Here is a 138890-nt window from a genome sequence, read left to right on the forward strand (position 1 = left end):
TGGGTCGCAGCCAATCCCCAAGTAGTTGATCGAGAAACCTCTGAGTTTGAAGGGCATCTTCCTAGAACGAGTTCCTGTTCCTCGGTAGTAGCCATTCTGAAGCCCCCGTAACATTCAGGTTAGGTCATCAGGATTCGGGAGCTCCTGGAAGTAAAACTTGCCACCTTGTTCATTACGAAAGAAGAAGAAGAAAAAAAAGACCAAACAAAAAACAAAGTCAGTTTTAAATTACATATCACTAATGCTTTAATGTCTGAATATCTTAAGGTAAAAAAAATACTGAAAAAAATACAGAAAAAAAGGAAGATAAGCTAAACATCAAAGCATCCCATTATGATTGTCATATTTGTACTGAATCTGTACATCATAATGCAAGATTTGACATCTTTTAAAAAAAATTTTAATGTTTATTTTTGAGAGAGCGAGAGCACAAGCAAGGGAAGGGCAGAGAGAGAGGGAGACACAGAATCCGAAGCAGGCTCCAGGCTCTGAGCTGTCGGCACAGAGCCTGACGCGGGGCTCAAACTCAAGAGCCAAGAGATCAATGACCTGAGCTGAAGTCAGAGGCTCAACCGACTGAGCCACCCAGGCGCCCCCGCAACGTGTGACATCTTTACAACACAGCCAGGAGCATGGCAATTCTGTGTCTTTCACGTCTGTCATTAGGGTTTTAAAGATTTCTTATGCTTCCTATGTTTCGCTTGCATGGTGAATAAATACAAGCTTTTCTGTCTTGTTTGCAAACTTAGTATTGCTCGTGTAGAGGAAAGATGTTGATATGTAGGTCAAGGGCGATATAACGTAAAAGTTAAGAGCATGAACTCTAGCATTAGACTTCTTGGACTCAATCCCAGCTCTGCCCTTACAACACAACCCAGGGTGAGTTACTTAGCATTTCTGGGCCTCAATTTCATCTTCTGTGAAATGGAAATAACAGTCCAACCTGGTAAGAATTGCCATGAGGACTAAGTGAGAAACATTTATAAGGACCTTATGGCAGTGCCTGGCACAGAATGGTGCGTAAATGTTTATTCTTTCATATTTGATGCCTTTCTAGCCTCTGCCTGTGGTTAATTTCTTTTCGTTAATTCTCATGGGTCTTGTGGTTTGTAATGATACCTGCTAATAATGGTAACTTTGCATTCTCTGTACCCAATGGTTGTGACCCATTTAGCTAGTCTCTCTACTTTTGTGTCTGAAATGTATGCAATAAGAAGTTAAAGTGGGGCGCATCCAACTTCGGCTCAGGTCATGATCTCACAGTTTGTGAGTTCGAGCCCCACATCGGGCTCTGTGCTGACAGCTCAGAGCCTGGAGCCTGCTTCGGAGTCTGTGTCTCCCCCATTCTCTGCCCCTCCCATGCTCATGCTCTTTCTCTGTCTCTCAATAATAAATAAACGCTGAAAAGAATATTTTAAATACTTTTAAGGAAGTAAGGAAGAGATGAACTAATTATCTATAGCTGATTGTCTCACCAGAAAAGCCAAGAGGATCAAATGAAATACTGTAAGAATTCCTGATGTTTCAGTGGGCTAACCAGATCCAAAATAAGTATTTATTTTTAATTTTTTAAAAGTTTTTATTTTTATTTTAAATGTTTGAGAGAGAGCGAGCGAGCGAGCACAGGGGAGGGGCAGAGAGAATCCCAAGCAGGCTCCACATGAGCTCACATGGGTCTCTGTCTCATGAACCATGAAATCAGGACCTGAGTTGAAATCAAGAGTCAGACCCTTAACAGAGCCTCTCAGGCGCCCCCAAAGTTTGTTTATTTAAGTAATATGCTGGTGCCCCCAACACAAGTCTTAAAAAAAATCAACCACAATAACCAATTATAAGGAATTTAAGCGGGGGGCGGGGTAGAGATTACATTTCAAATAGCAATAATTTGTTAAAGGTTAGAAGTTATGTGAAGAAAACTACAGGAGTACTTTGACAACAATACTAATAATTAAAAAAAACATTTTATTTTTTTTTAATTTTTTTTTAACGTTTATTTATTTTTGAGACAGAGAGAGACAAAGCATGAATGGGGGAGGGGCAGAGAGAGAGGGAGACACAGAATCTGAAACAGGCTCCAGGCTCCGAGCAGTCAGCACAGAGCCCGACACGGGGCTCGAATTCACATACCGCAAGATCGTGACCTGAGCCGAAGTCGGACGCTTAACCGACTGCGCCACCCAGGCGCCCCTAAAAAAAACATTTTAAATGCCATATTTTCACGCAGCAGGGCTCCAACTATCAGCTTCCTTCCTGGTGGGGTGGGAATAAACATCACTGTTTTCCACAGGCAGTTAATGAGATGTTAAGGCATTTAACAAAGGGCCAGGAGCCTTTATTTATTCAAAATAAATATTTATTGAGCATCTATTATATTGCAGGTACCTTAGGATGCTGGGGCTACAGCACTAATCAAAGTAGATACAAATCCTTTCCCTTATGGAGTTGACAGGCTAGTAGTGAAAGCAGATAACCGACCAAATAAATACGTACCATATATATATATATATATATACATATATATATATATATATGTATATATATATATATGAAAAATATATTCATATATATGAAAAATATATTCATATATATGAAATATACATTCATATATATGAAAAGTATATATTCATATACATATATGAAAAAATATATATGAAAAAATATATAAATATATATATTTATATATAAATAAATATATAAATATATATAAACATATAATAAATATATATAAATATATATTTATATAAATATAAATATAAATATAAATATAAATTATATATATATATATATATATATATATATATATATATATGTAAAATTCTCTTGCTGGAAGCCGAGCTATCCCAGCCTGAGTGGCAAGGCCTGGGCTGTGGACGGATTGGTGACTGCAGGGCGGCCTGCTGACAGTGAAGCTTCTTGTCCTCCCGCTTTTGGGTAATTTGGCCTTATTAAAGTACCTGGGGTATTGTCTGTTGGGGAATTGCCCTCAGCAGGCCCCCTGGGAAAAGAACCATTGGGGAAAAAATAAGGTTCCGCAAGAAATTGTGCGGCCTTACGTTTAGCCCTTGCCACCCCCTACGGAGACTTCTCTACTTACAGGAAGGATAGCCTCATGCATTTGCCAGCAAAGAGGGCCTGTAAAGGAGAGACATACGGATCTGAAAGCCCCACTCCGGTAACTAAGGAGTGTATCTTTGGACTCAGGTCACTCTCACCCCTGGGCCCACCTGGCCCCCAGGAGGCATTCCAGATGATGATTGAACCTAGTCGGTTAAGGGACAGAATGGCTCATTGGTTCCTAGGTGCATTGCCTCTCCGAGAATGTATAAGGCGTGGGTTTCTAAGGCCCTCTTGGCCCCCTCCTGGCACCTCGGACCGAGGCGAACACTTTTGTTCTTCAAAACCACAAATGGTTCAGGGAAACAACCAAGAGGTCATGTCCCTGTAACTGTTCCACTTGAGGGGTTGAGAGGTAAATGACCTTTCATGAAAACAGCAAAGCAACTACTTTATAGATAAGCATAGATACATAATAAAAACAATGAAAGAAATTAATCAATAAGCAAAGGGCAGGAGGGGACGTTATGAGAAAACAATCATGGTATTCCTTATTGGGTGATGATACAAAGGAACAATTTGAGAATTGGGTAATGCCAGAAAACGTAGATGACGTATGCTACAGGGAGATCACTAGCAAATATAATGCCACGTTTGCTACAATCAATCGGCCAGTTCAACACACTGTTGTTGTCTGTGTCCATTTTTATTTTTTTGTTTTTATGTTAGTTTTTTATTTTAGTCTTGTTTTATTTTCACTTTTTCGCCGACGCCGTTCATCCTTCGGGAACCCCTGGGCCTGCTGGAGCTGGACTCCAGCATTTTCTAGAGAAAAATGATGAGAAGGGAGGCAGGGAGTACGTGGGGGAGTGAAAGGTTTGTAAGTTTACAATGGTTGGTGGGGGGATGCTTCTTGAGGAGGTGACATCTGCCTAAAGACCAGATGGCAAGAATCCAGTGGAATCGGCAAAGGAAGCGCCTGCCAGCCAGCATGAACAGCAGATGCAAAAGTCCTGGGGTGGGAGCCTGCTAGAGCTGCTGGTGAAGATGGAAAGGCTAGCGTGGCTGGAGCTGAGAGAGAAAAACGGCCAGAAGATGAAGGCCAAAACAGATCAGGAGGGGGAGGGTACGATCCTTAAAGTCTCACAGGCAGGGAAAGACCTCCATTTAAAAAACAAAAGGACTCTTGCTGTTTTACTAGAATGAACTACAAGAACATATCAACATACCGGATTCTTGAAGGACTCGCCAGGAGCTCCCTGGACTGTAACGAACGGGTTTGTAGCCACCATCTTCGGGCTTGAGGACCAAGAAGAGACGGTGCGCACCAAGCATCTGACTAAGCAGCCGTCCCAGGAGGGGACGTCCCAGGAGGGGTTTCATGGGGATTCCGTTTTCACGGCCGCTCCTGGGCGTCCAGCCGGTCCCAGGCCAGCTTTTCCCAAGTCGGCCACTGCCCACGCATCGCAGCCGTGACCTGGCCGTGCGGGTCCCGCTCCCCGTCTCGGCGCCGCGCAGAAACGGGGACACAGACAGTCGCGGCCCCCGCGGGTACCCCAACCTGACACGGCTCGCGGTAATCCCCACGCTCGCCTCCGGGTGGAGCTGGAGCCCCGCCTAATCGCCGCCCGTGCCGCTGGGGCTTCTGGGAATTGTAGTCCCGGCTCGCCGAGCCCAAACGCACTTCCGGGTTTGGCCAGAAACGCAGCCATTGTCCCGCGCGCGGATGCCTGCTGTCGCCACGCACCTGGGCTCGGAGGTCAGCCGAGTGGCCCTGCGGATGCCGAGTAGGGGAGGGGGCCGAACTAACTGAACCCGAGTCTGTCGTGTTGCAGAATCGGCGCAGGGGGTTGCTTAACCCGACTCCGTCCCGCTGCAGAGCCGTGCCGGGCCCTGAAGCTGGGACAGGCCGGTCCTGGGCCGCGAGCCCGTGGACGCCCAGGTCGGTGAGGGGCGGGGCAGCGCTGGAGGTCCCGTGCGCGCATGCGCAGGGTGTAGGCGGGAAGGTGGGTTTGGGGGTGTGGGTGGGCGACCTAGGACCTGAGCGTGCGGCGCTTCTGCGGGGTCCCGAAGTAGGTGGGGATCCTGGTGCAGCTGCAGATTCGGGAGTGCGCGCGTGCTTGGTAGGGTGGTGCTCTTGTCCCAAGGCTGAGAACGCCCAGGTTGGTGAAGACGGGCCATATGCGGGGTTGTGGGGTGATCTTGAGAACCCCGCTTCCCCTCCTCCAGTGCTAGGCTGGTTTAGTGCAGGATCTGAGGACTGAAGACTGGGTTGAGAGAGTACTCAATTGCAGATTTGCAGGAGAGGGGCTCTGCCCCTATTCCTGTATTTTCAGCAGGCGTTTGAATAGGAAGCAGGACGTGGGAGGTGAGGTTCTGGGCAGTTGGCTTGGGGACCTGGGGCGCCCCCGGTAGTGGAGAGACCAGGTTTGAGTTGCAGATTCTTGCCCCAGAAGAACCGGTGCTACCTGAGCGAACTCTCTGAGAATCCCTGATGGACTACAGATTCCTAGGTTGCAAGAGGAACCAGGGCCTGGAGGCAGTTTCTAGGCAGAGCGCTCCCTGCTCAGGCTGGGCGTGTTGATTGGGAAGCAGGAATTTGGACTGGTGATCCTGGGACCCCCGTAGGGTAGTGCAGGGCCTTAGGACATTCAAGTTGGGTGCAGACTTTGGGTTGGAGGTACAGAAGTGGAGTCCGGGAGGGTCAGAGCTGCAACAGCTGCGGTGAAGTTGACAGCTATTGGGGAAGGACTCCGGATGCTGCCGGCACGTTTGGGAAGTAGACAGCCCCAGGGCCTTTGCTTGGGGGCAACTCCACTTGCGGGCACGAGAATGCCCAGGTTGGTAGAGGGACAGAGTCTGGGCTGTAGATTTGGACCTGGAAGGGGCTGTACTCTGTGGCATCTGGGGATCCACATTTGGGCTGCAGGAAGCCAAAAGGCTTGCTTCCCATGGGAGCTGCTCTGTCATGAGCTGGAGAACCTTCCAGACTGGTGAGCGCCCAGGTCCTGGGGCGGACTCTGGAATTCTTTGCTCAAGCTACTGTTTGGGTGTTCTGATGTTTTGGTGGCAAGCAGGCCGTGGCGCAGGTGCCCCTAAGATCCTCACAGAGGCTTGTGGGTGCTTGAGGTAGCCCGGGTATTCAGGTGCAGAGTGCGAGGTGCGGCTTCTCCTTTCAGGAGCAGGGATTGCACAAACCCACAGGCTGGGGGAGGGCCCAGGTCCGGGATGTGGATTCCGTGTGTATCCGCGGGGATGCCAGCAGGAGGAGGGAACCTAGGTGCGCGGCCCCGCCCAGTCGCTGCTGGAGCCGCAGCCTCTGGTCTTGGGCAGAACGGGGAGGCATGGGCAGTCCTAGGACCCTGGTATTGCCTGAGGATGCCCAGGAGGGTGGAGGGAGCAGCTGCAGATTCCGGGCTGCAGAGGATTAGGGCTGCGCCATGGCCCCCTGCGCATACACGTGAGTATTTGGACGGGAAACGGGAGCCTGGAGGTGGGTATTAGAGGGTGCTGGGGTCTTTGTGCAGATGGCGCCCCAGTCACCCGTGGTGGTGCCCAGGTTGGCGGGAGGACAGGATCTCCCTAGGCTGCAGGTGACCGGGAAGATATTCGGACAGGAATCTGGGCAGGTGTGGCTCAAGCAGGGGCCTGTGGATGTTAGTGGAGGAGACAGTGTGTGGGCAAGTTCAGGATATGGCTGCATGGTGAACCCACATTACACTGAGTGAGAATCCTGGGGGTCAAGGGTGTGGGTAAGAGGGAGAGATGGGGGGTAGGGTTGGCGAGATGGTGTGTGGGGCTGGGATTTGCCAGGGGGCTGTTCTAGTCTCACACCCAGAAACAATCGAGTTGGCAGGAAGATGGCTGAAGTCCACATTCTGGGCCTCGGAGGGGTTGGCACGAGCTGGTGTTTGTCAGGAAGCTCCCGGGCCTGGCTCTGTTGCTGATTCAGGCCGAGGGTACCCACGTTGATGGAGGGACCAAGTCTGAGCTACCCGTTCAGGGCTCAGGAGGGTTTGGGGCTGGGAATCGGGCAGGCGCTATTCTGGTAGCAGCCAGTGGACCCAGAAGTGTGGAGGCACCGAGTCCTAGGTGCAGCCCAGCTCTGAGCCTGTGCTTGGCTATTTGAGCAGAAAGTGGGAGGCAGGGCACGACAGGTTGCTGGAGGGTCAGGCGTAGTTAATGGAAGGGGAGGATTCTGGGAGGGGTGGGACATTTAGTTGGGGGTGTGGTTCCGGGTCATCAATCCCAGAATCCCTACTCCTTGCTCCAGGAAGAGATGCTGCTGGTTTAGGGCTGCAGATTCACGTCTCGGGGGGAGGGAGTGCTCACTAGCTGGTCCTCGACGTGCTGGGCATCTGTGAGGCTCCCAGAAACCCAGTGGGGCAGGGAGGGACCGATTTGTACTGCAGATGTTGGTGGTGGGCAGGAGGCCGTGTTGGGGCCTGACTTACAGGCAGGAGGTCTGGGGGCCTGTGATAGCGGAGGAATCAGGTGGGAGCTGCAGAGTCTTGGCCTGGGAGAGGCGTGCGCAGCTTTTCAGGCAGAAACCTCTAGAGGCGCGCTTGTCGTGGGGAGTGCGTCCTGGCAGCGGAGGCTAATCCTGGGGGGCGGGGCGGGGGGGGGGAGGGAGGGCAAGGATGCTCTGCTCAGGGCTCTTGCACCATTGCAGCTCAGGCCCTCAGGCCCCTGCCTGTGCCTGAAGGAGAGCATGGAAGAGCGGGATGAGAAGCCCCCAGGGCCCCTGAAGACCAGTGCGCAGGTGAGTGGGACTTCCCCTTCCTCCAGGAGACCCACAGCTTGCTCGCACCCAGGCCCCACAGCCCTACCCTCTAGGCTCCGGAGGCTGTCCTCGTTCCCTTTGCGGTGTCCTGGGAGCTCTTGGTCTCCCCTGACCTTATCCTCTATACGTTCTTGGAGGCTCCCTGCATTTCCTCCCTATTTAAAAAAAAAAAAAATTTTTTTTTAATTTTTAATTCATTTTTGAGAGAGAGAGAGAGAGACGGAGATGGAGCGCGAATGAGGGGGAGGAGGGGCAGAGAGAGAGGGAGACCCAGGATCCGAAGCGGGCTCCAGGCTCCGAGCTGCCAGCACAGAGCCCGACGCGGGGCTCGAACCCACAAACCCAGAGATCACACCCTGAGCTGAAATCGGATGCTTAAGCAACTGAGCCACCTGGGCGCCCCCACCTCCCCGCTATTTGAACCCAGAGAACTCTTTCTGGGAGGAATTTGGCATCTTGGTATCAAAGGCCTTTGCTTGGGAATGAAAAATTGGGAAGAATGTGTGAGAGGGGGCCATGCAAGGGGAGCATTAAAGTTACGGTAAAGCCGTGAAACGGAATATACTGTGGCCATTGATGGGATGGTACACACGTCCCAACATACAAAGATATGTGGGATCTGTGTTCAGTAAATGGCATTTAGAAATGATCGTCTTTTTTAAAAAAGATACAGTGTGTATTATAGGAAATGTGTTAGAAGGTTGTAAACACGTCAGTTAACAGAGAGTGTCAGTTACTCTCCGAGGGACCTTATGTATTCATTTACTTACCTATATTTTTCTACTTTGGTGCAGCGAATTTTAAAGTTAGGAAATCAACGATCGAAAACATTTTCCTACAGTAAATGTTCTTCGAAAACATTTAATTTCTTGAAAAGTGTTAGAATTTCGCCTCCTCCTTCCTAAGTGGTTCATTCCTGAAGCCATGAGATGGGGCCGAGCTGCGTAGACGGCTGTGGTGGAGGGAGGGAGGGCTCCCTCCTGTGAGGTGTCACAGCCTGATTGGGGTGAGGAGGGTGTCCACGTGTGGGGACATCGTGACCAAACAGGGTGAAAAAGGTGGCATGGAGAATCAGAGCCCAAGTGGGGTGAGGTACGTGTCCATCTGGGGGAGGAAGATATTTGCGGTGACAGGCCCAGGGCAGGTGAGAAGGGCCTCCGTAGAGGGGATGCCTCAGTGTGGACAGCCTGAGTGCAGTGAGGGCGTCCATGCCAAGGGTGGTCCAGCATGGATGGGGTGTCAGCCAAGGCAGGGTGAGAAGTGCATCCATGTTGGGGTTGGGGACACATCCCAGTGTGTCACAGCCTGAGAAGATTGAGGTTCTCTGTGCACGGGGGAGAGGGGGGAGCCCAGGGTGGGGTATCAGAGCGAAGGCAGGAAGTCAAGGGCATCTACATGGAGTCCAAGTCCAAGTGGGATGAGGCCACCTGCAGAGTCTGAGCCCAAGGAGGGTCGAGAGAGCCCCTGTGTCAGAGTCCAGGAGGGCCAAGGAGTGTCCGTGCGGGAGAAGGAGCGGCTGTGGAAATGGGAGATTAGTCACCCACGGGGGCGCTGATCAGATGAGTAAACCTAATAAGGCTCATGGGAGCCAGTGTTCTCACAATCAGATGTGGTAAGAGAGAGAACACTGGAGTAAACCTTAGTGATCGGTGGGAGTTGTAGGTAGCGACGATACTTGGGGTTTTCAGTATATGTAGGTGTAGAAGTACGTGGAGATGTATGGATGTCTCAATGGGGTGTGTGTGTGTGTGTGTGTGTGTGTGTGTGTGTGTGTGTGTGTGGAGAGAGACATATACATGTGTTTTCCTAGTTCTGTCCGCTGTGAGGGCCCGGGAGCAGTGACAGTCTGGTACCAGTTTGCACATCTGGTGCCCAGATTTCCACCCCATGCCCCAGAACTTACGGGTTTACTGTTCACAGATATTTAATGTTCCATGTTTTGCTGTTACGAATAGCACTGCTGTAAATGTCTTTGTATCTGGTTCCCTGTACAGTTGACTTCAAACAATGCAGGGTTTAGGGACACCAACCCCCTGCAGAGTGGAGAATCCATAGTTAAGTCTGACTTCCCCAAACTTAACTGCTGGGGCGCGGGGTTGGGGGCGGGGGGCTCAATCCGTTAAGCGTCTGACTCTTGATCTTGGCTCAGGTCATGATCTCATGGTTTGAGAGATCGAGCCCCGTGTTGGGTTCCACACTGACAGTGCGGAGCCTGCTTGGGTTTCTCTCTCTCTCTTTCTCTCTCTCTTTCTCTCTCTCTCTCTCTCAAAATAAAGAAATAAAACTTACAAAAAACAAAACAAACTTAACTGCTAACAGCCTGCTGTTGATCAGAAGCCTGACAACATCAACAGTCAATGCATGTTTTGTATATGTATTATGTGCACTGTATTCTTTAAAAAAATTTTTGTTTTTTACATTTATTTATTTTTGAGAGACAGAGAGAGACAGAGCACAAGTGGGGGAGGGGAAGAGAGAGAAAGAGACACAGAATCCGAAGCAGGCTCCAGGCTCTGGGCTGTCAGCACAGCGCCCCACGTGGGGCTCGAACCCACAAACTGTGAGATCATGACCTAAGCCGAAGTCGGACGCTCAACCGACTGAGCCACCCAGGCGCCCCTGCACTGTGTTCTTTTTTTTTTTTTTTAATTTTTTTAACGTTTATTCATTTTTTTTTCAATTTTTATTTCATTTATTAATTCCAGTATAGCTAATGTAGAGTGTTATATTAGTTTCAGGTGTACAATATAGTGATTCAATAATTTTATACATTACTCAGTGCTCATCTGAATAAATATACTCTTTAATTCCCATCACCTATTTTACCCATCCCCCCACTCACATCCCCTCTGGTAACTGTCCATTCTCTGTAGTTAAGAGTCTGTTTTTTTCTTTCTCTCTTTTTATCTTTGTGCATTTTGTTTCTTTGTTTTTTTTTTTTAATTTCATTTTTTGTTTTTTTAAATTTACATCCAAGTTAGTTAGCATCTAGTGCAACAATGATTTCGGGAGTAGGTTCCTTAGTGCCCCTTCCCCATTTAGCCCATCCCCCCTCCCACACCCCTTCCAGTAACCCTCTGTTCTCCATATTTAAGAGTCTCTTATGTTTTGTCCCCCTCCCTGTTTTAGATTCTTTTTGCTTCCCTTCCCTTATGTTCATCTGTTTTGTCTCTTAAAGTCCTCATATGAGTGAAGTCATGATATTTGTCTTTCTCTGACTGATTTCGCTTAGCACGATACCCTCTAGTTCCATCCACGTAGTTGTAAATGGCAAGATTTCATTCTTTTTGATTGCCGGGTAACACTCCATTGTATATATATACCACATCTTTATCCATTCATCCATCAATGGGCATTTGGGCTCTTTCCGTAGTTTGGCTATTGTCGATAGTGCTGCTATAAACATGGGGGTGCGTGTGTCCCTTCGAAATAGCACACCTGTATCCTGTGGATAAATGCCTAGTCGTGCAATTGCTGGGTCGTAGGGTAGTTCTATTTTTAGTTTTTTGAGGAACCTCCATACTGTTTTCCAGAGTGGCTGCACCAGCTTGCATTCCCAACGTTTATTCATTTTTGAGAGGCAGAGACAGAGCGTAAGCGGGGGAGGGGCGGAGAGAGAATGGGAGACAAAGAATCCAAAGCAGGCTCCAGGCTCTGGGCTGTCAGCACAGAGCCTGACGCGGGGCTTGAACTCATGAATGGCGAGATCATGACATGAGCCAAAGTCGGACGCTCAACCGACTGAGCCACCCAGGCGCCCTTGTGCACTGTATTCTTACAATAAAATAGAATAGATTAAAAAGAAAATGTTATTAAGAAAATCATAAGGAAGAAAAAAACGCATTTACGGTACTGTGCTGTATTTATTAAAAAGATCAACATGTTTATGGACCTGTGCAATTCAAACTGGTGTTGCTTAAGGGTCAGGTGTACCCATGGGCAAGAGTTTTAGAGGGAGTTATGCGTTTAAATTTATATACATACATTCACACGTTATCAAAACTACAGGTAAAGCGTGCTTTGATTGTGACCACTGGTGTTCTACTCGGAGCTAGCGACTTTGGGTGTTTTTCTGAGAATCTTAATGGCCCTTTCGCTCTTTTCTTCTATAACATACAACGGAAGTAGCAAGCTGCTCATTATAATTTTCACTTTCATCACATATTTATTGATTGCCCAACCAGCGGAAGGCCCCGCCTGAGGTGCTAGGGACAAAGATGACCTAGTTCTCGCAGACGGAAATACGCTTCTTGTATATTCCAAGGCTGCCTAGGAGAAGCAAAACCATCTTCCTTCTCGTATTAGCCATCCGTGGCGTCATACCCCAAAACTTCGCAGCTTAGAACAACAACCAGCGTTTATTACCGCACATAGTCTCTGGGGTCAGGGATCCGGGGGCAGCTGGTCTGGACGTTTCTGGTGCTCAGGGTCTCTGACAGGGTTGCAGTAAATTGTGGGCCCAGGCTGATGTGAAGGCTTGACTGGGTAGGAGGACCCCCTTGCCAGCTCGCTCGCTCCCGTGGCCGTCGACGAGAGGCCTCAGTTCCCCGCTACACACACCTCTCTCCAGGGCCGCACACAACACAGCAGCTGGTTTCTCGTGGAGCAAGGGATCTAAGAAAGGGAGGGCAGAGGGAGAGCACTTAATTGCACACAACCAAGGTGGAAGCCACGGTGTGTCTTATGTCATCTCAGAAGGGACACACCGTCACTTCTGTGACTCCTCGGTCAGGCAGACCCACCCTCGTACCGTGTGCAAGGGCTGCACAGGGCGTGAATTCCTGGAGGTCAGGGTCATCGAGGGCCATGTTGGACGCTGGCTAGCACACTTCTCAACTCTGAATGTCCTTTAGTAAATTAAAAAAAAAATTTCTTTTTAACGTTTACTTATTTCTGAGAGAGAGACAGAGCGTGAGCAGGGATGGAACAGAGAGAGAGAGGGAGACAGAATCCGAAGCAGGCTCCAGGCTCTGAGCTGTCAGCACAGAGCCCGACGCGGGGCTGGAACTCAGGGACCATGAGATCATGACCTGAGCCGAGGCCTCCCCCAGGCGCCCTTCCTTTAGTACATTTTAATCATGATCAGAAGACGCACAAGAGCTGTTGGGCCTGACGGATGTCCATGAGAGCCTTGGCAGAGAGAGCAATCAAGGGAACCCAAGTCTCGGTACGTGAGTCCCACGGGCCACCCTGTCGGCCATCACCTGGGAGATTTCAACGACTTACACGTTGGAAGCGGCTGGGCCAGGGAAGGTCCTGCCTGCCTTCAGCGGCTGAGACCAAAACCCTGCCAAGAGGGTGGCAGAGCCTTACCTATCCCGTCATCCTCAACATTCAGAGTGGATCTTAAGTGTTATCATCCAAAACAAAACAAAAAAAAACCCATAAATGTGAGGCGCTGGATGTGTTAATCAGCTTGATCGTGGTACTCATTTCACAGTGTACACATCTATTCAAAAACATCACAGGGGCGCCTGGGTGGCTCAGTCGGTTGAGCGTCCGACTGCGGCTCAGGTCATGATCTCACAGTTTGTGGGTTCGAGCCTCCCTGTGCGTGGCCGCCCATTAGGAAGGCGGTTTCTCTCTGCAGCCACGTTTCCATGCTGCACGAGTCAAAACTTGTGACTCCCGTGGGCCGTCTGTAGTTTTGAAGTTGTCATTTTGGCTTGGTGAGCGTGGCTTGTTTGTTTTTGTTTCTGGGCCCCTGGAGCTCTTCAGTAATGCCCACGCAGCCGTTGTAAGGCAGCCTAACCATCCTGGTGTTTGTCCTGGGCACTTGTGCAGGCGACTTAGCAGCCGAGCGTTCTCATGGGGCCTTCTTTACATGGATGTGGCTCCAGCACTTAGAGGAGGGAAGGAGAGAGGGGGAGGAGGGGAGGCAGGGAGAGAGAGCACGGGCATATGGGTGCAGTGCTGCAGGAATATTCTAGCAACTTAAACTCCCACTGATGGTATATGACACTCTTGACTAGTGGGCCACAGGGGTGGGAGTCCTTACAACAGGCAGAAGAAATGCTCTGTGTGGTCAGGATTTTGGTTCCATACAGCGGTCTGAGCAAACAAGTAGATATAGAGGGGATAATGGGAGCCAGAGAAGGTACAAAATTGGAAAGCAGGAAGGCTAGAATCACATGTGTTGCTGAATTGTAATGAGGGGCATCAGTGTGAATTTATAGCCTCTAATATACAGAGATAGGTAGTTATAGAAATAGAGACTTGATCCTCTCTGATTTAAAGAGGTGAGCATCTTTTTGTATATTCACTGGCCATTATATTTCTTCATAGTTGAGTTGCACGTGCATTTTCCTTTGTCCCTTGTAGTGTTGAAGGTCCCTTTTTCTTACTGATCTAGGATAGGGCTTAATAAAAAAAGTCAAAAAATTTTTTTAATGTTTATTTATTTTGGGGAGAGAGAGAGAGAGAGAGAGAACCAGAGCATGAGCAGGGGCAGGGCCGAGAGGGAGGGAGACACAGAATCCGAAGCAGGCTCCAGGCTCTGAGCTGTCAGCACAGGGCCCGACGTGGGGCTTGAACTCACAGACTGTGAGATCATGACCTGAGCCAAAGTCAGATGCTTAAGTGACTGAGCCACCCATGTGCCCCCCGCCCCCAAAATACTTTTTTTAAAGTAGGTTTCACGCCCAGCGTAGAGCCCAACATGGGGCTTGAACTCACAACCCTGAGATCAAGAGTCAGATGCTTAACCGACTGAGCCACCCAGGCACCCCTAGAACAAATCTTAATAGTATAGATTCTTACTGATGGTGCCTTTGTTGGTGGCACTTTTTGCCAAACATTTTCTGAAGTTAATTTTGGAATCTTTATGATTCTTTGGTCGCACTGTAGTCTGTTTTATTTGCTTAGAACTCCGCAATCCAGGAGTTCCGACCACCTGGTTGAACAGTTCTTTTCTCGCACACGGTGCCTGGAATCACTCAGCTCCGTTGCGCTGGTAGCTGGGCTGGCCTGGAAGACCGACAGAGATCTCACGCCCGTGTCTGGTGTCTCATTGCCCCTCCAGCTGTCCCCTGTCTCTCTCTCTCTCTCTCTCAAGCTTCCCAACGGGAGGGAGCAGACGTTTTGTAGGGGGGATGTGTGAACACAGGCGGTTTGTCGAATTCTAGCCTCCTCGCTGTGGCGGTTTCGAGCCATGACTGAGTTTCCTGGTTATTTTCCTTTTTCTCGTCTGTTTCCTGCTCAGGACTCTCTCCTTCCTCCAGAGAGTATCGTCAAGGTTGAGAAAGAAGATGCCGGGTCACTGGCCCTTCCATCCCCGGTGAGTTGGCCCTCTTTACCCTGGGAAATGTAGAAATGTGCATGTCTGCTGGGGGGCAGGGGCCAGGCTGAAGTGACCTGGGAGGTGAGCAGAAAGGGAGGAAACAGATATGCAAGTGGGCATCGTTTACGAAAAACTTGGTTACCATGTAAAAGACTGCAGAGAGTGATAGCTACAAGTTTGAGGTGGAGGGGCTCTTTTTTTATTATTTTTATTTAGGAAAAAATTTTTAAATGTTTATTTTTGAGAGAGAGAGAGACAGAGCAGGGGAAGGGCAGAGAGAGAGGGAGACACAGAATCCGAAGCGGGTTCCAGGCTCCGAGCTGTCAGCACAGAGCCCAATGCGGGACTCAGGCTCACAAACCGCGAGATCGTGACCTGAGCCGAAGTCGGATGCTTAATCGACTGAGCCCCCCAGGTGCCCCTCTCCCTTCATTTCTGGATCTACCAGAAAGAGTCCAGTTTGATGTCACCCTTTTTTCTTTAAAGGATTAAAAAGATTTGACTCTGTTTACGTGGTTTCAGGGAAGGATTAAGTGGAGAAAAATAAGTTAATCAAGAGAGGGAGGAGATACAAACTAAAAAGCAGAGTCCGCGATTAGCACCAGAGAAATTCATTCAGAGTGTGTGTGAACGTGTCGGCTCTACAGAGGAGGAAGGACCCATTCAGGAAGAATGGGGCTGAGGGAATTCTTCGAAGGCTTGGGTTTTTCTCTATGAGCAATCTGGTGGTTATCGGTGGGGCCTGAGGGTGGCACTTGGAATGGAGAGGCAGGTGCTTGACGTGAGTGGAGAAGGCTGAAAACAGTAGTGTTGTATTATGAGAGACGGGCAGCTCCAGGAGGTATAACAGGGTTGCTGGTCAGTCTGAAAGGATCATTATGAGGTAGAGACCATTAATAGTGTCCCATCCAGCTGCTTTTGTGAGTTCTCTTTCCCAGTGGCATTCCGGAACCTTCTTTCCGTTGGTCATACATCGACATTCAGATTCATTCTTGCAGCCAGGGTACATTCAGCCAAAGTCCCATAAGGCAAGATACTATTTGAAGGGGGATTTTTGAACATATCCAGTAGAAAGATTAAAAGGAATGCCCCATGGACTCTACACTGAATAATTACGATGGAAAAGATAACAGGGGCACCGAATGGAAAGGAAAAGAATATAGACCAGCCGACAGTAATAGGGGATACTCGAATCGAGGAAGGGCCCCAGACTGTCAAAGCACAAGAAGAGAGAGGGAGAGATTATGCGGAGTGTTGTAATCAGAGGTGGGCAGTTCCATGGGTGTGACTTGAGAGGTGGATTCCTGTGTGGGGATCTCAAGGTCTGGGGGCTCACGCTAAGAGTGGGGTGCCGAAGAGCAATTCTCAGGGCCGGGAGTTGGGCCAGCGCGAGGCATCGATGCCTGAGGGCACGTGTTAGGCAGAGTTGAGGCTGCATCCCAGCCACCGACTTCAAGCGTACGTGTTCGTTTCTCTACCCTTCTAGCTCTTCATCTGTAAAAATGGTGCCGCTGCTGGTATTTTCTCACGGGGGCCTTGTGAGAATAGTTCACAGCCTGATGCCGCCCAGGAAGTGCATCGTTGACGTCACTTAGTTTCATATGATTGTCAGGGACCTCTACAACCGGATGCTAGAGACAGGGCAGGCTGAGACCATACAGGTTCTTGAAGTAGAGGGTAAATCCCAGGTATTGTAAGTCTTTGGTGGGTGGGGCTTGGTGTTCAAGGGGTTGGTAGGACAAAGGTCCAAGAAGTAAGGTAAATGGTGTGAGTTTCAGTGTAGCTGAGAGGACACGCACCCTCCCCCTTTGATGCTGAGCGAACCGGAGCCTGTGAGGTTTGCAGAGGAGGGGTCTTTGCGGGGGAGGGGGTAAGTGTAGGTTTCCATTAACACAGGGATGTAGAGGGAATGTTTGGTAACGATGTTGAAGCTGTAGGATTTCGTTACTATAGAAGTAGAGTTCCCAGGGGCACCGTTGAAGGGCTTGTGAAGGAATTTTGAGGAGTGGGAGGGTTGGGGCAGGTGAGAGGAAGGACAGAATAAGTGGGGATAAAGCCAGTATCCACACATCGAAAAGCTTTTCAAATGGGTGTGTGATAAGGGATACCCATTTGACTTAGTTGGTTGAGCGTTTTACTCCGGCTCAGGTCACGATCTCACGGTTCGTGAGTTCGAGCCCCGCGTCGGGCTCTGTGCTGACAGCTCAGAGCCTGGAGCCTGCTTCGGATTCTGGGTCTCCCTCACTCTCAGCCCCTGCCCCACTCGTGCTCTGTGTGTCTCTCTCTCAGAAATAAATAAACGTTAAGAAAAAAAATTCAAATGGGTGTGCAATAGGCCTGATGAGATTCAGGTGTGAGAGAGAACTTAAACCAGAATTTGGCCCCAAAGTCAGATTATTTTGATCGATGATGAAGTCTGTTGAGACTACAGGTTCACTCATTGAAATCATTTGCCGAGTATGTATTTCTTATCTACGGTACACCAATATGCTGAGCCGCTGGAGTTACAGTTGCAAACTATCCATACCTTGCCCCTGCCCTCACGGATTGCAGCCTAGTGACAAAGATGGCCGTTGTGCAAATGAGCAGACTCAACAGTGTGGGGAGTCTTAGGATAGAAACCCGTGGGACCTTTGGAACATACAGCCGGGGCTGGAGTGGGGGTAGCGGTGCTAATCTAATCCGGCATTATTTATTTGACATGTGAACAAGCTTGATATTAAAGGGACCTACATTGAAGAGTGAAGGGGAGTGTTTATAAAAAGGAAGCGTGGATTGGAGCTTGGAAACCAGTACCTAGAGAGCCACGTTCAACACAGGTGGCAGTGTGCGAATGATGTTTCTGAACGCCGTTTTGGGTTAATTACGAACCCCTCTGAGATTTTGGTGAAACTTACAGGTCCTGACTTAGAAAAATGCAGGTGCGGCAGCATTTTGCGTGGAGTTTCACGGGCTTCCGGGGACCGTGTGTCCTATTCACGAACACAGCTTAAGGATACCAGGTCTATCTAGAAAGTCCTTTAGCGGCAAGTGGCGTTCCACTTTCCTGGGTTTTGCTGCCTTTGGCTAAATACAGATCACCCTCAGCACTTTATTGGATCAAAATTCCTGCCCAGTAGGCTTGGAAATGGGTCCTTTCTTGCTTAGAGGAGGCAGTCCAAGCCCCCCTCTCCATGACAGTAACGACAGCACGTCTGTCTCTTAAAGGCTCTACGTTCCAGCTCTGAGTGTGGACAAAATAGAACTGTCGTCGGAGGACTGAGAGCTCAGGGTAACAGTCACGTTGGCTGTCACTTAATTTTTTTAGAGTTCTCAAACCTGATGACCTTAATAATTTTCCAGCCGTTTTCTTTTTTGTTTGGTAAACTGCCAATAGCTTTTCATATATCATCACAGTTAATTTACTGAACAACCCTATGAGTTGGGAATGATTAAGCCTAATAAATAGAATTGGGATGGGGCACGTGGGTGGGTCAGTCAGTCAAGAGTCCGACTCTTGATTTTGGCTCAGGTCATGATCCCAGGGTCATGGGATCCAGCCCTGCTTCAGGCTCCGTGCTGACAGTGCACAGCTTGAGGTTCTCTCTGTCCTCTCTCTGCCCATCCCCCCCTCAAAATAAATAAATAAACTTAAAAAAAAATGGGATAAACTCAGCTTAGAAGGCAGATGGTCAGATTAGATATATATATATTTTTTTTAATTTTTTTTAACGTTTATTTATTTTTGAGACAGAGAGAGACAGAGCATGAACAGGGGAGGGTCAGAGAGAGAGGGAGACACAGAATCTGAAACAGGCTCCACGCTCTGAGCTGTCAGCACAGAGCCTGATGTGGGGCTCGAACTCACGGACCGCGAGATCATGACCGGAGCCGAAGTTGGCCGCTTAACCGACTGAGCCACCCAGGCGCCCCAGATATATGTTTTTAAAATGCAGACCTGTGCTCTTAATAGATGAGAAAACCCATTTCTTCCAAATCTGGCCCACCGCCTGCTTTTGTAAGTAAAACTTTATTATAATATAGTCACGCCCATTTGTTTATATATTTTTTGTGCCTGCTTTCTTGCTGGAGGAGGGCCGAGTGGTTGTGATAAAGACTGTATGGCTTACAAAGCCTAAAATGTTTACTCTCTCACCTTTGACAGAAAAAGTATGCTGACTCTGTTTTGTTCCATTTGGGGAATTTGGAGAGAATTCGTTACTGGCAATTCTATATTCACCAGTGCAAAAATCAGAATAAGCATTTTGTTCAAGGTGAACAAGAGAGAAAACAATTTATATATGTTTTTATCCATTGTTCCTCTTTGGGGTTGTATCAACAGATCCAGCATCCAAAACCCAAAGGGGTTTCCCTAAAAGGCACCTGTACACCTTGACTAGAATCCTTTGGACACTGACAGTCTCAGGACAATTTCCAGGCCATCAAGTTTTCCTTCTTCCCGTTGTCAATCTTTTCCTCCTTTATGAACATTGGAAGGAAATGATGCCCAGCTGAGCAGGAATGTGTGTCCTGTTTTAGGAAGGAGAGAACTTCAAAATTGTGACTGTGGACTTCACTCAGAAGGAAGAAGGCACTTTGAACCCTGTTCAGAGGACCCTGGACAGAGATGTGAACCTAGAGAACCACAGGGACCTGGTCTCTTGGGGTAAGAATACAGTCCCCTTTAATGAAGTTTGTGTATTGAAATGATTTCCATTGATTGAGAACTATGGAGTTCGGAGGCCAGAATGATTTTGACCACACATAGACTGTGTTTGTGCTTTTTATTCCCCAGGGAAGATTCAATTTTAATGCATAGGGTAGCAAAGGTACAGCTTCTCAGGTTTGAGCTTGTTCAGTCTTCATGGTTCCTAAAGGCCAAAGACTGGGACCAAATTCTGCAGTGATTTTCTTTTGTCCCCAGCCCCAGACACCCCAAATCCTGTTTAGTTCCCCATCCGCTTTTCAAACCAGATGCGGTCTCCTCATGGGAGCCAGGAGATGAATACAAACATTTCCTAACTTACATATCCAGGTGAGAAACCGACACTTAGGAGTCAGTACATCTATTGAAGATTTGTTTCAAAAATCCCCATCGGGCATGCCACATGTGTCTCCATTTCCCACTCCTATTAGACTGTATACATTGCCACTTTTTCCAGAGGTACTCTCTGTTGCTTGACCTAGTAACCACACGGGCTTCTGCTTCTGGGCTGATCTCCATTCTCTCTCACTTGGAACCCCAGGAATCCATCAGGCCGTAATAATTGCTTCTAAAGCATTTAGGGAACCTGGGATAACAGTGCTCTCACTTTTTCCTGATTCACAAAGTAGTTTGCCCATGTCCTACTGACACAGACTATTCTAGCACGTTTCATGCCTCCAGCAGCGTAGATACTATCCTGTACTTCAGTGAGCATGTGTCTAGCACTAAAGAGGGTAGAAAGGACTCTGTTTTTTTGCTAAGGTTTGCACAATTGTTTGTTATTTTGTAGGTTCTATATGGGTGATCTTACTTTGGAATATGGAGATATTTGGCATTTAAAATATTTTTTATTCAGCAACACTGGGATTAAATAGTTTTTTGGTTTTTTTTAATGTTTATTTATGTTTGACACATAGCACCGGCAGAAGAGTGGAGAGAAGAGGCATAGAATCTGAAGCAGGCTCCAGACTCCAAACTGTCTGCACAGAGCCCGATGCAGGGCTCAAACTCGTGAACTGTGTGATCATGACCTGAGCCAAAGTCAGACGCTTAACCAACTGGGCCACCCGGGCGCCCCAGTAGTTTTACTGGGCTACTGGTAGTTCTCAGTGGGCTGTGGTAGTTCTTTGCTTGCTGCTTCTTCCCACCCTTCTCTTTTCTTAATCCAGGTTATAGGTCCATAGCTGAAAACAAATCCACCTATATTTTGCATACTTTCTTGTCAGCTTTTTCCCAATATTCCAACTCTAACATTTTTTGGCTAGGATGTTTATTTTGCTCTCTTCTAGACTTGGCAACTGCACTTGGAAGAAGAGAATCAATATCAAAGCAGAACATTTTTGATGACGAACCATTCCACGGAGTGAAGTTAGAAAGGTTGACAAGAGATGATCCTTGGTTAGCTTCATGTGAAGAAGTTCGGGATTGTAAGGACCAGTTGGAGAAGCAACAGGAAAAACAAGAGAGACTTTTGAAAGAAATGGCCTTTACTCACAGGAAAGCTATTACTTATGAGAGAGTCTGTAAAAATGATGAACTTGAGGAGAAGAGTGGTCTGAATCCCAGTCTTCTCTCACCCCAGATGATATCCATAAGAAACCATTTTCATAAACATGCCTCACATGTAAAAAAATTGCATTATAATCCTATTGTTAACAGTCATCAGATGATTCATGACAGTGAGAAACTCTGTGACAGTAATGAATGTGGAAACCCCCACCAGAACATTCACCTTATTCAGTTTACAAGAACTCAAACAGAGGCTAAATCCTATGGATTTAGTGACAGTATTCAATCTTTTAGCAATGATGTACCCTTAAATATACATGAGAAAATACATGCCAGAGGAAGATCCTTTGACTTTGAGGAATGTGGGCAAGTTTTGAACCACAGTATATCCCATAATGAACAACAGAGAATCCCTGTTGAAGAGAGTCAATATAACTGTAGTAAAACCTCCCAGAGTTCATCCATTGCTCAAAACATGAGAAATTCTGAAGAGAAACCCTTTGAATGTAATCAGTGTGGGAAATCCTTCAGCTGGAGCTCTCATCTTGTTGCACATCAGAGAACTCACACAGGGGAGAAACCTTATGAATGTAACGAGTGTGGGAAATCCTTTAGCCGGAGCTCTCACCTTGTTTCTCACCAGAGAACTCATACTGGAGAGAAACCTTACAGATGTAATCAGTGTGGGAAGTCTTTTAGCCAGAGCTATGTTCTTGTTGTGCATCAGAGAACTCATACTGGAGAGAAGCCTTATGAATGCAATCAGTGTGGAAAGTCCTTCAGGCAGAGCTACAAACTTATTGCACATCAAAGAACTCACACTGGAGAGAAGCCCTATGAATGCAGTCAGTGTGGGAAGTCGTTCATCCAGAGCTATAAACTTATTGCACATCAAAGAATTCATACTGGCGAGAAACCCTATGAATGCAATCAATGTGGAAAGTCCTTTAGTCAGAGTTACAAACTTGTTGCCCATCAGAGAACTCACACAGGAGAAAAACCCTTTGAATGTAATCAGTGTGGGAAATCCTTCAGCTGGAGCTCTCAGCTTGTTGCACATCAAAGAACTCACACTGGGGAGAAACCCTATGAATGTAATGAGTGTGGAAAATCTTTCAACCGCAGCTCTCACCTTGTCATGCATCAGAGAACTCATACTGGAGAAAAACCCTACGAATGTAATCAGTGTGGGAAGTCTTTTAGTCAGAGTTACGTTCTTGTTGTACATCAGAGAACTCATACTGGAGAAAAGCCCTATGAATGCAATCAGTGTGGGAAGTCCTTCAGGCAGAGTTCATGCCTTACTCAACATCAAAGAACTCATACTGGGGAGAAACCCTATGAATGTAATCAGTGTGGAAAAACATTCAGCTTGAGTGCTCGGCTCATTGTACATCAAAGAACTCATACTGGAGAAAAGCCCTTTACGTGTAATCAGTGTGGGAAAGCTTTCATTAATAGTTCTAAACTTATTAGGCATCAGGCAACTCATACTGAGGAGAAACCCTATGAATGAATGTAACGAGTTTGGAAATCTTTTAGCCAGAGTATATTTCTTTTTCCTTTCCTTTTCCTTTTTCTTGCATTTCTTCCTCCCTCCCTCTTTCTCTTCCTCTCTTTCTCTTTCTTTTCCTCTTTCTCTTCAATTTCTTTCTTTCTTTCTTTCTTTCTTTCTTTCTTTCTTTCTTTCTTTCTTTCCTTCCTTCCTTCCTTCCTTCCTTCCTTCCTTCCTTCCTTCCTTCCTTCTTAGCTTGCAGTCAGCCTTCTGTCGTGTATCTGGAAATTCATTCTAGAGAAGAAAGAACAATGAATCATATATTTTACTTAGCAATTCCATATTAAAAATCAAACTTGGCATTTATAACACATTGTCACATAAGTAACAAATATCGGCACTTTTCCTTGCAGAAAGCACTCCAACTTGAATCTGAGAAAATTACCACTTGCTATGGAGTGACTGTGAGTGAAGTAGAGCTCTTTAACAATAAAGAGGAAATGAGAATGCACACACTGGTGGGCTTGTTGTTGAGTAGATTGGAAAACTGCTATAGTATTAGAAGCTAGGCTGGAAAACGATATTTCAGTATCATTTTATGACACGATTTCCCCGGTAGCTACTTTGTAATCTATTTTATGCAGTGCTTTCTATTATATGTGAAGATTTCTTTAAAAATAGGATATGGCTATGATATGAAGTGAAAAAAATGCAGGCCAAGAGAATCAAACATTAATTTCAAACAAAATAACCATTGTGATATTTGTGTGTGGATCAGAATTGAAAGGGATTCTGGGTGTATCTGATTTTTAGGTTTATGCCTGGTTTTCTTCTTTTTTGGAATGTGTGCTATTTTACTATACTAAGTAATATGAGGAGTAAAAATTAAAAACAAAGTAAACCAAAGATTTCCATCTTTGACCATTTAGGAAAGACTAGGTGGCTAAATAGAGATCCCACAGGGTTCTGAGATTTCCATTTGGATTAGCTTGAGCAGGTCACTCCTTAGAACTTAGATTCCCAGAGATTTTCCTCATTGAAAATTAAATGTTTCCCTGGCAATGGGATACTGGAAACTTAGGCCAGAGGGGTTCTGTATGAGGGATGGAGAATACACAGGCTGTGCAAAGGGCATTTTAAAAAATATTTCCAAAGCAGTATAAAGGAGCTCTATTTTAAGGGTCCTACCTCTCCCCTCTCCCCCCGCCATGCAGTCTTGTCTTCTTTCCTCTGGGATGTATTCCCTAATATGAAAATCTTATGAGTGGGAGGGCACTATCAGGCTAAGTGCTCATCACCTAAATTATGTTTGCAAGAGTGATTTTAGGCAAGATTTGTAGCTATTGGTTGGATTGTAAGATGTGGTTCACATGTCTTTCTGGCCTTTGCCACTAAGTCTTGAATTCTAGTCCTATGGATTATCATGGACCTGACGCCTCTGATCCTAGGGAGTTAATAAAAAGTAAGCAGAGAGGGGCACCTGAGTGCTCAGTTAAGCATCTTTTGACCTTGGCCGGGTCATGATCTCTTATTTGTGAGATCAAGCCCCACTTCAGGCTCTGTGCTGAGCGTTGTGCCTGCTTGAGATGCTGTTTCCCTCTCTGCCCTTCCCCTGCTTGTTCTGTCTCTCTCAATAAATAAACACTAAAAAAAAAAAAAAAAAAAAAAAAAAAAAAAAAGGAAGCTGAGAGTTGAAATGGGAGACCAGAGAATAGATGTGAATTCCCTGGAGGAAAAAAGGAGAAACCATAAGTGACATCTGATAGTGGTTGCCCTTAATAAAATTCTGTCCCCATGCGATGATGCTAAGTGGAGCCATCTCTGTGAAGATTAAGCCAGAGTACAGCACACAATGACAGAGTACAGCACAGCAATGACAAGTTCTGGGGAACGGTTGTTTATGGCTAGAAAGCTGGCTTCACGCACACCCTGAAAGATCTTCAGTCAATGAATGCACAGAGGAATAGCAGGTGTTTTCCGCCCATTGCCTTTTGGGGACAACATAAAATTGTGAAATACCCTAATTTAGCAACAGGACCTGAATAGGCTTCCTCCCAAATTATAGATGAAACTAATGCCTGTGCTAGGATAATTTTCTTTCTTTTTAAAAAATACACATACATTTATTTTTTTTTTAATTTTTTTTAACATTTATTTATTTTTGAGACAGAGAGAGACAGAGCATGAACGGGGGAGGGGCAGAGAAAGAGGGAGACACAGAATCAGAAGCAGGCTCCAGGCTCTGAGCCATCAGCCCAGAGCCCGACGCGGGGCTTGAACTCACGGACCGCGAGATCGTGACCTGAGCCGAAGTCGGACGCTCAACCGACTGAGCCACCCAGGCGCCCCCCCCCCAAAAATACACATACATTTAAAGTAATCTTTACACCCAACGTGGGACTCAAACTCATGACCCTGACATCAAGAGTTGTATGCTCTACCAATTGAGCCAGCCAGGCGCCCCAAGGATTGTTTTCATTGGGCATGTTGAATCTTCCTTTGAAGGCAAGAAGCCATGATTGTACAAATGAGTAAAGCCAGTGGGTCTCAGAATGAGGGCTCTGAATATTTCAAGTTTGGAAGGTGATTTACTGGAAAGTAATCTCTTCAGTAAACATTGAAAATATTTCATTGAAAGTGAAATTTTTAAAACTGCAAAAATTTTGGGGAGAGAGAGAGAGAGTGTGTGTGTGTATGTGTGTGTGTGTGTGTATTTTGGGCCAGTTTGAATATGTGAGTCGTCTTTGTGCACCAAGTCATAAGGTTATATCAGTTCCTGTGTGGTGATTTACATTTGCCAAGTATACTGAAGTAAGATAGTCAACTAATAAATAAAAATATTAATTTATATAATTTACTCAATAATTTCCTTTGTAGGAAAGGTATTCTTTTAATTTAAAGGTAGTCAACCAAAAATAAGTTAACTGCATGTGACAACAGGCCAAAAATATGTAATTAAACTTCTGAACCTAAAATTTCAGGTTAAAAGGGAATCAGTAGCTTGATTTTAATGGCATATGTGTGGCATTTATATATATAATGATGTGTGTCGTATATATATGCATATGTCACATGTATAATGATGTATGCATAAAGTTTTGTGGAAAATTCATAAAGATGAAGCTGTACTTTGCCGAAGAAGAATTTATAGAGACTTTACACGCCAAGTATCTTTCACCATACTCCAGTAAAATTAGAAATGTGACCAAATGAATCACATTTGGTAAATGAAAAGTGACCAAAATGTTTTTTTAACTACCTAGATGTTAGGAAATACTCTCCTAGGACCAGTTTTTCACTTTTCCCCAGCGTTATTGAGATATAATTGACATATAGCACTGTGTAGGTTTAAGGGATACAGCATAACTTGATTTCCATATATTGTGAAATGATTATCACACTTAACATTCATCATCTCATATAGATACAAAACCATGTTTTGTTTTGTTTTGTTCCTGCTGATGAGAACTCTTAAGATTGACTTCTCTAACAACTTTCAAATATACCCTATAGCAGTGTTAACTATAATCATGTGTCCTCCCACACTCCTCCTCCTCCGTATTTACTGCTTTTGCACGTTTTCCATCTTATTTTGTAGTTTGATGTTTCAGCTTACTCCTAGGCTCGAAAAGATAAATGTGTTTTATTGATGGTTTTTTGAGAGATTGCAGCCAGGAGAGGGGAAATCCAGATTTTTAAGTACTGTTTTCAGATATGCTTTTGTATTTTTAAATTTCTTCTGGATTTTGCACTCCATCAATATTGTCTATTCTGTATGTCTTACTTAACCTACTTGACCAGTTAACCTTACCTATGCCTTCAGAGCTTTCTCTTGAAAAATTAGTATTTTTCCAGTTTGTTGATGGAGGTTGCACATGGACTGTTTCACTGTTGGAGACTCAGTGGCTCATGTCAGTAATTAGTGCATTACTCTTTACAAATTATAGCAGCCTGTGTTCTTAGTTGGGAAGCACATGAGCTAACTCTAGCTATTTGATTGAGAAAAGGATATTAGGTGGGTCCAAGAATTGGCAAGAAGCAGTAAGATTGCGTTCAAGGCTTTATACACGGAAATGATTGGCAGAATGATGCTGTAGGGTCTATGAGATTTCCTTGCTGTTCCCGAAGTTCCTTAAGATATATTAATTTTTCTTTTTTTATTAAAAAATTTTTTTTCAATGTTTATTTTATTTTTGGGACAGAGAGAGACAGAGCATGAACGGGGGAGGGGCAGAGAGAGAGGGAGACACAGAATCGGAAACAGGCTCCAGGCTCTGAGCCATCAGCCCAGAGCCTGATGTGGGGCTCGAACTCCCGGACCGCGAGATCGTGACCTGGCTGAAGTCAGACGCTTAACCGACTGCGCCACCCAGGCGCCCCTATATTAATTTTTCTTAATATAACTGCATTGATTTGTTCTAATTCCAAATCTGAGGCAAGTGCCTCGGTCTGGTGGATCCCAAGCTGTGCCTGCATCTGAGCTATGTGGTAGGTTGAGAGGTCAAGGTCACTAGGTCTCGTGTTTCCTGGAGAGTCTGTAATGGTGGGTGGGCTCGACATTCCGCTTATAAGAACTAAGTAGCCAATTTGTCATTCATAGAATTTTATTCATTTGCTAAGCAGCAGCTGGAAAAGTTTCCTGTATAGACCTCTCTTCTACGTAGCCCATAAGGCAACATTTTCTTCACTTTCTGTACTTTGACTTAAATATGTATATATAGCCTCTTATGTAACATAATACAACTATCTCTCTTAAAATCAAAAACATGCTCACTCTCTTCCCCGTATAGGGATAGCCTAGAGCTTCACGTCATCACATCCAATTCCAAGTCTGGGATCTCTGGGTGATGATCATTTTCCAGTGAAAACTTTGTCACATAAAAAAAGAGGGTTCAGATGCTGGTCATGAAAAAAGGCGAGAGTTTATGAAACCAAGCTAATATTAAGTAACTTCGGTTGCTGCCAGTAGATATTCAAAAGCTCTCTAAAACTGTTTTTGCGAACAGAGAAACAAGTTGGTGTCATAAGCAGTTTTTCCTATGTAGGATAATTTAATCCTTTGGATTAAATCCTTTGAGGTGTAACTAAATCAGTGAATTGTATAGACTTTGCAGTAAATAGTATTGTTACGTTTTAAAATATCACTTTGGGCATTTGCCAAAATGGATCTTCGTGTTGGAACAGTAAAGTTGGATTTTCTGTCTTTTGGCCAATGTGGTAATTATTTGTGATCTATTGAGGATGGTATTTACGTGGAAATAGGTTAGCAATTGATAAACCTTTCCGTACTGATGTCACCTGTCTGGTCTCTTTAACATCTTTTTTATTTTCTACTGAGTGTTCATTCTGAGATCATGACAGCCTTCACGTTCACTTCCTCTCTTCTTCAGGGAGAATACCTAGAATTTAGATGTTGGGTCGGCTTCTTGAAACTTGGATATTTGCTTGGATGTTGTTCCTTTTTCTTGCTTGGTGTTCTACGAGTGTTTGCTCAGGTCTGGATTGTTGAGATCTATGCCTTTGGTTCGCTGCAGATTGGACAAGGTTGGTGAATCTTCTGACCATAAGCTCTTATTCTTGTGTTTATCCACCATTACTTGCTTTCTGAACAAAGACCACACTATTCCTATGGAACATTCCGTGTCAGGCTGGAACTTTCTATGGGTATAAGTACTTGATTTTTCTGTACTTTTTAAAAACCTTAAGGACATGCCAGTAGTGTAAATTGATAATTTTTAAAATTGAAGCATAGCGGGGCGCCTGGGTGGCGCAGTCGGTTAAGCGTCCGACTTCAGCCAGGTCACGATCTCGCGGTCCGTGAGTTCGAGCCCCGCGTCAGGCTCTGGGCTGATGGCTCAGAGCCTGGAGCCTGTTTCCGATTCTGTGTCTCCCTCTCTCTCTGCCCCTCCCCCGTTCATGCTCTGTCTCTCTCTGTCCCAAAAATAAATAAATGTTGAAAAAAAAATTTTAAATTGAAGCATAGCAATTAACATACAGTGTTACGGTATTTCACGTGTACAGCATACTGATTAGACAATTATATACATCACCCAGTACTCATCGTAAGTATAAGCATAGTTGCCACCTGTCACCATACAATGTAAGATAATAATATGTCAATGTGATCATAAGTGGAATATGCTGCAATTTTGGTGATGAGGATTCGGTTAAAAAAGAAACCTATAGAAAAACCAAAGGATATAGTTCTGATGAAATACCAAAGCTGTTTATCTGTACTCTCTGATAGTACTATTCTCTGCTAATTGCATAGGGATTTCACCATCAATACTAGGTGCACACTCTGCTTTTGTATTTATGTTGCACTGCAATAGAAGGAGTTGAAATCTCTTTTCATAATCTGGTGGATAGATGTTAGATGTTGCTGATAGCCTGTATCATCTAGACCTGTGTATAGTACAGCCAATTCTAAGATGTGTTCCCAAGAAATTGGACACCCAGTCACCACAGCTTCCCCATTTGGTGCAGCTTCTACCTGTGTATGAGTGTCCCAGTTATGGCTTCTCTGTCCACATGGGAAGATGGGAGGACTACTGTTTAGGGGATATTGTTTTCTGTTTTTCCTGGACCGATTCCAGGTGTATTTTTTTAATAAAAAGAAAACTAAAGTTTCTGGCCTTAAGTGAAACTAAAAATGTGGACTTGTGTTCATGAGACATTCAAATTAGTCAGAAGACGCTAAATTAAAATAAAAATGTTTAGGTGATGGAGACTAGGTTAAAACGAGTTAAACTGGAATCAGCAGCATTAGTTCTCTTGGGTTGCAGCATTACCCTGGGGAACCATCAGTTATGCAGCAGTGATGTAGAACCAGGACTCTTAGGTGAGTGACTTATCTTGAGGCAGGAAAATAGAAACGAACTTATAATATATTTTGGTTAAATTTTTTTTGGCATATTTAGGTTAAAAAAAAAAAACAAACGTTCAGAGACACTTTGGTGGTGTTACAGAGCCCAGAGGGGGCCACGAACCCAAGTGGAATTCCTACCAGCCAGGCAGGAACATCGTGAGCACTAAGAAACCATTAGTCGTGAAGAGCTGGACCAAGGTAGATCTATATGGATCCCTGGATTCATTGTGAGATGCAGTATCGAAAGTGCCTCAGAAAGGCACCATCTTTGTATGTTCAGGCTGCTATAACAAAAACACTGCAGGCTGGATGGCTTACACAATGAGCAAGAGTAACCTACCAGCAGATTCGGTGTCTGGTGAGGACTCACTTCCTGGTTCATAGGCGGCCATTTTCTTGCGTGTCCTCACATGGCAGAAGGACAAAAGATGTCTCTCGAGTCTCTTTTATAAGGGCACTAATCCCATTCATGGAGAATTCACCCTCATGAACTAATCACCTCCCAAAGGTCCCCATCTCCTAAAACCATCACATTGGAGATTAGGATTTCAACATGAATTTGAGTGGGGGGTGGGCATAAGCATTCAGTCCATGACAGGCTCAAAGTTGACTTATAACAGCCTTCACAAAAGCTGCCTTATGTTGATACAGTCTAAATTGTCTGCAGGCATATGTTGTTCAGCATCAAAATTTTTGACAAATGACAAAATTGGCTTAATGTAGGTCCATACAGGAAACAGAACCTTCGCTAGACTGATGACCTGGAAACGGTTTCATCTCACACTGAAAGGGGCATCTAAAATTCCAGCTCAGGCCTATCACTGACACTCAGATGTTGGCCTTTTTATAACTTGCCTCTCTGGTGGATAAGCCTAAGGACGGTGTGAGATTATAGAAAGATACCATTAATAAACTGACTCAACCTCAGTGTATTTGGCCTTATCACTGAAGGGACAAGATTTTTTTTTAATGCTTATTTATTTTGAAAGTGATAGAGAACGAACGGGGGAGGGGCAGAAAGAGAGGGAGACTGAGAATCCCAAGCAGGCTCCACACTGTCAGTGTGGACCTTGATGTGGGCCTCGAACTCACAAGCTGTGAGATCATGACCTGAGCTGAAATCAAGAGTTGGACGCTCAACCGACTGAGCCACCTAGGTGCCCCAGGACAAGAATTTTTTTATTGTTTATTTATTTTGAGAGAGAGAGAGCGCAAGTGGAGAAGGGGCAGAGAGAGAGGGAGACAAAGAATCCAAAGCAGGCTCCACGCTGTCAGCCCAGGGTCTGATGTGGGTCTTGATCTCAACCATGAGATTATGACCTGAGCCAAAATCAAGAGTCAGATGCTTAACCAACTGAGCCACCCAGGCGCCCTGAAGGGAAAAAAAAAAATTTTTTTTTAAGTGATTGGGATTATTGGCAATTCACCTTCAGTGAGAGCCCTTATTTGTTCTTTGTTAAAACTTAGGAAGAAAACAAGAAAAAAGGTTTTTGCTAATATGGCCCATCTCATCACATGGTGATGGGGAGTGGGGAAGGCTATGTGTAGATTAATTATCCTGGAGGCAAGCTATAAAGGGGAGAAATACAAATGTCAACTCTAAAGCAATATGAAACATATGGACTTAGGAAGCAAATATCTAAGTAGGATTCCAGTTGGTACTTCTTTTTCCAGAATGGTTTCCTTAATCACCCTGCTTCTAACAGTTGCTGCCATTGTTCAGCGTTGGAGGACCTCATATCACCCAGCCAGATGTGCAAGAACCTGACTGAAATATGGGTTTACTTCCTCTTGTGGAAAACAGTTCCCCATGTACCACACAGTTGGAACAAATTAGACTATAATTGGCTTCCTATACCCCATTCTGGGTTGGAGTATATGTGGTTAGCATCCCTTCCCAGTACAGCCAACCGGCCCTCAGTGGATGTAATTTTACTAGCTAAGTTTGCCCCCAACCCCCTTGAATCCAGGTCATCACAGCATTCAAAAAGACATTGAATTTACCCTAAAAGATCCCAGTTATCATTGCCAGAGAGGGGGTAAGACTGGGCATTGTTTAAAGGATTGTATGTGTTTAAGTAAATCAATAGTGCTATTTGCAATGTCTCCAGCAGCCACTGTAAAAACCATGACGCTGAATCTCTTACTAATGAAAGCAATTCAATAATGAAGGGACCTTGATGTAGTTAAGTATATTGAATTAAGACTGGGACTTATTCAAGCTACAAATACTTATTTTTAGGCCTACTGGACTGGGGTAAACTAAGATATTTATCAATTATTAGGTTAATTTGTGTTAAACTGGTTGAACCGTATTGTTCTGAACTAAATCAAAGTCTGGAATATGGTGAGAGCTGTGAGAATTGGAAATTAATCACCAAGAACAAATACATTCCCAAGTTAGTGATGACTTATGAGAGGGGGTCTTCACACGAATGTGATAATAATTACCGGGTCTTACCAATTTATTCTTAAAAGGTTGTCAAAGGAGGTGGGAGACCGTTCTTCCCCTTAACTTTAGCTTGAGGAAAGGCCAACTGCGAATACGTTCTCTGCCTCAAAGACTATCCTATTTTGATTTTATGGAAAAATTCAAGGAATGGGTGCTATGGAGGATCCTCAAGGAAAGTCTCATCTGATACTTGTTCACCAAGTGGGACATAATCAGCTACCATTAATAGAGTTTCTCGATTTTATAGGCGTTTTTCTTACAAGTATTGTGAAGGTAGGTGTTTCCAGGATTTTCTTAGGATGACAATGAGCAAATAGATTTACTTTTCTACTGTTCTCCTCACCTGTTCTTCATGGGCACAAGATTGCTGCCTCCGACATCACATCTTCGTACAATGAACATCCTAAGCAGGAAGGAAGGGAGAGGCTTTGTTTTTGTCAGGAAGAGATCTTCCCCATGATCACCCCAGAACATTTGACCTAAGTAGGTAATGTAGCCACCGCTTGCCACAAAGGGGATGAAGAAAATGAGCACCTGATATTTTCAGCCCTGATTATGGAAGGTAGGTGATTTGAGACAACACAAGATAGAAATACGACTGCTCTAATCACCTTACTTCTCAAAGCAACAGAAGCCACTGATAAGTACAGCCATTGTTCTTAATCAGAATGTACCAGAAAATGGCCCTGTGCCCTCCCCTGCCTGCCTCTTCTATTTGAGTTAACCTATTTGCTTTTTCTTTGTGTGTCTCTTCCTAATCTATTCATGGAGAAATACACCCTATTGTTTCCCAAATAAAAGAAAGTGAAATTGGATTTGTCATGGGAAAAGGTCTTTTGAGATTACTGTCTAGGCAAAGATTTTCAGTAACATTCTCCATGAGCTCTGGATCTCTTCTTACCGAAAGAATTCATGAAAAGGAGAGGAGTGGTTAGCGCACTCCTCCATTTACATGGAGTGTATAAAACTCTTCCATTTTCAAACCCACATGCACACCATCACTGAGCAAGCAACACCAATTCCAGAGTTTACAGTGATTGGGATCATTGACAATTTGCCTTCAGTGAGCGCTGGAGTCAGCAGGGCAGGTAATATTCACACATTGGACCTTGTACTTGACAGAGCCGAGGAGAGCAAAGCCCATCAACAGGGCTCTGTCTTAGTAGCCAAACGTTTCCAGTTTGGAGGGTAGTCCTGTCTAGAGAAGTGGTGGCATTGTAATTTGAGCAAATTCTAAAACAGGCTCGGTTGGGCTGGTAAAACACAGGTAGCAATTTTTATTCCCATCTTTTCAGAATCGGTGCCTGATGGAAAAACAGGGCCTAGATTTACCCTTCTAAAAACCATAAAACCAGACCAAAGGGAATAACAATTTTCAGACATTAGATAATAAACGGAGCAGGCCTTTGATCCTTAAGAGGAATGATAAGTGAGGCAAGCACTGTGACTTCCCTCGTTGTCAGTCTGGAAGCAGTTTCTAGACCACAGAGCAGGCAGTTCATGCCCCAAGAGAGCCCAACAGTCTCTCTCAGTTGCGATAAAAAGTGCAGAGAGACCAAGGAGGTTAGAATTTGTGCCTTCAGAGATATGCAGAAGTGTCTTTTGAGTTTTTGAGAACGGACCCAAATATTTGGGAATCAAATAACACGCCTGCAAATAACCCATGCATCAAAGAAGTCACAAGAAAAAGTAGAAAATGTTTTAGACTGAACAAAACTGAAAATTCAACACACCAATATTTGTGGGATGTAGTTAATGCAGTAATTACAGAAAGGTTTATAGCATTAAATTCTGGCATTAGAAAAGAAGAAATGTCTTGGGGCATATGGGTAGCTCCGTTGGTTACAACTCAGGTCATGATCTCACGGTTCTTGAGTTCAAGCCCTGCACTGGGCTCTGCACTGACAGTGTGGAGGCTGCTAGGATTCTCTCTCTCCTTCTTGTCTGCCCCTACCTCTCTCTCTCTCTCAAAATAAATAAATAAACTTAAAAAAATAGGAAAGAAGGTCTCAAATAAAACTTCCCCTGCAAGAAACTAGAAAAAGTATGCCCAATGAGCAGAAATCAGTGAAATACAAAAATAACAGAGACAGCCAGTGGAACAAAAAACTCTGTTCTTAAGATCAATAAAATTGATAAGCTTGTAGCCAGAATAAAAAGAGAGAAGATACAAATTCCCAATTTTAGAAATGAAAGAGGATATGTGTCTCTCTAGGAATTTGTCCTTTATATAATTAGTTGGCATACAGTTGTTCATAGCATTCTCTTATATCCCTTTTGTATCAGTAAGATCAGTAGTAATATCCCCTCGTTTCTACTTTAGTATTGAAGTCTTGTCTTTTTTTTTTTTTTTCTTATTTGGTCTAGCTAAAGATTTGTACATTTTGCTGATCTTTGCAAAGAACCTACTTTTGGTTTCATTCATTTTCCTCTGATGTTACTCTAGTCTATAGTTCAGTACTATTTGCTCTAATCTCTTATTTCCTCCTAATTGCTTTAATTTGTTCTTATTTCTGTGCCTTTAAGAAAAAGATTAGGTTATTAATTTGAGATTTTTTTTTGCTTTAATACAGGCATTGCAACCATAAATTTCCCTATAAGTACGCTTCAGCTGCACCCTGTAAGTTTGGCATGTTGTGTCTTCATTTTCTTTTCTTTTTTTGTTTCAAGTTTTTATTTAAATTATAGTTAGTTAACATATAGTGTAATGTTAGTTTCAGAAGTAGAATTTAGTGATTCATCACTTACATGCAACACCCAGTGCTCAACACAACAAGTGCCCTTCTTAATACCCATCACTCATTTAACGCATCCCCCCACCCACCACCCCTCCAGCACCCCTCAGTGTGTTCTCTCTAGTTAAGAGTCTGTTTTCTGGTTTGCTTCTCTCTCCCCCCCCCCCCTTGTTCATTTGTTTACTTTCTTAAATTCCACCTATGAGTGAAATCATATGGTATGGTATGTCTTTCTCTGACTGATTTATTTCACTTATCGTAACACACTCTAGCTCCATAAACATCGTTGTAAATGGCAAGATTTCATTCTTTTATATGGCTAAGTAATATTCTGTTGTATATATATATATATATATATATATATATATATATATATATTACATCTTCTTTATCCATCCATCAATTGATAGACACTTGGGCTGTTTCCATAATTTAGCTATTGTTACTAATGCTGTTATAAATATTGGAGTGCATGTGCCTATTTGAATCAGTTTTTGTATGCCTTGGATAAATACCCAGTAGTATAAGGTAGTTCTATTTTTAACTTTTTGGGGGAACTTACATACTGTTTTCCATAGTGGCTGCACCAGTTTGCATCCCTACCAACTGTGCAAGAATGTTCCCCTTTCTCCACATCCTTGCCAACATCTGTTGTTTCCCATGTTGTTAACTTTAGTCATTCTGACAGGTGTGAGGTGATATCTCATTGTAGTTTTTATTTCTTTTTCCATGATGATGAGTGATGTTGAACATCTTTTCATGTGTCTGTTATCCATCTGGATATTTTCTTTGGAAAAGTGTCCATTCATGGCTTCTGCCCATTTTTTAACTGGATTATTTATTTTTTGGGTATTGAGTTTGATAAGTTCTTTATAAATTTTGGATACTAACCCTTTATCATATATGTCATTTGCAAATATTTTCTAAAATATAGAAATGGAAGGAAAACTTCCAAAATCATTCCTCGAGGCCAGCATTACCTTGATGCCAAAACCAGACAAAGACCCCACTAAAAAAGAATTACAGCCCAATATCCATGATGAACACGGAGGTAAAAATTCTCAACAAAATACTAGCAAATCAAATCAAACAGTGCATTAAACGAATCATTCACCATGCTCAAATGGGATTTATTCCTGGGCTGCAAGAGTGGTTAAGTATTCACACATCAATCAACATGTTACACCACATTAATAGAAGAGAGGATAAGAGCCATATGATCCTCTCAAAATTTGCAGAAAAACCATTTGACAAAGTATGGCATCCATTCTTATATTATAAAAACCCTCAACAAAGTAGGAATGCAGAGGACATACTTCAACATCATAAAGGCCATATATGAAAGGCCCACAGCTAATATCATCCTCAGTGGGGGAAAACAGAGAGCTTTTCATCCACAATCAGGAATAAGACTCTCATCACTGTTATTTAATATAGTACTGGAAGTCCGGTCCTCAGTAATCCGACAACAAAAAGCAATAAAAGGCATCTATATCAGCAGGGAAGAAGTCAACTTCCACTATGATTGGAAGAACAGGTATTGTTACCGTGTCTATACTACCCAAAGCCATCTACACATTTAATACAATCCCTATCAAAATACCGCCAGCATTTTTCACAGAGCTAGAACAGACAACCCTAACATTGGTATGGAACCACAAAAGACCCTGAATAGTCAAAGTGATCTTCAAGAAGAAAAGCAGAGCTGGAGGCATCAGACTTCCTGACTTCAAGTTCTATTACAAAGCTGTGGTGACCAAACTGGCGCAATAACCGACACACAGATCAATGGAGTAGAATAGAAAACCCAGAGAGTGGCCTGGGTGGTTCAGTCAAGCATCTGACTCTTCATTTCTGCTCAGGTCATGATCTCATGTTATGAGATCGAGGCCTGCATTGGGCTCCACATTGGGCGCGGATCCTGCTTAATCCTATCTCTCCCTCTCCCTCTCCCTTTGCCCCATCCCCCATCTCTCTAAAAAACATTTTTTTTTTATAAAAAAGAATAGCAAACTCAAATGGACCCAGAACTGCATGGGCAATGAATCTTTGACAAAGCAGGAAAGAATATCCATTGGAAAAAAGACAGTCTCTTCAACAAATGTGTTGGGAAAAACTGGACAGCCACATGCAAAAGCATGAACCTGGACCACTGTCTTACACCGTACACAAAAATAAATTCAAAATGGGTGAAAAACCTAAATGTGAGACAGGAAAACATCAAGATCCTAGAGGAGTACACAGGCAGCAACCTCTTTGACCTCAACTAGAGCAGCTTCTTACTCGACATGTCAAAAATAAAACAAAAGCAAAAATAAACTATTTGGACTTCATCAAGATAAAAAGCTTCTGCACAGCAAAGGAAACAGTTAAGAAAACTAAAAGGCAGCTAACTGAATGGAAGAGATATTTGCAAATGATGTATCTGATAAAGGATTAGTATCCAAAATCCATAAAGCACTTATCAAACTCAACACCCAAAAAACAAATAATCCAATGTTGTGCTTTCATTTTCATCATTACCAATACTTTCTAATTTTTTTTGTGATTTTATCTTGATCCATTGATTATAATCTTTGATCTTTGTTCCTACCGTGTTCTAATATGTTTTTAATTTTTTTATGTTTACTTATTTTTGAGAGAGAGACAGAGAGACAAAGCGTGAGCAGGGGAGGGGCAGAGAAAGAGGGAGACACAGAATCGAAAGCAGGCTCCAGGCTATGAGCTGTCAGCACAGAGCCCGAGGCAGGAGCTCTAACTCACAGACTGTGAGATCATGACCTGAGCTGAAGTCTGATGCTTAACCGACTGAGCCACCCAGGTGCTCCTCTAATATGTTTTTTTTTTTTTTTCAACGTTTATTTATTTTTGGGACAGAGAGAGACAGAGCATGAACGGGGGAGGGGCAGAGAGAGAGGGAGACACAGAATCAGAAACAGGCTCCAGGCTCTGAGCCATCAGCCCAGAGCCCGACGCGGGGCTCGAACTCACGGACCGCGAGATCGTGACCTGGCTGAAGTCGGACGCTTAACCGACTGCGCCACCCAGGCGCCCCTCTGATATGTTTTTAAAACGCTATTCCTAACCTATGATTCTAAATTGATTTCCCCACCCAATGACTTGGGACCCTGGTGCGTGCATTAGGTACATCTTTAGGACCTGGATGGCTATGTGGACAAGACACAGTTTCCCTCAGTATGGGGAGGTGGGAAACGCACCCCGAGTTGTCTATCTGGGATGGGATGGAGAGTCCAGAATCCATTAAGGACTGCAGACTGAGGTCAGAGAGAAAAACAGCTAGACAGGCCTTTTCCATTCAGAGATGCAGGCAGAGAGGTTTTGTTAGACTCTGTGGGCCAAACCTGGGACATGGGAACAAATGGTGGTGGGTGAGGATGTGAAACTGGGGTTGATGGAAGCCCGGGTTAGAGATGTAAGTTCTTGGAGGGCTGGGGCTGTTTGTGTGCTCAGATGTGAATGCATTTGGGAGGGAATGGCATGGGGGGGGGCACCATTCTTGGCAGGGTGGGTCCAGGGGCGGACTGCGGTTGTCCAGGGGAAATGACCTCAGTGCAGATGCACGTTCTGCTGTGGGAGAGCCCACAGGATGTTCGGGTGGGTGGAAGTAAGGGGGTGGGAGGAGTGGTAGTTTGTGGGCACAAAATATGTTCCTGGCAGGCATCTGTGATGTCTTTTTCTAAGTAACTGGCCTACAGACCCAGATTGGTGGAGGCCCCAGCTCTTGGGTGTAGGTTTTGTATGTCTGAGATGGAATCCCGTACGTAGGTGGAATCTGGTGGTGAAGAGATGGGGTCGGGGAGGCAGGTAGGACCTGAGGTGTGGCTCTAGGTTAGAACAAGCTTGAAGCTAGAGTCAGAGTGTCCCGCTGAGTCTGCCTTAGTATACTTCTGGGTTTATTAGGCATGGTGGTTTGGGCTGCTGGATTCAGGGACCTGTTATGGGTGGAGGGCTGCTCCGTGAGTGTTTAGACCAGGAGTCCCTGAATCCAGTGCGAGGCTGCGTCATGCTTGAGCTGAAGACCCTGGGTTGGTGGAGGTGGCGGTTGGTTGCTGCAGATTTTGGTTTCCGACGGGAGTGTGCTCGGAGTTCAAGCCTGGATGTTTCCGCAGGAGGCGAGCTTAGGGACAGGTGTCCTGAGGCCCAAGGCCGTTTAAGAACCAGCTGAGGCGGCAGATCAGAGCCTGGGAGGCGCAGAGCCGCGGCACCACTCGTTGGGGCGCATGCGCATGCGTTGGGCAGAATCTGGGTGGGAATCTCTAGTAGCAAGCACGGCTCTCCCGGAAGCGGAAAGAGGGCGCCATCCGGGTGTGGGGGTGTGGCCTCGATTTGCCATCGCGCATGCGCGGCAATGGATGGGAGGCTCCTGGCGGACCTAGACATACCGGAAGCTGGGCAGGTATACCGGAAGTGGGGCAGGTGTACCGTAGTGGGGCAGGTGAACAGGCCTTCCTACCTGGAGCTTCATCACTCGGGACTTCCCCTAATGGCACCCCTGGTTCGATCCTTCAGGGCAGGGGGTTCCCCGCTCTCAGCCCGGAGCATCTGAGCTGCTGGCCTCGTGACCCCGTGTGACACGTTTCAGGGCCGTCCCCAGTTTCTTTTCCCAGCCCGGGTCCTCCTAGGGGGAAATTCCACCTGCGATGCCCTTCGTGTGTCTCGTCACTGGGATGAAATCAGGAGCGCGGAAAGGTGTTTCCATCGCGGCCTCATGAACGCGGATAATTGCAAACGTCCCTGGGAGACGCGACTGTAGCAGGAAGGTGCGGGGATGCAGGGAGATGGTGACGCTGGGAGCGCAGGTTTGCTGATGGGCAGGGGTGAGGCTGGCCCGTGTTAGGAGTAAAGCAGATTAAAGGTACCATTTAGTGTATGATCGCACCTTTTCCTTTGAACACATCTATATGTTGTATACATGGGGAAAAGTTGGGAAGAACACACAATATTTGTGTGTGTGTGTGTGTGTGTGTGTGTGTGTGTGTGTGTGTACCCACCAGTAGTCTTTACGTCATGGTATTACAGGGGATTTTATGTTTCCATTTTTAAAACATTGTAGTAAAATATACATAATACAAAATTTACCATCTTAACAATTTCTTTCAAATGTTTATTTTTGCGAGAGACAGCTAGTTGGGGAGGGGCAGAGAGAGAGAGAGAGAGAGAGAGAGAGAGAGAGAGTCAGAATCTGAACACAGCTCTGCATTGAGAGCAGAGAGCTTCATGTGGGGCTCGAACCCATGAGCCCTAAGCCGAAGTTGGATGCTTAACCAACTGAACTCCCCAGGTGCCCCTTAACATTTTTTTAAGTGTGCAGGTCCGTGGCATTAAGTACATTCACACTGTTGTGCAACCATCACTGTATTTCAGCTTTTTATCTATATTTCTTATTTTTTATAGTGCATTTCCTAAGGTAATGACTGAAAAAAAACTTAGTTTCCTAAATCAATTATGCTTTTTCTTTAATCCGTCAAATAAAATAGACTATGCTTTTCATAACCGTTTTAGTGAATAATTAGGGTGTTTAGTGAACATCTGCCATGTTATTATTCTTCGTGTATAAAGTTTTTCTCCAACTGATGTTTGGAAAGAGTTGGTTCAAAAGATTTCTTTTTAAGTCTTGGTTAATGATTTAAAAAAAATTTTAACGTTTATTTATTTTTGAGACAGAGAGAGAGCATGAATGGGGGAGGGTCAGAAAGAGAAGGAGACACAGAATCTGAAACAGGCTCCAGGCTCTGAGCTGTCAGCACAGAGCCCGGCGCGGGGCTCGAACTCACAGACCGTGAGATCATGACCTGAGCCAAAGTCGGACGCTCAACCAACTGAGCCACCCAGGCACCCCTTGGTTAATGAATTTTTAAGAAACAAAACAGGGGCCCCTGGGTGACTCAGTTAAGCATCTGACTTTGGTTCCTGTCATGATCTCATGTTTTGTGGGTTCAAGCCCTGCATCGGGCTCTGTGCTGACAGCTCAGAGCCTGGAGCCTGCTTTGGATTCTGTGTCTCCCTCTCTCTCTGCCCCTTCCCTGCTCATACTCTGTCTCTCTCTCAAAAATAAATAAACATTAAAAAAAGAAACAAACAAAACTTTATCTTGAGATACTTGGAGATTCACATGTAACTGTAAGAAATAATAGAGACATCTCCTGGACTCTTTACCCAGTTTTTCTCACTTAGCATCTTGCAGAACTACAATACAGAATCACAGTCAGTGTCTATAGACGTTGATAGAATCCTGTGATCATGTGCAGAATCCCCAATTTCACTTGTAATCATTTGTGCTTGGCTGTGTGTGTTTCGTTCTATGCAATTTTATCACCTTCTGGGCTCACATGTCCACCATCACCACACTCAAGATACAGAGTAGTTCCATCTCCACCAAAATACCCTTTTACGGCCACACCCTCTCCCCCAGTTAGCACCTTGGCAACCCCTAAACTGTCCTCCGCTTCTATAATTTTATCATTTCAAGAATTTTTATAAATGGAATACAAAAGGTATGTAGTCTTTTGGGATTGGCTTCTTTTCTCTCAGAATAATTCTCTGGAGATTCATCCAACTTGTTTCTTGTATCATCATTTATTTTTATTGCTAAGTGGTGTCCTATGATTTGGACATACCACAGTTTGTTTAACTCTTCACCCATTGAAGGACATCTGGGTTATTTTTAGTTTTTTGCTATTTAAAAAAAACGGGGTGCCTGGGTGGCTCAGTCAGTTGAGCGTCTGACTCTTGAGTTCAGCTCAGGTCATGATCTCACGGTTTGTGGGTTCAGACCCCACATTGGGCTCTGTGCTTACAGTGTGGAGCCTGCTTGTCCCCTCTTTCCCTTCCCTGCTTGCTCTCTCTCTTTCTCTCAAATAAAAATAATAGAAAAAAAAGCTACCATGAACACTTGTGTACAAGTGTTTGTATGAACAAAAGGTTCCATTGTTTGGGGATAAGTCCCAAGAGTGTAGTTGTGTAAGGTGGTTTCATACTTAGTTTTAGAGTAACTTCCAAACTGTTACAAAGTAGTCATAGCATCATGAGGGATGGGATCCCATTTCTCTCCATCCTTGCCAGCACTTGGTGGAGTCACTATTTTTTACTTTTTTTACTTTGTCAATTCTGATAGATGCAGAGGGATATCTCATTGTGCTTTTAATTTGCATTCCACTAATGATTAATGAAGTTGAACGTGTTTATATGTGCTTATTTGCCATTGTGTATACTTTGGAGAAATGCCTGTTCATCTCTTGCCCATTTTCTTTTTGAAAAAAATCTTTGTTTACTTATTTTGAGGGAGGGAGGGGCAGTGAGAGAGGGAAAGAGAATCCCAATCAGGCTCCGTGGTGTCAGCGCAGAGCCCGATGTAGGGCTTGATCCCATGAACCATGAGATCATGACTTGAGCCAAAATCAAGAGTTGGATGCTCAACTGACTGAACCACCCAGGCACCCCTCTTGCCCATTTTTCTAATTACTTATTATATTGTTTAGTTTTATACTCTTGAGTTTCTTTACATATTCTGTACACTTATCTTTTATCAGATACGTGGTATTGGGGAACATCATCAAAAAGACGTGATTGCTGATTGACCCGCGACCTGGACACAGACACTTGGAGGCTCCTCACCCCCTCCCCTGTCCTCAGAATGTAGGTTCTGCTTGCCTTTCCTCTTCCCAGAGGCTGCTCCAAGGATGTACTCTTGAAATGGTGATGTGGTGTTTGAAAACACCTGTATGGTATATGTGACTAAGCACAGTTAAGTCCTCTTTATAAACTGAAGATTTGGAGGGTGAGTCTGGGGATCCACTCATCTTTCAGTTGCCCATGACAAGCCTCATTTGTAAGTTCCCTTTGCTTCATAAAATTGCCACCTACTAACCAGGAGTGGCCTTTTTCTTTGGTCTCTCCCTGTCCTCCAAGTACTGTAGATGATTTTAGATCACACCAGGGAAGCTCCCGGGAGGGTTGTGAACCAATTGGCAAGAGAGCCAGAAGACAGAAGAGATGGGCCTTGGAAAAGAAGCATCCATGGGGGAAATCCAGTGTTGGCCATCGACCTCTTTGTGGGGAGGAGTGGCCTGTATGTTAGATACTTGTGGACCATCCTCTGAGTACAGGGATGCCCTGAAAATGCCGGCTGGTGTGCTTGTTGGAGTAATTGTGCATTGTGCTCTGCAGCAAGGAAGTGAGGCATGTGGTGGCCGCAGTGGGCTGGCCTATAATAATGGGCAGTTCGACTGGCCATCGATGCCCAACTGGAGGCTGAGGCTCATGTCAGGAAGTTAGAAGACAAGCTAAGATTAGAAAAGGACATGAGAATGTCCACTGGGCTGATGGCTCTGGGGCTGGCAGACATGATGGGAGTTGAAGGACAATAAGTTGGAGACCTTCTCATGCCCTTTTGCAAAGCTGGGAGGGTGCAAGGAGCTTTAGACAAAGGCAGTGCTTGTGACTAAGTCCAATTGACAAGCTAAGACATTCAATCCCTGGGAGAATGATGGGAATGAGGAGGAAGAGATTGTGGTGGTTGACAGGGAAGTGGATGGAATGCCCCATGCCGTTGCACCCCTAACACAACAAAAAACAAAAGCAGAGCAACAGCAACCCAGCAGTGGGACGGCCCCCAGTTCAGGAAACATTGATGATGAGAGAATACGCTCCAACTGTGCTTATTGATATAGATGCCAGTTTCAGCAAAAGGCCAGGGAAGATATCCTGGCGTGGTTAGTGTGGCTATAGGATACCAGGGGTGGTGGTGTTTCTCTGACCCAGCAGGAGGCAGAGAAAACGAGCAACATCACCACACACCTTGCCCTCTGGCAGCACCTGTATGGTGCCCAAGAGATGCCAAGTACTCACTTCCTTATAGATTGGATTATTTTATCCTGTAGGGGAGGCTTGGTCCCATGAGGGGTATCTCCCTGGGCATGTAGGAATCTGGAAATCGATAGAGGAGGTACGGCAAATTTTCAGGAATCTGGGAATGAGACAGGTGATCAATGCTTCTGTCTTTTCAGGCCCTTTTGAGACCGCGTTCACTGCATGGACCAAAGCCAAGATTCTCCAGTCTGTCCCCAACACTGATATCCATGCTGAGCCCACGTATGAGATAAGATGTTTACCATGTTGGGCAATCCATTGCTCAACTGGAGGAAACTGACAGATCCTGGGAACAGACATGGGCTAGAGATAGAGGGGAGCCAGGAAAGCTAAAAGGCTGTCCCAACCTGCTCTCAAGGATCCAGTCAGAATAACCTGGAAGCAAATATAGTGTGACCTCATTGCTGTGGGGACCCTGCCTAAACAGATAGACTGGGTTGGCCTATGGAAAGCCTTAGAACCTGAGTAACAGTTTAGATCTGTCTCATCCACTCCTGTCATCCCTGATGTACCAGAGGCCTCAGGGATACATGCCTGTTTGGGATGGGTGTGTCCCTCACCCTGGGTATAAGATGCAGGCCAAGATTGCCTCCAGGTGAGGGCCCCTGGAGGTGATCAGAGGCCCTATGTTCATTGGTCTTCCAGAAATCCATAAAAGGTGACAGCACGGGTGGATACTGAAGCTCAATGTACTCTAATATATGGTAACCCTCAGAGGTTTTCTGCCCCTTTCAGTGCCATCAGTAGTCATGGAGGACAGACAGTTATGGTCAGAAAGGTCCTCTTGGACATCTTCTCTGCCCTCCCTGCGACTATGGGGGTTTTTATCTCTCCAATACCAGAGAACATATTGGGCATCGATATTCATCCTACAAGCTCAGACTCTGCAAACCTCTGATACCTCCAGGTTAGAGGAATCAAACCCATGCTGAGGAGAAGCACCAACTGGGAACCAGTAAGCCTGCTGTCCTCACATAGGATGGTAAATGTCAAACAATATAAATTTCCTGGGATTATAGGGAAACCATCTAGAGCTACACTACTGCCCATAGTAGTTTCAACAGCCCTGTATGACCAGTAAAAAAGCCAGATGGCTCACGGCAGATGATGATGGATGACTGGAGACTAAATAAGATGGTGCCCAACATTGCCATCATCTTAAACACCTTAGCCACAGTCCTAGGAAGGTATTGTGCTGTGCTAGACTTAGCAAATACCTTTTTCAGTATACCCCTGGCCACTGAGTCACAAGATCAATTTACCGTCACATAAGAGGGGCAACAATAGACCTTCGAAGCGCTCCTCCAAGGTTACCTGCATAGCCCCACTGTGTGTCATGGGATGGTAGCCCGAGACCTGTCCCTGTTGTCCTTCCCCACATCAATGAGATGGGCCCATGATATTGATGTTGTAATATTAACATAGAAAGAGCTGCCTCTCCTGCCAGGACATCTTGCAGGCTTTGCTGGAGCATCTGTGAGGGAGAGGATAGGCAACGGACCGACAGAACATTCAAGGCCCAGACACCGCTGTGAAGTTTCTGGGAGTTGTCTTGTTGGGTAAGACCCATGTTGTCCCTGAAGCTGTGATTGATAAGATAGATGCAAGCTTACCCCACCCCCAAGAATATGAAAGAGGTGCAGGCCTTTGTAAGAATGTTAAGGTCTCCAGAGGACTTTTATTCCCCACATGGCACAGTGCCTCTGTCCCTTATATTACCTGATAATGAAAGGGCAGGTGTGGGACCGGGGATCAGAGCAGCAGGCTGCCTTCGGGAAGGCAAAAATGCTCACAAAGCAGACTAAAGCCCTTGGCATATATCAAGCAGGGCTCCCATTTGAGTTAAATGTGTCCATGACTCCAGACGGTGTCGATTGGGCACTGCGACAAAAACAAGAGAAGGAGACAATACCGCCAAGACTCTGGTCTAAGTGAAGGAGACAGAAAGCCGATACACCCCCATGGAGCACACAGTACTCTTCCAGGTGGAGCCTCTCACTAAGGAACAACACATTGCCATGAGAACTTCCCAGTCGAGGGGTGAGTTAAATATATGTTCCGTCAACCCACCTTTGCTATGACTCAAACCCACATTTTGACTAAGTGGCAGGTCTGTTTACAGTAGAGGAAGGCCCTATGTACAAGTTCACTGTCTCTAGGGCTGCTAGGCCCCATGGAGTATATATACATCCTCCAGATGCTCCCACCCCTATTCCTATGGTGTCCCTGTCAAGAGGGGGGCAGGGGAGATTCCCGCTGGTGCTGCGTATACAGATCGGTCCAGTCTAGGCGAACCCCGCCCACGTGGACTGTAGTTGCTATTCAGCCCAACACGGACACCATCTGGATGGAAACAGAAACAAACCTTCGTGGCCAGTGGGCTGAGCTCAGAGTAGGCTGGCTGGTGAGGGTCCTGAGTCCTGGCCATCAACCCTCTGCACTAACAGCTGGGCTGTTCTGAAGGGATAAACCCTATCGCTCCGACAATGGGAAGCTGAGGGGTGGATGAGTATGAATAAGCCCTAGAGGGGTCAAGATACATGGAAAGACGTTTGGGTCCACCTACAAGCGCCTAAGGCGGCCCTCACTGTTTTTCACGTCCTGTCTCACAAGGCACTGACATCCCCTTGCAAACGGAAAGCTGATGTCCTAGCTCAGGCACAAGCTTTATTTTTTTTAATGTTTATTTTTGAGAGAGAGAGAGAGAGAAAGACAGAATGTGAATGGGGGGGGGGGTGGCAGAGAGGGGGAGACACAGAATCCAAAGCAGGCTCCAGGCTCCAAGCTGTCAGCACAGAGCCCGACGCTGGGCTCGAACTGACAAACCACAAGATCGTGACCTGAGCTGAAGTCAGACACTTAACCAACTGAGCCACCCAGGTGCCCCTCAGGTACAAGCTTTAGCTACTGACCCTTCACTAGGTACACCACATCAGGTGCATAGAGTGACCATGGCAATGCCTGGGTGGGATGGCCTATTGCCAGGGGTGCTGGATTGCCCTTGAAATACGGTGACTTGGTTAATGAAGCAACAACCTGTCCTGTATGTTCTAAACAACACCCAAAGCAACTGCCAAAAGAATCTGGAACCATTCACTGGAGTTCCCAACAGGCGAGGGATTGGCAAATTGCTTGTATCCTCCTTGATATGGATACCCTCATTGAATAGATGGTAATTGGGCGTCCCATTTCAAAAGTCATGATATCCCAGACTGGGCGAAAAACATGCCACTAAAAAGAAGCTTCATCTCCCTTATAACCTATGAGTAGCAGGGTTAATAGAAAGGAAAAAAATGGAATATTAAAGCGACAGATTAACTTGTTAATAGGTTGAACCATCTTGGCTGGATGGACCAAAGTATTGTCCCAGGCTTTAATACCTTTGAATGATCAACCGGTAGAACCTATTGCCCCATATGCCAGACTGGGGACCCCTGCCAAGGCCCCCGGTACTGTAGGGGTGCGGAAGTGGCAGGAAACAGCCATTGCTTCCATCCTCACAGCAGACCAGCTCCGTGCTTTGCTGCTGAGAACAGCAGTCCCCCTCACATCTGGAAGAGGAATTATTTACCAGAATTTGCAATGGGATGTGCTGCTGGGATGAGTGAGTTACTTTGAACCTTTGGGTGAAGGGGAACTTCTCAGTCCCCACTGGGATCCCATTGTCCTGCTATGAGCTGCTGAACCTGTGGGGACACATCTACATGGAAGGGAACACGCAGTATTGAAAACAGGAGAAGGTGGGGGTCCTGGTCTGGCATATCCTGCCCCCAGCCCACCTCCTCATGCTGTCTGCCCTGGCCAACATGTTGGGTATGCACAGCAGGTCAAATTCCTAAGTCTGCATGACCATCTAAGGATTGGGCCACAGATGTAATTCTTGTGAAGGGGGAGACGTCGCCATACAATTTTTCACAAAATATCTGTCTTTTTGGCCTTTAGACATGCTCCTGTGGTGTCTAGTCACAGGAGGGGCACCTGATAAAAACACCTTTCTACTAGGGGCCCACTTGTCTGCCTGACAAAGAAATCAATCCAATTATTGAATATGTGGGTGGTTGCCCTTCTCTAGCTTGTCAGAATTGCCAAAATGCATATCACTCCTTCAGGGATGTGATCAGAAAGCCCTAATGCAGTAAAACAACAACACCAACAACAATCTAAGGCTAGTATTCTTAGTCCATCTGGTATTACCAATACTAACCCAGAAACATGGCGATGACACACACTATTCATGACCCTGGATGTGGGTATTCTTCTGGAAAGCAAACTGTAAGAGTAGCTCATCAAATTGCTTACCAAAAAGGTCTTGGAAATACCACCATCAGAGCAATGGATGGTCATGCTCACATTTGGGATGGGTTTGTATGTTTTACTCCAGATTATGGGCATTTGAACACCTGGGCACCCCTGTGTTGGGAGCAAAAAAAAAAAAATCACTCTAAACAAAGTCAACCCAATCATATTAGATACATTGGATGGATACCAGGAGAGCTGTGTAGTCATCCTGTCCTATAAAGGGATAGTGACGGGTTTGGCACTGATTGGTTGCAATGTCCAGTATTTGTTGGGTAGCACCAAATAAAACACAATGGTTATATGACACAGATCTTTGGCCATGGCTTCCACCTGGATGGTTGGGCCATTATGCCCTGGGCTTTCCCTAGGCAAAGGGGAAAATCCGCCCTTTGGTAACAATGGCTGCCAATCTCCTCAAGGCCAGGGAGACACCTTGTATTTTGCACTGGTAGGATCATCTGGCTCTTGTCTTTGTTCCTTCCATAGGCCTGGAAGATGTTATAACACACACAGAAGCCTTTACTAAGTTCATTCAGCAAGCCCTGAATGCTAGCCAGTGAAACCTACCATTACTGAACACTGAGTGACTCTAATAGAAAAGTTGTCCTCCCAGATAGGATGGCCTTGGACATTAGTTCTGCCTTGCAAAGAGACACCTGTGCCATTATCCAAACAGAATACATGTGTTCCTATCTGATAAGTCTGCTAATGTATCATCTTTACCAAATGACACAGGGACACAAGTAATCGCCCTGAGTGATACAACCCCCATTCTAGGGGATTTAATAAATCAATGGTTTGGATCCTGGGGCTCTTGATAGAAACGTCACTGGTTTTGGATATTATAGTCTTAATCTGCCTCCATTGTGGCCAGATAGCCACCAAAAGAGCCACCTCCACACTAATGAAACCCCTTGTTGACCACTCAGGGCTTATTATGGAAGAGGGGGAAGATGAGATTCTAAGCTGATCATGAGGGTTGAAGTGTTGGAGAACACAACAGTACATGATTTCCAGTTGACCCACGAGCTGGATAGGCGCACTCGGAAGCTCCTCACCCCTTCCCTGTCCTGGGAATGTGGGTTCTGCTTGCCTTTCCTGCTCCCCCAGCCTGCTCCAAGGACACAGTCCTGAAATAATGAGGTGGTGTTGAGAACGGTATACTTGACAGCCCGGTTAGGGCCTCTTTATAATCTTTTAACATTTGGAGAGCAGGTACGGGGATTCATTCACCTTGCTGGTGCCCAAGACACGCCTCATATGTAAGTTTCCTTTGCTCATTGAAACTGCCGCCTGCCAACCTGGAGTGGCCTGCCTCATTCTTCAGTCTCTCCCTGCCCTCTGAGTACTGGGGCTGACTTCATATTACGCCAGGGAGGCTACCAAGAGAGGTGCGAACCAACCTGTGGTTTGCAAATATTTATTCCCAGTCTTTAGCTTGTTTTCTACCCTCTTAACAGGGTTTTTCTCAGAGCAAAAGATTTGAATTTTGATGAAGTCCAATTTATCAATTTTTCCTTTTTTGTTCCTGTTACTGGTGTCGAGTCTAAAAACTCAGCTTTAAAGAATGAAATCTGGCCATTTGCAGCAACGTGGATGGAACTGGAGGGTATTATGCTAAATGAGATAAGCCAGGCAGAGAAAGACAGATACCATATGTTTTCACTCATATGATCTTGAGAAACGTAACAGAAGACCATGGGGGAGGGGAAGGGGGGGGAAGTTACAGAGAGGGAGGGAGGCATACCATAAGAGACTCTTAGGGACTGAGAACAAACTAAGAGTAGATGGGGGGGGTGGGGGAGAGGGAAAGTGGGTGATGGGCAGGGAGGAGGGCACTTGTTGGGATGAACACTGGGTGTTGTATGGAAACAATTTGATGATAAATTATATTAAAGAAAAATAAATAAATAAAAATAATAATAAAAACTCAGCTTTGCCCTAGATTCTCAAGAGTTTCTTTGCCTTTTCCCTGAAAGTTTTATAGTTCTTTGTTTTGTATTTAATCCAACTGTCCATTTTGAACTCATTTTTTTGCATAACGCTTGTAGTTTATGCCAATGCCCACTTTTTTGTGCCTATGGATTTCCGATGTTATGGTACCATTTGTCAAAAAGGCAATATCTCTATAGAATGTCTTTTGCACCTTCGTCAAAAATTAGTTGAACATATTTGTGTAGGTATATTTCTGGGTTCTTTAACTGTGTTCCATTGACCTACGTGTCCATCCTTCCACCCATACCACTGTCTTGATTACATAGGTGACTGAAAAATGACTCGTGATATGGTCTATCTTGGTGAGTGTTCCATGGACATTTGAAACAAATGCATATTCTGCTGTGGAGCATTCTATAAGCATCAATTAGATTCTCTTCATTGATGGTGTTCACTTAGTTTATATTTTTGCTAATTTTCTGTCTGGTAATTATATCAGCTGCAGGAAGTGGGGTGCTGAAGTCCCCAACTATAACTGGACGTCAATTTCTTCTTTCAGCGCTGTCAATTTTGGGTTTACATGTTTTGTTTGGTACACACATATTTATGGTCACTACGTGTTCTCGTAGACTGGCGATTTTTATCATTATTAATACTTTGTTTTATTTATAATTTACTTTATTCATGAATTTTTACATTTACATTAGATATTTTATTTACGATTGTTGTTTTTTTCACAGATATACTAAGTAAGACCATAGATATAATCTAAATTTTCCACAGAGAGAAATAAAATTAGAAGCAAGATTCATTTCCTCCTTCTTAACCCATGTCCTTCCTTAGGGAAGATCTCCCCACCAAACCATCATCCCCAGTCTCCATGTGACCTTCCCTAAGTTTCTGTGCGCTCGTGAGCATGTCTACATATATGTTATGGGAAGCACCACAGTGCAGAGGGAGTAGAGATCCTGCAACCAGGTGCCCATTGGATCTTGACACACAGTACCTGAGACCTTGGGTAAGTGATTATGTCTTCTGTGCCTCAGTTTCCTTATCAAAGGGAAATGATAACAAAAGGGCCATTAACAGTTCCAAGTGAGTTCATTTTTGTAAAACATTTAGAAAACATTCATTTTGTAAAACATTTAGGTAGCTGGAGATTAGTAAGCACTATGCACCTTTTGATAAATAAATACTTTTTTTTTGCTTTAACATAAACAAATGTTTTTCATCATCTTTCATTTTAACATATAATTAACATATAACTCCTAGAGCCTTGGGAGAGATTCATCTGCCCACATCTAGGAGTTCTTCCTCAGTTCTGCAGGTAAAAACACCCCAATTTATTGATTTCCCAGGGAAATGAGAATGTTCCAAAAATGAGATCACATTAACTATATTCACATGGAACTCTCCAGAACCAGAGGCTGCTCTGTTCATTTGTGATAGCACTCATACAGTTTCCATGGAGTGGTCTTCAATTTAAGTCTTAAAAATCGGGTAAGGTTGGGGTACCTGAGTGGCTCAGTTGTTTATGAGTCCCACTCTTGATCTCAGCTGAGTTCTTAGGCTCAGTTGTGAGTTCAAGCCCCACATTGGGCTTGGGCATGGAGCCTACTTTTAAAAAAATTGGGTAATGTTTCAAAAGTGAACAAGGAGATGGGCATTTTAAGAGGGATCAACAGTAGCAGACAGAGTGGTAAAAATGGCAGGACTTTGGCTGGGAACTGAAACTGTTTACACTCAAGCAAATGCCTAGAGGCTTGCAGTGCTGTGATTGGGTTATTTTTCTAATCAACAGAAACCCTTGACAAGTCTTGAGAATTTGTCAAAACAATTCAACAGTTCATCTGGAAAAGAGTGCTAGAATTTATAGGATGAAATAAAAAAAAACAGAATAGGGAGGGAGAGAGAAATACATATATTATACAACAGTGATAACTCTAATTGAGATCTTTTAGCACAGAAAAAAACATCTCTGTCATTGGAACAGTTGTATCCCAGAAAATATATAAGTATGTACAATAACCTAGTAAATGAGTAGGATGATATTTTAAGTCAGTAGATAAATGATGAATTTTTCAGGAAATTTTGTTGCGAATACTCAAGCATTTGGTGAAAAAGAAAAGTAGATCTCTCTTCACACCATATACTAAAATAAATGACACAGAATAAAACAGACCAATAAAACCATGAAAAGTTGAATTGACTATATCTTCTTTTTTTTTTCCTGTGTTTTATTTTTATTTATTTATTTTTATGATCTGGCATTTGAGGCCTTGATCCCAGAGAGACGCCCCTCCCAAGGCTACCTAAATTCCTAGATAGCAAACTACTTCCCTGTTAGCTGCCTTTGATATACAAATAAACCGATCCAGAGCCCAGACACCCAACCGTGTCCTTTATGGAACTCATACACCAAGGCAATATTCCCCTGCCCTGAATCAACCCAGGACTAGGCGCTGGACACCAAGGGACCACCCAGAGCCCACCAAAATATTATCCTAAACTTATTCATCTTTATTTACCTTGATTCACTCATCCCTTCCCATCAAAACCCAATAAAGGCTTTGGACCGTGTCCTCTCTACTGCCTCCTGACCAACCATGGTCCTTCCCTGTGAAACCCTGTGTGGCATGCCACACACTTTGTTTCTAGAAATCTGTGAGTATTAAACTTCTTTCCTCATGACTACCATTTCTGTATTTGTGTGTCTTACCATACCTGATTAAGACAAGTCTCAGGTATAATTTTAGAACAGAAGTGAATATAGATGTCCTTATTGGATATCAGAGGAAGGAAGTCTTTATAATTGTGTGGAAAAATACAGAATCCAAAATGAAAGGACTGATCAATTTGATCAAATAAAGGTCGGTGGTTTTTAAATACTGCCTTATAAAAGTCCAAACTGGGGGGAAAAATCATCATACAGGACAGCGTCAATACCATTTGTATACAAAGAGAATTTATAAATAAATAAGCAAAAGATAAAAATGGGCAAAGGATATAAGCAGGCAAGTTACCCACCGCTGACATATCGACATTTATTCCACATCTCCATGAATAAAGAAACGCAGTCAATAAGGAGGCAGCATACTTGGGCTATCAAATTGGAAGAAGTTAAAGAAAATGATTATTCCTACTCGACGAATGAGATTGGAAGTCTAACTTCTTTAGTGGATAAAGTGGTAATGGACCTAAAACTAAAGAATCCTAAACAACCACTTTAAATGAATTTATTATTTAGTGACATGCATGAGGTGAGAGAAAAAAATCGGCTCTAAGATATTATGATGCAAATTCTGTGGGGACAAAAAATTTTAAGTATATATTTACTCAAAGAGGAAATCCGGAAATACATAGGCCAAGATCTTAATGATACTTGTTTCTGGGTGCTAGGATTATGGGGGACTTTAGTTCTTTCTCTTACTTTTTCCCCTTACTTTTCTTTTTTTTTTTTTCAACGTTTATTTATTTCTGGGACAGAGAGAGACAGAGCATGAACGGGGGAGGGTCAGAGAGAGAGGGAGACACAGAATCAGAAACAGGCTCCAGGCTCTGAGCCATCAGCCCAGAGCCCGACGCGGGGCTCGAACTCCCGGACCGCGAGATCGTGACCTGGCTGAAGTCGGACGCTTAACCGACTGCGCCGCCCAGGCGCCCCTCCCTTACTTTTCTTAACATTCTTTTTACTTTTGTCCCTTAACATTGATCATGCACTGCTTTTGTAAAAAACAAACAAACAAACAAAAACAAAACATAAATAAATATATAGTGTAAATTATATACATATATGGTGTAAATTATAGATGTATGGTGTAAGTTATATGTGTGTGTGTGTGTAATCAAAAACATCAATGCTTTATATTCCCTGGTGATGGGATTATGGATTTTTTTGTTTGAGAGTATTGTCAGATTTTCCACAACGTGAACGTGTTAGTACCGAGTAATAACCTTTTTTTTTAAGGAAAGAAAAAAGCTGTCGCGGAGCTCCAAAGCTCAGAGCCGGAACAGCGTGTGTCGTCTCACCAACTAGAGCAGCCCCGCAAGGAACTCCGCCTTCCACCTGGCCTTGGGCGGGGCTCCAGGTGTACGCTTCTTTACGACACCGTCGGCTCCCTTAAGTAAGAACGCGCACCGCAGAGGGTCCTGGGAAGTGTAGTCCGGACCCTGCCGAGGCGCCCACTTCCGCTTCCGGCCACCGCAGCACTGCCATAATTTCTTCTGCGATGGTGAGTAGGTTACGGGACGTGGGGCTTTTTGGAGGTCTTCGTTCCCGCCGCAGGGAGAAGGGGCCTGGGCTCTAGGATCTGGGGGGAGGGGGCGTGTGGCGGGGGTCAGAGCCGGGAGATTTCGGCAGCTCCGCCTGGCGAAGGAGAGGTTTGAGGAGGTGGACGCACAGAGCACCCCGGGTTGGGATGGGGGGCGGGGCTCGGGCCGGCAGCGCTGGGCGCCCCCAGGCTTGGAAGGAGCAGATGGAAGTCGGCAGCTATGGCTTTGAGACGGGCATCTCTCGGTTCGGGAGACTCCAATCCAAGTAGTTTTGGATTGGTGATATCTGGAATTCTTTCACGGTAGCCGCACACCTACTTCTGTATGAATTTCAGACTTTTCTGTGAAGTCATTTCTATAAAGAGTTGCAGAAGTTGATTCTTCACGGTCTGTATGTATTCCTTTGAGAATTATTAAGCGCCGTACAAGCTTTAAGAAATCATTTTGCTGGTGTAGTGATGCTAGCTCTGTTTTTTTGCAGCGTCCGAGCCACATGGTTTGAATTCTATTCTGTCACACAGCATATGAGAGTCACAGCTCTTAATTCAAACCTTTTGCTTTTAATAGTCGACTTTTAATCCATATTGCATTAATTTTTGTGTATGATTTAAGGAGGGGTACTAAGACTCCAGTTGTTCCAACTCCATACTTTGAAAGGACTCTTCTCATCGATCTGTGTGTTCGTTGTTAAGTCAGTACCACTGTTTCTTGATTACTGTGGCTTTAGAATAAATCTTGAAGTCAGAAAGAATGAGTCCAAATTTTTCCTTCTTTGGTAGGATTCTTTTTTGGCTATTCTAGATTTTCTTCATTACAACGCATATTTTAGAATCAGGGTGTCAAATCTTGCAAGAAGTCTGTTGAGATTTTGATTGAAATTGCATTGGAGAGAACAGGCAACCTTAAGTCTTTAATTGCATGAACATGGTATATCTTTAGGCATTTAAAAATATTTTTATTTTATTTTTTTAATGTTTATTTATTTTTGAGAGAGAGAGACAGAGTGTGAGCGGGGGAGGGGCAGAGAGAGAGGGAGACACAGAATCCAAAGCAGGCTCCAGGCTCCGAGCTTCCATCACAGAGCCCGATGCAGGGCTTGAACTCACAAACCGTGAGATCATGAGCTGAGCCGAAGTCGGATGCTTAACCGACAGAGCCACCCAGGCGCCCCTAAAAATATTTTTTAACATACAGTGCTATGTTAGTTTCAGGTAGATAATGTAATGATTCAACAATACTGTACATTGCTCAGTGCTCATCAAAGTAAGAGTGGTCTTAGGGTGCCTTGGTGGCTAAGCGTCTGACTCTTGGTTTTGGCTCAGGTCGTGATCCCACCGTTCATGGGGTGGGGCCCTGCATTGAGCTCTGCGCTGACAGCGTGGAGCCTGCCTGGGATTCTCTCTCTGTCTGTCTGTCTCTCTGCCCCTCCTCTCATGCACTCTCTCTCAAAATAAATAAGCATTAAAAAAAATGATAAGAACTCTTATCCCACCCACCTTCTCTCTGGCAACCACCAGTTTGTTCTCTGTGTTTGAGTCTGGTTTTTGGTCTCTTTTTTTCTTTGTTCATTTTCCCCCCTTTCATTCCACATCTGAGGGAAATCGTATGGTATTTGTCTTTCTCTGATTCATTTCACACCCTCTAGGTCCATCCGTGTTGTTGCAAATGGCAAGATACCATCCTTTTTTATGGCTGAGTAATGCTCCATTGCATATATATGTATCACATCTTTATTCATTCATCTATTGATGGACACTTGGGTGGCTTCCATAATTTGGCTGTTGTAAATAGTGCTGCAGTAAACACAGGGATGCGTAGATCTTTTCAAATTAGTGTTTTTGTTTTATTGGAGTAAATACCCAGTAGTATTACTGGATATTTTACTGGATAATTACTGGATCATATGGCATTTCTAATTTTAATTTTTTGAGGAACCTCCGTGCTGTTTTCGCAGTGGCTGAACCAGTTTGCATTCCCACCAACAGTGTCCCAAGGTTCCTTTTTCTTCACATCTTCACCAACACTTGTTATTGCTTGTCTTTTTGATTCTAGCCCTTCTGACAAGGGTAAGGTGGTCTCTCCATTTTGATGTGCATTTTCCTGATGTTTTGTGATGTTGAGCATCGTTTCAGGTATCTGTCGGCCATCTGATGGTCTCCTAGGAGCTACAGTGAATGCAGGCTTGTAGACAAGGCCCACAGTAAGAATGGTGTGGACCCTTTGAGCCCTGTAGGGAGGGAGGTCTCTTTCCTGGGGGTAGGAGTAGATTCCAGGAAGGCTAGATTACATTCAGCTGGTGCTCAGAACTTTCTCCTTGTTGTGTAGCTGGGAATTCTGATAAAATCATGTTATCTCCTGGCTCGTTTTTATTTCATGGCCTTGCCTTCTTGGGACTGTGCCTTTCTCAGAGAGGTCTGCGTAGAAGAGAAAGGAGTAACCCCTGGTCTCTTGACATCAGAGCTCCAGGTGAATAAAAGTTTGGTTTCTTGTTGTTTTATGGCAATGCCAGCTCCCTTCCCAAAGGCCTGCTTTCCTGATCTTCCTTACTCGTCATACCACGGTGTTGACAAATGCCCATTCCGGCCCCTCAGCCGTGGCTGCTTTCCCCCAGAGATGTTTTTTTCCTAAGGGTGGGGGAATTTCCCAGCGACTCTATTTAGTGTATTCTCTCCCTGGCCTGTAGTATTGGTTCGTGTAGCCAGTAAATCACTTAGGCTTACACTGCTTCAGGGCTGTGCTAGCTACAGGGAAGAAATAATTACAGTGACTGTAACGGTTTGCATTTATTTTTTATTTTTTTTTTATTTTTATTTTTTTAAATTTTTTTTTTTCAACATTTATTTATTTTTGGGACAGAGAGAGACAGAGCATGAACGGGGGAGGGGCAGAGAGAGAGGGAGACACAGAATCAGAAACAGGCTCCAGGCTCTGAGCCATCAGCCCAGAGCCCGACGCGGGGCTCGAACTCACGGACCGCGAGATCGTCGGTTTGCATTTATTAAGTGCTTATTACATGCCAGTGATGCGGACAGCTTTTGTTGAGTATCCCTGATACCTGGGATAGTGTCTGGCGTGTACTAGCCTGTCAGTAAGAATTGATAGTTAATTTTCTCAGTAAGTTATCATTAGTCCCGTGTCAGAATGCTGAGGTGTTATAACCAGAAGTCAGGGCCTTTGCCCTTGCGTGCCCCTCTGTTCTCTTCCCATCCCAGATCTTTGCGTGGCTGATTTATTTTCGTGCGGGTCTTGGAGACTGTCCATGACAACCTGATTCACGTTGCGTCTCCCACACCTGCCCCCTGTGTTCTGACCCAGAACGAGAGTCTGTCCCGTTCAACTTATTTTCGTCCTTGCCCCTTTTGTAATCAGAGATCACCTTATCTGTAAGACCTGTTGACCCGCCAGAACGCAAGCACCGTAAGAACGAGCACCTTGCCCATCTTACTTGGTCCTGTGTCCCCAGGGTTTGTTACAGCGTCTGAGACAGAGTGGGACACTGAACGTGTCTTTGTTAAACGAATGGGTGCCTGTATTCCCGGGTTGGTGGTGGGGTGAGCGAATGACAGCAGTGACAGTCGTTGGCTGAGGATTTTCCGTGTACCACGTACTAGACTCTGAACTTCATTCAAATAGGTATGCCCGTGTACGTGTGTCACAGAGAGAGACTTAATTCTGTCAACTCTGTGAGTGAGAAGTACTGTCTTCACTTAACAGCAGAAAGAACAGGCCCATTCAGAGATTTCTCTCTCTTCTGGTGTTAACGCAGCTACAGAGTGGCTGAGCCAGAACTTAGACCCAGGCCGTGTGACAACCTCGGTGTTAAGAGTCAAGACCAGCAACTCCCCACCCCTGCCTCTCATCTTGCTAGCTGGATTTAAACGCCATAATTTACCTGTTTTCTTTAAACTTCAACTCCAGACTCGTATTTGACTTCTCCTTTTCACCCTCACGTGTCATTATTCGTCTAGTCCTGTCATTTCTACCTTTGCGGCATCCCTTAGTCCCATTACCCCTTTATCCCAGTGCCTTTGGCGCCAGTTGTATTGGTCGTCCTCTTTGTCCAGTGTGAGCTCCATGTGGTAAAGGAGTGTATCTTTCCTTAAACCTAAGCACCTGACATAAAAGTAGAACTTCAGTGAATGTGTGCTGTCTTCCCGGCTAGAATGTTAGCTGTTTGCGCGCAGAGTCCTTGCCTGCCCGGATCACCATCGTGTCCCAGCATGCCCTGCATGGTCCTTTGCATGTAATTGATTAAGCGAACAAACTGCAGAACAAAACCATTCTGCTCTGTAGCTGGTCTCAAAAGACCCAGGATCCAAGCGTCAGCAGATTGAGTTCGCATTAGTCCCATTCTCCCATTGATTTCATTTAAAAAAATTTTTTTTTAATGTTTGTTTATTTTTGAGAGAGAGAGACAGAGCGTGAGCAGGGGAGGGGCAGAGAGAGGGGGAGACACAGAATCCGAAGCAGGCTCCAGGCTCTGAGCTCTCAGCACAGAGCCCAACACGGGGCTCGAACTCAAACCGTGATATCATGACCTGAGCCGACATCTGACGCTTAACCGGCTGAGCCACCCAGGCTCCCCCCACCCCCCATTCTCCCATTTAAATATGTGTTGAGTGCTTACCCTGTTGCTTGGAGCTGACTAAAATCCCAGCCCTCACAGAGTTCATACTCTCATGGGTACAGGAAGATAGTAAACAAGAAAAATGGTAGGTTAGCTAAGCTTCACAGAGGACAATGAAGCAGGGAAGGTGCTTTGGGAGGACTGGCAGAGGGACTTGCAATTGTGTGGGATAACCAGGGATGATGTCACTAACAAGGTGGTGAGTAGGTGAGTAGGGATCCAAAGGAAGAGAGAGGCCTGTGGACGCTGGGGAAAGGGAACAGCATTGAAGGCAGGGTCCATTTGAAGAAGTGTGGAGGCCAGAGAGGGTGAGCAGAGTGAGAAAGAGAAAGGATCGGTAGGAAATTGGGTATTGGGAGGTCAGATAGCGTAGGGTCTTTAAGCCTTTTGAAAGGCCTTTGGCGGAGGTTTTGAGTGAGGTGAAGTTCTTGGCCGGAGGAGTGACCTAACTTTATTTGTATTTGTATTGGTATTTTATTGTTTTGGGGAGCGAGAGAGACAGAGTATGAGCGGAGGAGGGGCAGAGAGAGAGGGAGACACAGAATCTGAAGCAGGCCCCAGGCTTTGAGCTGTCAGCACAGAGCCCGACGTGGGGCTCGAACCCACGAACCGTGAGATCATGACCTGAGCTGAAGTCTGACGCTTAACTGACCGACCCACCCAGGCACCTCTCCACACTTGCTTTAGAGGACAATCCCTGGGGCAGGGCAGTGCACAAACGGTGGGAGACAGGGAGGCGCTTGCCAGAGGGGGCTGTGCAGAGGCCTGGGACTGATGGCCTGGGACCGATGGCTAGCTCAAGGTGGAGACATGAGCTCCTGACTCAGTACAGTACAGGGAGTATCTTAGAGCAGGCACCCTAAGGGTGTGTACGTTCCTGTGAACCTGCCCTGTGGCTCGAGTCTCAGGAGAAAGGAGATCAGGCAAAGAGGCAAAAGGAAGGAGCTTATGGTCAGTGTGTTTCTGCTGCCTACTGGCTAGCTCCGGGCCCGTGCCGAGAGTTCTGTTCATCTCTGTGCTCCACACCCCACTGATGAAATTTGCTAAGCGTGTCCAGTGTGCCAACCCCATGCAAAATGGAGACCACGAATGAAGGTAGAGGACCCCATTCTCTTGATGACTTAGAGATCTTAACAGGGCAGCTGTGTGAAAGGTGGCAAGCCAGCAGTTTCTACAAAATGGTTCTGGGGTTCCGGGGTGACTGATTCAATCTGGTGGTGGCAGAAGGACTCCCTTAAGGACGGGGTTCTTGAACGCAAGTCCGTGGGCATAATGCAGGGTGATCATGAACCCGAGTGGGAAAAAAAAAATGTGCACCAGTCATACTGGAAATTAGTATTTCCTTTGATTATGAATGCAGGTGACAGACCACAGTAGTATTATCAGAACCGGTGATTCTGTTATTCAGGTAAATCATAGATGTTTTTATATTGTAGTTGGCGTAGATGTTTCAGAATATTACTTATGCTCATTACTTTTTGGAAATTCCAGCAGTTGATTCATCCTTGACATTTAATGTGTAAAAAGAAGCACATCCTTGGTGTTTTATTATTTTTGAACATTGTATTCCGGTATAATTAGCCTTTAAAGTAACCCTGTGTGTTTTATTTTATGCTTTCACAACATCATTCCGAGTAAGAACCCATAAGTATCACCACACTGACAAAGGAGGCCATTGAACAGAAAAGGTTACAAACTCTGATTTAGAAGATCTTTGCTAACCTGTATCTTGATTGATAGAACCCTCGAGGACAGGGATTTTTTTCTTCTTTTTCTTTTTTTCTTTTCTTTCTTTCTTTCTTTTGTAATCTCTCCACCTAGTGTGGGGCTCAAACTCACAACCCTGAGATCAAGAGTCTCATGCTCTTCGACTGAGCCAGCCAGGCGCCCCGACGACAGGGATTTTTCATCATTTCTTCTGTGAGGCCTACAGTGTTGCATTAGTAAAGCTTTCACACTCCAGATTTTCTTTCACAGAACACAGGTGTCCTGTGTGGCGTCTGCACCCTTCTGTAGGGCCCTGTGTCTCCCTGTGACACTTCTGCTCAGCCCTCCCCACAGAAACCTCTCAGATTGTCCCCAGCCACCTGCAGCATCCTTGGCTCTGTGGACGGTGAGTCTCTCCAGAGCAGGGACTACGCATACAGTGACTCAGTCAGTGTCCGCTGAATGAATGATGGCTACAGGGTGTGAACCGTTCTGGAGACCCAGAGCTTTGGGGCCCAGAAGAAAGGACTCCATAAAGTCAAGTTCCCTCTTGAGCCCACAGGTCCCCGGAGTGCGGGAACCACCCAGGCTGGGGAGCATGCAGGGGAAGGCAGGTCCTTCTGAGCCCAGGTAGCCATCTGACATTCCTTGTCAGAGCTTGGAGAACCTCAAGAATGAAGAAGGCCCAGATCTTCTGCTTCTCTGGCTTAGGAAGGTCAGAGGATACATAAAATTGCTGCTGCTCTGGGAAAACCTGGGAGAGGTAACCATGGAGACTTTGACCTCAAGGCCTAGGGAGAGAGGTTGAGAGTTCATGAAGGGGGTGCAGTGGGGGAGAATCGAGCCGGGTGTGGAGAGAGAAGAAACCAGTTCGTGACGCAGCAGACGTTGCTGAGGTCCAGGTAGAGAGTCTGCAAACACAGGCAGGAGCCGCATCTTCTCATGGCCTTCCTTCTCCTCCCGCAGCTCTCCGTTCTCAAGCCTCAGCCCTTTCCCAGGATGGGGAGGACAGGACAGTTTCAGGTGGGTTGAGATCGCTTTTCTTTCCAGAAATCACACGTCAGGCATCGGAGTGTAAAAATATCTCCCTCCCTTGGTAAAAGGGAGTCGAGGAAACAGTGTATTGGGTGAATAATTACAAATGAATCCTTCTCTGCCCGAGTTTATCTCCTCCATGGGACATTTCTCTGATTCCTTTCCAGGTGTCCTTTTGTCCAGGTGAATACACCCTACAAAAAGTACCCCATGAACAAGGCTAAAAGAGCATATTAGGGGAAAAAACATTTCGTCTACGACAAAATTAGAAATTCTAATGTCTTTATTTTTGACAGAGGGGTTCAAAGACCCAAGCATTCTTGCTCAGGAAGGGAGAAAAGCAGAAGTACAAATGGCCAACAATTATATGAAAAGTCCGATCAGCTTCTATTAAAGTAATACAGGGGTGCCTGGGTGGCTTAGTCAGTTGAGTGTCTGACTTTGGCTCAGGTCATGATCTCACGGTTCATGAGTTCGAGCCCCACATCCGACTCTGTGCTGATGGCTCAAAACCTGGAGCCTGCTTCAAATTCTCTCTCTCTCTCTCTCTCTCTCTCTCTCTCTCTCTCTGCCCCTCCCCCACTCATGCTCTGTCTCTCAAAAATAAATCAAAACATTAACAAAAAAAATAAAGTGATACAGATTGAAATGAGATACTGATTTTTTTTTCTTTTCTAGCAGATCAAAGATTTGAAAGGTCAGCTCTCACTGTTAGCCAGATGGAGAGATGGTGCGTTCACACCATTGAAAGGGGCATTTTTAGTCTTCTTGGAAGTTCTGCACATGTCTGCTCCAATATTTCCTACTCTTAAGAATTCATTCCAAATCAGAGCGAGTATTCAAAGACTGATCATTGCAACGTTGTTCATAACAGCAAAAAAAAAAAAAAAAGAAAAAACCGTGGGGTGGACTCCATGTCCGTCCATTGGATTGATGTTGGATTGATGGACTGTTATCATTTTGTTTCTTCTCATGTCCAGGTCCTGTGCCGCTGTCAAATGTGGTCACAAGCGGATGAAAATATCAGGACATGAAAAGATGCGCTCGCTCTCTCTCTCACATACACACACACCGTAGATCTGTGCACATGTGTTAACTCATTTTTCCTTTGGGTTGCAAGAAAAAGAAATCAAAGCAGTTTGCAAAATTTTAAGTACGTGCTCTTTTCGGCGCGTGCAAAATTATTTTACAAAGCTTCCTTTTTTTTTACGAAAAGACGTTATGGAAAAATTCGGAAGGTTTGAGTTACTTCCTTACTGTACGCTTTAATTGTAAGTGTTCCCTCCACGAGGGCTGAAGAAATTAACACGGTTCTACTTCCCGCCAGCTCCTGGTATGATACTGTCGTTACCGTCATCACCTTCTGACGGTTGTCACCACCGATTCCCACAGTGAGCTTGTGTCAGTTCTCTCCGTAGCGGTCATTGTCCGCCACCTGTCTCTGGTTTCTGTAGTCCTGGCGTCACTGACTTGCCTGTTGGCTGGCTCAGCGTCATTCCACGATTTGCTTTTCCCAAAGAAGACTTGCGGATGCCGTCTCCGCTGACCGTTTCTGTGCGGAACAATGTCTGTGCCTTTAGGCGAACGGAATTTGCGGATGGCACGTTGCCGAAGCTGAAGAGTCTTCATTCATACTTTCGGAACTGGCATTAAGTCTCATGCTGGTCTTTCTCTCCCTTCTCCGTTCACCTTCTGGTGAGCAAAGCTTATGCTTATTTATTAGTTAGTTTAGCGCTTTTTCTCAGAAAGGTCTGTTGTGTTTATACATGGCATCTTGGCTGAGCGTCATTTTCAAGGATCACACGTTTATTGCCTTTGCTCTGCGATCTTCTGGTGTTAATTCTCTTTCTCCCTGGATGTCTGTCTGCCATTACTGTCATTTTATTCATGTGGTCCTGCTGGAACTGCCATTACTGAAGGTGTAACTTCCAGATCTATCTTCCCTGTTCTTAAACTTCTCTTCTTCGGAATTTTCTGTCACCTTCCAGGAGGCTGCTCTGTTTTCCAGTTCACCGGCTTGTGCTTCAGTGATGTTCATTCTGCTCGTTGGCTCGTCTCTTGAGGTTTTATTTTCCCCTAATCGTAGGAGTGGGTTTTTTTTGGTCACGCTTCTAAAAATTCTGATTAATTTTCTTTTTGGCAAGTTTTCCCCCCCAGGCTATATATCAGTATTAAACATTTTTGCTGATCTGATGGAGGAGGGTATGTGGCCAAGACCTATGTATTTTGTAGTTCCTCACACAGTAGGTGCATGATGAGCATCTTTCATATATATATTTGCTGCTGTATTTTCTCACCTATAAATTGCTTATGAAATGCTTTTGTCCATTTTTCATTAATGACAGGAGCTCTTTCAAGAGTAGGGTTGTTAACTCATGCCCATCAAAAGTGTTAAAGTTACTTTCTCTCAATTTTTACTTTCTGAATGGTGAGTTGACCATAAAGAAGTGTAAAATTTGTACACAGTTAAATGATTTGTTAGTTCCCTTTTGAAAATATGGCTCGATACCTAGCTGCAAAAGGCCTTACCCATTCTAAGCTTAATCAGAAAGGCACCTAAATGGGGGCGTCTGGGTGGCTCAGTCGGTTAAGCGTCTGACTTCAGCTAAGGTCATGATCTTGTGGCTTGTAGGTTCGAGCCCCATGTCAGGCTCTGTGCTGGCAGCTCGGAGCCTGGAGCCTGCTTTAGATTCTGTGTCTCCCTCTCTCTGCCGCCTCCCCAGCTCACACGCTGTCTCTGTCTCTCAAAATTAAACGTTAAAAAAACAATTTTTTTAATTAAAAAAAAAGCACCTAAATGGGTTTTTATTTAGATTAAAAACGTTTTAATCTCTAAAATGATTATAACTGGTTTTTGTAAGTGGCCTAAGGTTGACATTTAATGTCATTTTCTTCAAGATGGATAGCCAGTCAGGACAGTGCCATTTATTAATCATTCATCTGTAGGTCAACTGAAATGCTGACTTTATCATTTATATATTTTTGTATATGTTTATGTATACACATATGTATATATGTATATAAACATGTATATATTTAATAGGTGTATATGGGGATGCCTGGGTGGCTCAGTTGGTTAAGCGTCTGACTCTTGATTTCCGTTGAGGTCATTATCTCACAGTTTGTGAGTTTGAACCCCATGTCAGGCTCTGCCCTGCTTCAGATTCTTTCTCTCTCCCTTTCTCTCTGCCTGCTTGTGTGCTCTCTCTTTCTCCCCTGCTCGTGTGCTTTCTCTCTCTCTCGAAAATAAATGAACAGTAAAAAAGTTAAAAAAAAAAATAGGTGTGTGCGTTATATATGTGGAGAAAGAGAAAGAAAAATGACAGTTGACTTAGCTTTCATAGGACGTGACCATTCCTGTATACTGTACTCTGCTCTACTGAGTTGTATGTCTCTGTGTTGTTCTACTATTTATGTTGAGCATGTACCTCTGAGGTTCAAAAGTTAGTCTTTCTCTCTTCATTCAGCAAACGTTTGTTGCACACCTACTATGGGCCAAACATTATTCTAAGCCCTGGTGATACATCAGAGAGCAAAACAGATAACACCCCTGCCTTCATGGGGCTGGCCTTCTAGAAGGGGGAGACCGGTAGTAACGGGTTAAACACAAGATGAGGGCTCTGAAGTATCTTGAGGGACGTAGGCAGGATGAACTGGGAGGAGGTCTGTGCGATCATCCAAGCGAAGGACGATGACGACTCACATTAGAGAGGTAGAAGTAGTTACAGGGAGAAGCTTGAAGTATACTTTGGAATAATAAGTGGCAGAATTTTTTTTAAGTTTATTTTTATTTATTTTGAGAGAGAAAGAGAGGAGAGAGAGAGAGAATCCCAAGCAGGCTTCGTGTCGCCAGCACAGAGGCTGACGCGGGGCTCGAACTCACGAACCGTGCTATTGTGACCTGAGCTGAAATCAAGAGTCAGACACTTAACTGACTGAGCCACCCAGGCACCCCATGAATTTTTTTTTTTTTTAATGAATCAGATGTAAGAAATGAAGAAAAGGAAAGAATCCAGGCGATGCCTTTAAGGCAGATGGTACTTGCGTTTGCCCACGTCAGAGAGACGAGAAGGGAACTATTTGGGAGGAAAGACTCCCTTCCAGTTGGGCTGTTTTTGCTTCGCGATACCTTTTAGGCATCCAGGTGGCAGGCAGAGTAGGCAGGGCTCAGTGCAGAAGGCAGGACTGGTTGTAAAGATTCGGGAGTTAGCGGGAGGGCCACAACTGTGTAATTGTCACATCGGCTGCCTCTGGCCTGACGTTTCTCCCTTGTGACGCTGCCTCTGGTCTTGGGATCGATTTGGGATTCTGCTCGGAAAATGTGCTGTGTTGGTGGCGCTCTCCCTCCCGAGTGGGGAGGTGGGTTCCTCTGGTCTGGCGCCTCCAATCTCATTTGGGCGGCGGTAGGGCTGGGTGGTTTCAGCGTCGTTACTCGGGCTGCCCGAGTCCAGTCCCGACTCAGGCTTCCGAAGCGTATGTTGTTCGACACGTAGCATTCGCTTTCTGAGACCCGTTTTCTCGAGTCTGCCTTACAGTGATTTTTCTGCAAATATCAGATTTTTCTGCAAATACTTTCTGCAAATATCAGCTTGCCTTACAGTGATTTTTCTGCAAAAATATGGTATTCTGCAAATACCATAATATCCGGGTTAAATTAGATAAACCACGTAAAGATACGTAGGCTAGAGCCTGCCTTACAGTGATTTTTCTGCAAATTATCTGCTTTATACACGCATTTCTGGCCCCCTGGTAACACACAGGTTGGCCCGTATAGGACAGTTGTTAAAGTACAGTGGCTCTGGAACTAGACTCTGTGTGCTCATGTTGTAGTTTGAACTCGAACCCTGTCTCTTACTGGCTGTGTAACCATGGCCAAGTTCCCTCACCTCCTGGTTCAGGGCTCCCCGAGACCACACCCATGTTCAGAGATCTGCCAGGACCCATGGGGTCTGGTGTGTAGTTCTATGCGTGGCTGAGATTTGTCACAGAACACACCCGATTGCACCCTGCTTCCTCCAGACTTCACCCCACATGCCCTTTCCCTCATCTGATTTTTTTAAAGTGATTTATTTACTTATTTTTGAGAGAGCGAGAGAGAGAGAGAGAGAGAAAATGAACAAGTGGGGGAGGGGCAAAGAGAGAAGAAGACAAGAATCTGACGCCAGCTCCGGGCTCTGAGCCGTCAGCACAGAGCCCGGCATGGGGCTCGAACCCATAGACTGTGAGATCGTGACCTGAGCCGAGTCAGATGCTTAACCCACTGAGCCACCCACGTGCCCCATGATTTTGCTTTGTTTTTTAACCATACTAAGTGCAAGCTGTGAGTATGACTATGTACTGAGCCCTGTGAGTCCTTCTAGCGAATCATGGATCTTGGAAGGGATCTCGGGGACTGTGGGCACAAGCCCCACAGAGGCAGGGCTGTTATTTTCTTCGTTATCTCTGGAATTCCTGTGTCTAATACTGTTTTATAGGTACTGAACATTTATGGAATGAGTCATATATAGACATGCATGCATTAAACCTTACTATGGGGGCACCTGGATGGCTCACTTAAGTGTCTGACTTCAGCTCAGGTCATGATGTCATGGTTTCGTGGGTTCGAGCCCCCATCGGGCTCCATACTGATGGCATGGAACCTGCTTGGGATTCTCTCTCCCCCCGCCCCACCTCTCTCTGCCCTTCCCCTGTTCTCTCTCTTTCTCTTTTTCTCAAAATAAATAAATAAACTGAAAAAAAAAAAAGGAAAACTTACTACTAAAGCTGCTTTGCCTTCCTTCTTAAAAATGTACCCATGAAATTTTTTTTTTTTTTAAGTTAAATATGTATACGGGCACCTGGGTGCCTGGCTCAGTCAATTAAGCCTCTGACTTTGGCTCAGGTCATGATCTCACAGTTGGTGAGTTCAAGCCCCACATTGGGCTCTGTCCTGACAGCTCAGAAATCAGAGCCTGCCTCGGATTCTGTATCTCCCTCTCGTTCTGCTCTCCCCCACTTGCACTCTGTCTGTCTGTCTCTCTCTCTCTCAAAAATAGTAAAAAAAAATTTCTTTTTTAAATTATGTATAGAACCACAGCTCAAGTTGTACTTCGTAAGACCTTGTTACAGGTATTCCTGGGACAGGCTGCAGGCAAAGTGGAATTCTGAAGTCCCTCATACGCAATTGTCTCCCTCTCGAGAAGGACGGCGAGTATCACGATACAGTTGATCGCTGTGTTTCACTGTGTTTACAACTGCCGCTGTCTTCCTCAGTGGACTAGAGCAATTTGCTTGAAGGCCGTGGGCCACAGTTCACAACTGAGGATGACACAGCATGACGTGAAACTCCACCGCTGCTTCAGAGGCCTCCTCTGGCTGGGGACATGGTCGCATAAACACCCGTTGGTTGCTTCTGACAGGTGCTGACGTGGAAACCCGTAAAAGGCGTGTGTGTGTGGAGGGGGTGGGGGGTAGGGGCGGCAAAGAGCAGGATTTGCCCCACGGCTGATGGAGGGGCGAGGGGCTGGTTGGTGAAGAACCGAGGAGGTGATCTGGAGGTGTGTGCAGATGTGGGCACTCTTAACATCAGGCACTGTTGAAACAGTCATTTTGGAGGAAAAGTTGGTATTCTGTAAGTGAGAGTCAAGGCACCCCTGGGTGGCTCAGTCAGTTAAGCATCCAGCTCTTGGTTTCGGCTCCGGTCAGGGTCTCACGGTTTCATGAGTTCAAGCCCCTCATTAGGCTCTGCGCCAGCAGCATGGAACCCGCTTGGGATTCTCTCTCTCCCTTGCTCTCTGCCCCTCCCCCACTTGTGCTGTCTCCGTCTCTCTCAAAATGAATAAATACACTTAAAAAAAACAAACTTGAGGGGCACCTGGGTGGCTCAGTCGGTTGGGCGTCCCAACTTCGGCTCAGGTCATGATCTCGCAGTTTGCGGGTTCGAGCCCCACGTTGGGCTCTGTGCTGACAGCTCAGAGCCTCGAGTCTGCTTCAGAATCTGTGTCTCCCTGTCTTTCTGCCCTTCCTCTACTTGTGCTCTGTCTTTCTCTCTCTCTCTCTCTCTCAGAAATAAATGTTAAAAAATTTTTTTTAAAAACTTATGAAAAAATTGTAAAATGGACAGACCACATGATGGAAGCATTGTAGCTCCATGGAATTGCCCTCTGAAGTGCTCACACTGAGCGAAGAATGTTTGTTGCTTTGCTCTGTGGATAACCACGGAAGATCAGTTGGTAAGAACCGACATTGTTGGCATCAGACATTAACAAAACTTGATTTGACTCGTCAGACCGAGCAACTGCCTGCGTGCTTGTCTACCCTTCTTAGTGACGCCAAGTTTGCCTTTCATCTGGTACGTGTTTGTGTTAATGGTGTCTCACATTTTAGGAGCCATTGACCTTCAAGGACGTGGCTGTGGTCTTCACCGAGGAGGAGCTGAGGCTTCTAGACCCTACCCAGAGGAAGCTGTACCGAGATGTGATGCTGGAGAACTTCCAGAACCTGCTCTCTCTGGGTAAGGGGAATGTCTGGGTAATCCACACTTACCTTGATTGGAATGTTCTTGTTCCCGGGAACTTGAAAGATCAGGACTACATTTTTTGATCATTTTTTGCACCTCACAAATGAGCCTAAGCCTTGGATTTTCAGGGCAACAACCTTTCAAACCTGATAAGGCACCTCCATGGAACAAGGTAGAGAGGCTTGGGTAACAGAGAAACTCCCGAGAGATGCACACCCGGGCAAGAACCATGCAGCCTGGGGTCTGACGCAGGCAGGGGTGGGGTGAACTTGTCATGCAGAGGCCCCTTCTGACCTTGATCTTGCCTGTGGACACTTGTACTATGGTAGGTGATTGTTCTCCGACCTCATTTCCGCTCCTCGGTCCCCCCTTCACTTGGATTCTTCATGCTTTTCAGAGAGTAACATATCCAGAGTGACTGAGGGGTCCCTGGACTTTCCTCCCTTTGCTAGAAACAGCCGGTCAGCATTAAGATAAGCCAGTGGCAGAGAGACTCTTCCAGCATATTGAGAGTCCATTGATGGATTTCTCATTTGTCTCCAATATCCTACAGGTCCTCGGGTATGAACAGATTTGTGTTATTCTGGCCCATGATGATAAGAATCGCCAATTAGGAATATCAAAAAGCATGGGTAGATTTCTTTAACATTGAACTACGTGGTAAACGTGATGGTTTGATGGCTTGCAGTTGGTGACAGAGAGAAGCTGAACATGTTTATGCCTCTGTGCCCTGTCAGTATCATGTGGATTCCTATTCGATACGCTTCTGGAAGCCAGGACACAGCTGGTGCACTTTGGAGGATTTGGTGCTTTGTTTCTCCCCCGAGTTCAGCTCACACGTGCTCACAGATTCACTCTGGGAGGCAGTGCTCAGTATGGCTCTGAAACCGGACTTCCCTGTTGACTCCCTGCCCGCCCCTTTGGCACCGCACGGTGGAGTGACTTCACTGGGTTGCTCACCCTCTCTGTGCCCTGGATCCCTCATCCGTTAAACAAAAATGATAAGGGTTCCCACCTCAGTGTTATTCTGAGGGTTAAGTGAGTTAATCGGTGTATATCGTCAGCACCGTAGGAAGCATCATAATAATGTTGGATATTATTGTTATGAACAACAACATTAAGCGGAGAAGTGAATCTTCTCTGTAGGAATCTGTTTGGAATTTCTTTCTCGCTTGGGCAACTAGATGAGATGCAGTTCATTGCTAGTAGGGTCATTTAATGTCTGGCTACGAAGCTTATTAATAGGAACCTCTTCTTTTTTTTTTTTCCAGATACAAAAGAAGTGCCTTGGTAGTTATGATACACACAGGTGGATTTTGCTCCAGGCCGTTACTGGTCCGGGCCTGAAAGCCTGACTTGGCTTGAGATCCCTGAGCCATTCTTGTACTTGTTCTCATCTCTGAACTGTCTTTCACCCCACAGGAGACAAGAATGAAAAGGATCTGGAGTATATTCAAGAAAGGGAACTTAAGTGCCTTTCCTACAGAGAGCTGTCCTACTGGAAAATCGGGGAACAGGCGGCTGGTGAATTAACTGGGAGGCAAGACCGTAGAGTGAATCTTCAAGGGAAGGATTTCCAGTTCTCAGAGGACGCTTCTCCCTGCCAGGGGTGGGAAGGAGCATCTCCTCGGGGTTCGCAAATTGACAATTTAGCCGGCGGTCTTCAAGGACCCATCAGTTCGGAAAATCAAGTGTTTCCACCCTGGAAAGCTATAAGACCGGTATCCGTTCAAGAATCTTGGATGAAAGCCTTTGTGAACGAGTCGTGGAATGTTCTGGAAAGGTGTAAAAAACTTGACACGCAGGGTACAACGTATCAACCTGAGTGGGACGGTTTCGGCTTCCGCTGGGTATCACGTTGTCACGATGACCACAGGTTACCGGAAAGAGAGAGCCCCTGTGATCGCGAGCGCTGTGGAAGAGATGGCCTGAAAAAGTCAACCCTCCGTCACCCTGCCCCGGAAGAGGATGACCTGAGAAGCAGCGAACGCGGAGATGGCCTCAGGGGCGCCTCGCACCTTCCCGCCCAGCCCAGAGCTCCCTGGAAAGAGAAAGCCCCTAAATATCCCGAGGGTGGTACGGGCTTGAGGCAGACCGCCCACCTCGAGAGGCCCCAGAGGACCCCCACGGACGAGAAACCCTCCAAGGGTAACGAGCGCGCCCGGGGCCTCCGGCAGAACGCGCGCGGTCCCAGCCGGCCCCGGGCCCCCGCCGGGGAGATGCCCTACCGATGCGACGTGTGCGGGAAGGGCTTCCGGTATCAGTCGATTCTGCTCATCCACCAGGGCGTGCACACGGGAAAGAAGCCCTACGCGTGTGAGGAGTGCGGGAAGGCCTTCGGTCGAAGCTCAAACCTGCTCGTCCACCAGCGCGTCCACACCGGGGAGAAGCCCTACAAGTGCGGCGAGTGCGGGAAGGGCTTCAGCTACAGCTCGGTGCTGCAGGTGCACCGGCGGCTGCACACGGGCGAGAAGCCCTACGCGTGCGGCGAGTGCGGCAAGGGCTTCTACGCCAAGTCCGCGCTCCACAAGCACCGGCACGTGCACCCGGGGGAGAAGCCCTTCGGCTGCGGCGCCGAGTGCGGGAAGGGCTTCTCGTGCGGCTCCCACCCGAGCAGCCACCAGAAGGCGCACGCGGGGCAGAAGCCCTACCGGTGCGACCAGTGCGACAAGGGTTTCAGCTACAACTCGTACCTCCGGGCCCACCAGCGGGTTCACACGGGGCAGCGCCTCTTCGACTGCGACGTGTGCGGGAAGAGCTTCAGCTACAGCTCGGGGCTGCTCCGGCACCAGAGGCTGCACACGGGGGAGAAGCCCTACAAGTGCGAGTGCGGGAAGGGCTTCGGCCGAAGCTCGGACCTCCACGTCCACCAGAGGGTCCACACCGGGGAGAAGCCCTACAAGTGCGGCGAGTGCGGGAAGGGCTTCCGGCGCAATTCGGACCTTCACAGTCACCAGAGGGTCCACACGGGGGAGAGGCCGTTCGTGTGCGACGCGTGTGGGAAGGGCTTCATTTACAGCTCCGACCTCCTCATCCACCAGAGGACCCACACCGGCGAGAAGCCCTACAAGTGTGCCGAGTGCGGCAAAGGCTTCAGTTACAGCTCGGGGCTCCTCATCCACCAGAGGGTCCACACCGGCGAGAAGCCCTACAAGTGCGAAGCGTGCGGGAAGGGTTTCCGGTGCACGTCAAGCCTCTACAAACATCAGCGGATCCACACGGGGAAGAAGCCGTACACGTGTGATCAGTGTGGCAAGGGCTTCAGTTACGGCTCAAATCTTCGCACCCACCAGAGACTGCACACGGGGGAGAAGCCCTACACGTGTTACGAATGTGGCAAGGGCTTCAGGTACGGCTCTGGTCTCCTCAGTCACAAGAGGGTGCACACCGGAGAGAAGCCCTACAGATGCGACGTGTGTGGGAAGGGCTACAGTCAGAGCTCACATCTTCAAGGCCACCAGAGGGTCCACACTGGCGAGAAGCCCTACAGATGCGAGGAGTGCGGGAAGGGCTTTGGGCGAAGCTCCTGTCTTCACGTCCACCAGAGGGTCCACACTGGCGAGAAGCCCTACAAGTGCGGGGAGTGCGGGAAGGGCTTCAGTTACAGCTCAGGGCTGCGGAATCATCAGCGAGCGCACGCTGGCGAGACACCGGAGAAGCAGACACGCGCTGAGGCAGAACTCAGAACTTGACGCCCGTCTGAGCGCCGACGCAGGAGGAAGGCTTTGCGAACGGGATGCGCAGGGAGGGCTCCGGTGGAGGGTGACCCGTCACAGCAGTTGGCCTGCCCAGGAAGGGACGATCCGGAAGGTTGATCGATGAGAAAAGCACTTGAGTCGCAAACTTGGCTCTCCAAGGGTCTGTCCCCCAGAGGGCCGTCCTTGAAGTACGGCGGGGCCTCGGTAAAAATCGCCGCTCTCATCAGAGTCGGCCCAGGAGGGAGCTTTTTACGAATGACATAGGAGTGTGTCCGAGGAGCAGACTGTGAACATGGATTCCTTGCTGGGGGGCGGTGGGGGGGGGGGGAATACCTACACATGGGACAAATGTCAGAAAAAGTCATCACCTTACTAAAACCAACATCGTGCGTACCTTTTAGAAGATGGTTTCTACAAAAATGGAGAGATGATGTGCACATTGGTTAGAGCAAGTCACTTTCAGAAGGCTGGGAACAGTTAGAGAGTCTGCCTCTTGGCAGGTGTATCTCCAAGTGATGTATCGCCATCATGTTTTTATCATGCTGGGGTGAATGTTTTTTATCTCCTAGAGATACACCGCTCTCCTAGACAGGCCGTGCTGTATGGCAGGACCATTGCATTTTATCAAGTTTTAAAAACACAGTCCGACTGGCATTGCATTGAATTTATTGGTTAATTTGTTGCTATCACGAATATTTCTGCCCCGTTCGTTTCGTTTCCTCGTGTTTTTAAAGATACATATTAGAGCATTAAAAAAAACCCAGAAATACCCCTTTAACTTGTCAGAACAGAACATAGAGTCACCAAAGCCACCATCGGTGGGACCTGTGGAAATAGGCACTCGTGAATATACTGGTAGGAGTGAAAAGAAGTAATCTTTTTTTGGAAAGGATTTGTCAGTGTATCGAGTCCAATTTGTATAACCTTTGAAGTGGCAATGAGGGTGTAGTCATTGATAGTTGGGAGATAGTTGCACATGTGGAAAAAGATGTATGCCTCCAGCTGAGTTTCTTAGAGTTGTCTTACTATGGCAAAACAAAAACAAAAACTCCACGTGTAACAAATAAAGGCACATGTAAATGAGCGAAAACCACTAAAAATATTCAGTGCCTACAGTGGCGTTGAAGGTTGCCCACAAACTATTTTGCGAGTCAGGAGAGTTGTGGAACAATTTTAGTATGACTCCCTTTTGTTGGTATGTTTTTGTGTGTGTATGTTTAGAGAGAGAGAAAAGAAAAAAATGTGAAAGGTTAGTATGATAACTGCATATCTCTAGCAAGTGGGATGCGGGGTATGTAATACATTCATGTACTTTTATGCATTTTACTTTTTCACGAAGAGTATATATCAGTTTTATAACGATAGTAAAGCTATTTTTTAAAAAAATGAGTCTGGTGGAACAGTGCCTTATGGTCAAAGATCCCTGTTACAACCTCTATACTTTTTTTTCTTTTTTTTTTTTTTTTTGGCTTTTTCTACTGTTTACTTAGCACCTAGTACCAAATATAAGGTATACAAATGAACTGAGAAATTTGTGATTTAGATACTTTCAGAAGCTGCATAATTTTTTTTGGCTTGGGCAGAAACGAGGTGATCTGGAGAACCGGGAGGAGCTGTGGTGCTCCAGTCCGCATCCTGACCCTCTGGGACCAGTGAGCCCCCAAGCCTGGCTTCGCAGAGGGCATTCCCGGTAGTCTGACTTCTTCATCCGGGAGGCTGGAGACCTGGGGCACAGTCCAGGCTGAGCTCCTCTCTGCTGCCTGGGTTACTAGACAAAGAACGTCAGGGAGGTGGGCAAGGGGCACCTTCTATCTAAGCGAATAGTTAGCATGTCTGGGAGTCGAGCAGAGTGCAATGGTTAGCTTTCAGAAGGGGGCTTGAAGAAAATCTCCAGTATTTTATGGAACAGCAGCAGGGTGATTCCTTCCAATCGTGGGGTGGGTTTTAGAGCCAAAGAGCCAGTGTAGACGCCATTCCTACACCTCAGACCTTCAAGGTTTGTGGTCGAAAAGTTCAACTCGCTTACTGGCTTTCCAAAGGAGGACCTCAGATTCTTGAAACTGGGCAGCACATCCCCAGTGTTCTGGAACTGGCTGTCAGATGCTGCCTGCAGCTACAGTCTTCTGAATGCCTGACCAGGGCTTAAAGGATCTGCTTCCAAGATGGCTCTGGGCACAAAAGAGCCTTGAACAGGAGGCCTCAGTTCCTCAGTGGCTGTTGAAAAAGGTCTAAGATCCTCACTGCATGGGCTTCTGTACAGGACTGCCTGAGAGCCCTCATGACAGGGCAACTGACTTCCCTCAGAGCAAGTGACCAGAGGGGAGAGAGCAAGCAAGAAGCCACAGTGCCTTTTTTGACCCTGAAATCGCCATCACTTCTGCTTTCTTCTGTTCCGTCGGAGCCACTAGTTTCTGGGAAAGGGCAGTAGGCCTCCTGGAAGGAGGACCAGAGAATTCGTGGGTGTGTCTTGAAACTACCATACCTACTAACAAGCGTGGGAGAATCACACGGTTGGAATGGTTGTGGCAACAGTCAACTTTTGTAGATGTGCCCTGATCATTCTACCTGCTGGAGACTGGCCTTGAGATGCCACTGGGTTGCCTACAGCTTACCCAGCTGCCAGTCGGCTGCTGGTATTTCAGTGGCAGCAAGGGCTACAAGAGAGTCAAGGGCAGTGCTGTAACCGCTATGGATTGGTTTGCGTTGGGTGTAAAAGCGCGGTGCTTTCCATGCAAAATCAGCAGCAGCAAGTGAAGTGAGGTGTTACTCTGTTGTCATTCTTTGAATGTCATATGGTAGAAAGGTTAATACAAGTTTCAGGGCGTTTGGAGAGTTGTAAGAGCACCATCTGCAGAGTGGAGTCAGCGATGGAATGATCGGTAGCATACCAAGAATGATGTTGAACGAGTTGGCTCTAACGGAAGTGGGTTGGTTGGGGAGACGAGTCTGGTATAGAGTATAAAGTGTATTGTGACAGTAAGACTGTGTCCTAGCAACAGGTTGACATGTGGTCATTTTATAAGGTAGAGTCAGAGATTTAAGCTACCTATCCCCAAGCAGCTTTTGTGGGTCCAGACGAGGTGTAACTGTTCCTCAGAACAGTTGTTAGCCTGAATGTAAATGTTTCAGGTATAAAACCCAGCCTAGTATTATTCCATCACCAGATGGAGAAGAAAGCATGCCAATTTGGTGAGGTAATCTACCAGCACCCACTAGGATGAGGTGATAGGATAGCAGGTCAGACATTAAAGTGGGGTGATTCACACACTTGGGAGATCTCCTGCATCCAGCTGTGTTGCTCACAGCACTGAAAACACCTAAGCCTGTTGTTGCCTTGGACCCCAGGGTCCCGGTGTAACACGGTGTCATGCGATTTGGCCATCAGGAGTACATGCGTATCATCTTTATCTCTTGAATTGTTACTTCTGACTGAAATTTGATGAATCGAGAGGTACTATGTGTCAGGCACTGTGGGTCTAAGCACTGGGGATACAACCATTAAGCCCGCTGTGGTTGGAGCAGAGTGGGCAAGCAAGAAAGTAATAGGAGAGAGGTCAAAAAGGAGAGGCTAAGGGGCGCCTGGGTGGCTCAGTCAGTTGAGCGTCCGACTTCAGCCAGGTCATGATCTCGCGGTCCGTGAGTTCCAGCCCCACGTTGGACTCTCTGCTGACAGCTCAGAGCCTGGAGCCTGCTTCAGATTCTGTGTCTCCCTCTCTCTCTGCCCCTTCCCATCTCACTCTCTGTCTCCCAAAAATAAATAAATGTTAAAATATATATGTTAAAAAAAAAGGAGAGGCTACAGAATAAATTAATGCAAACGTGGAGAATTGACGTATTTATGGCAGATATTACTGAAGCACGTTAAAGAAAACATCCCCCTCTATCCAGTAAAAAGACTTAGTATCTGCCAAAATTAAGGATGACTCCCAGCCCTGGAAGATTGCACTTTTTTTTTTTTTTTCGCATCATGAGGAAACATGTCAAGATATCAATAGACAGGGATAGGCCAAAAGAATTTTGCTGTTCTCTTTATGTGCCTAAGTTGCAACGCCAGTTGATAGTTGGATATTATTTCTCCACCTCCTGCCAAGGCATGGCGATGGGGGTCTTCAGTTATCTCCCATGTCTATGACCAGAGCTAGCAAAGAGAGAATGTGTTCTCACCTGTTTTTTGTTTTTGTGTTTTGTTTTGTTTTGGGTTTTTTTGTTTGTTTTTTTTTTTTTGTTTTTGTTTTTGGTGCTTTCCTCCAGGCGAGAATTGTGGGCCTCTAGGGAAGTCCTTCTACAATTTTCTTACCCTGTGATGGCACACAAAAAAAGAGACTTTCTCTAACAGGAATCTTAAAATGCAAAAAGTAAGTCCCAAGAGCGGAGACTCCTCAAAGGGAATCTGAAAACTTTCCGTGTCTTCGTGATTTGTAGAAATAGGCCTCTTACAAGACCTCCACCCACCACCCACCCAGACTCGTGCTAGCTATCCCTTGATTAAAAACAGAAGGCACTGGTTGTTAATTCTTTCTGCTTCAGAGAAGGAGAAACCTATCACAGGACTATGTCAGCTCTGAAGTGTGGAAGATCTTCCAGAGTCCCCTTCAATGGAAACAAGCCGTGAAAAGGGTATTTAAATACATTTTAATTGAAAAATTGCGTGTTTATAAAATTAAAGGGTATGTCTGCAGAGTTAAGAACCTGTAAAGGATTTTCACTAAAATGGGAACAAGTGCTCATTTCCAGGTGGTAAGAGAATCTTGCCTCTTCTTTATTATCACGGGGGGAGAGTGATTTGTTTTCATTATTGCTAGCATTTCACTGTTATTTTACCACTCTTGCGATTGTTGTTATTTTCGTTTTAGGTAAATGACTGGCGTGCGGGTGACCCCAGCAGGGGCACGGGCCTCCTGGCTGCTGCGGCGCAGGGGCTTCTGGGGATTGTAGTCCGCAGACTTTCTTGCGCATGCGTTATGGGCTCCGGCGGGCGCCGTGGGCGACCTTGTTTGGGGCGCTGAGGTGAGTCCAGCCCGGACCGCGCCCCGGTCGGAGGCGCTAGGGGTGGAGGGTGTGTAGTCGTGATTGCGCCCTGTTGCTAGATGGGAGGAGTTGGAAGCGGGGACTGGTGGCCAGTGAAAGAGCCTTCTTGGCGGGGCGGAGTGTTGAGGTGCTCGCCCGGCATTCCTTGGGAAGAGATGGGCGAGCTTGAGCTGGATTTGGGGGGACTGACTCCGGTAGTGCCTCTGCAGGTTTTGGAGGTAGGAGCTGTGCATCCCCGCGTCGGGATTGGTGTCAGTCTTGGAATGTTCATCTCCAGATCCAGGCGGGGGGGCCGGAGGGCGTTGGCTCATGTTTGGGGGATAATGGTCGGGGCCAGGCGTCCCCGACTGGGGAGAGGGACGGGCCCAGCAGTTCATCTCCGAGTATGGGGGCCGGCTTGGTCTGTTCATCCCTGGGGTTGGCAGGGGGGCGGTTCGGGCTCAGCACCCCAAGGTTTCTGGAATCTTGGCTTCTGAACGCTGGGCTTGACATCTGGTAGCTCTGTCTCCAGGGGGGTATCTTGTTACCCCAAACTGGGTTCACCTCTTGGTAAGTGTTGAGCTAAAGGACACAACCAAGCCAAAAAAAAACAAAAAAAACAAAAAAAAACAAAAAAAACCAAAACCAAAAAACAAAAAAACAAAAAACAAAAGAGAAAAGGAAAAGGAAGGATTTTACTTGTAACGAGTAAAGGGGAACACCCGGGATATTTCCCAAAGCAGTGTCTCCTGGAACAATAAAACTGGGGAAGTTTTAAGCTAAGGGTGCATACATATTCATGAAGGGTCTTGCGCAGTGGGGCAAAAGTCATCTTAAAGTGGGCGAGTCCGGGTCTTAGTTGGTTGAAGTCATGAGGGCCGGCAAGGGTCAGCATCATCAATTCTCTGGCCTCACTTGGTCTGGGATCTGGGTGCTCAAAGGGGTTTAGATCCTGCAAAGATTACTCAAGAATGTGCTTCAGGCCACGCTTCACTTTGGAGTCAGCCCTGGGAGTTTTACCATCGATTTATTGCCCCAAATATGATTAGGCTATCTCGTGGCCTGAAAGTGGCTGTGTATTCTTACATTCTTTTTTGTTCCCTTAAAACCGTTAACTACCGAGGCCTATTCTGCAATTTCAACATATCGCAGGGAGTTCTGCAAGAAATGTGCTTCTGGCAAGTAGTGTCAGGTGCCGGTCAGGCTTAGATCACAAGAGGGCCAGGACATAAAAATGACTTTTCTTATGTCAAGAAGCTATGTCAACCACCCCCCACCACCAAAACCAACCAAGCAAACAAAACAAAAAAACCCAGCTATGTCTCTTCTGTCTTTTTCCGGGGAGCCCTAACTCTGCTTACCTCTTGGCTTTTCTCCTCCCTCTAGTTAGACATCTAGAGTAGTCTCTGAATACAGTTTGAAAAGAACTGCCCCAAATTATTAACCCCAACCTCACCTTGCATGCCGAGAGGCAGGGAATGCAACCTTTGAGGCTGATTAGACATAAAGAGCAAATGGCAAATTGTTCGGTTGCAGTCAAACTGCCTCTCCATTTGATAAAATTAGAGAGTTGACATTAATTATTTGAGGTGTAATGTTAGCACTTTTAAAACTATTTCACATCTTTTAGAGCTACGTGATGACGTATGTTTGGATTAGACAATATGATGAATATGGTGTCAGGGGTATGCTTCAAAATAATAAGTGAGTACGTTGGGAATAGGTAGCGGTATGGTTGAAATAAGAGTGGCCATGCGTTGATAATTGCTTAAGCTGCATGATTGGTACCTGGGGGTTCGTTCTGCTAGTCTGTCTACCTCTGCATGTGTTTGAAATTTTTATAATAAAATGTTTTTGAAACAGCTTTACAATGAACTAGCTAGGAAGTGCTCTGAGGAAGCATAGAAAGGTTGAATTTTGCTCCTAGCTGCTTAACTGATTGAGCCACCCAGGCCCCTGTATTCTTAATGAAATTGATTCATAGGTATTTTATGTCTTTTGTCTCTTGTGAAGGGGATAATTTTTTTCTTCTATCTCTGTAAATGTGAGTGAGAAATAAGCCCACCGACCCAATCAAAGGAGGGACAAGGAGACTGGGAACACAGTGAAGTGAGGCTTTAATCAACGTTCTTGCAAGAGCTGGTGTCTGAGGGACAGCCACACTCGGGGCAGTTACAGCAGACAATTTATCTCCTAGTGTGAAGCCCCTCCCCTGATTCCTCATTGGCTGAGCACTACAGAGGTCACAGCCTTACCCAGGCGTTGCCTATGCCCATATGCCTATGCCATAAAGCGGTCTGATTAGAACAAATGTACATTCCCTGAGATGACCAGAGACTTTCAGTCCCTCCTCCCTTTATTCCTTGGCACATGCTCATTGCAAAGTCCACAAAAATAAGCCCGTGAAAATAAGCCTGCGAAACAGAGAGGGGAAGGAGGACCAGGAAGTGAAGTTTCTAAGGGTTTGGGACTCCGCTGTGGGTCCGGGCAGGGCGGGGTTTTATACATATTTCCAGTACTTTGTAAACCTACTGTTAACTAGACTGCCCAGCTTTTGTTTGGTACTTCTGAAAATGAATCCTCTGCCTCACTTCTCACGCTATGGGTGTGTTTTTCAACACCTCAAACCCACTATTTCCAAAACTGAGCTCCTAATCGGCTGCAAAACCTGGCTCTACAAAACCTTCTCCATCCTTCCAGTGAACAAGGCCAAAGCCTCCACCCCCTGCCTTCCACCCTGGATGGAAGCCATCGACAGAGCCCAGTGACCGTGTCTTCATTATAAACGCAGACCCCAGCAACTTCTCACTGCCGCCACCTCCGCGTCCCTGACCCAAGACGCCATCATCCCTTGGTGGGATTGTCGTGATAACCGACCATCTGGTCTTCTGCTTCCCGTCTTGCCACTGTTAGTCCATTCTTAACAGCAGCCAGAATAACCCTATTGATACCTAACTTGGATCATGTCACTCCTCTGTTCAAAAGTCCTGCCTTTATTCCCACCTAATGAGGATAACAGCCAAAAGCCTTGAAACGGCCTGGAAGACCGCATACCATCTGGCTCGCATTTACCTTTCTTTCGTCCCTGATTATTCTTTCCCTCACTCGCTCCACTTTAGCCACGTGCCGCGCATGCTGCCACCTCTGGGTGTTGACCCTTGCTGTACGCTCTGTCTAGAATGTTCTCTGTACAGATATTTGTGTTGGTCACTCCTTTACTCATTTAGGTCTTTACTCACAGATCACCCCCGTGAGGCTTCTCCTGACCACCCCATTTCATTCCCTATCCCCCTGCCCCATTTTTTTTCCCTCCATAACCCTTATTGCTATATCTTCAGTTTCTAGATCCCTGCCTGGCATACAGTAGGCACTTAATAAATATGTGTTGGACGAGGCAATGCCATCCTTGTTCTCTCTGAGCTTATGGCCAAGGGTGGAAGATAATGAAACAACCACAGTATAGTGCTACGATAGGAGAAATGCCAGCCACAGTCGGCATCTGCCATGGTGTGAATGTTTGGATCCCCTGAAATTCACATGTTTGAAATCCCAAGGCCCAGCGTGATGGTATTAAGAGGCAGGGTTTTGGGGCGCCTGGGTGGCGCAGTCGGCTAAGCGTCCGACTTCGGCTCAGGTCATGATCTCCCAGTTTGTGAGTTCGAGCCCCGCGTCGGGCTCTGGGCTGACGGCTCGGAGCCTGGAGCCTGCTTCAAATTCTGTGTCTCCCTCTCTCTCTGCTCCTCCCCTGCTCACGCTCGGTCTCTCTCTCCTTCAAAAATAAAAATTAAAAAAAAAATTAAAAAAAAAAAAGAGGCAGGGCTTTGAAGGTGGTTATGGCCTGAGGGCAGAGCCCTCGTGAGTGAGATCAATGCCTTATAAAGGAGGGCCTAGAGGGCTCCCTTGCCTGGTCCACCCTGTGAGGAGAGGTGGAGACGACAAGAAGTCTGTGATCCAGAAGAGGGCCCTCACCTAACGGTGATCTTGGGCTTCTGGCCTCCAGAACTGTGATAAATAAACTTCTGTTCTTTATAAACCACACGGTATGTGGTAGTTTTGTTATAGGGGCTTGAACGGATGAAGACAGTGCGTGATATGGTGGAGATAATCAAGGAGGGCTTCCTGCGGAAGTAACACCCAAACTGGTACTTGAAGGTTAATAATATTAATATTAATAATTTTATTAATATTAATATTATTCATATTAATTAATTATTATATAATTATATAATATAATTATATATAATATATAATTTATATTTGTATATATAAAATATATATAAAATATATAATATATAATTAAATATTAATTATATAAATATTAGTATTAATATTAATAATAATGATAATAATAATGATAATAATAGTAACACAATGTTGAATCTCTTCAGGATTCTTCAGGATCGGCCCCTGGTAATGTCTCCGGCATTGTCTTAGCCGGACTTGGCCCTGTGACTGTTCTAGTCTATACCCATGTGCTTCCTGGCCTTTGGTGGGACCGCAGCATTGCCCACGTGTGTGTTTTCGCCCACATTGCCACTTCTTCATTAGCCTTCTCCTTCCTTGTCAGTTGGGCAAATGCCTTCTGTTTCTTTGGGCATCAGCTACAGTTCAATTATCATCTCTTGAAAGCCTTCCCTGACAGCCTGGAGCCCTCTCGGGCTGTGTCGGGTTTCTGTACCCTGTGTCTTTGTTCAGTTTTGTGCAGCCACATCTGCTGCAGCCCTTCTCACGTTCCAGTGAATTTACTGGCTCACCTCTCCACCCCCTAGTTTGCCTCCCCTTTAGATCAGGGACTGATTTTTTTTTTTAATGTTTATTTTTGAGAGACAGAGAGACAGAGCGCGAGCTGGGGAGGGGCAGAGAGAGAGGGGGACACAGAATCCCAAGCAGGCTCCAGGCTCTGAGCTGTCAGCACAGAACCAGACATGGGGCTCAAAGCCACAAACCGCGAGATCATGACCTGAGCCAATTGGATACCAACCAACTGAGCCACCCAGGTGCCCCAGAGGGATGTCTTTTATTTTTATTTATTTAATTTTAGGGTTTTTTTTTTTAATGTATGTTTATTTTTGAGAGTGAGAGAGACAGAGTGAGCAGGGGAGGAGCAGAGAGAGAGAGGGAGACACAGAATCCCAAGCAGGCTCCAGGCTCCGAGCTATTGGCACAGAGCCCGATGAGGAGCTTGAACTCAGAAACCGCGAGATCATGACCTGAGCCGAAATCAGAGGCTTAACAGGCTGAGTCACCCAGGCACCCTGATCAGGGACTGAATCTTACATTTTTATCTGGAGCACTTAGCATACAGCCCAGTACACAACACTTACTGACTCCTTATTGTATGCTAGGCGCCACTCTGAGTACCTTGCACGTCATAACTTACTGAGTTCCCACAATGACACTTAGAAATAGGTTCTCTCGATATCCTGTCTTCTACAGAGGAAGGAACTAAGGCACCAGGAGCTGGTTCGACCAAGGGCACACAGCCGGTGGATGACAAAGACACGCCTTGAACCCAGGGAGTCTGGTTTCAGAGTCTAATTTTTTTTTTTTTTAAACAGCCAGGCTCTACTGCGTTTTCTCCTAGTCAGCGTTCAATGCATGGGTCATATACCCAATGCATGGGTTTTCCTTGCACCTTTGATCTCAAGATCTGATCTTTTCAGTCTGAGAATTGAGTCAGGCAAAGGCCCAGACTTCTCCATTCATTCATTCATTTGGCACCTACTGCATGCTAAACTTGCCATAGGCACACGAATGATACAATTTCTAGTCATTAGGAGCACATGTTACAGGAGAGAAAGCAAAAGTAACCAGGAAAATTGAAGTAGGATATGAAAAGTGTTGTAGTGGACGTCAGTACCAGATCCTGTGGTCTGACCATAGAAGACTGATCCCCATGGGCAGGGGATATGGGATGGTCACTAGAAAAGCCCTCCCATAGTCCTATACTTCATAGTCACTTGGACTGGCCAGTGACAGGCTTTGTCATGTGCACACAGCCATGTCTCACTAGCCTTTAAGTTTTTGGACAGGCTTTCTGGGAGTAGGGCGGCTATGCACATCTGTGCAGGCTGCGTACTGCACAAGGAGACCACATCAAAGGCATACTATTCACATAGGACACGCATGCAATTTTCAGCAAGTAGCAATAAAAGTGCTCCGTTGCTTTATTCCAACAAAAATCAGTATGTGATAAGAATTTTCCAACGGGTGGAAGAAAAGTATCTTGAAGAAGGGATACATTTTCTAATATGCTCAAAGGCATATTGGCATGGACTAGAGACAGCCCTGCCTGCCGTCCTGCCACAGGCCCTGAGGGCTGAGGGCTGAAGCCAGCTCTCGCAGAGCCCTCCGGCTCAGATACAGATTACAGACGAACCACTTTGACATTATCACATGACATTGACCCTCATGCACACAGAAGAAATGGTCTTTGTCCCGTTCCTGAGATGATTACACAGGATTGCTAGGCACATCTCTCTCAGTTTTGAATCCTCTGGAACTTCTAAGTAGAGTCAGGAATCTGGAAGCAGGGTTTTGGGGAAAACTCGGGGCTTATATTTCCTTTTTTTTTATGTTTATTTTTTAGAGAGAAAGAGAACAAGGGGTAGGGGGCAGAGGGAGGGAGGGACAGAGGATCTGAAGCGGGCTCTGTGCTGACCACAGAGAGCTCATGTGGGCCCAAACTCACAAACTGTGAGATCATGTGACCTGAGCTGAAGTCAGGTGCTCAACTGACTGAGGCGCCCAGGAGCCCCGGGGCTTCTCTTTCTGATTGTGTTTCTTGGCACCTGAAGTTCCAGATTCAATTGTTGCTTTCCCTGCAGCTCCTCTTCCCCTCCAGAGGTTGCCGTGGGGACCTGGTCTCTGTCCTGCTTCAGGACTCAGATCAGAATGCGATTAGCACTGTACTTAGGGGTTTAACAAATCTTTGTGGGAGCCCAGAATAAGGCGATTCATGCTTTCTACCAGAGGTAGTAAGGGGGTGGGGGGAAACGGTGAAGATTTGCCAAAAAGTCATTTTGTATTCTATTAACCTGATTCTGTAACCCTGCAAGCTGCTCGCGGGGTGGCCAGCAGACTGGGGCCAGTCGGAGAGCTAAATGTTATTGGTCTGTGACCAGATAATTTCAGAAATTGAGTGTAAACCTTGAAAAATTTGTGTATCAGTTCTAGCAATTGTATGGTAACTGATCAATCTGATGATTTAAAAATGGGCTTGTAATTTGTATGCCTAAGTATGTACTTTTTCTAGAAATTTCTTTTTACTTTTTTCCGTATTTTTATTTTATTTTATTTATTTATTTTTAAATATAATTTATTGTCAAGTTAGCTATCATACAGTGTATACAGTGTGCTCTTGGTTTTGCGGGTAGATTCCCGTGATTCATCGCTTACATACAACACCCGTTGCTCATCCAACAAGTGCCCTCCTCAATGCCCATCACCCATTTTTCCCTCTCCCCCCGCTCCCCCTCCATCAACCCTCAGTTTGTTCTCTGTATTTAAGAGTCTCTTATGGGTTTTCCTCCCTCTCTGAAACCACTTTTTCCCCTTCCCTTCCCCCATGGTCTTCTGTTAAGTTTCTCAAGCTCCACATATGAGTGAAAACATAATATCTGTCTTTCTCTCACTGACTTATTTCACTTAACATAATATCCTCCAGTTCCATCCACATTGCTGCAAATGGCAGGCTTTCATTCTTTCTCATTGCCAAGTAGTGTTCCATTGTATATATAAGCCACATCTTCTTTATCCATTCGTCAGTTGATGGGCATTTGGGCTCTTTCCATAGTTTGGCTGTTGTTGAAAGCGCTGCTATAAACATTGGGGGTACAAGTGCCCCTATGCATCAGCACTCCTGTATCCCTTGGGTAAATTCCTGGCAGTGCTATTTCTGGGTCACAGGGTAGCTCTATTTTTAAGTTTTCAAGGAACCTCCATGCTGTTTTTCAGAGTGGCTGCACCAGTTTGCATTCCCACCAACAGTGCAAGAGGGTTCCCCTTTCTCCACATCCTCGCCAACATCTGTTGTTTCCTGAATTGTTAATGTTAGCCATTCTGACAGGTGTGAGGTGGTATCTCAATGTGGCTTTGATTTGTATTTCCCTGATGATGAGTGACGCTGAGAATCTTTTCATGTGGCCAGTAGGCCACCTGGATGTCTTCTTTGTAAAAGTGTCAGTTCATGTCTTCTGCCCATTTCTTCATTGGCTTATTTTTTTTTTCAGGTGTTGAGTTTGGTAAGTTCTGTATATCGTTTGGATACTAACCCTTTTTCTGATATGTCATTTGCAAATATCTTCTCCCATTCTGTCAGTCGCCTTTTAGTTTTGTTGATTGTTTCCTTTGCAGTGCAGAAGCTTTTTATCTTGATGAGGTCCTAGTAGTTCATTTCGGCTTTTATCTCCCTTGCCTTCGGAGACATGTCAAATAAGAAGTTGTTGCAGCCAAGGTCAAAGAGGTTGTTGCCTGTTTACCCCTCTAGGGTTTTGATGGTTTCCTGTCTCACATTTAGGTCTTATATCCATTTTGATTTTATTTTTGTGTATGGTGTAAGAAAGTGGTCCAGTTTAATTTTTCTACATGTTACTGTCCAGTTAGAAATTTCTTTTTAACTGTATTTTACCAAAATATTGGTCAGTGACAGATGAAAATAACAGTGAAAATAACATGAAACTGGTCCTTCACCACAGGTAGTTTTTTTTTTAATGTTTATTTATTTATTTTGAAAGAGAGAGAGAGCAAGTGTGAGCAAGGGAAAGGCAGAGAGAGACAGGGAGAGAGAGAGAATCACAAGCAGGCTCCAATGCTTAGCACAGAGCCTGATGTGGGGCTCAATCTCACAAACTGAGATGCTGACATGAGCTGAAATCAGGAGTTGTATGCTTAACCAACTGAGCTACCCACACACCTCTCACAACAGGTAGTTTAAAAAAAAATTTTTTTTAGTGTTTATTTATTTTTGAGAGAGAGACAGTGAGAGCCAGGGAGGGGCAGAGAGAGAGGCAGTGAGGGAGACAAAGAATCGGAAGCAGGCTCCAGGCTCTGAGCTGTCAGCACACAGCCCGACATGGGGCTCGAACCCATAAACCATGAGATCATGACCTGAGCTGAAGTCGGACTCTTAACTGACTGAGCCCCCCAGGCGCCCCCAGGTAGTTTTGAGAAGCACTATCTGAGAAGACAGAGACATGGTCTTTGGTTTTTATCCTTTAATCTTTGGGGTTCCCACAGTGCCTAAAGCAGAAATTTTACACACTCAGTTTCTCCTGGAAGGCCAGAGGCTACCATATTTACAGAGTTTTTCAGATAGGAAATAAACACCAGAGTCAGAATGGTAAGTTGAGACGAGCTTAAAATAAAGGGGCAGTTTACCAAAGTGTGGGCAGGGTGTGGTAATCAAGAAAGGATCTTGCAATATCCCAGATCTGCTCATAGCAGGGTCATGGACTGTCGTCCCTAGGGTGGAAGGGCTGAGGGAGGAGCCAGTTACCAGACCTGGGGAAAGAGATTTGAGAGGAGGGCCACTGATAGGTGCTGTGACCTTTGGTCAAGGGGTATGAAACAGCCAGTCCAAAGCAACTCCAGGAAAGAGCTGGGGAAATACTCTGACTTGACTTATGTCCCTTTCCTGGATCTCCTGCTGACTTGCCCTATTGGCTAAGTTCAACTGGAAGCTGGAGGGCAAGGGGGTCTCCTGCTACAGGCAGGGCAGGGAAAGGAGTTGAGTGGATGTAGAGTGCCAAGTTCCCAGGGCCTCCTTCTACCTGCTTCTGTCCACCAGCAGATCTAGAGAGTTCCTCGCTCCATCCTGTGAGCTTTCCCAGAGCAGAGTGTGCCTTCCATGTTGTAGCTGTGTCATCAGTATTTGCAAAAGTCACAGGGTCCCAGAGCATAGAATGGGTGCTGGAGAGAGGTTGTTTTGTAAGATCTTAGCTAACTGAAAGTTCTTCAGCTTCCAGGTCCCGGTTACACAGGAGTAACTTGCATGTGAAAGTGGAAGCAAAAGAAAGTTCCCCTGTCATGCTGAGATCACTCTCCAAGTCAGAAATTCTGGAGCCTGTTTTCCGGAATGACTAGGATGCAGGTGATGTCAACACAACACAACACAACACAACACAACGCAACGCAACACAACACAACGCAAGTCTGAGAAAAGGAAAAGCATGGCAGTTTTGACTGAAAAGTTTGAGGAGCGAGACAGGAGTGACAGGAGAGCCTGGGTGGAATGCGGGCAGGGGAGAAGGCTTGAGGAGGTGAGATTCAGTCCGTTGAGAATGAGAAGAGAGGTAAAGATACCTTGGGAAGGAAGAATGTGTGAAAAAAATTGTACAGATAAGAAGAAACCAGGACAGGGGCACCTGGGTGGCTCAGTTGGTTAAATGTCAGACTTTGGCTCAGGTCATGAACTCACTGCATGTGAGTTCGAGCCCCACGTTGGGCCCTGTGCTGACAGCTCAGAGCCTGGAGCCTGCTTCAGATTCTGTGTCTCTGTCTCTCTCTGCCCCTACCCTGCTCACACTCTCTGTATCTCTCTCTCTCTCTCTCTCTCTCAAAAATAAATAAACATAAAAAAAAAGTTAAAAAAAAAAAAGAAGAAACTAGGATTTACTCGAAATTTGTTAAACCCACGCTTTCATGGATTCTTTCTTTGCAGTTCTGCGTTCTCGCGATCCCACTCTTTCCAAGAGGAAGACAGTATGGTTAAGTTCCGGGTAAGTCAAGGTTTCCTTTCTCCCTCTTAAATACCACGTCCCTTCTGGGGAGCTATTTTCTGAAAGGAAATGGCCAAGTTTTGAGTGGCGGCTGTGTCTTAGACACTTCACCTTGCTCCTAACAGCTGTGTGAGAGAGGTGGTGTTAACTCCCTTTGCAGAAAGGAAGGAACAGGCTCAGAGATGTCAGGATGCCTAGTTCAGGCTATTCCAAGTGTGGTTCGCACACAAGTGCCAGTCCACGAGCTGCTTGTCACAGAGAGATCAATACAGCAATCAAAAGGAAGAATCCAGAAGCTTTTAATGTTTATTTTTGAGAGAGAGAGAGAGAGAGAGAGAGAGAGAGCGAGCACAAACCGGGGAGGGGCAGAGAGAGAGAGGGAGACACAGAATCGGAAGCAGGCTCCAGGCTCTGAGCTGTCAGTGCAAAGCCCAATGCAGGGCTCCAACTCATGGACCGTGAGATCGTGACCTGAGCCAAAGTCAGACGCTTAACCGACTGAGCCACCCAGGCGCCCCAGAAACTTCTATAGCAATGCAGCATTGCCACAACATTCGAGTGCGTGGTCAGTACATACATGACCACACTCTGGGTAGTGCGGGGTCCAGTCCACATAAGTAGCAAGATTTGAATGGGTATATGTCCATCAGGGTTCAACCAATGACGTAGGAACAACATGAGATATATAGTAAGAAGAGATTTGGATGAGATTTCTTTTATGTGACTGGGGGTGGGGGCGGGATGCAGGGCAAATGGAAATCCCAGGGCGGGCTGGAACTCTTAGATACAGACTGGGACTGCTGTCTACAGGTAGAATTTCTTCTCTTAGGGAAGCCTCACTTCTGGTCTGAAGGCCCTTCGACTGATTGAGTCAGGCCCACCCAGATTATTTAAAATAATCTCCTTCAAAGTCATCTGATTATGGACTTTAATCACCTCTACAAAACATCTTCACAGCAACACCTAGATTAATTTTTGCTTCAATAATGGGACCGTAGTCTAGCCAAGTTGATGCATCAAAAAGGCCATCCGAGGGTGCAGCCATGATTTTTTTAAATCATGAAAAATGTTTTAATTATGAAAATATACAAAAAGGGAAAAGAGTACTATGAATGCCGATGTAGAGCGCAGGTTCAACGTTTTGCCACATCTGCTTCATCGATCTCGTTTTCACTTTCCTTTTTTTCTTTCCCAAAGCATTTTAAAAGAAGATCCCGATAGCACGTTGTTTTGTTTTGTATTGGTTTTGTTCTGAGCCCATTACTTTCTTAGAGCAGCTCAGGTGCGAGCTAACATAAATGCGCTCCCGCTCCTTTCCTCTGCCTGGACGCCATCTTGCCTGAGTCTGCCCCTTCTCCTTAGGGACATTTTCTAGCTTCTAAATTATTGCCAGCAACTGTTTTACCAAGTGTTTCACACTGTATCCCCCAGGCGACCATTTTTCCAGCCTCTGCTAACAGTTTCCTCAACCATTACCGCCCGGTCCCAAAGTCAGTGCCAGAGATATTTATTTGGTAGCATTCTGCTTGTGGTAGCAGTTTTATCGGTTAGCTTGGATGTGTTGGGTGGTGGCAGAGGAGGAAGAAAGCAAGTGGAAACATTCGAGACCTCTTAAAGGCCTAGGCTCAGAGCTGGAACAAGTCGTGGAGCCAAATCCAAAGTCACGGGGCAATGAAATGCACTCTGGTCTTGTAGTGGCATTGGGGAGTGTGAGAGAATTTTGTTAAATAGCAATCTAAGTTACCATTCTCCTCTATATACTTCAGTATGTATTTCTTTTTTTTTTTTTTAATTTTTTTTTCCCAACGTTTATTTATTTTTGGGACAGAGAGAGACAGAGCATGAACGGGGGAGGGGCAGAGAGAGAGGGAGACACAGAATCGGAAACAGGCTCCAGGCTCTGAGCCATCAGCCCAGAGCCTGACGCGGGGCTCGAACTCCCGGACCGCGAGATCGTGACCTGGCTGAAGTCGGACGCCTAACCGACTGCGCCACCCAGGCGCCCCTTCAGTATGTATTTCTACTGACGATAGAAAAAAAATGACTGAGATTATCAAGTTGTTCTTTGGTATCATCTAATACCTAGGCAATAATCAATTTTCCCCGATTATCTCAAAAATGCTTCTGTTTGCTGTCATTCAGTGGGTTCCTCCAGCTATAATCTTTCCTATAAATGGAAGCACGAAACACTTGAATAAATTCAGGTCCCAGATTTTACAAGAGTACTTCATAAATGGTGCTGTGTGCTGAGAAAAAGATTTTTTAAGTCATTGATCGTATCTGTATTGGTTTATAAATTTGGGTCATTAATATTTTTGGACAGTCCTTGTACCGGCATTATATGGCAGTCTCTGCATAGGATCCCAGCAAAGAATCCACTCGGCTGCAAAGGGTGCTGGGAATTGGGTGTTTTGTTTTCCCAGAGTATTGAGACGAAGAAGGGAGAAGGGGGTTAGGCTGGGTGAGCCTGCATTCCTAACCCCTTCTCCCTAGAGTTATCCCACTGGGCCGTCCAGTATCTGTAGTTCCTGGCCTGCTCGCTCCAACTCCTTTTTGTTGCCTCCTACCGAGGAGAGAAGTGCTGCTAAGATATACTGGGTGGTTAATGAGCTGAAACTTATTTGCACAGCTCTGGAGACTAAGAAGTCCAAAATCAGGTAGCTGGCAGATTTGGTGTTGGTGAGGGCCCGCTTTGTTATCAATAGATGGCCATCTTCTTGCCGTGTGTCCTCACATGGCAGAAAGGGTGAGCTCTCTGGGAGATCTTTTAGAAGGGCATCAATCCTATTCATGAGGCTCTACTCTGATGACCTAATTACCTCCAGAAGGTTTCACCTTTTAATACTATCACCTTGGGGGATTAAGATTTCAATATATGAATTTGGGGGGGGGGTGGGACACAAACATCCAGTCCATAATGCCTCTCCACCTACTTTCTGTTTTTAATAATTGCCATGTTTTGGTGAACTGAACAGTTGCTAAATGCTAATTGCATAAATGCTCCATGAAATACATTTTAACTTCTCACAGCTTTGGTTGGAAGCATTTTTGAGGTGCAGAGTCTAATGAGAGTCACACGTCTGTGACCACGTAGTTGAGCAGTGTGATAAGTACACTGATAACATTTTATTTTATTTTATTTTATTTTATTTTATTTTATTTTATTTTATTTTATTTTTATTAAACATTTTTAAAATTACATTTATTTATTTTTGAGAGACAGAGTGAGACAGAGCACGAGTGGGGTAGGAGTAGAGAGAGAAGGATACACAGAATCCGAAACAGGCTCCAGGCCCTGAGCTGTCAGCACAGAGCCCGACGCGGGGCTCGAACCCACGAACTGTGAGATCATGACCTGAGCCGAAGTCAGACGTTTAACCGACTGAGCCACCCAGGCGGCCCTGCAATGATAACATTTTATTTAAAAATTTGTTTTCTTGGTCAGGGGATGGCTATTAATACTAGATTATTGTTCCCCTCAACTTTTTATTTTCCAATTTTTTAATTCATGGAAAAGTGGAAAAAACAGTATAGTATATGATCTTTAACTAGATTCATAGTTGTTAACTTGTACACATATATATAATACACATATGTACACACATACTTATCTATATTTCATCTTTTTTAAAACTTTTTTTAATGTTTACTTATTTTTGAGAGAGAGAGAATGTGAGCAGGGGAGGGGCAGAGAGAGAGAGGGAGACACAGAATCTGAGGCAGGCTCCAGACTCTGAGGGGTCAGCACAGAGCCCGATGCAGGGCTCAAACTCCTAACTGTGAGACCATGACCTGAGCCAAAGTCAGACGCTTAACCAACTGAGCCACCCAGGAGCCCCTATCTATATTTCATTTTGCTGACCCAGTCGAGAACGAATTGCAGGCATCATTATTCATCCCTAGATGCTTCAGCATGTATCTCCTAAGAATAAGGTCGTTTTCCTACATCTCCACATTACTGTCATCACACTCAAGACATTTATTTTTGGGGGCACCCGGGTGGCTCAGTCAGTTGAATGACCTGCTTCCACTTAGGTCGTGATCTCACGGTTTGTGGGTTCAAGTGCCGCGTCAGGCTCTGTGCTGACAGCTCAAAGCCTGGAGCCTGCTTCGGATTCTGTGTCTCCCTCTCTCTCTGCCCCTCCCCGGCTTGTGCTCTGCCTCTCAAAAATGAATAAATGTTAAAAAAATTTTTTTAAAGGAATTTATTTTTTTATTCAAGTATAATTAACATACAGTGTTATATAGTTTCAGGTGTACAACATGATGATTCAATAATTCTATATATTTCTCAGTGCTCATCGTGATAAGTGTCCTCTTTTTTTTTGTAATTTTTTTCCATTTTATTTATTTTAAAGAGAGAGCACGTGAGTGAGGGAGAGGGGCAGAGGGAAAGAGAGAACCTTAAGCTGAGCATGGAGCCCAATGTGGGGCTCGATCCCGTGACCCTGGGATCATGACCAGAGCTGAAATCAAGTGTCAGATGTGCAACCAATGAGCAACCCAGGTGTCCTGATAAATGTACTCTTTAATCCCCTCTGTTTCCCCCACCTCCCCACTCACCTCCTCTCTGGCGACCACCAGTTCTCTGTATTTAAGAATCTGTTTTTTGTTTCTTTTTTTTCCCTTTTTTTAAAAAAAAATGTTTTAACGTTTATTTGTTTTTGAGACAGAGAGACAGAGCATGGATGGGGGAGGGGCAGAGAGAGAGGGAGACACAGAATCGGAAGCAGGCTCCAGGCTCTGAGCCATCAGCCCAGAGCCCGACACGGGGCTCGAACTCACGGACCGCGAGATCGTGACCTGAGCTGAAGTCAGACGCCCAACCGACTGAGCCACTTAGGCGCCCCTCTTTTTTTTCCCTTTAATCATTTGTTTTGTTTCTTAAATTCCACATGTGAGTGATATCATATGGTATTTGTCTTTCTCTGATTGACTTATTTTAGTTAGCATTATACCCTCTAGGCCCATCCATGTTGTTACAGATATCAAGAGTTCAATCCTTTTTGTGGCTGAGTAATATACCATTGTGCAGTGTGTGTGTGTGTGTGTGTGTGTGTATCTCTGTGTGTGTATACCACATCTTTATCCATTCATCTATTGATGGGCACTTGGGTTGCTTCCTTATCTTGGCTATTGCAGATAATGTTGCAATGAACATAGGAGTGTGTATATCTTTTTGAATTAGTGTTTTTGTTTCCTTTGGGTAAATACTGTGCATAAAAATAAACTCAAAATGGATTAAAGACATAAATGTGAGACCTGAAGCCATAAAATTCTTAGAAGAAAACATAAGCAGTGATTTCTTTGACATTGGCCATAGAAACATTTTTCTGGATATGTCTCCTCTGGGAAGGAAAACAAAAGCAAAATTAAACTGTTTGGACTACACCAAAATAAAAAGCTTTTGCACAGAGAAGGAAACCATCAACAAAATAAAAAAGGCAACCTAATGAATGGGAAAAGATACTTGCAAATGATATATCTGATAAGCGGTTAATGTCCAAAATATATAAAGAACTTAGACCAAAAAGATCAAAAAGACCCAAATAATCCAATTGAAAAATGGGTAGCAGATAGGAATAGACATTTTTAAAAAATGTTTATTATTTTTGAGAGAGAGAGAGAGCAGGGAGAGGCAGGGAGAGACACACACAGAATCTGAAGTAGGCTCCAGGCTCTGCGATGTTAGCACAGAGTCCGATGTGGGGCTCAGGCTCATAAACAGTGAGATCATGACCTGAGCTGAAGTTGGACACCTGACCAACCGAGCCAACCAGGCACCCTAGGAATAGACATTTTTCCAAAGAAGATATAGGTGGCGAACAGACACGTGAAAAGATGCTCAACACCATTCATCATCAGGGAAATGCAAATCAAAACTACGATGAGATATCACTTCACACATGTCAGAATGGCTAAAATGAAAAACAAGAAATAACAAGTGTTGACCAGGATGTGGAGAAAAAGGAATGCTTGTGTACTGTTGGTGGGAATGAAAAATGGTGCATCCACTGTGGAAAACATTATGGAGTTTCCTCATAAAATTAAAAATAGAACCACCATATGATCCAGTAATTCCACTACTGATTCTATTATTTTTTAGTAGTTAGCTGATACCCAAATGCTCCCAATTGTCCCAATAATTTCCTTTTTATGTTTTTTTTCCCTTAATCTGGCAGCCAATGCTTTTGGTTGCCTTGTCTGCTTAGTCCATTAGAAATAGATTTATCTGCCATGGCAGAGAAAATAAAATGCCAAGTCTTGGTTTATGAGGGGGAATGGACACCTAGATACTGCTAGGCCAGTGTATCAGCACAACCTTTTTGGAGGACATTTTGGATAATATCAAAGTGTAGAGTATGCTTGCCCAAGTAACTCAGTGGTCTCTTGTCTAGGAATTTATGTTACAGAAACGCTCGTATAAGCACTCAAAGACAGATGTTCGTGGATGTTTAACATTCTTTGTGCGACCCTGGATGGTTAACAGGGGGACACAGGCAATGTGGAGGATGGAAGCGACACTTGGCCTACCTAAAACTTTGAATTTCTTCTGTGTTTCTCATTTCTTTTGTACTAGGAGGGGCCTGTTCAGGGACACTAGCTATTTGAACAGGAAGAATTTAATAGAAAGAATTGTTCACTAGGTATGGGAGTTGTTAACCAGGTAACTGAAGGGGTGAAGAGAGAACTCTACAGTATCACAGAAGTAACAGCTGCATAAAAACTGCCAACCAGGCTGAGGGGACACAAGGGAGAGATTGAATTATTGGAACTTAGAAACTCGGAGGAGGGGCCTTGTGGCACTGAAACACAAAATTGTGAGGAGGCGGGGCTGACTGGCTGGTATCTCTGAGCTCAGAGAAGAAGCCCACCGGTCACGGACCCAGATTTCTGATGAGGGGACACCGGCTGGCTGGACTGGTGTCTGTGACGTGGGGAACAATGAAACTGGTTCTGTAAGTGTTGGGAAAACTGCAAAGTGGCTTCAGCCATCCCTGCGGAAAGGGACTGCTGTCACCGGCAGAACGGAGCATGAGAGAGGTGATACCAGAACAGGAAGCAAACAGGCAGGAGCAAGTGAAGTCCCTTTCTCTCCTAGCCTTACAAAATCCCTCTTGCGCCCCCTAGTGTCTGAGCCTTACATGGAGCCACTTGCCAAATTCAAAGTGTGATTTGCAGAATCTCAGCTCCAGCATTACAAGGTGTGTGGTTTCAACACCAGAGTTAGGAACAGAAAGACAATAACCTAAGGACTGGCACAGCTTCCGGTTGTGCTCTTCTGCCAGTGGTCATTTGTGGGTCATCAATATGGTGTGTGCTTGATGTTTTAGGAAACTGAGACCTTCAAGGATGTGGCTGTGGTCTTCACTGAGGAAGAGTTGGTGCTATTGGACAAGGCCCAGATTCACCTGTACCAGGACGTGATGCTGGAGAACTTTAGGAACATTGTCTCAATGGGTGAGGACAACAACCCTCTGTAACCAAGCAGCAAACCACTGGTCCTGTTTCCTCAAATAATCAGCTTCACAGCAGAGAGAGTATTCCAGTTGGAGCACAAAGGGAAGCTTTGGCCACTGGAGAGAAAACATGAGGGATGTGCAGACAAGACACCTGAAGTCAGTGAGTGTTAGCAGATAGATGTGAGTTGGTGGCCCCTTGTGGAAGTGTTGGTGAGGAAGCTCTCAAGGCCTGCACCCGCTGGCCCGTGGGCATCCTATACAGTTAGCGAGCCCACCCTGACCTCCTCTCGTTGTAGGCTGTCATTCTTTTCTCCTGTTTCTTAAAGTGAGGTTGATGAAGTTCACACACTACCACGGGCCTCGGTCCCTTGCAATATTTTGGGCAAAGGAGTGTGAAAGGAACTAAACCAGGATCTGGTATGTAGTGAGTGCGATATAAGGGTCAGCTTGTTTGCTTTCTTGTTGATGAATATCTACTTTTAATATCTCAGAGGCTCACATATTACCTTGGTTTAGTTTATGAGATAGTTGCTGTTCTTGCCTCCTTTTACCAAAGCAACAACTGAGGCATGGAGTAAATAACTTGCCCATGATCACACAGTTTGTAAGAGCTATGATTTGAACCCTCCTAATCTGGTTTTAGACCCTGTGTGTTTAATAACCACATGAAACGAGGTACCACTGTGTCTGTAGATTATAGACGTAGGCCCAATGTGCAGGATTCAGCACTGTCGGTAAGTCTGAAATCAAGTTACTCTATCATAATCAGCAGTTTTTAAAAAGCAAGACAGATTAATGGACTAGAACACAACAGAATTTATCAGAGTACATTGGACCTAGTGAGGTAAGTATCAGGTGATAAAGCTGTTTTAGTTAACAGTCTGTGTCTATTTGTGTGTACTAGGTCGCAGTGTAAATGCGTTTCTTAATGTGGATACAGTCAAAACAACTGGCAGACTGCTGCTGTAAGCTTGTGGTGGGCAGCTCAAAGTCCCCCTTTCTCTGACACCACCTTCCAAATTGAAGTCACTCAGTAAAATGACTCAGAAATGACATCGAACCAGAAGCAGTGTCCGGATGGTCTTGATCATGGTGTTCATGCCATTCTGAAGCCCATTTTAGGGTGCCAAGGGTATGACCACCCTTTTCTACCTCATCTCCCTTCATTTTATGGCCCTTTAGTACAATCTTGCTTCCCTGGGGGCCAGACCGTTGACAGTTCCAATTGTCCATTCTCATAGTGATGGCTATTTGATTTTCTGCAGTTTAGATAATCTAAAGAGGAGATATTAAGGAAGTGGATGACAGGATTTTAGAGCATGTGACTCTTGATCTCAAGGTCATAAATTCAAGCCCCACATTGGGAATAGAGATTAGTTACCAGAAAAGAAAAGAAAAGAAAAGAAAAGAAAAGAAAAGAAAAGAGAAGAGAAGAGAAGAGAAGAGAAAAGAAAAAAAAGAAAAGAAAAAAAAAGAAAAGAAAAGAAAAGAAAAAAGAAAAGAAAAAATATCACTGGCTGGACTACAGGATCTTGGTGGACTTTATCTCTTCATGGAATCTAGAGAATCTCAGAGAAACTGTTGTCTCTTTAAGCCTGCCTCAAAGGTATACATGTGCCTCCTCACCTCCCCTAAGAACTTTATTTCATAACATTATCCCCATCTCAATCCCCATTGTTTTAGATCCACCACATACAGTTGTGCAGGTGGTATAGAAACATACATGATAATCCCACCTCCTGTGACAGTGGTGTGAAGGAAGGAACATTAACAGGAGACAGGACTTGTTTGTTTCTTCAACTTTATATAGTATCTTGGAAGGTCTTTGTGATCGTTTATGTCTGTCACCATGTCTAGCACTCCGTTATTATGACTTACACATATACACACACATACACACACAAAGAACATGAATCATATGGGAAGACTCCCCCGTACCTTTTGTAGCCAAGTGATTAAAGGTGTCTTATCAGCTGCTCTTATAGCAGGGAGGTGAATTTCTTTCTCTATAAATTGTTTCCAAGATTTCTTTTGGTTTCCCTGCAACATCTGATTTTTAACTGGCAGTTCACAGATTAGACTTACTGTGGTTCTGTTTCCTCTATGAATAGAATCCAGTGACAACTTCCCACCCCATCCTACTTCATTTCTGAAAACCTCTGGAGGGATGACTTACTTGTTCTCTTCGCCAAATTCTCTTTTCTCCTCATAGGAGACAGGATTAAAGACAACATTTCACATCTTCAGGGAAAAGGGTTGAGTTATCTCTCGCCAGAAGGGCTCTACCGCTGGCCGATTTGGAAACAAAGAATCAGTGAATTAACTGGGGGTCAGGAGTGTATCATGACTGTTCAAGGAAATTGTCCCCAGTATTTAGAAGGAGATGTTTTCCTCTCTGAAGAATGGGCGGGAGTGTCTCTTCAGATTTCTGGAAGTGAGAACTATGTAATAAAGGCCATTAATTTAGAAAATCAAGATGGCACAGCGTGGAAAGGCCCGACACAAGTCCTTACACCCGAGTCTTGGAAGGAAGCCCGCATGACTGAGCGCCAGAATTCTCAAGGACAATATGAGAAAATTCACGTGGAACAGACACTGTATGGATGCGCTCAGGGTGATGACCACATCAGTCAGACATCACGGGATCATGGTGATTCCCAGGAATGTAAAGAAGAAGATCCCTGTAGATACACTGACTGTGGGAAGCACTTGGCAGTGAAGTAAACAGTCCATAACGTAGTCCCTGTGGTACCACAACCTGTCGAATGTAATCACTATGAGGTGGGACACATAGATGTTGCAGACCCTCTTGTCCATCCCAGCACTCACGTAGGAGAACAGTCTTGTAGATGGGACCAGTGTGGAAAGGACTTCAGTCAGAGCTCAGATCTTACTGTTCATTATAAAACTCATTCAGAGGACAAAGCTTATGAATATCAAAAGTGGGCTGAGGGCTGCAAGCAGAGCGCAGACCCTCCCAGATACCAGAAGGGCCCCTCGGGAGACAAACCCTATAAATGTCCCGAATATGGCAAGGTCTTCGGGCGCAACTCCTCTCTTCACAACCATCACCGAGTCCAGACGGGGGAGATGCCCTACAGATGTGATGTGTGTGGGAAGGGGTTCGGATTTAGGTCCCTTCTTTGTATTCATCAGGGAGTGCACACAGGGGAAAAGCCCTACAAATGTGAGGCGTGTGGGAAGGGCTTTGATCAGAGCTCCAATCTTCTTGTCCACCAGAGGGTCCACACTGGCGAGAAGCCCTACAAATGCAGTGAGTGTGGCAAATGCTTCAGTTCAAGCTCTGTTCTTCAAGTCCACCGGAGGCTGCACACGGGGGAGAAGCCTTACCGGTGTGGCGAGTGTGGAAAGGGCTTCAGCCAAAGCACACACCTTCACATTCACCAGAGAGTCCACACAGGGGAGAAGCCCTACACATGCAACGTGTGCAGAAAGGCTTTTGCCTACCGTTCAGTTCTTCACACTCATCAGAGAGTTCACACAGGAGAAAAGCCTTATACATGTGACGTGTGCGGTAAGGGCTTCAGTTACAGCTCATATTTTCACTTACATCAAAGAGATCATACCAGAGAGAAACCGTATAGATGTGATGAGTGTGGTAAGGGCTTCAGTCGTAACTCATACCTTCTTGCTCACCAGAGAGTGCATACGGATGAGATACACTATGTGTATCGTGAGGATGGCCAGGGCTTTCGTTACAGCTCGGACCTTCTTACTCATCAAAGACTGCACAAGAGGACGGAAACATTCCCAATGTAGTTAGTCAGGGTTCAATCAGGAAACCAAGAAAGTCCATGCACTGAAGGGTGATAGAGGCTTACTCGGCCATTGGGAGGGCTGGGGCAGCAAAGGGCAAGGACACTGTCACCCATGATGTCCTGAGGCACGGAAGCAGGGGTTCATTAAGAGCATTCCAGAGAACTACTCTGGATCTCAACAATGTCTGCAAGACTCCCATCAACTGTCGCATGCTACAGTGGCAAAGTAAGTGATAACTGACGGACAGTTTGTGGCAATGACAATAATTAGAGATCAGATTTCCATGAGTGGATATGCCCAGGAAGGAAATTATAATTGAGATGAGTACACTGAGGCTTTCAGGCCAGCCAAAATCTGTAGATTTTTTAAAGAGTGTACCTGCTAGAAAGATACTCAAAATGAGTGCTCAGAAATGAAACCCATGTTATTGTTATTCGTGTGGTGAGAATATTAGTCCACATTCTCAGGTTTCCAAACCCATAAGGTTTTCTACACAGAAAGGGGCTCTCTAGAAGTGATATTTTATGGGCATGGCTGTGTGTTCACCTTGCTGGCTCCATTTCTTGGTCACGTAAAGACTTCATTTCCCAGAAACCCTTGCAGTTGAGAGCTCGTCCATGTGATACAGTTCCAAGCAACAGAGTACGAGCAAAAGTGATGTAAGCTACTTCCAGGCCTGACCCTTACAGACATCTTGTGATGTCCTCCAGGCATCTTTCCTAGAAATGTTTCCTAGAGGCTGTTCCAGGCTGGATTGGTGGAAGGTGGCTATCTGATCTGTGTTAGACCTTTTTTTTTTTTTTTTAATAAATAGACATTTTTCTTTTATTTAAAAAAATTTTTTAATGATTATTTTTGAGAGAGAGACAGAGCGTGAGTGGGGGAGGGGCAGAGAGAGAGGGAGACACAGAATCCGAAGCAGGCTCCAGGCTCTGAGCTGTCAGCAGAGAGCCTGACGTGGGGCTCGTGCTCACAGACTGCAAGATCGTGACCTAAGCCGAAGTCAGACGCTTAACCTACTGAGCCACCCAGGCGCCCCATAAATAGACATTCATTGTGTTATAGTACTGACATCTTGACAGTTTATTTGTTGCTAGTATTGCCCAGGCTATACTGACTATGACAGGGAGATTTAACAGCAACATATTTTATAGTCATTGGAGTTCGCATAAGAAAGCAACTTCATAATTCAGAGTTTGAAACTTTTAAATCTTTATGGCCATATGTGGCAGTGCAGCTATCTAAAATGGTGTGGATAGGACTTCAGTGAGAATCTTCATTCATTGGTATGTACATAAAAAAGAAATGTTCCAGGGGTGCCTGGGTGGCTCAAGTCAGTTGAGCGTCCATCTTGGGCTCAGGTCATGATCTCATGGTTCATGGGTTTGAGCCTCGCATCAGGCTCTGTGCTGACAGCTCAGAGTGGAGCCTGCTTCGGTTCTGTGTCTCCCTCACTCTCTGCCCCTCCCCCACTCTCTCTCTCTCTCTCTCTCTCTCTCTCTCAAGAATAAATAAACATTAAAAAAATTAAAAAAAAAAAGAAGTGGCCCAGATAACATGCATGTGGTAAAGCCTTCCAAAAGTGCATCAGAAATCCCGTGCGGTAGGGAAACTGTAATGTGTAAGGATGAGAAAAGTTTGTCAGCTTACCACTTAAGTGCAGTAAGAAATAGACCAGGTGTCCTACAAATAGTCTTAATAAAGTTAATTCAGTAAAACTAATACTTACTGACGTGACTAACAACTTACAGAAGGGCAAGGCTGTTTATTGTCAGAAGGTGGCCCCAGCACTTCTCAATAGTCTTGTTTAATAATGGGGTTTTAGAAGGTGCTAGTTTGGTCAAGTCCCTTCCACAACTGTGGTTTAGTTTGGGACTATAGATGGGTTTGGGAGGAGGAGGTATACAGTAAAACCTTGGTTTGTGAGCATAATTTGTTCTGGAAACATGTTTGTGTTTCAACGCACTTGTATATCAAAATGAATTTCCCCATAAGAAATAATGGAAACTTATTTGTACCGTGTTTTATTTCTACTTTTTCTTACATTAGAATTTCCTACTAGTTATGGTTTGTACATGGAACAGCCATTCAACTGCAAATAAAACCATTCCTGAAGTGTTGCTTTCTTACCAATTCAGGCGAGCAACAGTGAAAGATCAATATAACTCAATGCCAATAATGGAGTGGAAAAACTAGCAATTAGTGGGGAAAAAATACAGGTGCAACATTTCTGGAGAGGGTTTTATCTACATGTATCAGAGGGTATAATGTGCATCGTCTTGAGCTAATAATTCCACCTCACAAAATTTATCTTTAGGGTGTAATTGTACAAGAGGGAAAAGATGACTTCAGAAGGGACCATGTTCCCAGAATATTTACAATAATAAAAAAAATTGTAAACAACCTGAAGATACACGAATAAGAGATTGAGTAAATTATGGTACCCCCATAAAATGAAACAAAATTTCACCATTAAAAATGATATAGACCTATAAAAATTTCCACATACTTTTTGAAGAAAAAAAAATCAAGTTGTTAGAGATCATTACAGGATGACCCTTGACTGACAAGTTTGAGAGCGTGAGTAGCACTGGGAGTAGTCCCCTCCACTACTCTACACTTCACTTTTCAGTGTTGTTTCAAGGGTTGTTTGGACTGTTTAACCCAGGTAGGTATATGTATAACATAGGAAATGCTCTGTTTGGAGAAAGTGAGTCTGATGAAAGGTTGTGACATTTGCTTTAGAAAGATGCTGCCAGAGACGGAAGGTGATGGACTTGACCTATCGCTAGGTGGTTGCTGTAGTATATCGCTCCTTGAATGAGTAATTACTGCAAATGGACCAGTAGGAAAGCCAGCTGTCTTCCCACTGTGTGGTCTTCCTTTGTGTCTCTGTGCTGTTTTAGGCCAATCCTTGATTTCCTGACCCTTCTCCTGTATGTCTTCCTATGTAACCCAACACTTACAGACCAGTAGCTGGGACTTTGAAAGGGCAATGATGGCAGTTGAGTCTAGGGACACTGTGCCAGTTTATTGACTTTCAGCTCCAAATTCACCCTTTAACACACACTCTGTGATAATGAAAGAAATTTCTTTGAGCATTTCTCCTTTGCAGTAAACACAGTGTTAAGTGTTCTCAGCAGAGGGCGTTGGAAGGAGACTGCAGGAGAAAGGGGTCTTCTGCTTTTGTAGCAGCTGCATGGTCAGTCAGCAGTGTGGGTGTGAGGACATCTGCTCGTACTCTGCACTCTCCACACACTCAGAATGTACAGTCCCTTGCTGATCTTGCAACTCTAGGCCATTGATCACATTCCCGTGGACCTCTGGATGTGGACACTGCACATTCCAGGCCTTCTACCAAAACAGGCACACCCACTCCCTATGTCCATCCATGAACGTGGCCACTGGCTATGACTCATCTGTTCCCCAAATGGATGCCATCTGCACCCTTCCTCATTCTGCATGCCCATGCATTCAACCACCAGTTGCAACTCACCTACAAACCACCCACACCCTAGAATGTTGCTTCCAACTTGACCAGCAACCAGGGAGCACCCCTGACCCAGGCAAAACAGAAAATTCTCTGCCATCCAGTGGGCTACAGTTACCTTTCTTCATAAAGTCTGAGGTTTGCTGAAGTTTGTTTTTCTTTCGATACCCTCAGTATTGTACCACATAAAGTTTAAAAATATTGTATAGTTACTTTTTTAAAAGTTTAATCATTTGTAAATTAAATTTCCATTTAAATCACTGTGTGGTTTCTGTCTCCTTATTGGACCCAGACTGATCAGGTGACAACTGTAATTTCTGTTTCAATGGGAGTTTTAAGGCCAAAGAGTACAGTGAGTTTTGGGTAATTCAACAGTGGTGAGGGAGAAAATATATGAAATATACTCTTTGACTGTCAGCCTTGATAGTTGCAAACATAAAGGTTTGGAAGACTGGCCTTAACATCTATTGGCAAACTGGGAGACATGATATCTGCCACCTCCAAAAGTTTCCTTCTCTCTTTTTTATTTTATTATGATTTGTGTGTGTGTGTGTGTGTATGTGTGTGCGCGCGCGCGGTATCATGAGATCTACCCTCTTAGCAAACTTTTAGGTATATAATACGGTATTGTTGATTTTAGGCACTATGCTGTACAGCAGATCTCTAGGACTAATTTACCTTGCATAAATGAAACTGTAGCCCCATTGAACAACTCTCCATTTACCCCTTCCCCTGGCCCCTGGTAATCACCATTCTAATCTCTGCTTCTGTGAATTTGACTAGTTAGGAACCTCATTTAAGTAGAATCATGCCACTTCTGACCTGTGACTCGCTTATTTCACTAAGCATAAAGTCCTGAGCATGCTAAGGAATGAAATTGGATGCTGTCTTATACCATTCACAAAAATAAATACAAATGGATTCAAGACTTAAATATAAAACCTGAAACCATAAAACTCCTAGAAGAAAACATAAGGGAAAAACTTCTTTACGTTGGTCTTGGCAGTGATTTCTTGGACATGACACCAAAAGCACAATTAACAAAAGTGAAAGTAGACAAGTGGGACTACATCAAACTAAAAACCTTCTGCATAGCAAAGGAAACAATCAAAAGAATGAAAAGGCAATCTATGGAATGGGAGAAAATACATGCAAAGCACATATCTGATAAGGGGTTAATGTATAAAATATAAAATGAACTCCTACAATTCAATAGCAAAAACGAACATAACTGGATTTTAAAATGGATATAAGACTTGAATAGATCCTTCTCAAAGAAGATGTACAAGTGTCCAAAAGGTATATGAAAATATGCTCAACATCACTAATCAGTGAAATGCAAATAAAAACCACAATAAGATATCAACTTACACCAGTAGGATGGCTATTATTAAATTTTTTTTTAACCTTTATTTATTTTTGAGACAGAGAGAGACACAGCATGAATGGGGGAGAGGCAGAGAGAGAGGGAGACACAGAATCGGAAGCAGGCTCCAGGCTCTGAGCCATCAGCCCAGAGCCCGACGCGGGGCTCGAACTCGCGGACCGCGAGATCGTGACCTGAGCCGAAGTCGGACGCTCAACCGACTGAGCCACCCAGGCGCCCCAGGATGGCTATTATTAAAAAAAAATAGATAACAAGTGTTGAACATTTGGAGAAATTGAACTCTTCTGCACTGTTTGTGGGATTAAAATGGTGCAGCCTATATGGAAAATAGCAGTGGAAATTCCCCCCTCCCCAAAATTAAAAATGTAACTACAATATGATCCCATTTATGGATATATACCACCAAACAATTGAAAACAGGATGAGATATCTGCAGTCCCATGTTTATTGCAGCACTATTCCCAATAGCCAAGTTAAGAAACAACTCAAATGTCTCTCAACAGATACATGGATAAAGAAAATATGGCATATACATACACTGGAATATTATTCAGCCTTGAAAAGAAGAAGATACTGCCACTTTTACATTTAGCTTTGTAAATAAAATTCTGAAAGAGACTGACATCAGCAACATGGTAGAACAGGAGTTTTCTACATTCATTCCCCCCATAGAACATTGATTTTGACAACCACCCATGAACAAGAGTACCCTTCTGGAAGTCCAGGAGTCCAGCAAAGTTCCAGCACAACTTTGGGGCAAAAAATAGACACATTGAAGAGGGTAAGAACAGTTTCACTTTACCCACAACACTCGTCCCCCAGGGTCATCAGGCTCTGTGCTGACAGCCCAGAACCTGGAGCCTGCTTTGGATTCTGAGTCTCCCTCTCTCTCTGACCCTGCCCCGTTCATGTTCTGTCTCTCTCTGTCTCAAAAAGAAATCAAAAAAGATTTGAACACAATCTGGAGCTCAAGAATACAATGGATGAGATGGGAAAAAACACAATAGAGAACATCAAATGGACTTGATCAAGCAGAGCAAAGAACCTGTGAACTTGAAGACTAGTCATTTGAAATTATCCAGCCTGAGGCGAAATAGATCATATGCTCTCACTTATATGTGGAATCCAAAACAAAAAACCAACTCATAGAAACAAAGGAAAGACTTGTCGCCAGAGGCAAGGGATGAGGAATGGTTGAAATGGGTTGAGTAGTGCAAAATTAAAGCATCAAGTTATACGTTGAGTCCTGGGGATGTAATGTACAGCATGGTGACTATAGTTAATAATACTGAATTGTATACTTGAAACTTGCTAAGAGAGTAGATCTTAACAGTTCCAATCGCCAGAAAAAAAGTGTAACTATGTGTGGTAATGGATATTAACTGATTTATTATGGTAATACTTTAACAATATGTACATATATTGAACCGTTATGTTGTGCACCTGAAATTAATATAATTTTATGTCAATTACATCTCAATTTTTAAATCTGAAAAAAAGCTAATGAAAGATGGTGAATTACAGTAGTTTTATTTCTATGGCACTTTTCAAAATGTTCTATACATTATGTTGTTTTGCCAGTTTTATTCAACATGCAAATGCAATTTATAGGCAATAGATCATCAAAACCTAAATCAAAAAGTCTTAAATTATGTTGAAAAATTTGAACTTTTAACTCAATATTAATTATATATAATTATCCCAATTGTGCATCAGAGTAGTTTGAATTAATGAGGTTTTGCTCTATTGTAGCTACAATAGACCTGACAATGTTTTTCATTTTTTAATATTTTTTTAAAATTTATTTTTGACCAAGACAGAGCGCATGAGAAGGGGAGGGGCAGAGAGAGAAACAGAAACACAGAATCTGAAGCAGGCTCCAGGCTCTGAGCTGTCAGCACATAGCCCAATGCGGGGCTCAAACTCATGAACCATGAGATCATAACCGACTGAGCCACCCAGGTGCCTCTAGGACTTGAATTGGTTTAAAGGAATATGGTTTCTTATTCAAATATTCCCAGTCCCTTCTATGAAGTATTCTTGTCCCCCCCACCCCCACCCCGCCAATGACCCTGTATCCAACCTAGCCTTTAAATCAAAATTCTACTTTACAGAAAATTTAGAAGTTTGGAGGAAAAAGTATGAGGAGGCCAATAGAAAATGCAGATTTGGATACCTAATTTGACATCTCGATTCTACAACAGTTGAAGAAATGAAAAATGATGGTGATGATGTGTGTTGGGGAGGGTAGTTTTAGAATAAATGAACTTCAGATGAGATGATCAAATATGGTTAATCCGTTTGGATATTGATTGGAATAAACTAGTTGTAAAAAGCATTTTTCAAAAAAAAAAGTTTTTCAATAAACAGGAACTCATACTGGGATACAAATTAGATAATACTAAGAATTGTTAATTTTGTCCCATAAGGTAATGATTTTGTGGATATATAATATCGCTATTTTTTAAGTGATATAGGTAGTATTTGGAAGGAAATAACAATATCAAGAAGTAGGTATAAAATATTTCAGAAAATCGTAAGTGAAGCCAGTGTGGCAAAAAAATTTTTAAGCGTGGAATTTAAGGTATATGCATTTGGTGTTTGATGTTACTATTCTCAATACTTTGGCATTATTGTTTCATTAAAAAATTTTTTTCTGCCCAGAAGTAAGTGGTAAGTACTACTTCCTGTAGTTTCACTTGTCATGGTTACCTGCATTCCATCTCCTATCTCAACCTACCTCCCCTCCTGAATAAAAGAAATACTCAGCAAATATATAATATCGAAGACCAACACAGGAGTAGTCAAAAGGAAGCCTGAGTTTGCACTAAAACATTTAAAGGAAAGGGGCACCTGGATGGCTCAGTTGGTTGTTTCCAACTTCAGCTCAGGTCATAATCTTGCAGTTCCTGAATTTGAGCCCCATATTGGGCTCTGCACTGACAGTGTGGAGCCTGCTTGAGATTCTCTGTCTCCCTCTCTCTCTGCCTGTCCCGCTCTCTCTCTCTAAAAATAAATAAACCTTAAAAAAAAATTTTAAAGGAAAAAGCCATTTTCCCTATTACAATCTTTTCTCCAACTCCTTGCCAGTGCAGTTCCTTTCATTTGTCAGAAAGAACATTGCTGTTTCTGTTTTATGGCCTGATTTGTGCTTGGAATTTCTTATGGATTCTTGGCATCTTGAAATAAATACTTCGTGCCAGATAGCAGTCAGAGATAGATGAATACAGGCACAAGTAAAGAGGCAATCAAGCCAAACCAAGTCTGGCATCCCATCTTCCTTAAGTCTGATGTACAATGCAGCCCAGACCAAGTCCCTTTTAAAATCTTGTCTTTCTGCTAAAAAACATGTTAATTTTCTTTTCATATGGAAAGCTTTGCTTGTTTTTTTTTCCCCAGGTACTAGTGCTTTCTTGACCAAAAAAAATTTTTTTTTTACAAATGTAAAAAAGCCAAACGCTAATAGCGCTGGAGAAGTGACTCAGGTAATATTTAATTAACCAAAAGAAATAGGGTAGGGAGGAAGCATGATCCCGCAGAGGATTCTGGGAGGTGTAGTCGGAAGCACTTCCACTCCAGGCAAGTGGGGCTGTAGCCCTAGACCGCTTTGGCATTCTGGGAAGTGTAGTCCAGAAGTTCCGTGCGGTGGACAACACTTCCTCTTCAGCAGTGCGGGTGGTGTGTCTCACGTGTGGTTCTGGGTTCTGGGAAGTGAGTCGCAGGAACTTCCGCTCCAGGGGAGGTTGCGGCCATTATTCCCCAGATAGTGGTGAGACTTGAGTTCTGGCAGCGACTCTAGGCCTCCTTAGCCTAGGCGAGGGACCAGTGGTGTCCCAGCCCTATGTGTTAAGGGCGAAAAGTGATGGTGGATGGAGGACAAGGGGTAGAGGCATTTGCGTTTCCCTCTGGCTGGGCAGAGCTTCCTGGCGTTTGGGGGCGGATCGCGAGTCCCAGCTTGGAGACGGGCTACGGTCGCTCATCCGGGATTGACAGTTTCCTAGGTACTGAGCACCCCCAGCCCTCTCTTTGACTCCACACTCAGCATTACCGCTTCCCGCAGCCCTTTTCTTGACTCGCCAATCAGCCGTGCCGCTTCCTAGCGCCATCACATTGGGCAAGTTGCTCTCCGTGAATGAGTTTCCGAGGTGTAATTATAGTACTTACCCAATGAGCTTGTGAGAGTTAAATGGGGTTAATACTTGTAAAACGCTGGAGAACGGTGTTGACACACACAAAAGGTTGCTTCTGGTTACGGGTGCGCAGGGCCCTAGCCAAAGTAAATATAACAATGAGCAAGTCTGTATGAAAATTTTAGATTTCCCTGTGTGAAAAAGGCACCATACACACATGTGTAGAAGATGTACGGTAAACTGAGCTGAAAATGTCAACAACATATATGCTAGAAAGTGGCTTAATAATCTTAGAGATTCATAAGGTAATGAAACCCCAATAGAAATAATGGATATGAATACAAAAATGTGAATAGACAAATTTTAGGAAGAAGGAATAGATATAGCAAGTAAAGATATGAAAATATTATTCGTAAATAAACATTCTTAATGTTGTTTTCCACTGATTATGTCACTCAAGGGTTTTTTTTTTTTTTAACGTTTATTTATTTTTGGGAGAGAGAGACAGAGCATGAACGGGGGAGGGTCAGAGAGAGGGAGACACAGAATCTGAAACAGGCTCCAGGCTCTGAGCTGTCAGCACAGAGCCCGACGCGCGGCTCGAACTCACTGACCGCGAGATCATGACCTGAGCCGAAGTCAGCCGCTTAACCGACTGAGCCACCCAGGCGCCCCTCACTCAAGGTTTTTAAAAATTGGTGATACCTAATATTAATCATGGTATGGAGAATCAGGGATACTTATACTTTCTTGGGAGAAGGGAAACATAGGAAAAACTTTTGGTAAGAAAATATGCTACTTCACTATCAAAAATTTTGAATTTTGAAACACTTTGGTGTTTCAGTTTTCACTTATTGAAATTCATCCAAGAGAAGCAATTGGACAAGTAGGCTAAGATCTAGGAAAGAGAAGTTCTTTGCAGCATTCTTAATAGGAAAGAATCTAAAGTTCATTGTGCATTACTTGGAGTGTGTGTGTGTGTGTGTGTGCGCGCGCATGACCTATATTTTAATTATTAATTCCATGGACTACCATGAGCCACGGAATGGAATAATGATGATGAAATATGATGAAAATAATAATAAAAGCTAACATTTACTAAGCACACAGTAGGTTCCAGACCGTTTTGAATTCTTATCATGTATCTTTTTTGAAGATTCCTTCCGTAACTATGATATAGGGACCATTTACAGATGAGGAGATTGAATACTGAATGGTGAAGGAATTTGTCTGAGCAAGCTAATAAGATATACAAACTTAGGATTCTAATGAGGCTGTCTGGTTCCAGAGACCATGCTCTTAATCTTGAAGCAGAGTAGATGAATGTGCCATGTACCGTGAGAACACAGAGAACAAACTTCATGACTGTCCTTAAAGAATGACTGATGGCCTGTTGCAATAAAAAAGGTATATTATCCAGAGTTAGCATGTGCAATACAGGAGTAACAATTACCAAACACTTTTGGGATGAAATTGATAAGAACTTTTTATGGGGCATTTGGCAATATCAATCAAAATGCATTTGTAGTGTTAATTTGCATTTTCCTGATGACAAATGATGTTGAACAGTTTTTATGTACTCATTGGAAATTTATGTATCTTCCATTTTTAAGTATCTTTAGAGTTTTTTGCCCTTTTTATTGTTGGATTTCTTATTACTGAGTTGTAGTTCAAGTATTATGAATACAAGTCCTTTATCATATCTATGTATTTAAATATTTCCTTGTGGGGGCGCCTGGGTGGCGCAGTCGGTTAAGCGTCCGACTTCAGCCAGGTCACGATCTCGCGGTCCGGGAGTTCGAGCCCCGCGTCGGGCTCTGGGCTAATGGCTCAGAGCCTGGAGCATGTTTCTGATTCTGTGTCTCCCTCTCTCCCTGCCCCTCCCCCGTTCATGCTCTGTCTCTCTCTGTCCCAAAAAATAAAAAATAAACGTTGAAAAAAAAAATTAAAAAAAAAATAAATATTTCCGTGTGTGTGTGTGTGTGTGTGTGTGTGTGTGTGTGTGGCTTTTTTTTTCTTACATTCTTAAGGATTTCTTTTGGAGGGAAGAATATTTTAATTTTGAAGAAATCCAATATATCAATATTTTAATTTATGGCTCATGCTTTTTGCATGTTACCTAAGAATCTTGGCCCATCCTAAAATCACAAAATTTTCTCCTGTGTTTTCCTCTAGAAGTTATGTAATTTCAGCTTTTTAAGTTTGAGTCTATGATATATTTTGAGTTAATTTTTGTATATAGCTTGCACTAAGGATCAAGTTTCTTCTTTTGTTCCCACATGGATATCCAGCTGTTCAAATTCCTTTTGCTGAAGACTATCCTTTCCCAATTGAATTACCTTAGCACATTTGCAGAAAAACTTTAGTTGACATACATACATGGACTGTTTTACTCCTTTGGCCCATATCTATCCTTTGTCAATTCCACATTCTCATGATTATTGTAGTTTAATAGTAAATCTTGAGATCAGATCATATAAGTATCCCAAGTTGGTTCTTTTTAAGATTGTGGATTTTATTTTTTTAAGATTGTGAATTTTAGAATTAGCTTGTTAATTTTTATGAAAAAGCCTATTAGGACTTTGATTGGGATTGCACTGAACCTGTAGATCATTTTTGGGAGTATGAGTATCCTACCACTGTTGAGTATTCAAAACCATGACCATGAATTTGTTTTATCACCTCTCTCTCTGCTTTAATGTAATTTTCATGTGAGGAGGAAGCTTGTCTCTTGTTTATTACTGTATCTCTGGTGACTAGGACAGGCCTGGCACATGGAAGTATTCAGCCAATGATTGTTGAGTGTGAATAAAGTAGTGGATAGGCATCCCTTAGACTTTGAGATTATGAATAAGCCAATGTGATTAATAGATATTCTATCAGTGTTGGCAAACTATGGTCCTGTTTTTTGTAAATAAATTTCTGTTGTTGTAACATAGCCACACCCATCTGTTTACATATCATCTATTTTTGCACGGTGGTGGCAGAACAGAGTAGTTTTGTATAGTCTTCAAGTCTGAAATACTATCTGGCCCTTTCAGAAAACCGTTTTGATGATGTTGTAGAATTGTGGTAGGGTTTGTTTGTTTGTTTTTTTAATCTTCTGATGAATGCCTATCTGTAAATAATTTCTCTGGTGTTTTTTCTGGATTCCTGAGGGGTAACTTCTAAATTCTTGGATTTTCCCAACTGATAGGAGTATCTTGTTACTCAGGATGAGCCAGTTGGATCACACCTGAGTTTATTCTATTGAGATGATCAGGATGGGGGCTGGTCACCAGAAAAACTAACCATACAACGGTTGGGGTTTAGAAGCAGGTGATACCAGCCCCATCATGGCTAATGATTTGATGAGTCATGCCCACAAAATGAAACTCCAATAAAAACTCTAGACACTGGGGCTCAAATGAGCTTCTTGGAAAATGAATATTTTAATACATCTAGGGAGGCTGTATAAGAACTATAGAAAGAACCAACCTATCAGTGCCATTGCTGAACTTGTGTCTTACACCTTCTTTTTACCTCAGCTTTTATTTTTCATTACTGCATTCCACCTTAGTGTAGCTTTGCCTGATAGCCTTTAACTCTAGAAGAACTGACATGAAATTTTTCCTTTTATGAATACATTACTTGAAAAAATCTTTTTTACTTCTGTGACTTAGTCCAAGTTCTCACAGAAAAATTAAGTGGACACATTTATTTAACACCTCATTACAAAGCACCTGCTATCTGACAAGTACTTTTCTGGGAAAAGGGAATATGAGTACTTGTACTTAGGAATATTTCATTTCAGTTGGAAAAGACCTACGAAAACAAAAATGTAGGGGTGCCTGGGTGACTCAGTCAGTTAAGCATTCAACTTTGGCTCAGGTCATGATCTCATGGCTCATGGGTTTGAGCCCCGTGTCAGGCTCTGTGCTGACGGTTCAGAGTCTGGAGCCTGTTTTGGATTCTGTGCCCCTCCCCCACTCATGCTCTATCTCAAAATAAATAAAGATTAAAAACATATGTATATATACATGTATATGTATATATGTACATATAGTAAGTCAGGTAGTAATAAAGCCTATGTAGAAAAACTAATCAGGGTAAGGGGATGAAGATTGCCAGGGTTGAGGGTGGGTTGGAAGAGATTACCTAAATTATATTGAGTGGTATGCTGTCACTGATGAGGTGACATTTGAGCAGAGTCCTGAGAGATGTGAAAGATTAAGGTAAAACTACCTGGGAGGAGAATTTTTAAAGGCAGAATATACCTCTCCCTTCTCACGGGTAGCTTAAAGAATTTGCATTATGTCTTTTTTCCCTTTCCCCAAACTCTGTGTCTCTTTTAAAAGGTTAGTTTCTATGCCCTTCACAAAAATTAACTCAAGATGGATCACTGACCTAAATGAACTACACTGACACATCATAATCACCTGAAGTCCATAATTTACAATAGAGTTTACTCTTGGTATTATACATGCTATGCGTTTTTGGACAAATGTATTTTGAATGTATGTGTATACGAAAATAGGCTCCAGATCATTGTGATCAGAAAAATGAAAATTAAAACAATGAAATGCTACTACACACCTATTAGAATGGCCAAAATCTACAACAAGGACAACACCAAATGCTAGGGAGGATATAGAGCAACAGCAACTCTCATTCATTGCTGGGGGGAATGCAAAACCATACAGCTACCTTGGAAGACAGTTTGGTAGTTTCTTACAAAATCAAATATACTTTTACCAAATGATCTAGCAGTTGTGTTCCTTGATATTTACTCAGATGGGTTGAACTTATATCCACATAAAAACCTGCACACAGATGGTTGTAGCAGTTTTATTCATAATAGCCAAAGCTTGGAAGCAACCAAGATGTTTTTTAGTAGGTAAATGGATAAATAAACTGTGATGCATCTAGATGATGGGGTATGATTCAGCAATAAAAAGAAATGAGCTGTAAAGTCATGAAAATACATAGAGGAAACTTAAATGCTAAGGAAACTTAAAAACTAAGTGAAAGAAGCCAAGCTGAAAAGGCTACAGTATACTATGATTCCAATTGTACATTCTGGAAAAGGCCTAACCATGGACACAGTAGTAAGTTCTGCGGTTGCCAGGGGTCGGTGAGGGGAGGGATGAATTGGCAGAACACAGAGGATTTAGGGCAGTGAAAATACTCTGTGTGATACTGTAATGATAGATACATGTTTTTATGCATTTGTCCAAACCTATAGAATATGCAGCACCAAGGGTAAACCCTATTGTAAACTGTGGCCTTTGAGTGATTATGTGTCAGTGTAGGCTCATCAGTTGTTACAAATGTACCACTTTGGTGTGGAATGTTGATAATGACAGAGGCTGTGCACGTGTTGGGATAGGGGGTATGTGAGAAATGCCTATATGTTCCTTAATTTTGCTGTTCTAAATAATAAAATCTTTTAATAAAAACACATGAATGAGGAGCACTCATCTGTAAGCATGGGAGGTTCCATGCTTATCTCTAACCCAAAATTCCCAGATTCATCTATTCAGGGCCCTAGAGGAGAAGAATAGATACTTTTTCCTGGCTTAAACCATATTTCACAACTTGTAGTTCAACACATTGACTGCACAGCCTGTGGTCTCCAAGCTGATACTAGAGTGGAATCTATAACAGGCTTTTTCAGCTTTCTTTAAGATCCCTGTGTCTGAATGACGGGGAGACTGGGGAAATCCGTGGATCTCATTAGGGTTCACTGAACACATTTTATTTTCTCAAGTTTATTAAGAAGCAGTACAATAGATTTGCATACGAATAAAAAATGCAAGGACAACCCAAGTATGAGTTATTAGATGGACTGCCTGGCAGCGGTCAGTAGTCTATATATTGTATAATTGGAGTAAGCACAGTGGACTGATAAGACAAATTCAAATCCAGACAGTTAATTGTCCTATTTAGAAAGAAAACCTTTGCCCAACAGAAACAGACCCCTGGTGCCACAACATCATCAGGCCACTTAACCCACCCCCAGCCCTTGGCAACCATAGATCCAATTTTTTTCCCTATAGTTTTTTTTTTCTTTTGCAGTATGCCATATAAGTATAATCATAAAACGTACATTTTTGTCTTAATTCTTACACTTAGCATAATGCGTGTGAAATTCATCCTTATTGCATAAATCTAGTAATTTCTTCTAGTTTATTTCTTTTTAATGTTGACTAGTACTGTGGATATACCACAGTTTTTTTTTGTTTTTTGTTTTTTTAAAGTTATTGATGGGATTTTGATTAGAAAAAACGAGAAGATAATCTTTTGCTTTACATTCCCCTGGTGACAAATTATGTAGAGTATCTATTCATATGCTTATTTGCCATCTGTATAACTTCTTTGGTGAGGTGTCAAAGTCTTTGACCTATTTTTAAATTGGATTGTTTGTTTTCTTGTTGAGTGTTGAGCGTTCTTTGTGTATTTTGGATAAAGGTCCTTTATCTTTCTTTTGCAAATATTTTCTCCCAGTCTGTGGCTTATCTTCCCATTGTCTTGAGATTGTCTTTCACAAAGCAGGAGTTTTTAATTTTAACGAAGTCCAGTTTATCAACTATTTCTTTAATGTTGATCTACAAAGCCACAGCCATCTTCAAGATCATCTAGATTTTCCTCTATATTATTTTCTAGGAGTTTTACATTTGAATTTTACAGTTAAGTCTTTGATACATTTTGAGTTAATTTATATGAAGGATCTAAGGTCTGGATCTAGACTCCTTTTTCTTTTTGTTTTCTCCCCCTCCTCCTCCTCCTCCCCTGTGTCCCCTCCCCCTCCTCCTCCTCTTCCTCCTTCTCCTTCTCGTTCTTTTGCAGTAGGACATCTAGTTCCAGAACCATTTGTTGAAAAGACTATCTCTGATGCACTGTTATGCCTTTGCTTCCCTGTCAAAGGTCAGTTGGTTGTTTTTATTTTAGTCTATTTCTGGCTCTCTCTCCTGTTATATTGATCTGTTTGTCTATTCTTTCATCAACACCTCCACTGTCTTTATCACTGTAACTATGCTGTGGCATAGTAAGTCTTGAAGTCAAATGGTGTCAATACTACAACTTTTTTATTCTTCAGTATTGTGTTGGCTATTCTGGGTCTATTCCTCTCCATATAAACTTTAGAATCAGTTTTTCAATATTCACAAAATAACTTGCTGGGAGTTTTATTGTGACTGCATTGTATCTATAGATGAAACAGGGAGTAACTGACATCTTGACAATATTGAGTCTTCCTATCGATGAACATGGAATATCTTTCCGTTCATTTAGTTATTATTTAATTTCGTTCATCAGAGTAGTTTTCTTCATATAGATCTTATAAACATTTTGTTATAACTGTAGTTATAACTAAGATTTATAACTAAGTATTTCACCTTGGGGATTGCTAATGGTATTATGTTTTAATTTCAAATTCTACTTCTTCATTGTTAGTATATAGGAAAGTGATTGACCTTTGTATTAACTTTGTATCCTGCAACCTTGCAATAATGACTTATTAGTTCTGGGAATGTTTTTGTCCATTCTTTTTGACTTTCTACATAGATGATCATGTCATCTGTGAAAAATGACAGTTTTATTTCTTCCTTCCCAATCTGTATACCTTTAATTTCCTTTTCTTATCTTAACGCATTAGCTAGAACTTCTAGTATGATGTTGAAAAGAGTGTTGAATGGTAACACCTTTGCCCCGTTCCTGATCTTAGTGAGAAAATTTCTAGATTCTCCACATGAAGTATGATGTTAGCTGTAGGGTTTTTTTTTGTAGATACTCTTTCAAGCTGAGGAAGTTCTCCTCTATTCTGAGATTACTGTCCTCATATGCTTTTAGATTTTAAAACTCAAAGGGAAGAATGTTTCTAATAGGGAAATGGATTTTTCTTGATTCTTTAATTTGCATATAATGTTTTATATTTGCACTGTTTAACCTTTAGTCTGTAGGTTTCTGAATCTCAAAGAATCACAGCAGTTTTACAGGAGACATTAATTTCACCTGGTTGATTTTAACTCGACAAACAGCCCTATGACATCAGTAATTTATTGATATGAAGGAATTTGTTCTTCGGGGACTGGTTTTGGGACTGGTTTTGGCTTGGATTTTGGGTTGTTTACTTTGTGTACAGTATGTGCATTTGTGGTTACATAAGGATTCTGAAATTTTACCTATGACGATATGTCAAAACATATGTACTATAGTATTTGCATACTACAGGGTGGAAGGTAGTAGTTTCAGGCTGATTGGTCTGTCTGACAGGCACTTGTTTTCTGAGATCTTGTGTTTGTGACTGAGTCCTCTGGCCCATAGCTACTTGGTTTTGTACTTTTCACCTTACCCTGGTTGAGCCACTCACAGTCTTTGTCCTACTAATTTTGGATTTTGAAAATAAACCATGGAACTGAGTGATTTTCTGCTAAGTCTCCTTAATTCCATGTATGTATGTATGTATGTATGTATGTATGTATTTGCAGATAATGTATTTAACAGACCGCCTGTTATGTTTTCCTGACCATCTCTCATTTCTTTGCCTTTAAAGTATGTTTGTTAATTTAGTTTCTTGGATTTTGTAAAATACTTGTATTCTTCTAATAAAATTTGTTTATTACATGAAAAAATGTAATTGTTCTTAAGGCCAGTGGCACACAAATTAGAATTCCTCAAAGTTTGGGCATGAGGTAAAATGGCTACTTCTTACTTTGGTATTGAAGGATATATGTGTTTGTTGGTAAAGGACTGAAATGTACAGATCTTATATGTTTAAAAAGTGTAAAATGTTGAACCAATGGCTCAAAGAAGAAATAAGGAAATACCTTGATTAACAACTCAGGCAACAACAGATGTTGGCGAGGATGTGGAGAAAGAGGATCTCTTTTTCATTGCTGGTGGGAATGCAAGCTGGTGCAGCCACTCTGGAAAACTGTATGGGGGTTCCTCAAAAAATTAAAAATAGAACTACCCTATGACCCAGCAATTGCACTACTAGGTATTTATCCAAGGGATAAAGGTATGCTGTTTTGAAGGGGCACACACAACCCAATGTTTATAGCTGCACTATCAACAATAGCCAAAGTATGGAAAGAGCCCAATGTCCATTGATGGATGAATGGATAAAGAAGATGATATATATATATATATATATCAATATATATCTATCTATATATAAAATATATAATGAAGTATCACTTGGCAATCAAAAAGAATGAAATCTTGCCATTTGCAACTTCATGGATGGAACTAGAGGATATTATGCTGAGCAAAATTAGTCAGAGAAAGACAAATACCATGTGACTTCACTCATATGATGACTTTAAGACACAGAACAGATGAACATAAGGGAATGGAAGCAAAAATAATATAAAAACAGGGAGAGGGACAAGACATAAGAGACTCCTAAGTATGGAGAACAAACAGAGGGTTACTGGAAGGGTTGTGGAAGGGGGGATGGGCTAAATGGGTAAGGGGCATTAAGGAAGCTACTCCTGAAATCATTGTTGCACTATATGCCAACTAATTTGGATGTAAATTTAGAAAATAAAATTACAAAAAATACCTTGAGAAAAGTCAAAATGGGAGTACAACATACCAAAACTTATGGGACACAGCAAAGGAAGTTCTAAGAGGGAATTTCATAGCAGTAAGTGCCCACATTAAGAGACAAGAAAAATCTCAAATAAATAACCTAATTTTACACCTCAAGGAACTGTAAAAAGAAGGACAAAGCCCAAAGTTAGTAAAAGGAAGGAAATGACAAACATCAGAGATAAATGAAATTGATACTAAAAAGACACATGGGGGGAAAATCAATGAAACTAAGAGCTGTTCTTTGAAAAGGGATAAACAAAATCAACAAACCTTTAGCTAAAAGAGGGAGGACTGAAATAAAATCAGAAATGAAAGAGGAGAGGTTATAACTGATACCACAGACATACGAAGGATCGTAAGAAACTACTATGAACAATTATATGCCAACAAATTTGACAACTTAGAAGAAATAGATAAATCTCTAGAAACACATAACCTACCAAGACTAAATCATGAGGAAATAGAAAATATGAACAGCCCAATTGCTAGTAAAGGAGATTGAATCGGGAATCAAAACTCTCCCAGCAAACAAAAATCCAGGAGTAGATGGCTTCACTGGTGAAGTATACCAAACATTTAAAGCATTAATACTTACCCTACTCAGACTTGCACAAAAAGAAACAGAAGATCAGGGAACTCTTCCAAATTCATTATAAAAGGCATTTTGTTCAAGGACAGGACTAAGAAGCTCGCATACTGCTCCGGAATCATGTGAAACATAAGCCACGTTCTAAGACGTGGCCAACCTTCCTCCCCAGGAAGACAAAGTTCTTCCCACGGTTCTGGAAAGGTCAGTGTAAGTGCGCGAGGCAGTCGGGAACTTCCGTTTACAGAAGGGCGTGGCTGTAACCAGAGTCTCCTTGGGAATTCTGGGAGCGCTGCGGGCAGTCGCTTCCGCTCCAGGTAAGTGCGGCTGTGGTAGGGTCTCCTCTGAGGGAGTTGAGCCCGCATTGACGGCGATGCCTTTTCTCTTGGCGGGGGGGGGGGGGGGGGGGGGGGGGCGGTCAGCTGCGACAAACACGTCTTTGCCCTTCTGGAAGAGGAATCTGTAGGCAGTAGCGGAAGGTGGGTTTGGCCCCCATTTGAGTGAGCTTTCCAGGTTTATAGAGATTGCTCAGCGAGTAGCGGATCTCCTGTATTCTGTTTTCTCTGCAACTCTGCCACCTCCTTGAGTTCTCTTTTTATCCCACCGTGATTATGGTGGGGCTGATAACAGCCAATATTTATGGAGAGTTCCTGAGGACTCAGACAGTATTTCCAATTTTCTTGTGTTAACTTACTTCTTTCTCAGAACAACCCTATGATTATCCTCATTTTACAGATGGGTGATAATAGGCCAATAAGTGGCTGGGCCAGGGTTAAACCTCCGAAGCACGATTCCATGATTCCTTATGATCTTGGGCGATACTCTGCTGCCATATCACATTAAGCGGTCATGAGGCTTAAATGAGATTATATGAAAAGTGCTTGGAATCGTTCCTAGCACACCCTATGTGCCTTCTATGTTACAGAGTACAGTATAATTGTAGTGTGTGGGAAATTCAATCAGTTATATTAGGAAACTTAGAGAATATCATAATATTTTTAAGGCAGTAGTTCTCAAAATTAGGTGTTAGAATTACCTGGGAAATTTGGTAGAAGTATAAAAAAAATCCAAACCCTGTAATAGTTTCAGGAGACTGGACCTCTTTTCTTTCTTAGCTCTTTGGGTGATTCTGAGACCAAGTATGTGAATCGTGATCTTAAAGTACTCGCTTCCTCCCCACCCCCCCACCCCCACTTTTCTTTTTTAAAATTTAGTTCTTTTATATACCTGAAATGTTTGGATGTTCTGTATCATCACCATTGTTAAATATCTAATTGACACAGATTTATCATTTGAATTCAGAAATCTCCAGGGGGGCAGGAGATATTACAATGGACTTTATTGTTTTAAAAAACTAATCTGGTAAGTCTAAACTGCCCTTTCCCTGGCTAATTGTGCTTGCAGAGACATTTACAAATCGTTCTCTGGATTTTTTTCTGTTTAAAAAAATTTTTTAATGTTTATTTATTTATTTTTGAGAGAGAGAGAGAGCACGAGCAGGGAGGGGCAGAGAGAGAGAGAGAGAGAAAGGGAAACACAGACTCCAAAGCAGGCTCCAGGCTCTGAGCTGTCAGCACAGAGCCTGACGAAGGGCTCAAATCCGGAAACTGGGAGATCATGACCTGAGCTGAACTCAGACACTAAACTGATGAAGCCACCCAGGCACTCCTGGACTTTTTTTCTCTTGAGCTTCAGGAGTATCTTATAATGAAGAGAAACTGTGAAAGCCTTATTCATAATAGCTAAAAAAAATATTAACAGATATCCACCCACTCTGATGTATTCATGCAATAGAACATCACTCTAATAGAGGGATCAAATGACTGATACGTGCATCAACATGAATGGATTTGAAAAACACTATGCTCAAATAATTGTAATGCAAAGGAGTACTACTGTATGATTCCATATAATTGACATTCTAAAATTAATCTATGGTGAAAAAAATATCAAAACAGTGGTTGCTACTGGGGAAAGGGGTAGACATTGACTGGGAAGTCTCTCGAGGGAATTTTCTGGGGTGATGTTAATGTCTTGTATCTTAATAGGACTCTGAATTGGATACATAAGTGATAGGTAGGACATCTGGGTGGAGAGCTAAGAAATAAATATTGTTGATTTTAGAATCTAGGCTGTGAGTATATGGGTGAACACTATAATTCTTCCAACTCTTCTCCACATTAAAGGGGCACCAGGGTGGCTCAGTTGGTTAAGCATCCGACTCTTGATCTCAGCTCACAGCTGGTGAGTTAGCATTCTTTCTCTCCCTTTCTCTGTGCCTCTCCCCTGCTTGCTCTCTCTCTCTCTCAAAATGCATAAACATTACAATTTTTTTCATGTAAAAATATTGGGGGAACATAGCTTTGAAAAGTTATGAGTATGGGGCGGCTGGGTGGCTCAGTTGGTTAAGTGTCCAACTTGGGTTCAGGTCATGACCTCGCAGTTTGTGAGTTCGAGCCTCGCGTTGGGCTCTGTGCTGACAGCTCGGAGCCTGGAGCCTGCTTCAGATTCTGTGTCTCCCTCTTTCTCTGCCCCTCCCCTGCTCATGCTCTGTCTCTGTCTGTCTCTCTCTCTCAAAAATAAACATTAAAACAATTTTTTTAAAAGAAAAGTTATGAGTAATTTTTGTTTTATATATAACACACACATATATATACACACTCACACACACACACACAATCCCACACAATTTGACAGAAACACATACACATAAAAGGTGCACATTGAACACAGCATGACTACCAGTGGGGCAGGAGAGAATGAGAATGTGAGTGGTAGGGGATATAATTGAATAAGTAAATGTTATTTTTAGTTTTACATTTTGTTCAGCATTTCTATGTAATTAAAATAGGAATAGGGTCTGTGGAAATTCTGTCCACATTGTTGCCAGAGACCTATAATTTTCTAGGAAGAGTCTGGAAGTGAATCACACCTGAATTTTGTGTGCCAAGTATATTGCACATGGAAAGTACAGTTTCTGACCATAGAAAGAACACAATCTTTTCATGTCAAAATCCTGTAGATATCATATTTTTTGAGTGCTTTTAATGTTGCAGAAAAGAATTCAAATGCATGGCTTATGGTTCATTCCTTTGAATCTGACTTGATTTTTAGCTTTACCTTGTATTTCAAAAATATCTCAAATGTTGACAAGCGCTTCTCCACACTCCCCTCCCCCTCTTCTCCCTCTTCCTCTCCCTCCTGCCCTTCTCCTATTTCTGTTCATTACATTATTTAATATTGCAATGGAGAAATTTTGTTCATCCTCTCTTGATTGTTTACTTACTACAATCTGCTTCCTTCTGTAATCCTCTTTTTTTCTAATTAGTTTCTAAGATACACCTAACTGATGTGTTTGTATTCATTATAGACATTCTCATTATCTTCAGGCTTTTCCTTTGAGTTCTGAAAACAAGTTTATGAAACGTTCTTTTCTGCCATATATTCATTTTCCTTTGAAGCCGATCTGATTAAAAAAATACTTTATTTTTTAGAGCAGTTTTAGGTTTACAGAAAAATTTTGGAGAAAGTACAGAGATTTACCATATACCTGCCTCCCCCCTCAAACACAGCTTTTCCTATTATTGACGTCTTGCATTAGTGTGGCATGTTTGTTACAGTTGATGAGCCAATATTGATATATTATTATTAACTAAAGTTCGCGGTTTACGTTAGAGTTCACTCTTCGTGTTGTACAGTTCTGTGGGTTTGAAAATTGCATAATGTCAGAGGCGCCTGGGTAGCTCAGTTGGTGAAGCGTCCAACTTCATCTCAGGTCACGATCTCACGGTTTGTGAATTCGAGCCCCACGTTGGGCTCTGTGCCGACAGCTCAGAGCTTTGAGTCTGCTTTGGATTCTGTGTCTCCCTCTCTCTCTGCCCTTCCCCCGCTCATGCTCCGTCTTGCTGTCTCTCAAAAATAAATACATGTTTAAAAAAATTTTTAAAAATGCATTATGTCCTGTATCCACCATACAGTATCATACAGAATAGTTTCATTGCCTCAAAAATAGCACTCTGTTCAACTGATTAGCCCTCCCTTCCCCTAAGCCCCTGGCAACTACTGGTATTTTTACTGTCTCTACAGTTGGAATTCTATGGTATGTAGTTCTTTCAAACTGGCTTCTTTCACTTAGCAATGTGCATTTAATGTTATTCCGTGTCTTTTTATAACTTGATAGTTAATTTTTTTATTGCTGAATAATGCTCCATTGTACGGATGTACCATACATCCATATATCATTGATTTTTATGCATGCGAAAAATCACTCATATTCAGAATAATGCCCCAATCATAAATATACATGTGAAAGTATAAACAGAAAATGGACAGCTACATAATCACCACTCACACCAAGAAATGAAGCACCCCAGAAGAAGCTCCACTCTTACCCACAGCACCGTGATGCTTCCTTCTCTATCATAAGTAACCAATTACCCAATTTTTATAGACTCCTTTGATTTTCTTTATGTTTTTACTACAAAAGTGTCCATCCTGAATAGTATAGTTCAATTTTGACTGTCTTATGAATTTTGTATAAACGGAATCATACCACACCTCCTATTTTCTGCCTAGCTCTTTTGTTCAACATCATATTTATGAGATTCACCCATGGTGTCGCATATAGCTAAAGTTTGTTCAATATCCTTGCTGTGTCCTGCTCCGTTGTGAAAAAATTTATTCATTCTATCATGGATAAACATTTGGAGTATTTCTAGCATATCACTATTATGGATGATACTGCAATGAAAATTCGTATACATGTCTTTTTGATAAACACACACACACAGTACTTATGGGTGTATATCTTGAGTAGATTGGAAGTTTCATAAGAAATACTTCAAATTTGGCTCTATAGTCCACCAGCATGAGATTTTTGCTTATTGCTTGAGGTAGGGATCATTATTCCCCCCTTGACACCACCCAGTTTAACTCAGCACCATGTATGGAATACCTTCCTCGTTACCACAGCTCTGCAGTGCCACCTTTGTTGCAAGCCTGAAGTCAACATGTGCTCTTGTGCATAGAAAATCCAAAGGATCTAGTATAAATTATCAAAGTTAATCAGACAAGCTGGCAAGATTGAAGAATAAAGGGGCAAAAGCAACATTTAGTAGAAGTGGTTAGGGTAAGAATCATTATCTTATTCCCAGTCTCATAGCAAATGTTTTCAACTCTTATGAAACATTGCTTTCCATGTTTGCTGTAATTTATTGCCAGTTTCCTAAATTTTCTCATCATGAATGGATGATTAATTTATCAACCTCTCTGTTTTTTGCATTCCTGGTAAGTCTGCTAGGCATGATGTGTTATCTTTTTATAAACTGTTGAATAAGTTATGGCATAGAATTTTTACATGTGTGTTTATGATGAGGTAGGCCTACCATTTTCCATTCTAATAAAGACTGCAACAGATTTTGATCAGTGTTGGTTGGGAATTAGTTGAAAGTGTTTCCTATTTTGTTACTCTCAGGAAGAATTCTTTTTTTTTTTTCTTTTTAAATTTAGACCCAAGTTCGTTAACATACAGTGTAGTATTGGTTTCAGAAGTAGAATTTAGTGATTCATCACTTACATGTAACACCCAGTGCTCATCCCAAGTGCCTTCCTTAATGCCCATCACCCATTTAGCCCATCCCACCCCTCCATTAACCCTCAGTTTGTTGTCTATATATGAGTCTCTTGTGCTTTGCCTCCCTCTCTGTTTTCATCTTATTTTTCCTTCTCTTTCCCTATGTTCATCTGTTTTGTTTCTTAAATTCCACATATGAATGAAATCATATGATATTTGTCTTTCTCTGATTGACTTATTTCACTGAGCATAATACAGTCTAGTTCCGTCCACATTGTTGCAAATGGCAAAATTCCATCCACATTGTTGCAAAAAAAAAAAAAAGATTTCATTCTTTTTGATTGCTGAGTGATATTCCATTGTATTCTAAGATAAGCATGGGTTCTTCCTTAGATGTTTGATAGAGTTCACTGATGACACTGTCTCAGACTAGAGAATTCCTTTGTGGATTTTTAATAAATTCCATTTCAAGTACTAGTTCTATTCAGAGTTGTGATAACTTCTTGTGTCTGTTTTGGTGTGTGTTTTAAATTCTGTTGAAATTTATTCACTTAAGTTCTCAGTTTCATTGGCATTAAGTTCCCCAGAGTATCCCTTCATGTCCATAAGAATGTATAGTGATGTTTCCTTTTTCGTTCATTTCCTTGGTAATTTGTGATTTCTAACTGTTTTAATAATAAATCTTCACATGGATTTGTCAATGTTTTTGTTCTCATTTCAAAGAATAACCTTTTTAGTCCTCTTGTACTATGTTTGTCTTCTATTTTATGTATCTGTTCTCATTTAAAAAAATTTTTTTAGATGTTTATTTTTGAGAGAGACAGAGACAGAATGCGAGTGGGTTAGGGACAGAGAGAGAGAGAGGGAGACACAGAATCTGAAGCAGGTTCCAGGCTCCGAGCTGTCAGCACAGAGCCCAACACAGGGCTTTAACCCACAGACCGCGAGATCATGACCTGAGCCGAAGTTGGACGCTCAAACGACTGAGCCACCCGGGCGCCCCAAGAACAGAGGATTCTAAGGCGTGGTGCAGGTAACAAGCACAGCAATCAGCAATGACCCCCAGGTCTGGGGTAACAAAGTGAAGAGACAGGGATTATTAAAACTGACAAGCTTGGAGGAAGGTCCTGATATCTTGAAACTCAAACCGCCAAGGTGGGAGGAGTGTTAGCTGACTCTGGTTCCCAAGCTCAGTCAGAGGAAGAGTGCTGCAGTTCTAGGACTTAGACATCTGAGGAGCAGGATGTGAGAGGCTGTTTGATAGTGTCTGCGAGGAGCCATGAAACTGGTTTTCAGGTGTTGGAAAAGGTGCAAATTAGAATGAGCAGCTGCTACCAGAAGGCACTGCTGTTTCTGGAAGCCCAGAGGAAGTAGCAAGTCTCTTCCTTCTCCAGCCTTGCAGTCTCCTTCTGTTGGCAGAGACTAACACGGAACCAGATGTCAAAGCAGAAGGATAGGCTGCAAAGCCTCCATCCCAGCGCCATAAAACAGGGTAAAGAAGGGTGGTTTGGGAGCTGAGGGACAGTACTATATTAGAACACACATGGGAGTTTTAAAGTCATCTTTTCTTGTTACTGAGTTCTGGCTGAAGTTCATTACATTCAGAAAGCACATCTGGTATTATCTCAGCATTGTGAAATTTGTTGCTATTCCTTTAGGGCCCGTCATGTGATTCCTTTTTGTAAATATTTTATGTGTGCTTGAAAAGATGTGTATTTTGGAGCGTTTGCCAGAACCTTTTGTTCCCCTTACCCTCAAATGGGTGTCAAAAATGCTGCGGACCTTCCAGGCTTTTCAGCTATCACCCCACGAGAAAAGTCACCACAAGCGCATGACTCCCTCACTTTCTCTGAATTTTAGCCCACAAATTCTCCATCATCTTGTCTTTCGATGCCTCTTGACAGCTTTAAAAATGTATCTAGGGGCGCCTGGTTGGCTCAGTCGGTTGAGCGTCCGACTTCGGCTCGGGTCATGATCTCATGGTCCGTGGGTTCGAGCCCCGCGTTGGGCTCTGTGCTGACAGCTCAGAGCCTGGACCCTGCTTAAGAGTCTGTCTCCCCCTCTCTTTGCCCCTCCCCTGCTCACGCTCTGTGTCTGTCTCTCAATAATAAATGAACGTTAAAAAAAATTCAATAAAAAAATGTTATCTACCCATCATCTGCCAGAAATTTATTCAAATGACCTGTTTTATTATTACAGGGAGTGGAAGTATATTAAAAATTTGTCTATTGCATTTTAAAATTTCCCTGTCATTTTATCCAGAAAATTCACCTATTATCAGATTGATCCTCCTTAATATACAAACTATTAGGTATATTTTAAAACATTGTCTTTTGGGAGGGGTTGTTAAATTAGGAATTACATGGTATTATTTCTTTTTTTAATCTTCCAAGTTTTTATTTAAACGCTGGTTAGTTGGGGCGCCTGGGTGGCTCAGTCGGTTAAGCGTTCGACTTCGGCTCAGGTCATGATCTCGCGGTCTAGGAGTTTGAGCCCCACGTCGGGCTCTGTGCTGACAGCTTGGAGCCTGGAGCCTGTTTCAGATTCTGTGTCTCCCTCTCTCTCTGACCCTCCCCCGTTCATGCTCTGTCTCTCTCTGTCTCAAAAATAAATGTTTAAAAAAAAAACATGTTAGTTAACATACAGTGTAATATTAGCTTCAGGTATAGGATTTAGTGATTAATCACTTACATACAACACCCAGTGCTCATCACAAGTGCCCTCCTTAATACCCATCACCCATTTAACCCATCCCCCACCTACCTCCCCTTTAGTAGCCATCAGTTTGTTGTCTATAGTTAAGAATCTGTTTTACGGTTTGCCTTTCTCTTTTCCCATGTTCATCTGTTCTGTTTCTTAAATTCCACGTATGAGTGAAATCATATAGTATCTGTCTTTCTCTGACTGGCTTATTTTGCTTAGCATAATACACTCTAGCTCCACGTTATTACAAATGGCAAGATTTCATTCTTTTTGATGGCTGAGTTATATTCCATTGTATGTATATGCCACAACTTCTTTATCCACTCCACAGTTGATGGACATTTGAGCTCTTTGCATAACTTGTCTGTTGTTGATAGTGCTGCTATAAATATTGGGGTGTATGTATCCCTTTGAATCGGTATTTTTGTATCCTTTGGGTAAACACCTAGTAGGGCAATTGCTGGATTACAGGGTAGTTCTATTTCTAACTTTTTTTTAGGAACCTCCATACTGTTTTCCACAGTGGCTGCACCAGTTTACATTCCCACCCACATTGTAAGAGGGTTCCTCTCTCCGCATCCTCACCAACACCTGTTGTTTCCTGTGTTGTTAATTCGGTACCCTGCATGACTTCTTACATCGATTCTGGTCCTTTTGAACCACAGACCATTTTCACATAACGGACGTGATGAGAGAGAGAAAAAAAAAACTCTCTAAAGGCCTGAGATATAAGGGAAGCCATTTTAGATTTCTATCGAAGTCAGCCTGATTGTACATAAACTTTGTCTAAACCAAAAGCCTGATTTACGGCCCGCCAAGCATACATTGTGCACCTGCTCTGTAAATGAGTAGCGTAACGGAAAACCATCTTGTCCTTAAGATAGCCAGCAGTGCTCCTTCTCCCTGCATTCCTTGATGTTAAAACTTGTGACCCCTGCATACATGTTAATCTATAACCTGTTGAGCTTTTATAAGATGTAAAAAAAGGTATACGATCCTTTGAAAACTGTTCATTCTCCAGAACACATTCTTCCCTGTGAAGAGTGTTTCCCGGGCAGCTGTCCTAACTTGGGCTTAAACAAAACTCTCTTTCTTGCTTATACAGATTGTAAAAGGTGTCTTCATTTGGTATCTACACCTGTCCTGTCGTTTTTCCTTCACTCCTCAGTGACAGTACTTGCCCAACATTTGAGATAGTTTCAGTCGGACATCGTATTTGACCTCATTCAGCTGTTTTTCAGCACCACACTGTACTTATTAGTGCCAAAAATCTAGGCCTTAACTTATACTTTACAGAAAACGTTGGCATCAGGACAACACATGACAGAAGAGTCATTAGACAAATCCAGAATGTGAGCAATCCTACATGCCAACCGAGTTACTTATTTCAGCAGGTCAAGGGCACACAAAAAAGAAGGGGAGCTGTTCTAGATTATAAGAGGCTCAAGTGACATAGCATTGAATACAATTAATATTCCAGCATAAAGGAAAACGATAATATATTTATTCCCCAGGAGAAACCTGAGCAACCAAACTTTTTCTTCTCTTTTCCCTCTTTGCAGATTTTTCTGGATTAAGCCATTATTTCATCTCCTGTCCTCCCTGAATCACGTCCTCCATAAGACAACTTAAAAGTTTTTATGTCTAGAGCAGGGAGAAGATCAGTGATGTGATACTAGAAGCTTAAAGAAGAAAAATACTTCAAGATTTTATAAAGGTTTCCAACGTTTGTCTCTGTCAGTATAGCTCCTCCCATTTGCCTTATGACTCACGTTTCATAATCAGCAATTAAAGCCAAGGAAATGTGGAAAACATTTGTTGCTTCTGCTTTATGGCCTGATCAATCAATGGTTGCATCTGCTTCTTGTCGATTCTTGGCATCCACGTCCATTCTTGTGGATCTTGCGATGAACACTTCAGGGTAGGTAGCACTGTCGGTTCTAGACGCATGCACGCCCATATAGACTAAAAAAGGCAATCCAGTCAAAGTAAGGCTGAGACTCTATTTGTCAAATTCAATACTCTGTATAGGTCAGCACAATGTCCTTTTAGTATCTGCATTCCGCTCCCCACCCCCACCCCCACCCCCAGCCCGCCATCCCTTCCTTTCCATAATCCCCTCCCCTCTACTCTTTCTCCAGTTCACTGGTCTCTAGGAGGTAGCTTCTTAGAATAGCTCCATAGTTTGCTTTGGTTGAGTTTTTTCTTAGTTTTTGTCACTTAGTTTGGAAGAAAAAAAATTTTTCAAGAAAACGACGGGGGAGGGGGCGGCCAAGCTCCACTAACGGTATAGAATTAATTCGTACTGACTATCCAAAAGAGAATACCGCCTGTCCAAATACTGACTATCCCAAAGAGAGAGGAGAGCCTTGAGGAAAGGCCACTCCGCAGGAGGTTCCGGGATTTGCAGTCCACCGATGCACAAGGTCAGACGCATCACGCTCCCGAAAGACGCCTCGCTTGCATGGTTGGCTGGAGATAATACAGAAGTACATCAAGGAGTTCTGTACCTGTGGCAGCATTTCGGGGTTACGGAACTCGCTCCGACCCGCAGGCTCCGAAATACAATCCAGCCTCTCGCTGGGACAGCCGACACTTCCACCCTAGGAAGGCGACGAGGTGGCCTGGGAATTCTGGGAAGTGTAGTCCCGGAACTCAGTGAGGCTGGATAACTTCCGCCGCAGGCGGCCAAGGCGGCGTCCCTGCTCCCGCCGGGAATTCTGGGAAGCGTAGTCCAGGTGGGGGGGTTTCTGTAGGCAGAGTCGCTTCCGCTCCAGGTACGCGAGGCCGCGGCCTTCGTTCCTCCGCGAAAGGTGAGCCCCTGCCTCCCCGGGGGCCCTCCCCGCGGCCGCACTGACCTGGCTTCCCATTGCCTTGGCCCACGGTGACCAGGCTCTGGACGCTGGGGAAGAGAAGCCGCCTGCGGCCAAGGGCGGGGTTGGTGTTCCCTTTGAATGAGCTCTGTGGATTGCGGGGCGGTGGGCGCATCCCCGGCTCGGGGCCGGGCCGGGCTCCCACCTCGCCGGGCGTGAGGGTCTCCTCCTGGCTGTGCGCCTCCCCGCCCTTTCCCCGACCACCAGCCAATGCTGCCGCATCCCAGCGGTGGCATATTCGGAGAATTTCTGTGCGTCTCTGCCTCTCTTTCCTCTTCTTCAAGTGGATATTAGCGTCTACCTAATAGAGTTATTTTGCGAGTTAAGGGAGGATGGAGAAGTGAAGGACTTAGAGCTTGGCTTGGGGTTTAAAAAAAAAAAAAAAGGCCCCTGTTAGCAGTACCTTTTAATTTCTCAGTCCCCTGAAAGCTTCTGTGAACCTGGGATGGGGGTCAGAGTTCCGGCTCCTGGCCTTTCTCAGATCCCTGAAGAAAGCGAAGCTGCACGCAGATTCCTAATTGTTGTTTTGTTTTTTTTTTAATCTAAATGTAGGTTTTTGTAGGGGTTATTCCCGGATGTTGTCTGCACTGTCCACTCTAATGTACATGGGAGTTCTGGTGAAGTGGTGATTTCTCTGAGCCTCCTTTCCTTCCCCAGCCTGGACATCGTTGAAAAAGGCTGCTGGGAGGGGGGAATGACGCTTCGGCTCCTGGAAGAAGAGCCTCACCTGAGTAGGACTTAGCATCTTTCTTCCTCTTAGGTTATCTCCTCTCAGGGGAGAAGATGTTTCCTTTACGCATCTGCAAATTCTACCAGGAACATGCCCTGACTTTTGTTTAAATACAGGAAGGGATGGGGGAGTACTTGGGCACGAGTAATAAGGATTGTACTTACTTTTTTAAAAGTTTTTATTTATATTCCAGTTCGTTAACACAGTGTAATACTAGTTTCAGGTGTACAATATAGTGATTTGACATCCAACACCTGATGGTCATCACAAGTGCCCTCCTTGGGGGCGGCTTGGTGGTTCTGTCGGTTGAGCGTCTGACCCTTGGTTGCCGCTCAGGTCATGATCCCAGGGTGGTGGGATCCAGCCTGTCTCGGGCTCTGAGCTGTGCCTGGAGCCTGCTTGAGATTCTCACTCTCTCTGTCTCTCTCTCTCTCTCTGTCTCTCTGCTCCCCCCGCCCCCCCAAAAAAAGAAAGGGAGGGAGGGAGGAAGGAAGGGTTAAAAAAACACAAGTGCCCTCCTTAATCCCCACCTCTTATTACCCATCCCTCCACTACCTCCATTCTAGTAACCATCAGTTTGTTCTCTATAGTTGAGAGTCTGTTTCTTGGTTTGCCTCTCTCTTTTCCTTTGCTTGTGTCTTAAACTCCACACAGGAGTGAAATAACATGGTATTTGCCTTTCTGTGACTAACTTGCTTCACTTAGCGTAAGACTCTAACTGCACTCATGTCGTTGCAAATGGCAAGATTTTATTCCTTTTTTATGGTTGAGTAATAGTCCATCGTGTGTACATATACTGCATCTTCCTTATCCATTCATCAGTCGAGGGGTTTCCATGATTTGGTTGTTGTAGATAATGGTACTGTAAACATCGGGGTGCATGTATCCCTTCGAATCAGTATTTTTATATCCTTTGGGTAAATACGTAGACGTGCAATTGCTGGATCGTGGGGTAGTTCTATTTAGAACTTTTTGAGGAACCTCCTTACATTTTGTACCTTGGTTGCACCAGTCTGTATTCCCACCAGCAGTGTAAGGGGGTTCCCTTTTCTTCATATCTTCGCCAACAATTGTTGTTTCTTCTGCCATTGATTTTAGCCATTTTGATAGATGGGAGGTGGTATCTCATTGTGGTTTTGATTTGCATTTCCCTGATGATAAGTGTTGTTGAGCCTCTTTCCGTGTGTCTGTTGGCCATCTGACTGCCTTATTTGGAGACTTGTATGCTCATGTCTTCGACCCATCTCTTAACTGCATTATTTGTTGTTGGGGGTTGATTTGTAGAAGTTCTTCATTTATTTTGGATATTAAACCTTTATCAGATACGTAATTTGCAAATATCTTCTACCATTCTATAGGTTGCCTTTTAGTTTTGTTGATTGTTTTCTTTGCTGCACAGAGCTTTTTATTTTGATGTAATCCCAGTAGTTTATTTTTTGCTTTTGTTTCCTTTACCTTAGGAGACGTGTCTAGAAAGAAGTCGCTACAGCCACTGTCAAAGAGGTTACTGCCTGTGTTCTCCTCTAGGATTTTGATGCTTTCCTCTCTCACATTTAGGTCTTTCATCCATTTTGGATTTGTTTCTGCGTATGATGTAAGAAAGTGGTTCAGTTTCATTCTTTTGCATGTTGCTGTCCAGTTTTCCCAACACGATTTGTTGAAAAGATCATCTTTTTCCCATTGGATATGCTTTCCTGCTTTGCCTAAGGTTAATTGACCCTATAATTGTGGGTCCATTTTTGGGTTTTCTGTTCTGTTCCATTGATCTTGGTGTCTGTTTTTCTGCCAGTACCATACTGTTTTGATTACTGCAGCTTTGTAATTTAACTTGAAGTCTGGAATTCTGATGCTTCCATCTTTGCTTTTCTTTTTCAAGGTTGCTTGGTCTACTCAGCGTCTTTTGTGGTTCCATATACATTTTAGGATTGTTTGTTCTAGCTCTGTGAAAAATGTTGGTGGTGTTTTGCTAGGGATTGCCTTAAATGTGTAGATTGCTTTGGGTAGTATTGACATTTTAACAGTATTTGTTCTTCCAACCTATGAGCATGGAAAGTCTTTCCATTTCTTTGTGTCCTCATCAATTTCTTTCATCAGTGTTTTCTAGTTTTCAGAGTACAGGTCTTTCACCTCTTTGGTTATGTTTATTCCTAGGTATCTTATTATTTTTGGTGCACTTGTAAATGAGATTGATTCCCGCTGCTTCATTATTGGCGTATAGAATGCAGCAGATTCTGTTTTTTTGAATCCGGTGACTTTACTGAATTTGTTTATCAGTTGTAGCAGTTTTTTGGTGGATTTTTTTTTGGATTTCCTATATAGAGTATCGTGTCATCTGCAAATAGTGAAAATAGTATCATGTCATCTGCAAATAGTGAAAGTTTGACTTCTTCCTTGCCGATTTGGATGCCTTTTATTTCTTTTTGTTGTCTGATTGTTTAGGTTAGGACTTCCAGTACTATGTTAAGTAACAATGGTGAGAGTGGACATCCCTGTCTTGTTCCTGACCATAGGGGAAAAGCTCTCAACTTTTCCTCATTGAGGATGATATTAGCTGTGGGCTTTTTGTATATGCCCTTTATTATATTGAGGTGTTCCCTCTAAACCTATTTTTTTCAGGTTTTTTTTAAAAATTAAGAATGGATATTGTACTTTGTCAAATGCTTTTTCTGCATCTATTGAAAGGGTCGTATGGTTCTTATCTTTTCTTGTATTAATGCAGTATATCACATTGATTTGTGACTATTGAATCACCCTTGGAGCCCAGGAATAAATTCCACTTGATTATGGTGAATGATTCTTTTAATGTACTATTGGATCCGATTTGCTACTGTTTTATTGAGAATTTTCACATCCATGTTCATCAGGGATGTAGTTTTCTTTTTTAGTGGAGTCTTTTGTCTGGTTTTGGTATAGGGTAATGTTGTTCTCATAGAATGAATTTGGAAGTTTCCCTTCCTTTTTAATTTTTTGAAATAGTTTGAGAAGAATAGATATTACCTCTTCTTTAAATGTATGGTAGAATTCCCCTGTGAAGCCATCTGGCCCTGGACTTTTGTTTGTGGGGAGATTTTTGATTGCTGATTTAATTTCTTTGCTGGTTATTGGTGTGTTCAAGTTTTTATTTCTTCCTGTTTCAGTTTTGGTAGTTTATATGTTTCTAGGAATTTATCCATTTCTTCCCGATTGTCCAGTTTGTTTACTTTGTCATAATATTCTCTTATAATTGTTTGTATTTCTGTGGTATTGGTTGATATTTCTCCTCTCTCATTTGTGATTTTATTTATTTGGGTCCTTTCCCTTTCCTTTTTGATAAGTCTGGCTGGAGGTTTATTCAATTTTATTTTTTCAAAGAACTAGCTCCTGGTTTCATTGATTTGTTCTATTGGTTTTTTTGTTTTGTTTTGTTTTTTGTTTTTAGTTTCTGTATCATTTATTTCTGCTTTAATCTTTGCTCTTTCTGCTAGCTTTAGGCTTCGTTTGTTGTTCTTTTTCTAGCTCCTTTAGATGTAAGGTTAGATTGTTTATTTGAGATTTTTCTCTTTTTTTTTTTTCCTTTCTTCTTGATATAGGCCTCTATTGCTATATACTTCCCCCTTACGACCACTTTTGTTGCATCCCAGAGGTTTTGAACTGTCGTGTTTTCATTTTCATTTGTTTCCGTGGATTTTTTTTTTTAACTTCTTCTTTATTTCCTTGTTGACCCTTTCATTGTTAAGTAGCATGTTATTTAACCTATATGTACTTGTGGTCTTTCCAGATTTTTTCTTGTGATTGACTTCAAGTTTCATAGTGTTGTGTCAGAAACTATGCGTGGTATGATCTGTCTTTTTATATTTGTTGAGGGCTGATTTGTGACCTAATATGTGATCTAGTCAGGAGAACATTCTGTGTGCACTTGTAAAGAATGTGTATTCTGCTGTTTTAGGATGGAATGTTTGGAAAATATCCGTTAAGCCCATCTGGTCCAGTGTGTCATTCAAAGCCATTGTTTCCTTGTTGATTTTTGCTTAGATGATCTGTGCATTGATGTAAGTGGGCTGTTAAAGTCCCCAACTATTGTATTATTATCAATTAATTCCTTTACGTTTGTTATTAATTGTTTTATATACTTGGGAGCTTCCATGTTGGGGCATAAATATTTACAATTGTTATATCTTCTTACTGGATTGTCCCCTTTATTATAGGGCCCTTCTTTGTCTCTTGTTACAGTCTTTGTGTTAAAATCAGTTTGTCTGATGTACGTATTGCTACTTTTGCTTTCTTTTGACATCTATTTGCATGGTAAATGTTTCTCCATCCCCTCACTTTCAATCTACAGGTGTCATTAGGTCTAAAATGAATCTCTTGTAGGCAGCATATGTAGGGGGTCTTTTTTCTCCCCCCTATTCTGACACCCTATGTTTTTTGATTGGAGCGTTTAGTCCATTTACATTCAAAGTAATTACAATAGATATGTATTTATTGCCATTTTATTACTTGTTTTATGTTTTCTCTGATCCTTTCTTGTCTTTTTCTCTTTCCTGTTTTGCTTATTTTCCTTAGTGATATATTTGGATTTCTTTCTCTTTATTCTTTGCATATTTTTCAGTGGTTTTTGATAATATGGTCACTGTTAGGTTGGTATATAACCTCTTCTGCATATAGCAATCTATATTAACTTGATGGTCATTTAAGTTTGAACCTATTCTTTTCTCCTTTCCTCCCCACATTTTTATATTTGTCATCATATTTTATATTCATGTGCGTGTGTGTGAAAGAGAGAGAGAGAGAGAGTTCCTTGACTGAGTTTTTACATAAATATTCATTTTTACTGCTTTTGTTTTTCTTGCCTTCATACTTTCACTTTTGGTCTCTCCTTTCCATTCAGAGTCCCCTTTAATATTTCTTGCAGGATTGGTTTAGTCCTTGTGAACTCCTTTGGTTTGTCTGGGAAACTCTTTCTTTCTCATTCTATTCTGAATGATAGCCTTGCTAGATAGAGTATATTTGGCAGCAGAATTTTTGAATTGAGCATTTTGAAAATATCATGCCACCCCCTTCTGGCCTGTAGTTGCTATTGAGAAATCTCCTGCTAGCCTTATGGGTTTTCCCTTGTAAGTTACTGACTTCTTTTGTGTTGCTGTTTTAAGATTTTTTTCTTTGTCACTGTATTTTGTAAATTTAACTACAATATGTCTTGGTGTTGGCCTGCTTTTGTTGATTTTGTTGGGGGTTCTTGTGCCTCCTGGATCTGGGTGTCTGTTTCCTTTCCCAGATTTGGGAAGTTCCAGCTATTATTTCTTCAAATAAGTTTTCTGCTCCCTTCACTATCTTCTTCTTCTGGGACTCCAGTGATACAAATCTTACGTTTGATAGAATCAGTGAGTTCCCTAAGTTTTGTTTTGCATAATTCTTTCTCTGTTTTATATAGCTTTATTGTTTTCCATTACTTTGTCTTCTGGGCTATTAATTTGTTCTTATACTTCTTCCAGCTTGTTGGTCATTGCATCAAGCGTGTTTCTAATCTTATTTATTGCACTCTTCATCTCTTTTTTAACTCTTTTATCATTGTGTTAAGGGTTCCACTAACGTCTCCATTCTTTCTCTAGTCCGCTGAGTAGCCTTATGATTGTTGCTTTAAATTCTCTATCAGGTATGTTAGTGATACCTGTTTCACTTAGATCTCTAGCCGTGAACTTGTCTTTTCTTTCATTTGGGATACATTCTTCTATCTTCTCATTTTGTCTGAGTCTCTGCCTGCCTCTCTGTGTTAGAGCAGCTAGTTATGTCTTTGCTCTTGAAAGTAATGACCTTGTGAAAAAGCAGCCATGTATTTCCCAGGGCCTGGCACTTCAGGCTGTCTACAGTGTGTGCTGGATGCACTCTGCTGTTGTGTTCTGGTTGCTCTGTCCTTCAGGCCAGTTGTCTGCAGAGGTTCTCCTTGCCTGCAGAGGCTCTCTTTGCCTGCTGTGGGCAGTGATTGGTCCCTGGCCTAAATTTGGTGAGTTTTAAATAGGTGTGCTCTGGTCTGCTTGTGAAATGAGTCTCTTCACCATCTCCACTGGAACTGAGGCCCTGTAGAACTCTCTGGTCTGGAGACATGGTGTGGGCAGGGGTTTGTGTTGGTCTTCTGGGGGAGGGGCCCGCTGTGCCGAGACTGAAAAGGCAGTTCCACTGGAGCACAGCAGGGCGGGGCTTGGTGCAGGCAGGCTAGGCAGCCAGTGTCTGTGCTGTACTGCTTTCTGCAGGTGGCTCTGTGCTCATGCTGAGGGATGGGAGAGGGAAATGGTGCCAGGCCACCTCCTTTATCCTGGGGAGGTGTCTCTGTGAATGCTGCCTCTCGGGGACATGCTCTGAGAACAGCAGATAATCTCCCAACTGTGTGCCCCAGCTGCTCTTCTGATTGCTGCTTTCGTGCTGCATTCCCGTCGGTTGTTTGCCTGTCTTTCTCTTCAAGAACAGCTTCTCTTCAAGAGCCTTCTGGGCTCTATCTCAGCCGAGCCCCCTGACTTTTAAAGCTCCAGGCTTTCAAAGTGGAGACTGTAAAGTCCTAGGGAATTCCTCTAAAGTATTTGTCTATTCAAACCTTACAGGTGAGCCTAAGTATTGTCTTTATCATCTAGCAAGGTACTGAGATATATTACTATAATCCAGAATTACAGCTTTTCAGATCGCAACTTTATCATAAGGGCAGTAGTTTGCCCTAAAATTATGTAAGGGCCATTGAACAAGTGGCTTGGACATGGAATTTATGAATGGCCCACTATCATTTCTTTTCCCCCTTCTTGGCATCCCAGGCTTGCCTCCAATTTAGGTCCTTTAGTTTGTTTCTGAAAGCAGAGAGAACACCTACCTGAGGGGGCTCCTTTCCCTCGTGTACAGTGAAAGTAAATATCAAGAACCTTAGGTAAAACTGTGGAAATTTACTATGTAAGTGCTTGACAGAATATTTCCCTGCTAGTGTAATTTTTGGAAGGTGTTTCCTCCATTTATTTAAAACTACCTGTGCAATTAAAAAATGCCATGCAGGGAAAAGACCCAAAAAACAAAGAGCAAAAAAAAAAAAAACAACCAAAAAACCTCTAGGCTTTAAGCCCCGCACAATTGTAAGAATGCACAAAATTCAGCCCCTCTCACTTTCCAAGCCATTGACAATGGAGAAACATTCTCCCCGGGTGTCCCTGGTGTGTTCCTCTCTTTCTCGCTCCCTTCTCCACGATCGCGGCACCCTCCCCTCGACAGCAGCCAGGATCTGTTTCTCCCCTAAACTACATCTCTGCATTTCTTACCTTCTTGCATGTAGCCCCTTCTCTCTGTTTAGTGGTAGAGTTTGTTCCGTCAGTCTTCAGGTTGATTTCTAGGGTATTTAGCTTGATCTAATAGTTACCTAGTTGCATTTGTGGGACCAGGCAAGCCTAGTGTCCTCCTGCTCTTCCACCGTCTTCCTGTCTCCTAACGATTCTATTTTTTTTTTTTTTTTTTTTTAATTTTTTTTTTCAACGTTTATTTATTTTTGGGACAGAGAGAGACAGAGCATAAACGGGGGAGGGGCAGAGAGAGAGGGAAACACAGAATCGGAAACAGGCTCCAGGCTCTGAGCCATCAGCCCAGAGCCCGACGCGGGGCTCGAACTCACGCACCGCGAGATCGTGACCTGGCTGAAGTCGGACGCTTAACCGACTGTGCCACCCAGGCGCCCCCTAACGATTCTATTTAAACATTTAATGTTAAACATCATCCTAGAAATTTTATGTGAATTAACATATGCAATCCCAACAAGAGCCCTGTGGGGGCCCATGGATACTGTTATTCCCATGTTGTAGATGAGAAAAGGGAGACACAGAGGGCATAAGTTGTTTGTCCTAAGGTCACACACCTAGGAAGGCTGAGCTGGGATTTGAGTTAGGTTTCAACCTATTGCCTTAGTTCTTACTATGCTTAGTAACATGTTGAGAAGGCATGTTTTGGATTTTTGTAGAGGGCCATGAAAGCTATGTCAATGAACTTTGAGTTTTTGATAAGATATTTTCAGTCATCTGTAATTTAATGGCATTTTATTTGGAATAATATTTAT

At 43.8% G+C, this 138890-nt stretch overlaps 3 protein-coding genes across 7 annotated transcripts; all 3 read left to right on the top strand.

The window, feature by feature from the left end:
- The first annotated feature begins 4779 nt into the window (after window positions 1-4779).
- Window positions 4780-42871, top strand: ZNF180 (zinc finger protein 180). 4 transcript variants are annotated; one of them, XM_047077887.1, is made up of 6 exons: window positions 4780-4813; window positions 7727-7816; window positions 15039-15113; window positions 19635-19761; window positions 34698-34744; window positions 42410-42870. In XM_047077887.1, exons 1-6 carry the CDS (start codon window positions 4781-4783, stop codon window positions 42455-42457), a joined length of 420 nt encoding a protein of 139 aa, XP_046933843.1. In that variant the 5' UTR covers window position 4780; the 3' UTR covers window positions 42458-42870. The 4 variants fall into 4 exon arrangements, with proteins under 4 accessions (XP_046933843.1, XP_046933844.1, XP_046933842.1 ...); XM_047077888.1 differs by lacking the exon at window positions 34698-34744 and having other exon boundaries at window positions 42410-42867; XM_047077886.1 differs by lacking the exons at window positions 34698-34744; window positions 42410-42870 and adding an exon at window positions 21090-22920.
- Window positions 42872-54116: 11245 nt separating this feature from the next.
- ZNF229 (zinc finger protein 229) lies at window positions 54117-73125 on the top strand. Of its 2 annotated transcripts, none has more exons than XM_047077890.1 (3): window positions 54117-54214; window positions 68989-69115; window positions 70544-73125. In XM_047077890.1, the coding sequence occupies exons 1-3, from the start codon at window positions 54212-54214 to the stop codon at window positions 72811-72813; spliced, it is 2400 nt and encodes a 799-aa protein (XP_046933846.1). In that variant the 5' UTR covers window positions 54117-54211; the 3' UTR covers window positions 72814-73125. The 2 variants fall into 2 exon arrangements, with proteins under 2 accessions (XP_046933846.1, XP_046933847.1); XM_047077891.1 differs by lacking the exon at window positions 54117-54214 and adding an exon at window positions 62250-63318.
- A 15404-nt stretch (window positions 73126-88529) lies between these two features.
- On the top strand, window positions 88530-99918 carry ZNF285 (zinc finger protein 285). The gene is given in 3 exon segments (XM_047077893.1): window positions 88530-88544; window positions 95879-96005; window positions 98220-99918. Coding segments are annotated over 3 exon segments (1710 nt in total). The 3' UTR covers window positions 99788-99918.
- Window positions 99919-138890: the final 38972 nt, after the last annotated feature.

This window comes from Lynx rufus, unplaced genomic scaffold (genome assembly GCF_022079265.1).
Source record: "Lynx rufus isolate CCGP_SWC_20201006 ecotype Redwood Valley unplaced genomic scaffold, mLynRuf1.p SCAF_16, whole genome shotgun sequence".
Classification (NCBI taxonomy): domain Eukaryota; kingdom Metazoa; phylum Chordata; class Mammalia; order Carnivora; family Felidae; genus Lynx; species Lynx rufus.

Excerpts from the sequence above, each read along its gene's own strand:
- ZNF229 (XM_047077890.1), top strand. Across the intron at positions 69,116-70,543 it reads CCAGAACCTGCTCTCTCTGG|GAGACAAGAATGAAAAGGAT; the intron begins GTAAGGGGAATG and ends TTCACCCCACAG.
- ZNF180 (XM_047077886.1), top strand. The coding sequence starts at position 4,781 with ATGCCTGCTGTCGCCACGCACCTGGGCTCGGAG. Across the intron at positions 7,817-15,038 it reads CCCTGAAGACCAGTGCGCAG|GACTCTCTCCTTCCTCCAGA; the intron begins GTGAGTGGGACT and ends TTTCCTGCTCAG. Across the intron at positions 15,114-19,634 it reads CACTGGCCCTTCCATCCCCG|GAAGGAGAGAACTTCAAAAT; the intron begins GTGAGTTGGCCC and ends GTCCTGTTTTAG.